The following is a 122,859-nucleotide window of genomic DNA, read 5'->3' as shown; positions in this document are numbered from 1 at the left end:
TGATTGTAGAGATACATTTATCTGGCTTGAATACTATTGTTAGCTGATTGAATGGTGACCTGAATGTGGGAAACATTAGTGCAATGTAAACTTGACTTGTGATGGCTGCAAAGATGTTCTTGTGTTTATTTAGAAAGAAGCTGCTGGAAAAATCTATGCTAATCCTAACACTAAGTAGGAATGGAGGACAGAGAGAAGCGAGGTAATATTGTTATATTTAGAGAAACCTGGCTCATAGGGATCATTACTTACCAGTTCCAGTTAGTTTGTAAGTGGTTTTACAGAACTTGTCACCGAACCCACAGACTGTTATATCTTTACACTTAGTTTCGTCTGTCAAGTCAGTGCAGGTGTAGCATTTCAAGAGGTCCACTGCAAAACAAGCCAGGGAGAGCCAATGAATAAGGAAGGAGAGGCTGGGCTACGGCTGGCTCAAATAGACACATACCTGATAGTGTTTCAACACGTTAATCAATCTCTTCAAAATGAAACATTGATAAAAATCTATTGATAAAACATTACTGTCTTCTTGACATTTGTAAATTTGAACATTTCAGTGCTCCCCTTATCATTGACTGTTACCCAGCCCATCTCATCTCAGTATCTCTGCTAAAAGTCTAACCTGGATGAAGCTGAGTTATAACTGTTAACATGAACGATAACTACTTTTTTAGCAATCTCTTTATGCAATGAGATACCATTTACCAGGGTGAAGTTGTGTGACTACACAAAGAGACAGTCTCGCTTCAAATATTTAATAAAAATATAATTAATAAAACATCCCATGGTGTTTTTAAACTATAACATATCCAAGATTAAAGTGAAAATGGGATTGAACCATTTTAACATTTAATAGCAGTCTTACCATTGCAAAATCCCGTTTTGCAGCAAGTTGTCCTCACGTTTTTGTCTGCTGTATTGTCAACAGCTTTGCAATCAGCTGCACAGGACTTAGTGACAACAGGCACTCCTGTAAGGCGGAGAAAAGCAAGGTTAGTGGTGACAGAACCAGCTAGTGCCAAATCAGTGATTCTGACAAATCAATAAGCAGTGCATTTATACAGAATTAAATCGTCTGTGACTCTACAGTAACATCTACATATAATAGTACCAGTATACTGCTTTTATTTTTCCATGTGGGACAATATTGCATGTTCTTGAAAAAAAGACAGAGTTCACTTGAAGTTACAAGAGAGAAAGCAATGAAGCAATGAATGGAGAGAAACAGGCAGAGGGACAGAGAGAGTCTCGAGACAGACAGGGCACCCCGCTGTCACCACTTACCTGTTCCAGATGTCTAGTAGGTGTTAATACAAAACACATCTGTGAGGGCGCAGACGGATAGAGTACATGTTGATTCATCACTCGTTTCAGGGCAGGTGTAGCATGGCACCTGTTCCTCTAAAAAACAAGAATGTGGGACCTGGTGAATATTGCAGTAGGGACTGGCAAATAGATTGCTTCACTAGGGCTGAAAGGATGCCCTCAACTGCAGAGCTGGGAAGTACTGGGGATGATAAGCAACTGTTATATTATATTATATTATATTATATTATATTATAAAACATGTTTTAGTAGTGTTGAAATGTAGCAAGTTAATCACAAATGAAATTGCAGGAAAATAAAAACTGCCATAAAACCCAGTTTAAAGAGTCTATTATTTATCAATGGTTATTATGGTTTCAACTTGTTCTATGAATTCAGTACAATAATATCTCTGCAATGTTAGGTGGTTGAGTAATGTCTTTCAGAACATAAATAATTTCTGACATTGTCGCCTTAAATCTTCAAAAGGTCTTTCAATAGGCTTCGTAAATGATAAAAGGAGGATCACAATGTTAAAATGTCCCTGTGTACAATGCGATTTGTAACGTAATTTTCAGCAGATTTATTAAAAATACACATTAAATTACATTAAGGAAAATGTAGAACTCTATTTGGTATAACATTATGGACTTTGAGGTCTTTTAACATTTGAGTGTGAGTGTGCATGTGCATGTGTGCGTGTGCGTACAGTGCACATGCAAATCAGATTAGCCATTTGTCAACAGATCCCAAGCTAATAGTACATAGTACAATAGTACATAGGAGGATGTGTGGTCCAGTGGTTAAAGAAAAGAGCTTGTAACCAGGAGGTCCCCGGTTCAAATCCCACCTCAACCACTGACTCATTGTGTGATCCTGAGCAAGTCACTTAACCTCCTTGTGCTCCGTCTTTCGGGTGAGACGTAGTTGTAAGTGACTCTGCAGCTGATGCATAGTTCACACACCCTTGTCTCTGTAAGTCGCCTTGGATAAAGGCGTCTGCTAAATAAACAAATAACATATTGTGGCTGCATCCAGATGCAGAGCCCCTAGGATATGACCCATGGTAGCTGGTGTGCAGCGTGCTGGCTGATTATCTGGAAAGAACTTTGTGACACAGCTCCCTGCTCCGTCACTGATAGGTCTTTGTTCAGATGTTAATGCAGAGTTCACCCCCTAGTCTTTGTAAATTGCTTTGGATAAAAATGTCTGCTAAATGACTAATAATAATCAAAAGCACTTTATAATAAGGTCTGCTAATAAACACTTTATTATCCATTTATTAATGATTAATAGATACTACATAAATATGAAAGCTCAAGCAAGAAATAGCTGTAGAACCATTTATAAATGAGATTATAAAGGACAAATCGGTGGATGGAGCTGAGATTATTGAAGCACATTATAAAAGTAGTTATTAATGATTTATAATGTCTGTTTTTGGTCCGGGGTACCCATGGGTGACTTAGAGGGGTCCCTCTCTGTGAGAACCAACATTAAAATAAGTGGCCCAGAGCGATTTAACCCCTGAAATACCCCAGTTACTTATTCAATTTGTGTTACATTTGCAGGATGCAAATGAGAAGCTGGAATGCGAATTAGAAGCTGGCGAATAAGAAGCCAACTTCAGCATCGTCTTTTCATTTCAAACCAGAAGTGCCTCATGTAAATACAGTAATGCAGAATGATTGGAATAAAGTGTGTCTGGCATCAAACAGGTTATTTTTCATTATAAAGTGGGTTGGGAGATATCTGCGTCCTGATTGGCTGGTAGGCATTCCAAGCCATTTCATTATTACAGTACAATCAACAGGCAAAAACAAGTCCCAGCAACTACAGCCTCCTGCCTTACTATGCCCCTGGGCGTGCGGTTATTCTAGCACAACCAACACCCTGTCGTGTCTTATTGCTTACTCATATATATAGCTTTAATTAAATTTAATCGCTTATTAACTTTGTTGCAATCTCGTTTGTATGTTCTGCTCGTAAATCAAAAATGAAGGCTGATGGCCAATTTAAAAGCCAATCTAGTGGTTTCAAAAAAAAAAAAATTAAAATCACCAACCCTGCTGTCCTGTCACTTTCTGAGATAAAAATCAAGGCTGGTGTTAGCCCTGTCCACTTCCGAGGATACATATATTTCAATTTGTTATCCTAGTCTCTGTCTAAAATGATTTATTGAAGAAACAAACAATTTACCAGACAGGGTGTGTAACACAGTCATGGTAAGATTTTCTACCATCACCAGTATCCTTATAAACGTTGACTACGGTCAGTTTCTACAGTAATTTAGCAGTTTTCCCATAGTTATACAATACATTTACCATGCCTTTTTAATATGCTTTACCATACTTCGCTTGGTTTTGCAATGCATACCTGTGCTTTACCATTCTTTCACTACGCTTTGCTGTGCTTCTACTATGGGAAACTTTAATAAGAGTCGGAATACTTGATCTTGCTCAATATGTTCATCAGAGTCTTAATTTAGTCGCCAATAACTGGGTTTGACCAAAGAACTGCTTGAGGGTCAGGCAATAGTGTATCAGGAATGTCAAAACACCTTTAAGACACTCACAGATTCCAATGCTAAATGCACAGGAAACTGGAAGGCTAGTAATAGTACTGTAACCTTCCAAACACACCAGAAGGGTTAAGCGTTTTACTCCACTCTAAATGTCATGTTCCTGAGGAAATTGTGCCAACAAATGGCGTTTGTACATTAACAGTACATCTAAAAAAACTTTCATTTTATTTTTGCTTGTTATAATAAACTACATATAGCAATATTATTGACTGATTCGTTTTTATTTTCTAAACTGGATCATAGCACCACAATCTCAACTTCAACTTGTCACTTTATAATATAAAGACATCAATTAGGGGAGACCGGGGCTGGTTGTCACACTTTTTACTCTTTATTATTTTCCTCGATCTGGTGACATTCTGTTAGCTTCCTCGTATATGATATTTAGACAGTTGAAAATGCGCTGGTCACCTGTGACAACCTGCCCCATACTGGGGTTGGTTTTCACACGATAGGGGGCTGGTTGGCACAAGTATTTCCTTGGTTTTACAGTAGACAATAATGCAACATTTTTGTTTGTTTAAATAACATACAGTTTCTACTGTGTACAATGACAGAAAAAGTTGTATTTTTACTTTTTATGTGAACATAAAAAATATAGACCTATATATATTTGAAATGTTGCCCCATGCTACAAAATAATACCACAGCTTCCACAGAACCGGAGGACAAACAGTAAATAACTTAAATAAGCATTATATGGTGACATATCCCACATGCTGGTGTAAAAAAAGTAGAAAGAAAAAGACTTCTTCCTATAGGATTTACAACCAAACCCCAAAACTATGTGACCACCTACCCCAACCCGACTGCACATGACAATTGAATTCTCTCAGTACTACTGGGAGAACCTACTGGTTTTGTTTTTACACAAAAAGGTAGCCAGTATCTGGTTCTATGAACGTGGCCATCAGTTCAAACAAACTCCAATACTACTAAGAGTTATAACATAAATAACAAGATATACATGTTTTACTTTGGGTATGAAAAAAATGAAATGTGTGCTAACCTTTATGCTGGATGGAATTGACCTCAAATTACAAGATGGTTGAGTTCCAGACAATATAACACACATTTCAGTGTTAGTATCACCTGCCTGCACCATCTAGTGAGCACTGTGATAACCAGCCCCGGTCTCCCCTACTATACTGCATCAAAGCTGTGAATCTAAAATAGATTTAATGTATCAAAACAAATATGCAGTACACTATGCATTTAAACACATTCCAAACCTATTGGGGTCAAAAGAGAGGTGGATCTTAATCCCGCCTTCCTAAAACAAAACACGTCTCAATCATAGACCTCTACCTTTAGTAGGTTGTCAAGAATTAAACAAGGCTAGCAAAAAATAAACCAGCAGGTTACATGTAAGGTTGGCAGTGTTAAGATTGGATGCTGTTTAGACAATTTGACCATTATCTGGATAGGTTAAGGAAGATCAATTAAAAGAAGAAGCAGAATATAACAATGTAACGCCACCAGTGTTTACTTACAGTATTTGCCAGCAGACCCAGCGCATATTAGAGACAGTTGATTATTTGAGACCCGGCAGTTATTTCAAGTTTTACAGTATGCTAGTTTTTAGTTATGAAAATATAATAAATACATTTCCCAGTGCTGCTAGGCGCAATGTCCCGCCTTCCTGACTTGCATCCATCACTGATTTGTTCTGAATACTTTAAATCCACCCCAGCTACTGAGTGACAGCACATTCCTACATTTCTATTTAACTCCACTTGCAAGATTTAAAACGAGGATACAATCAGGATATTGTTAGCGAGATTTCAAGCTGTGTTACAAGTTAAGATACGGAGGATTTAAAACAGAATTGTGGCGAAATGTACAAAAATACCTACGCACAAAAACCCCAGAAGAATGTGCCTCTGACCAGAGGGATTTCGCTGTGGAAGACAGCAAAGGAAAGAGGGTACAACTTAAGTGTGCAAGTACTGTCCAGTTACTATACATATTTTGACACACAAAAAAGAAAAACGCTCAAGCATTTTGGAAAGTAACCGAAAACACTAATTGCTTACACTATATCAAAAACGAAAGCCCCCCAAAAAAAGATATACATAAAACTCGAAAATAGCTAAAAATAAACACCGAAAAATACAATTAATAAAACCCGAAAAACAGAAGCTCTAATTATAAATAACGTATGGGAGATACTAAAATTGAAGAAGGAATCTATGATAAGTGTTTATGTTGACTCAGAAATGTCTTCATCTAGACAATGTTGTGAAGTTATAAAAAAGGCCAACAAAATGCTCAGATATATTGTGAAAAGTGTTGAATTTAAATCAAGGGAAGTAATGTTAAAACTTTACAATGCATTAGTAAGACCTAATCTAGAGTATTGTGTTTAGTTTTGGTCACCTCGCTACAAAAAGGATATACTGTATACCGGGTTTAAAAGGCATGTCGTATGCAGACAAGCTAAAAGAATTGAGTCTATTCAGTTTTGAACAAAGAAGACTACGCGGTGATCTGATTCAAGCATTCAGAATTCTAAAAGGTATTGACAATGTCGACCCAGGGGACCTGAAAAAAGAAACAAGGACCAGGGGTTACAAGTGGAGATTAGATAAAGGGGCATTCAGAACAGAAAATAAGAGGCACTTTTTTACACAGAGAATTGTGAGGGTCTGGAACCAACTCCCCAGTAATGTTGTTGAAGCTGACACCCTGGGATCCTTCAAGAAGCTGCTTGATAAGATTCTGGGATCAATAAGCTACTAACAACCAAACAAGCAAGATGGGCTGAATGGGGCCTCCTCTCGTTTGTAAACTTTCTTATGTTCTTCTTTACATGTTTCTGACAATTCCCAAGCAAGCTACAGGTTGTCCCATTACACTACTACCTTCAGGAGGTGGTGTGGTCCAGTGGTTAAAAAAAGGGCTTATAATCAGGAGGTCCCCTGTTCAAATCCCAGCTCACTTGCTTACTCACTGTGTGACCCTGAGCAAGTCACTTAACATCCTTGTGCTCTGTCTTTCGGGCGAGACGTTGTTGTGAGTGACTCTGCAGCTGATGCAACAGTCTCTGTAAGTCACCTTGGATAAAGGCATCTGCTATATAATAATAATAATAATACCTTATGTGGAATGCTTTTAATGTCTGCACCTAGGAGTGGCACCAGGTTAAAGATATCTGTTTGCAGCCCTTGCTTCTGATGATCTGTAACAATGGGAAGTATGTTGTTAGCTACAGACATGTGATGTACAGACTTCAGTATGTATGCTGTTACTATGTATGTGTTTGTGGGTTGCTGTTGCTCTTACTATTATTAAGTGCCTATTTTCCTGTCATCAGAGGCAATCAAAAACATATATAATTGCATTCCGTAACTGCTTATCACACAAGAATAATTTAATGTGGATGGGTCTGAGTAGCGTGACTTGGAACTGAGCCAGGAAACTTGGCTTTGCAAAGCCGGTAGACCTGTTTTCCCACCCAGTGTGCTGTTTAAATACATAACGTGTTGATGTGGTCTAATTCAAGCACAACGCCTATTCAAGGCAATGTCAAGTCAGAAGCTTCCTAGACATGAAGTTTGAACCATAGCAGTTATTGTTTTGTTGCTCCTATTCTTTGAGTGACACACATTTGTTTTCTTCACATTTTGAATATGTGTCTGGCAATGAAGTTGTTCTCTGTGGTGAGTGGTGATGTTTATTTAAAGCTCACCTATCCTGCAATTCTATCACATTTTACATTGTAACTTGAATAGACCCTGATCTTGGACACCCTGTTGTCATAGATAAGAATTGGATTGCCGCGATTTTCACAAAATGTACCCACTGCCGTGTAATATGCAGTTCCCTGTGGAAATTCAATTTTCTGAAAGAATAGTGTGTATATATATATAGAGTGGTTTGCAGAAGTATTCACCCCCCTGCAAAGTTTTCACATTTTGTTGAATTACAAATAATGTATGCACATTTTTTCAAACAAACTTTTTTTTTTTTATTCAAAGCTGTAGTGGTTAAACTGAACACTGTTATATGAGGAGAAGGTTAAATGTCAGCAAAACTTGAAAAGAAAATGTACAAAATGAAATTTACTGGTTGCATAAGTATTCAGTCCCTTAAGTCAGGACTTGGTAGAAGCACCTTTTGTAGCAATTTCTGGTATGAGTCTGTTTGGACCGGTCAACCTGGATGTGTTTGGTGGGAGCGATTTTTTCGGAAAGTGTGATACTCTGAAAACTGCTTTTCAGTGAGTTGAAAAAAAACTGCTGCTAAAAACGAAAGCAGCATGCTGTGCTGTATCCAACACATATGTATTGCGAGGATGAGTGGCACAAATACTTTACTGTGCATCTAATATTGAAGTGAGCCAAATGTGTCACATTGAAATATTGCACAGGGCTCTTAACTGCCAAGCCTGGATATGTGTTTTATAGGTGGACAAATAAAACACAAACAAAAGAAAACAAAGGAGGTTTTTTTTATTTGTTTTGCTTCTAGATATAAAAAAAAAATACCAAAGGCAATCATACCTCCCTCGTGTTGGCAATCCAGTAAGATGGGTGAATGTTGCCAGAAACCTTCAAAGAGAGAGGAAGAGCTGTGTGTGCAGCTAAAACCATCTGGTAGGTAATTTCAATAAAATACCAAGCCAAGTTTCTGAGAAGCAAAGTAAATGTATGTCAACTCTCACCCAGGAACCAAGTTTTAGTGTATAATAAATTAAATAAGTTTCTTTATTTTATTTTGTATAATACATTGCAGTTGTCAACTTGCTCTGAGCTCACTGTTACAGTTTTGAACTTATAAAAAATGTGAATACAAAATATCAAAACCGGGACAATTTAACAATGTTAAGTGGGACGACAAATTAAGGTTGAAAACAGGGACAACCCCATTTTTCCCGGGACGTCTGGTAACTCTAATTGTTTAACAAATATTAATGTCTTCTGGTTTCCTCTTTGCAGGTATGATCCCAGTCAGGATAGCTGGAAACAGCTTCCAGACATGAAGGAACCTCGCAATTACTGCTCTACGGTGATTCCTAACCAGCACATCTACATACTGGGAGGACTCAGAACACAACCTGGGCAGTGTGGAGTGTTACAACCCCCCCACAAACTCCTGGGGGTAAGAGGGGGTGATAGCTAAGATTTTCTAAGAACCCATCAATGAATGGAGTGTACATATAATCAGATGTTGATAATGACAAACTATTTTACATCTCACACACAGTCATGTTCATTTCTGGTCACCTCGTTACAAAAAGGGTATTGCTGCTCTAGAAAGAGTGCAGAGAAGAGCAACCAGTATTATCCCGGGTTTAAAAGTCATGTAGTATGCAGACAGGCTCAAAGTATTGAATCTATTCAGTCTTGAACAAAGTCTTGATCTGATTCAAGCATTCAAAATCCTAAAAGGTATAGACAATGTCGACCCGGGGGACTTTTTTGACCTGAGAAAAGAAACAAGGACCAGGGGTCACAAATAGATATTAGATAAAGGGGCATTCAGAACAGAAAATAGGAGGCACTTTTTTCCACAGAGAATTGTGAGGGTCTGGAACCAACTCCCCAGTAATGTTGTTGAAGCTGACACCCTGGGATCCTTCAAGACGCTGCTTGATGAGATTCTGGGATCAATAAGCTACTAACAACCAAACGAGCAAGATGGGCTGAATGGCCTCCTCTCGTTTGTAACCTTTCTCATGTTCTTCTTGTTATGTACATGTTTCTGACAATTCCCAAGCAAGCTACAGGTTGTCCCATTACACTACTACCTTCAGGAGGTGGTGTGGTCCAGTGGTTAAAAAAAGGGCTTATAATCAGGAGGTCCCCGGTTCAAATCCCAGCTCACTTGCTTACTCACTGTGTGACCCTGAGCAAGTCACTTAACATCCTTGTGCTCTGTCTTTCGGGCAAGACGTTGTTGTAAGTGACTCTGCAGCTGATGCAACAGCCTCTGTAAGTCACCTTGGATAAAGGCATCTGCTATATAATAATAATAATACCTTATGTGGAATGCTTTTAATGTCTGCACCTAGGAGTGGCTTGAAATTCCAATGTCTTTAATTAATAGGAGGCACACTGTTTGCATTGCAATCGTTTGTTTTTTTGAATGCATCAAGGTGGCAAAGTAGCTGCTGATTGGAAACAGGTGCAGAGGTGATGCTGTGCAGAAATAATCACACAGCAGGAAACTATAATCCGTTTTGGAAAAGGGGGTCTTATGTTTTTAACTCCTGGTCTGGCGACCAAACAATAAACCTCCGGCAATACACACCAATGTGTAAAGCACGAAAGAAACAATAATACATGGATTGCAGTCCAAATAATAAACACACGTTATCCGCCCCACAATAATACAATACACGGTCACCAGTCTGGGTGCGTGCAGTAGTGCTCGTGGTGGGTGATAACAATTATACAGTGACTGTGGTGGAGTGTTGTTCCGGGTACTGCTGACCCAAGGTGATAGCTCCGGAGACGTGTTAGCCATCTAGTGATTTACAAAAACAAAAGACAATTACTAAACAAACAAAACACTCACAAATCCTTTTTCTGATTTTTAGGCTGCTCCCGGTCCTTCCAGTATCTTGTTTCTAAAAAATCAAGTGAAGGAGTAGATTGTGATTCTCTGTCCCCTTTATGCTGTCATGCATGACCCCTTGGTAAACGAGTGCAGCTGTCTCTACTGTCTGAAGCTGCTACGTCGTTTCCCTTCTGGGTCAATACGTTCCTGCAACGGAGTCTCGCCTTCTTCCAGACTGACCGACTTCCCAGCCAGGGGAAAGAACTGTCAGGCCAATCCGTCCAAATAACTCTACTTTCGCTGCTTAGTGCCCTCACAGGTCGGGAAGGAGATTTACAATCAAAACTCATTTCTATTTCTCTCACGCTCCCCTTAGTAAATGAGACCTTTAATGTAAAGTGCATCTGTATTTTCATTTTTAAAAATGATCTCTGGTACTGCACCAGGTTAAAGATATCTGTTTGCAGCCCTTGCTTCTGATGATCTGTAACAATGGGAAGTATGTTGTTAGCTACAAGGTGATGTACAGACTTCAGTATGTATGCTGTTACTATGTATGTGTTTGTGGGTTGCTGTTGCTCTTACTATTATTAAGTGCCTATTTTCCTGTCATCAGAGGCAATCAAAAACATATATAATTGCATTCTGTAACTGCTTATTACACAAGAATAATTTAATGTGGATGGGTCTGAGTAGCGTGACTTGGAACTGAGCCAGGAAACTTGGCTTTGCAAAGCCGGTAGACCTGTTTTCCCACCCAGTGTGCTGTTTAAATACATAACGTGTTGATGTGGTCTAATTCAAGCACAACGCCTATTCAAGGCAATGTCAAGTCAGAAGCTTCCTAGACATGAAGTTTGAACCATAGCCGTTATTGTTTTGTTGCTCCTATTCTTTGAGTGACACACATTTGTTTTCTTCACATTTTGAATATGTGTCTGGCAATTAAGTTGTTCTCTTTGTTGATGTTATTTAAAGCTCACCTATCCTGCAATTCTATCACATTTTACATTGTAATTTGAATAGACCCTGATCTTGGACACCTTGTTGTTACCATAGATAAGAATTGGATTGCCGCAATTTTCACAAAATCTACCCACTGCCGTGTAATATGTAGTTCCTTGTGGAAATTCAATTTTCTGAAAGAATAGTGTGTATATATATATATATATATATATATATATATATATATATATATATATATATATATATATATATATATATATATATATATATACAGTAGTTTGCAGAAGCATTCACCCCCCTGCAAAGTTTTCACATTTTGTTGAATTACAAATAATGTATGCACATTTTTTCAAACAAACTTTTTTTTTTATTCAAAGCTGTAGTGGTTAAACTGAACACTGTTATATGAGGAGGAGGTTAAATGTCAGCAAAACTTGCAAAGAAAATGTACAAAATGAAATTTTCTGGTTGCATAAGTATTCAGCCCCTTAAGTCAGTACTTGGTAGAAGCACCTTTTGCAGCAATTTCTGGTATGAGTCTTTTTGGATCGGTCAACCTGGATGTGTTTGGTGGGAGCGACTTTTTTGGAAAGTGTGATACTCTGAAAACTGCTTTTCGGTGAGTTGAAAAAAAACTGCTGCTAAAAACGAAAGCAGCATGCTGTGCTGTATCCAACACATATATATTGCGAGGACAAGTGGCAGAAATACTTTACTGTGCATCCAATATTGAAGTGAGCCAAATGTGTCACATTCAAATATTGCACAGGGCTCTTAACTGCCAAGCCTGGATATGTGTTTTATAGGTGTACAAATAAAACACAAACAAAAGAAAACAAAGGAGGTTTTTTATTTGTTTTGCTTCTAGATATAAAAAAAAATACCAAAGGCAATCATACCTCCCTCGTGTTGGCAATCCAGTAAGATGGGTGAATGTTGCCAGAAACCTTCAAAGAGAGAGGAAGAGCTGTGTGTGCAGCTAAAACCATCTGGTAGGTAATTTCAATAAAATACCAAGCCAAGTTTCTGAGAAGCAAAGTAAGTGTATGTCAACTCTCACCCAGGAACCAAGTTTTAGTGTATAATAAATTAAATAAGTTTCTTTATTTTATTTTGTATAATACATTGCTGTTGTCAACTTGCTCTGAGCTCACTGTTACAGTTTTGAACTTATAAAAAATGTGAATACAAAATATCAAAACCGGGACAATATAACAATGTTAAGTGGGACGACAAATTAAGGTTGAAACAGGGACAACCCCAGTTTTCCCGGGACGTCTGGTAACTCTAATTGTTTAACAAATATTAATGTCTTCTGGTTTCCTCTTTGCAGGTACGATCCCAGTCAGGATAGCTGGAAACAAGCTTCCAGACATGAAGGAACCTCGCAATTACTGCTCTACGGTGATTCAAAACCAGCACATCTACATACTGGGAGGAGATATCGACACAGAACACAACCTGGGCAGTGTGGAGTGTTACAAACCCCCCCCCCCCCCCACAAACTCCTGGGGGTAAGAGGGGGTGATAGCTAAGATTTTCTAAGAACCCATCAATGAATGGAGTGTACATACAATCATATGTTGATAATGACAAACTATTTTACATCCCCCACACAGTCATGTTCAGTTGTGGTCACCTCGTTACAAAAAGGATATTGCTGCTCTAGAAAGAGTGCAAAGAAGAGCAACCAGAATTATCCCGGGTTAAAAGGCATGTTGTATGCAGACAGGCTCAAAGAATTGAATCTATTCAGTCTTGAACAAAGTCTTGATCTGATTCAAGCATTCAAAATCCTAAAAGGTATAGACAATGTCGACCCGGGGGACTTTTTTGACCTGAAAAAAGAAACAAGGACCAGGGGTCACAAATGGATATTAGATAAAGGGGCATTCAGAACAGAAAATAGGAGGCACTTTTTTCCACAGAGAATTGTGAGGGTCTGGAACCAACTCCCCAGTAATGTTGTTGAAGCTGACACCCTGGGATCCTTCAAGACGCTGCTTGATGAGATTCTGGGATCAATAAGCTACTAACAACCAAACAAGCAAGATGGGCTGAATGGCCTCCTCTCGTTTGTAAACTTTCTTATGTTGTTATGATTGGGACTCAATAATTAAGCAGACAAGGTCAAACGAGGGGATGCCTTGTTCTGCTGGGTGCAGGGTTAGGGTCAAATCCAATTCCATTTCCAAATCCATTTTAAATTCGACACCCAATTCCTTCGAAGTAATTCGAAGTGACATTTTAAAAGAAATACCAATTGTTGTGATTGTGAAACTGCTTTCACTGGAAGACAATTTAAATGACTAACAAGCAGTGAATTAAATTAAACTAACTGATTGCCACCTTGAGAAGCTAATTTGATCTGCTACTTGCAATTTTGATCAATTGTGGCATATTTATTATGATTTGTTTATTACGGCGAAAGCCGATTTTGTTATTTGTTATTTATAATTTAAAAACCTTGTGAGGATGCGTGGCTGATCAGCTACTGATTATTTAACTAGCTGACAGTCACGTATCCTTACCAAACGAGTGCAGACTGTGGCCGAGGGGTAACAAAATAATTAACAGCTAGTTAACCCCTCGGCCAGAGTATAAGAACCTGCAGCTGTCCGTGCTGCGGGAAGAGTGTACAGAGGAGAGTACGGGGAGCGGAGAGAGCATGGAGAATAAGAAAAACAACTGCTAAGCATTGTGCTGGTGCTAAAACTAGCACGCTTATTTGTTTGGCCAACGTGGCCTTTTGTTTTGTGTTGTTTGTTTAAATCTTTTGTTTTGTTTATTTATTTAATAAAATCAGCTGAAGGCCGTAGCGTTCAGCTTCACCCACCCATCCACTGTTTTGGTTCTGTTACTTCCTGGTCCGTGACGTCACCACACCTCACCACTGCAAGCCATCCTGCCACACAATGCTATGTTAGAATTGATTAAAAGGGACTAGGAATTGCAATTGGGAATTGAGAGGAATTAGAAATGGCTTAACAGGAATTGACCAACCACCCTGTGCAATAACCAAGGGATGCAATTGTAAAGAATAGCTAATACACAACCAGTAAGGTTTATGAAATGATTTATCAGCTACAAGCACTTTAAATATGTTGGGGTTTTTATTGACAGTGTGACTGATGGACACATAACCTGTTTCTTTGTCACTCAATCCCACAGCTTCACACTGCAATTACACAAGCCTCATCTGTCACTGTCAACCTGGAGTATCTTAGTCATTTTTAAATATACAGTATATACAGATATGTAAGGAGATAACCCAAACTACCCTCCCTCCTCGTTGTCTTTCTGAATAGAAAGATCTACCCATTAATCAACAATTGAATCATTTTTCAGCCCTTGCTTAAGGGGAAGGCTGGCCTGAGTTAATTATTCATTAGTTTCGTTGTTTTTATGTATCACATATTCTGCCAACACAGAGGCTGCTAATGAGCTCTTACCGACAAAGCTATGGGCCAACATTTTTCATATCTGTATGGACATGTTTTATTAAAACAAGAGCTTCACAAAATGACTGTTCTATAATTCAGACTGAGGTCTCCATGCTCAGGTGAGTCTCAATGGTACTGGAATGTTAGGCTATTTTGCAAAAGGCGGGGAATACAAGTGTAGAGAGGTTATACTAAGATTATACAATGCCCTAGTTAGAACCTGTGATAGAGAGAGATGCTGTAAATCTCCCTCCCGATTAGAAAGGGCGCTGTGTAAGGGGGAAGGTAAGCTGCCTCCTAGATCTGCCACCTCGGTGGTAGGTGGAAACCGGAAGGTGACCATATTAGGAGGGGCGCGTAGCTGCAAGTACTCAGGACGATTCCATTGCAGTCAGCTGCGGGGCAGCCCTCTATTGGAGAAATCATGGCGACGCGTTGGCTGCAGGGAGGAGTTTGCTGGGTACAAAGGGGAAGCAGCTATGTCAAAACCTCCCCTTGCGCCGAGAATGAAATGCAAACGGCCGGAGCCTGTATTGTTTTTATGATTTTGGATTACGTGTGTTTTGTGTTGCAGAGGAGGAGTGAGCCGCGGACCGGCGATTTATAAAGAGCACGTCCTTGCACTGCACAGCACGGCACCACGCTTCTCTGGATGTGGTGTACACTCTGAAGCGCCAGGGTCGCACTCTGTACGGATTCGGAGGTTAAGGATTTTCATCGGCTACATTTGAACACAAAGGCTCTTCAGAGCCGCCCACAATTTCCTTTAAAGAGATAAAATGTCTACATATTCCATGTTGCGCTGGAATAGCAAGATTTATTAAAAACTTACACAGTAGATGCGTGTTATTTAATTATCTCCATTTCTTTAATTATGAATGAAAACATGTTTCAGTAACCGGAAGATGTCCCCGATTTCATACAGTTACTATTTTAATACAAAAATATACGCACTGAAAACTGATTTAAAAATAAACAGATCAAACTATACAAGTGAGCCATTAGTTTTATAAATTCAGTTTAATTGAAGGAGTCTTTTATAGATGTTAGTTATTTAGTGTTTTGTAGTAGAATTTATATAGCTTCATAATTTTAAATTAAAATACATGGTTCTTTTCTACTTTTTCTTTATGAAATTGCGCCAAGATTAAACCAAATACTTATGTGGAAAAAAAAGCCAGTTCAAAAAATATCATCCGCCCCTCAAGCTCCAGAGAAAGGAAAACAAAATGCCGGGGCACCAGAGCTTCCCTATCCGCTCCAAGAAAGCCGTTGTTAAGAAGCCGTGGAGGAAGAAAGCGCAGGAAGGAGAGCAACGCCATCTACGTGTACAAAGTGCTGAAGCAGGTCCACCCGACACCGGCTTCTCTTCCAATCCGATGCGCATCCTGAACTGCGCATGTAGGAGCGCATAGTCTCGCTTGGAGGTAAAGAGGTAAATTATTCAACTAGGGTGATGTATTACAGATGGCAGTGAATGTTTTGCGCTCTGCAGTTGTTAGTAGAGGAATGTATTGCTCAGAAGCGGGAGGTTTTGCAGCTGGTTGTCGTGGCCGAGTGGTTAAGGCGATGGACTAGAAATCCATTGGGGTCTCCCCGCGCAGGTTCGAATCCTGCCGACAACGTGAATTATTTTGATTTACCTTTTTATTCCTTGCTATTGTATAATCTCACTTAAACCATGGATATTCTCTACGAGTATTATTTTTTTAAATGTGGACACAATTCATGTTACTGAACCGACTCGAGTTAAAACACACAGTAAAAGTCCAAACCACTATTTTGATTATTTGTTTGTCTTTCATGCTTCACTTTGAAAACCCGTTTAAATCAAAACGTGATTAAAATGTAAACAACATACATTCCTCGAATATATCATTTATTCATAAATTAATACGTCGTTTTTTAGGGGGTCCCTGTCCAGCATTTTGGGCGATAGGTTCTGTCCGACAAAACTGTGCGAAATGTTCATATTTATTAAATTATTATTATTATTATTATTATTATTATTATTATTATTATTATTATTATTATTATGGTACAAAATATCCTCTGTAGTTTGTGATATAGCTGAGTACATGTTTTTCGTTTATGATTTCCATGCATTGAATCAGTCAAGCTGCGCCCCCGTGTGTCTCTAATGAGTATAACACGCTCTGCTGAGGGCTCCACTGATTCAGACAGTCTGCCCGCGCTGTGAGACAGACCTGCCTTCGATAGCTCAGTTGGTAGAGCGGAGGACTGTAGTGGTGAAGCATGGGCATCCTTAGGTCGCTGGTTCAAATCCGGCTCGAAGGACAGAAGTTTTTTTTTTTTTTTTTTATCAGCTTGTTGTTTTAACACAGTATCTTTTCTGGAAATACGTGATGCCCTTTTCCGAGACAATATTAGCATCGGGTTTCACAGAACACGATGATCGCTGATCTACAGCGTATCTAAAGAAGGCAGGCGGGCCACCATTAGTACAAATCAGGGTTTGTGAAACGGGAGTGGGATAAGACGGAACACAACTAAACTGACCGGACTGGGCATCAAAAACAACGCGAAACGCCTTAAAAAAAACTACACCACATGATTCCTTCGTTTCTGTTATTAAACTGATTATCATTATATGTATTTTCATATTTTTTTTGTATACATTTAATGCTTCTTGAGTCCCGGACCAACATTCAGAACCGTGAGAGAAACGGGTGTCATTACTTACTACGTTTCTTGTATTGTTTTTAGAATGAACACCACTGAGTGTATAATAGTTATGGAAGAAAAAAAGTAAAATAAACATTTCATATTGACTTTAAAATCCATTTCACTAAAATGAAAAACAGAAACAAACACACGCCATTGTGGCTCAAGGGAGAGTGAAATTGATCTAAATTGTCCAGCAATTTGAGCCAAGATGGCTGACACAGGGAGACAGTTTCTTATCTTTCTCGGGGTTCGTTTGGCTGTCAAGGCAACAGTCCCTCCAGTGAACTGCCTTCTCTTGTGCTGAAAAGGGCTCGTTCTCTTATACTATGTTTAGATCAGGGTATTTTTTTAATACTGATACAATTTTCCAAGATATTTTTAAAAAGGTCGTATGTTATAAACAACAATAAACTACTATGTATAACAATGATAGTTATTGATAAAAACAATACAATATTTCGTTAAAATTTAGTTCCAATACGCAATAATATAATGTGTGCTATCCAATTATGGTGTGTAAATTAGAAAGTCCTAATTTCATAATTAAAATGCCGGTACAGAAAGATGAGTTTTCAATTGATACCTCTAAAGGTGTTGGGAGGGAAGGCGCATGCGCGTAACACACACAGGCGGATACAATCCTACATGATCTAGAGGAAGAAGGAAGTAGACTGTGTGTGTGTTTGAGAAGAGAAGAAACATTGTAACGATAAAACGGTGGAAATTGTCCGCGTACCGTGTTTACTGCTGAAACACATAAGTACAGTACAGCTAAAAACGGTGTGTTTAAAACAAAACTGCTGATATTTCTGTAAAGATTACTGTGTGAGAGTTTTCCTGTTAACACAGTCTGCACCAGAGCAGAGGAGAAGCCGCTGTGTTTGTATTAATAGAAGAGAATGAAATCCATCTGTGAAATGAGAGAGATGGATCTCTGTGCATCCTCCGCGTCTCTCCTGGAAGAAGAACTCGCCTCTGCTATCGAGCCTGCAGTGAAAGCGGCTGTGCTGAGCGTCATGTCTGCGTTAGCAAAGTTCGTGGACAGTAAATGTGCAGTTTTCCACCTGAGACTGGACGAAAGAGACAAAGATTTCGAAAGCGTGAGATTGCGATTGGAAATCGCGGAGAGCGAGTTGAAAACAGTAAGAGAACGAGAATGCACGAACACTGCCGATAACAACTTCACACACTCTCTCACAAACACCGATGAACAATACTGCGGGATTGACGTTGATTTCCTTCATCTACCCGAGTTGGAGCAGCAAGTGCACCGTTTGGACCACTCGAGGACAGCGGAATGGAGACGCGCAGTGGAGGGTAAGCATATTTAATATAGTTGGTTGCTGTAATATGGCCGCGTTGCTTATTTGGTGGTAAACTACTGGCATCAGTCTTTAGGGGTTTCTTACAGCAGGGGGTAAGCTCCAGGGACCCCGACACCAGAGCCCCCCCTTTTCGGTTTCTTCTTTTTATAGTCCCTCGTTTAAGTTGTAATTGATAGATATTACTCCGACTCGGATTCTTAATTTAACCGTTTATAAACCTGCCAATTGTGAGATCAATCTAGCTACTGTAGTAAAAGCATTTTTGCTACAGAGCTAAATTTGCTCCTCATTTTCTGAAACTAGTTGTAAAAGTGTAAAGGTGCAAATCTAGTGAGGTATAGGCAAGAGAAATGAAATAACTATTATTTTCATTGAAATAGACACATTTTCAGGGTTGGATCGAGTCTTGTAGCTTGACTGGTTCACGAAATTCTTCAAGATACACACAATGTTTTCAACACATTTCAAGTACATTTATGTTACACTAAGTGTGAAACCGGTGCTTTAGTTTGTTGCATCACAGATATGAAATCATTGCCACATGTTGCTGCAGCTTTGTGGTCTTCTGGTTGTTCTTGATGATCTTTCAGTTCTCCAGATTTTTAAAGGACTTTTGTAAACCTGTCAGGTTTCTTGGCAGTTTTTCTACCACAACGCATGCAGTATTTACACTCGGCTCCGTCATCAACTGCTGAATAAAGAAACCAAGAAAACCGTGTAAGCCATTCCCTCCTAAATAACCCATCTTTGTTGCCTGAGGTCTTCTGCTTTGGGAATTGCTGTTTCTCAAGAGGCTGACATGGCTGCATGAAAAGCTGACAGCGCTTTGCATCTGATAAAGAGTGTGTGTGCTTACAATATAGTGACTGTCATTTAGGTGGCTATTCTGCATCAAATTCTGCACAGACAAAATCCTTTTTTTGATTTGATTTTATTGTACAACATTTTCCAGCTGTTTTTCCTCTGCTAATCTGAACGTGTGCTCTTGTCCCATGTTGGCCAGTTGGAAGACTGTTTGTTTAGTTACTGGGTGATATCAGCAAAAGACATCTCAGGATCCACCACACACTGAGGGTAGCACTGCTCACATATAATGACAAGTTACTGAATGTGCAGTCTAGAACGAACGCAGTTTATGATGCAGACTTTACAGTCTTTCACTCTTCTCTTTGACACAGGTCCTGCAGAGAGAAATGCTCTCCCTCATGCTGAGGAAGGGTCGAAGGCAGAATCAGTTCCCATTCAGGAGGAGCTCTTTGACCAGGAATGGTGCAGGAGTCCAGAGCAGGCTCCAGAGCTGACATCTATTGAAGGGGAGGAGGAGAAACCTGGACTGGATCCTGTTCACGTTAATGAAGAGATCCCTGGAATTGAACCGGTCATCATTAAAGAGGAGGTTCTTGAACTTGAGTCTGACCCCATTGAAGAGGGGGGTTCTGACCACTTTGAAAGACGGCAGCAGATTCATGCTGGACAGAAACCGCATCACTGCTCTGAATGTGGAAGGAGTTTCAGTACGTTTGGAGAGCTGACAAGCCACCAGTGCATTCACACAGGAAAAAATCTGTACTTTTGTTCAGAATGTGGGAAGAGTTACACTATGTTAAGTAACCTGTCATTACACCTGCGTACTCACACAGGAGAGAAGCCGTTTCTGTGCACGGAATGTGGAGTGACTTTTTCTAAGTTAAGTAACCTGACGAAACACTTGCGAATTCATACCGGAGACAAACTGTATCAATGCAGTGACTGTGTCAAGAGTTTCATTACAAAAGAGGAGCTGAAAAGACACCAGCGCATCCACACAGGAGAAAGACCGTACCGCTGCACTGAATGTGAGAAGAGCTTCAAACATATACACCACCTCACAACACACCAGCGCATTCACACAGGAGAGAAGCCCTATTCCTGTACTCAGTGTGGCAAGAGCTTCACGCAGCTACAGCACCTTAAAACACACCTGCGAATTCATACTGGAGAGAACCCGTACCACTGTGGTCAATGCGGCAAGAGTTTCAAACAGTTTCAGCACCTTAAATTACACCAGCGCACTCACTCAGGAAAGAAATAGGATTGCAAAAATAAACCCCTCTGAGCTCGGTTTAAAAACTCACAAGGCTGTTTTAAGTGACAGCTTCATATCGGATGGTGCATTAAGTACAGTAAGTGAGTCACACATGACATAGCCCACACTCAGTCCCGCTGCCCCTGAGCAGCAGAGTCCACCAGCGATGCGAGTGAGCAGAACCATTGTCACTCTGAGCTGCTCAGTGGCAGCTGTGTGGTCCAGTGGTTAAAGAAAAGGGCTTGTAACCAGGAGGTCCCCGGTTCAAATCCCACCTCAGCCACTGACTCATTGTGTGACCCTGAGCAAGTCACTTAACCTCCTTGTGCTCCGTCTTTCGGGTGAGACGTAGTTGTAAGTGACTCTGCAGCTGATGCATAGTTCACACACCCTAGTCTCTGTGAGTCACCTTGGATAAAGGCGTCTGCTAAATAAACAAATAATAATAATAAGTGACGGACCACACCCGCTGTGTACAGGCCATAAGGGAAATGGGCTGCTAGAGCGAGTGTTTCTTTGTTCATCTTTTATTTATTAATGGCGAGTAATCGCTGGAATATACAGATATGGCCAAATATATATATGTATATATTCTTTTAAATGATGTCTCAACCCTGACATTCTATGGGATGTAAAACCTCTGGCCAGTGATGTACTGTGTAAGGATTCACTGTTTATGACAGGATGTGTTGGTCTGTTTCGCTTTTTAAAATATGATGTGCAGCAGTTAACTTTGTTTAGCATTTTGGTTTGAGAGTTACCTGTGCTTTTGCTACAAGTCTGTCAGATCTCATGGGGTCAATTGCAACAAACCTGTAGATTCAGTATGGAGCTGTCTATTAAGTTGTGTTCTAGCTAATGTGGTACTATCTCAGCATCGTCCCCAGCTGTGTACTAACTTAGTACCAAGTGCAGTGAAAAAAGATAGGGAACAAAGCTGGGGACTAGCTGATCTGCAGCTTTAGTACAGAGCTCAGGGTTCAGCAAAAAAAAACTTAATTATGTATGGAAATGTATTTAAGCTTGAAAGTAAATACTGAGGCTGAATTGCATTAGAATATTTTCCTAAACCAAATTCACATAGTCTAATTTTCTTAAAACGCTTCCAAAATGGATGAGGCTGTGGCAGAGGCTCAACACAGCTTTTATTATTACTCATTATTTAATTCATGCACAACACAGATGCATGTGTTTATAGGACCAAAAGTGTATTGCAGACTCTAAAAGGTGCAAATTGAATCAGAAATGCTAATGACATGTTTCAGGTTCAGCCTATAAAAGCTTCATCCATACAAAGACAATCATGGCCAGTAGTCATGTGCAAAATCCGTACAATGGAGCAGAAACTACATTTCATAGAGTGTATAAAAGACTTTATTGAAACTGTGGAGGATGCATGAGAGGATTCCACAGCAATTCACAACTGCATGGAACACACTGCAAGCAGATTTAATGCTGCCTCCTCTAAGAGGCAGCCAGGTACAGCAGCAAATTGAAAGAATCTGTGGAAGAGGCTGAAAGACACTGGAAAGTCGTACTGGAATTATTTCTTCTAATTATTTTTTTATATATAAAATAGGCCTACGTAGATTAAGTTCAGTAAGTTGAATAAGGATGAAACTGGTTTTGTTGGCAATACATTTTGGGTTTTTTCATATTTATTCCAGTTAGGACGATCCCACAAGTCTTCAGTCTACAGAAATTGCTGGACTAACTTAGTAATGTCTTTTAGTATCCTCTAGAGCAGTGGTTCTCAGCCCTGGTGCTGGGGACCCACGCTGTCTGCTGCTTTTCATGCCAGCTGAGCTCTCAGTTACTGAACTAAACCCTTCATTGAACAAAGTAGTTGAGAGGTCAGCTGGAATGAAACCCAGCAGACACCAGGGGTCCCCAACACCAGGGTTGAGAACCACTGCTCCTTCGTTGCAATTGGTATTAACTTGTGTTCTAATTTAGCACCGCCCTTCGTACTAACCATGGGATCATCCCGTTACTACGTTCCTGTTAGCTCATTGATACTGGACCCGAGGAGTCAGACATGGCTATTATACTGCACTTAATTGTGAAAGAATGGAATAGTATTTAATTCAAATAAACACAAGTGATTAATTAGTTAAAAGTGTCTCAGTTTATTGTTTTTGCTCAGGGAAACAACATGCAGTCTACATGTGCTAAAGGAAAAGGAGTCTGACACAAACACTGAGACAACAGACAAGAGCAAGGAGAGGAGCATGCAAGTCCACATCATGTCAGTGATATACAGCACAATCATGTGTATTACAAATAACACAATATAAAGCTCTTTACTTGTCTTTGAGGAGTGGGACAGGAACAGGGGCCTGAAACCTAGCCTCCTGAAACCAAGTTCCAAGCCACAAAGTGATTTTGTGGATCTAATGGAGGGTAAATACACTCATCCGAATCTGCAAAGGGAGTTCATTCTTGAATGGGTATTGGGCATATTAAAAATGGCGATCTGCCACTTGCATGGCCAGGGAGCTGCAGAAATGCATTTCAATCATTTCATTTGAATTATGAATTACTTTTGTATTGTGTGCTGTTCATCAAGTAAGTGACCATTGAGTCATTTTCCCCTGACATCCACCATTTAGTAACCAGCCTCAAAACAATTTTGTACCGTTTACTTGTATATCAAAAATACATTTTTAAATAGCTGCATCTAGAAGAAACTTCATAAAAATGATTACCACAGATTTTTTTTTTCTTACCCTGTGCACTAGTGCTCAATACTAATAGACTATGCAGTCAGTTCTCTGAAAGTGTTGCATTTGTTTTTTCAGACATCAGATATTATTATTATTATTATTATACAATATACAGTTAGCAATTAAACTCTGTGGCCCAAAACTACCCAAAAATAAATAAACACGAGCACAGCTTTCACATTGCTGGCTTAATAAAACCTCCCCACAATTTATTTAATTACAAACCACACTCCCGCTGTCCTTATTGTAATACAGACTACTCAAAACATCGGTGAAATTCCTAACGATCTCCATCGCAGACTGAAGCCATGTATATCTCTCTCTATTCCTGGTATGTGTCCCCTTATGACATCACGCTAACTTCGTCCATCATCAGTGAGTTGTCGGTATTTTCTGGAATTATTGATAGTTTTCCGTCTCTCAGTGCCATAAAATTGATCATGGAGATTTAATTTCTTCCTTATTGTGAAAGTAAACTAAATATAACTCCAAAGCCAAAAAATGATTTTCTATGTGAGATATGGACCTTAAACCTCCTTCCAGGAATTCAGGCAATAAATAGAAATCTGTTTCATCTGGGTTACTCGTGTTTCCTTATAGAAGCAGTCCAGCACCAACGTGAAGTAACTTCGCAATCTGTAACAAAGGGAACAGCTGGATGGGCGGAAATCTACAAAGAAAGGGGAGCTGGGGGCTGCTGAAAAAGAGAAACTCAAAGGCCTTGTGATTTAATCAAATCTTTCACACGTTTGTCAAAGTTTTTCTAGCTAACAGAAGTGATTTTTTTTACATGTATTAAAGTCTCTCATGCAATGGTTCAGTCCGGTTCTCTACGCAGTGTGAATCCATTTGAGTTTCCTGTGTCGCTGATAATCATTCCCCTCTGAGCAGCAGGGTTTGATTTCCCCACAGCACTGCTGTGTACAAGGACTCTGCTGGAGCTCAGTACATTAAACACAGCCTTGACTTCCAGTTCCAGTTCCACTGTTTCTCCTTAGACACCTTGAGTGTTATTTTCCAGTTGTAGTGTCTGTTGCAATGCTGAATTCTCATCTCACTTTGTCAGGTCTCTGCATCTTTTCGTTGTTGTTTTAATTAAGAATAAGAAATACATAAACTATTCTATATCTTAAAGGACTTCTTTTATAACAGTTTTATACAGATCAATCTTAAAATAGCCTTTGAGCATTTTAAAACAAGCTGTTTTTTAAAAAGATCCTATTTCTCGCCTGTGTGAGTTCGCCGGTGTGTTTTAAGGTGGTGTAACTGTGTGAAACTCTTGCCGCATTGACCACAACAGTAAGGTTTCTCTCCTGTGTGGATTCGCTGGTGTGTTTTAAGGGAATGCTGTTGTATGAAACACTTCCCACATTGAGGACAGGAAAAGGGTTTCTCTCCTGTGTGGATTCGGAGGTGTGTTTTAAGGGTTTTTCGCTGTGTGAATCTCTTGCCACATTGAGTACAGGAATAGGGTTTCTCTCCTGTGTGCACCCGCAAGTGTGTTTTAAGATGCTGTAATTGAGTGAAACTCTTCCCACATTCAGTGCAGCGATACGGTTTCTCTCCTGTGTGAATGCGCTGGTGTGTTTTAAGATGGTGTAACTGTGTGAAACTCCTCCCACATTCTGTGCAGCAATGCAGTTTCTGTCCAGCGTAAATTTGCTGCTGTCTTTCAAAGTGGTCAGAACCCCCCTCTTCAATGGGGTCAGATTCAAGTTCAAGAACCTCCTCTTTAATGATGACCGACTCAATTCCAGGGATCTCTTCATTAACGTGGACAGGATCCAGTTCAGGTGACTCCTCTTTAATGTGGACAGGGTCTAGTCCAGGTTTCTCCTCCTCCCCTTCAATAGATGTCAGCTCTGTAGCCTGCTTTGGACTCCTGCACCATTCCTGGTCAAAGAGCTCCTCTTGAATGGGAACTGATTCTGCCTTCGACCCTTCCTCAGCATGAGGGAGAGCATTTCTCTCTGCAGGACCTGTGTCAAAGAGAAGAGTGAAAGACTGTAAAGTCTGCATCATAAACTGCATTTGTTCTAGACTGCACATTCAGTAGCTTGTCATTACATGTAAGGAGTGGTACCTTCAATGTGTTCTGGTGGATCGTGAACTGTATGTTACTCATAAAACAATAATACACATTATAAATCTACTTAGAAAAATCCTGTCCTCTGATTGGTTAACTGCATTCTATCAGCCAACATTAATCCCACACAGCCTGCAACAGACCTTTAGAACATAAGAACGTTTACAAATCGAGAGGAGACCATTCGGCCCATCTTGCTCGTTTGGTTCTTAGTAGCTTATTGATCCCAGAATCTCATCAAGCAGCTTCTTGAAGGATCCCAGGGTGTCAGCTTCAACAACATTACTGGGGAGTTGGTTCCAGACCCTCACAATTCTTTGTGTAAAAAAGTGCCTCCTATTTTCTGTTCTGAATGGCCCTTTTTCTAGTCTCCATTTGTAACCCCTGGTCCTTGTTTCTTTTTTCAGGTCAAAGAAGTCCCCTGGGTCGACATTGTCTATACCTTTTAGGATTCTGAATGCTTGAATCAGATTGTCACATAGTCTTCTTTGTTCAAGACTGAATAGATTCAATTATTTTAGCCTGTCTGCATACGACGTGCCTTTTAAACCCAGAATAATTCTGGTTGCTCTTCTTTGCAGTCTTTCTAGAGCAGCAATATCCTTTTTCTAGTGAGGTGACCACAACTGAACACAATATTCTAGGTGAGGTCTTACTAATGCATTGTAAAGTTTTAACATTACTTCCCTTGATTTAAATTCAACACTTAACTATACTTTGGTCCTAATTCTATAACATGTTGTAACGGCGTCAAGCTCTGGGGTGCCAGATAGTAATAAATGTCCTATCAAATTATTTAACTTAACCACATTACCAGGACCAGAAGACCAGAAAACCCATTATCCTATTCAAGTCCTATATCAACCAGAGAAAAAGGGGACTAGTAATTAATTGAATGATCAAACAAGTTGCTTATGAGGTAATATATATATATATATATATATATATATATATATATATATTTAGATGGCTCCAGCTTTAAGTCCATTTACCCCAAAATAATGAAACCAAATTATAAACCAAATAAAAAAACAAGTTTTACAGAACAAAGAAACAAAACATGTACGGAACAAAATATTAATTAACCAAACATAAAAATAACAGTTAATTGCTATGGTAGTAACAAACAGTACACAACAATGAAAAGCTTTTCATCCCTATTGGAAACCTGCTTTAAATACGGTCCTTCCAAGAGACAAACTAACTTTACCATCGTGTTACCAAAGACACCTCTTTAGTAATCAACGCCAGTGGTTGCGGGAATATACCCTCACGAGCCAATTTACACTATTAAACTGCAAGCCGGGTTTCAATAGTCTCAGCAAACACACACACAACGCAATATACATACCCAACAATTAATCAACAAAGCAAAAGTTAATTAACAATTTACTAAAATAAAATACAGAAACAAAAAAAAACAGTATACTATAAAGCAATATTTATAATTATTTTCTGGTCAAAACAAAATAAATAAATAGAAGAAAAATAATAAAGTACGGAAAATAACACACGAGTCTGTAATAACACACAAGGATTGGCGGTAATTCTATAGCAGTTCTGATAGACAGAGTAATGTTCATTTAATATGCTGCAAGTCAGTTATATTCGAATTATTTTCTCTTCCTTACAGCGACTGAATTGGATATTGAACCAGTCACAAAAATGTCAATTCCCCTTTAGCAATCGAAACAACGATGCGGGAATCCTTTCAATGACCTAAAACCAAACTCCCCAATTTCAAAACTGTACGACCTGTTCCGCTGGAACAAACAGGTTAGTTAACCTTGTTTGTTCATCTGGCCTCCGGCACGTAGTTTGTTCCAAATACTTGGCAAGTAGTTTAGTCAACGTTTTCCTCATGCAGCCGCTGATAATATAGAAAACTTTTTCCTTTTCAAAATTGTTTCGTTCGAACACGCCATCAGTCACAGCCCTCAGCTCCAAACTTCCTGATGACATCACACAATGCCTTCCATCCAGGACTGCATAGCAAACAGGAACCGCCAACCTCCATACAGCACCCGTAGTGACCTCCAGCAAGCCTCCTCAACGAGCTAATTGTTCAGCTTTTATACGCAAGTGGCTCTCTGTTAAACGTACAGTACCGATATGTCATGTTTGCCACAATGTAATATCTGTAAGTAAGAACTAAGTTCAACAAAATATCAGTCTTCTAACAACATATTTGAAGCAGTAATTACAAAACTAAAACTTCGTGGAAAAGACAAAGCAACACGCTATCCCCCAATAGCACCAGTAGAGCTGGAGAAGTAAATTATATATATATATATATATAAAGGCACAAAGCAAGCCTCCTCACACTGACGCCGCTGCGTCAGCGTGTAGCAGCGCCCCTTCTGGCTTACAGTCGTCAATACATTTAATTAGGATCATGAATTTTCAGAATGGACAATATCTGGCAGTTTATTCCAATGATCACTGATCTATAATGTATTTATGTAAATTAATAAGTAACTATGTATTTAATGAAACAGCCAACTAGGTTAATATAATTGATATACAGAAATGATTCACCAAATACACATTTGAATCTATGTTTATGTTAAACACTTTTAAACAAATGTGGTTTACTTTTCACTAGAACCATTTTATTGTGTGTAGTGATATTTATATATAATATCCAGACATATATATATATATATATATATATATATATATATATATATACACACACACACACACACATACACACATACATTTAAAAAGTAAATCCTTCAAGAAGCTGCTTGATGAGATTCTGGGATCAATAAGCTACTAACAATTATTTTTACATAAGAGTCCAGAGCCCTAACCACTACTCCACACTGCTTTAATATAGCAACGCGGCTATAATAAATATGCTTACCTTCCACTGCGCGTCTCCATTCCGATGTCCTCGAGTGGTCCAAACGGTGCACTTGCTGCTCCAACTCGGGTAGATGAAGGAAATCAACGTCAATCCCGCAGTATTGTTCATCGGTGTTTGTGAGAGAGTGTGTGAAGTTCTTATCGGCAGTGTTCGTGCATTCTCGTTCTCTTACGGCTTTCAACTCGCTCTCCGCGATTTCCAATCGCAATCTCACGCTTTCGAAATCTTTGTCTCTTTCGTCCAGTCTCAGGTGGAAAACTGCACATTTACTGTCCACGAACCTTGTGATCGCAGACATGACGCTCAGCACAGCCGCTTTCACTGCAGGCTCGATAGCAGAGGCGAGTTCTTCTTCCAGGAGAGACGCGGAGGATGCGCAGAGATCCATCTCTCTCATTTCACAGACGGGTCTCATTCTCGTTTTTCTTCTTGAAGCTCGTTGTCTTGTCTAACTGGAAAACGTGGCCCTGTGTCTTACTCTTTTCAGTACTGTCTATAATGTTCACTTTTTTTAAAATCAGGTCAGTGGAGATGCTGAAAGCAGACACCGGGGTCACAGAACGAACGTTTTAAAAAATAATCATACAAACGAGCTGTTCAGTAACCACAAAATGTGGGTAAAAAAAATCCGCTTCTCTTTCGCTCCTGGTGTGTTGTTTATTCCCGCAGACACGGACTTCCGCGTTGTTGCCCTCAGATTGCCACACATGTGTCTGTTTCCGAGCTAGCGCCACCTACCGATATCCGCCATGAGTCTAATATAGAGGCAAATATACCAAGATACACAACCAAATATATTCTGTTTACTTGCGTCCCTTTGCGTGCACAGTGTGCCAAATCTGCGCCTTTGTGAATGCCAAGTTTAAGTACATTTATATTTAAAAATAATAATAATAATAATAATAATAATAATAATAATAATAATAATAATAATAATAATAATAATAATAATAAACGTCAATTATGCACCCCTGAGGCAGGTGTTTAAGTTAAGATAAAACTGGCTATTTTTTTTTTAAATGCTGTAGGCTTTAGCCAATGAAATCAAAGTAGTAATTGTGATGCAATATTTGGGTGGGATTTTCCTCTCACACAACCAATCATGTGCAAGCCACGTTTGATTGACAGCTTGCGAGGCAGTTGGCGCGGGTCAAAACAAATCTGCACACACTTTTAAGAGTTTAGTTTAGTAGAAGGGCTCGAGTGAACAGGATTAAGACAGCTGGCTGAATGCTGACAAATAACTTGAAATTGCTGTTGTTTGAAGAGATACGTGCGATTTGCTGGAGTGTCATGACTATCATATGGGAGATACTGAAACTGAAGAAGGGGTCTATTAAAAAGATCTAGGAGTTTATGTTGATTCAGAAATGTCTTCATCTAGACAATGTGGAGAAGCTATAAAAAAGGCCAACAAGATGCTCGGATATATTGTGAGAAGTGTTGAATTTAAATCAAGGGAAGTAATGTTAAAACTTTACAATGCATTAGTAAGACCTCGCCTAGAATATTGTGTTCAATTCTGGTCACCTCATTACAAAAAGGATATTGCTGCTCTAGAAAGAGTGCAAAGAAGAGCAACCAGAATTATCCCGGGTTTCAAAGGCATGTCGTATGCAGACAGGCTAAAATAATTGAATCTATTCAGTCTTGAACAAAGAAGACTAAGCGGTGATCTGATTCAAGCATTTAAAATCCTAAAAGGTATAGACAATGTCGACCCAGGGGACTTTTTTGACCTGAAAAAAAAAAAGGACCAGGGGTCACAAATTGAGATTAGATAAAGGGGCATTAAGAGGCACTTTTTTCCACAGATAATTGTGATGGTCTGGAACCAACTCCCCAGTAATATTGTTGAAGCAGTCACCCTGGGATCCTTCAAGAATCTGCTTGATGAGATTCTGGGATCAATAAGCTACTAACAACCAAATGAGCAAGATGGGTTGAATGGCCTCTCGTTTGTAAACTTTCGTATGTTCTTAAGAGCAACCTACCTTTCCAAAAGGTGATCAAGGTGCTTTTTCATGTTTTTCACTTTATAATACATATAACTGCAAGCCCTGGCACTTTATCCTGTGTAAGGTGGAGCGGAGACAAGAGGATACTAACTAGTCAATGGTAAGTAACTGACTGACTTTCATTGTATTTAGTAATTGCTTAAAATGTGATACTGTGTTCTCGCTGGTTTGGTGAGGCTGCCTGTTTGATTTTTTAAAGTGTATTCACTGTGAATATATGCAAGTACCTTTATGTTTTTGTCAGCTTTCAAACATTTTAAATGGTTTGCATGGGAAAACATAAAATAATAATAATAATAATAATAATAATAATAATAATAATAATAATAATAATAATAATAATAATAATAATAAGTTATTACAATACAGCGAAGGAAAAAAAGCAATACAGCTTTTTTGTTTGGGGATTATTTTTGGTTTCTGTGTGCACTTTTTTGTTTTTTTGCAGTTATTGTGCACAGTGTGTTTGTTTCTGTAGGTTGTATGCATATGATCTTTGTATTTGTAATGTATACGTACAACCTCTGTTATAAACTGCAAAAAAATGTTCACCTGGTTTCACTCGGCAGATATAAGATCTGCGCTTCCATAGCTCCGCTGTGATGGCGCTGCAGGAGGCTAGCGAGGCTTACCTGGTCGGGCTGTTTGAGGACACCAACCTGTGTGCCATTCACGCCAAGAGAGTCACCATCATGCCCAAAGACATCCAGCTGGCCCGCCGCATCCGAGGGGAACGCGCTTAAACTGCAAAACCTTTGAAGAAAATACCGTGAAACACAAAGGCTCTTTTAAGAGCCACTCCCTTCTCTCAAAGTGCTTATTATCCAGTAATTAAGGAACTTGAATACTTTACGCGTGAGCTGTACTATAATTATATTCTTAATGTACATTTAGCAATTTGAACATAATTAAAATGTTTCTAGCATGTAACAGCTAGTTTATGGCTTTTTAAAAGGGCATCAATCTCTAGGTTAGAAATCTTGAGGGCAGTGAAATAAACATTTAGCTTCAGCGTAACTCATTAACAGGGCTTGTATCACTGTTCGGCTCTTTCTCGTTAGTGTAGTCGTCAGTACCCCCCCTTGTCACCCGGGTTTTTTTTTTAAACATCAGTTTGTAAATGATAGCTTAAAATAGTTTCATTATTTAAAAAACACAGAACAAAATGAGCCCTTTCAGCACTGTCGCAAAGACATTTCACTAGAGGCACTGTTGCCTTGACAGCCAAACGTTCCTTTCGGCCTGTGTCAGCTACATCTTTACAATGACTACAATGGGACCCTAGTCTCTGTAAGTCGCCTTGGATAAAGGCGTCTGCTAAATAAACCAATTATAATAATAATAGTTTCACTCGGCACCATACATTTTCAGTCTTGGCTACTTTGCTCTACTCAAACCCCGGGGATATATTTGTATTAAGAGTTTTAATTGATTTAAATCATGTTTGTAATGTAAACTATTTCCTGTGACTGACCTTAAACCTTTTGTACTTGCACGTTCACCCGAAGTTGGGGACCGCCAATGGACCCGTGTCAAATTTTTTGCTATGTCAAAAAATGCATCACACTTCTACAGTAAATTTCACTTTTGCCCAATGTCTCTCAAAGAAAACGACAACATTGGCAAATTATGGCGCATGCGCAGAAATACGCTGACACACACAGCCAGCACAGATATATTGGCACAGCATTCGGAAGTGCAGAGCTGAGGAGACGTTTGAAGCTATATGTTCTTTATTCATTTATAAAATAAACAACGTTTTTAACAGGTTTTCAAGAAGAAAATAACCGCACAACATGCGGGTGGGAATGCCTATTCCAATGACTATTTGTCCCAGTAACTATTATTGATGTGTATTGTTAATATGTTTAATGTTATGTATTCTCAAAGTTGTCATTGTTAACCACATTTTACAAAATGAAATGTCTATTTTTTGCAAATAGGGCAGCAGTGTGGAGTAGTGGTTAGGGCTCTGGACTCTTGACCGTAGGGTCGTGGGTTCAATCCCAGATGGGGGGACACTGCTGCTGTACCCTTGAGCAAGGTACTTTACCTAGATTGCTCCAGTAAAAACCCAACTGTATAAATGGGGAATTGTACGTAAAAATAATGTGATATCGTGTAACAATTGTAAGTCGCCCTGGATAAGGGCGTCTGCTAAGAAATAAATAATAATAATAATAATATCTGCAATAAAAAAATCACGTTGGTAATTGTTATTGCTGTTACAGCTCTCTTAGGTTGTGTAAACAGTCCTGTTTGTTTTCAGACAGTCGAATGCACAGGCGTGTAACTATAGAAGACTGTAAAGCAAAGACAATGAATTCTGAGAAAAATCCAACACGACTTTCTATCTATTCTGGATTTAAAAGTAAGAAAATAAGCGACAAGAAGAACAAAGAGCTGAAACAGCTGCTTGGGGAGGGATATAGAAGAATGGCGAGCAGGAGTGATATGTTTCAGCCAATCAGAGACGGATGCAAACCATGACGTTTATAATATGCTAATGCCCATTGTTCTGTTTTGTCCAATCGAAATTAAGCGAACGTGTATAAAAAATGGAAGCACGCAAAGACTTATTTACATTTTGAATTTTTGAATTACAGTGAGGATGTCTGGACGAGGAAAGACCGGCGGTAAGACCCGAGCTAAGGCAAAGACTCGCTCCTCCAGGGCAGGACTGCAGTTCCCAGTCGGGCGCGTTCATAGGCTGCTGCGGAAGGGAAACTATGCCCAGCGTGTCGGCGCTGGAGCCCCGGTCTATCTGGCTGCTGTGCTCGAGTACCTGACTGCTGAAATCCTGGAACTGGCCGGGAACGCCGCCCGGGACAACAAGAAAACCAGAATCATCCCGCGTCACCTGCAGCTCGCTGTCCGCAACGACGAGGAGCTCAACAAGCTGATGGGAGGCGTCACCATCGCTCAGGGCGGAGTGCTGCCCAACATCCAGGCCGTGCTGCTGCCCAAGAAAACCGAGAAGCCAGCCAAGAAGTAAATCACTCGGAAGTCGCTTTTAACACGTAAAACTCCAAAGGCTCTTTTAAGAGCCACCCACTTTTTCAGTAAGAGTATCGAATCTGTTCATATCTAATACTAAACTGTTTCATTGTGTCTGAAATACCCTATTGGTTCAAATTGAAACACTGAATGCTTCCTGTGAATATATTTCGCAATATCACAAACCCAAAGCACCCATAACCGCAGCCGATAGACAACTCGACTGAGACAACTGCTCGAGCTCATAATGCTGTCCACAGTCCCTCTTTTAAAAGTACTGCTGTTTTTTATGTTTTAATTATTTACTGATTTCAATGTAATCTTCATTGTTTTTTTCTCTTTCCCATGAAAAGGAATATTTTGTTTTCTGACGCTTTTTCTGTAAACACAATGTTTCTCGTTTCATTGCAAATATACAAAGTATTTTTAAAAATTGTAAGACCTTATTAGGTTATATGATACTGGATTGTTAAACACAAGATGAGAAGCGAGTTACGGGTTCTTTATAAATATGAATCAATATGCTATTTTCTTAGACAGCTTTCTTTCAATAGAAGAGATTATTGTGAGTGAATGACAAAGCACAAAATCAGAACCTATGAGAAGGAGCGCAAACCGGGCGGGCAGAGTGACCGTTTCAATAGAATGCGCGCCAAATTCAAATGATCCAATCAGTCATTGAGAATCTGGGATATAACCAATGAGGAACATAAACCCGCCCTAAGGTCTCATATCCTATCAGAGCAGCTCAGTACCTCTATATATTCTCCAGGATACGGGTTCTTGTCATTGTACATCATTTTACGTACTGTGTTGAAGATGGCAAGAACCAAGCAGACCGCTCGAAAGTCCACCGGTGGAAAGGCGCCCAGGAAGCAGCTCGCTACCAAGGCTGCCCGAAAGAGCGCTCCCGCTACCGGCGGCGTGAAGAAACCTCATCGTTACAGACCCGGGACTGTGGCTCTGAGGGAGATCCGCCGCTATCAGAAATCCACCGAGCTGCTGATCCGCAAGCTGCCCTTCCAGCGACTCGTCAGAGAAATCGCTCAGGATTTCAAGACTGATCTGCGCTTCCAGAGCTCTGCTGTGATGGCGCTGCAGGAGGCTAGCGAGGCTTACCTGGTCGGGCTGTTTGAGGACACCAACCTGTGTGCCATTCACGCCAAGAGAGTCACCATCATGCCCAAAGACATCCAGCTGGCCCGCCGCATCCGAGGGGAACGCGCTTAAACTGCAAAACCTTTGAAGAAAATACCGTGAAACACAAAGGCTCTTTTAAGAGCCACTCCCTTCTCTCAAAGTGCTTATCCAGTAACATGAAACCAACTACTTTACACGTGATGTGTTTTTTTATATATATATATATATATATATATATATATATATATATATATATATATATATTGTAGCGTGCACGGGGGAAGGCAGCAGTAGGGCTGTTAGGTGACGTAATCACACACAGAGACATAAGCCCGATATACGCTCCTTGCAAAGGAGCCGGCTCTTTTGTACAGCGGTATCGGTGCTATGCCACGTAGTCTTCTTTTTTCAAGACTGAATAGATCCAATTTTTTAGCCTGTCTGCATACGACATGCCTTTTAAACCCGGGATAATTCTGGTCACTCTTCTTTGCACTCTTTCCAGAGCAGCAATATCCTTTTTGTAACGAGGTGACCAGAAATGAACACAATATTCTAGATAATGCCTTGTAAAGTTTTAACATTAATTCCCTTGATTTAAATTCAACACCTTTCACAATATATCCGAGCATCTTGTTGGCCTTTTTTATAGCTTCCCCACATTGTCTAGATGAAGACTTTTCTGAGTCAACATAAACTCCTAGGTTTTTCATAGATTCCTTCTTCAATTTCAATATCTCCCATATGATATTTATAATGCACATTTTTATTGCCTGCGTGCAGTACCTTACACTTTTCTCTATTAAATGTCATTTGCCATGTGTCTGCCCAGTTCTGAATGCTGTCTAGATCATTTTGAATGACCTTTGCTGCTGCAACAGTGTTTGCCACTCCTCCTATTTTTGTGTTGTCTGCAAATTTAACAAGTTTGCTTACTATACCAGAATCTAAATCATTAATGTAGATTAGGAAGAACAGAGGACCTAATACTGATCCCTGTGGTTCACCACTGGTTACCTCGCCCCATTCTGAGGTTTCTCCTCTAATCAGTACTTTCTGTTTTCTACATGTTAACCACTCCCTAATCCATGTGCATGCATTTCCTTGAATCCCTACTGTATTAAGTATGAGAATGAATCTTTTAGGTGGGACTTTGGCAAAAGCTTACTGGAAATCTAAATAAACCATGTCGTATGCTTTGCAATTATCTATTGTCGATGTTGCATCCTCAAAAAAAATCAAGCAGGTTAGTTAGACACAATGTCATTTTTCTAAAACCATGCTGACTGTCTCCCAGGATACTGTTACCATACAGATCATTTTCCATTTTGGATCTTATTATAGTTTCGGTAAGTTTACATATAATAGAAGTCAGGCTTATTGGTCTGCAGAGACAGGGCTGGTTTATCTCATCTTGTAGATGTGGTCAGGATTAAAATTCTACATAGAAATCAGTTTCCGGTTCCTTCAGCCCTGTCATGTGCCACACAACAGTTTTCTAGTTTCTTCTTTCTCTCCCCAAAATGAAGTCGCTCTGGATTCGTCTCGTCCTGCTAGTGTGTGAGTATCCCACTTATCTGTACTGCATAGAGTGCATTTGATATACTATAGTTAAAACTGAGGGGTTACTTTGGGGAATCAACCTATTCTACTATATTACAGAGTGACGTTTAGTTTAGTTATATTTTTTTATTTATTTAATGAGTATTTTAATACCTAATAGAGGTTATTCAAGTACTGTATATCTCTGTTGGTGTCCATTGTAGTAAGAAGCAAATCAATCGTCACTGGCATGTAGGGCAGCAGTGTGGAGTAGTGGTTAGGGCTCTGGACTCTTGACCGGAGGGGCGTGGGTTCAATCCCCAGTGGGGGACACTGCTGCTGTACCCTCGAGCAAGGTACTTTACCTAGATTGCTCCAGTAAAAACCCAACAGTATAAATGGGTAATTGTATGTAAAAATAATGTGATATCTTGTAACAATTGTAAGTCGCCCTGGATAAGGGCGTCAGCAAAGAAATTAATAATAATAATGTAGAGAATTTAATTTGTTTTTCTTCATTGCTGTACCTGGTTGCTTCATAAAGATTAATTAATCTGTTACAGTACACTCTGGGTCACTACTTCTCTCTCTCTCTCTCTCTCTCTCTCTCTCTCGAAATACTAAAGCAATAAGATTTGAGAAAGGACTGGTTCATTGTGTTAACTGTGCTTTACTGTACTGTGCTGTACCTATTGACAGTGCTAAGGCAGGTTAATCAGTCCCTATTGACAGTGCTAAGGCAGGTGAATCAGTCCCAATTGACATTGCTAAGGCAGGTGTTTATGTTTATGAGAAAATTGAGGTTGGTTGTGTAATAGGCAGGCCTAGTGTATTTTTATTTATTTATTTACCATTACCTACTATTTCACAATAAAAACATATTTGCTATATATATATATATATATATATATATATATATATATATATATATATATATATATATATATATATATATATATGTTAACATGTTAGTAATCTAAACTAAAGCATTAAGACTATATCAAATAATGACTGATAAGAAGAAATAATTACATTAGACTGGCTTTGCCATTTGTAGAATTTATACTTTAGCTTAAAACTTCTCGCTTTATAATTAGACTTGCTTGTATACGCATACACACACACTCAGCATCAGTGGTATAACTCAGGCAGTGTGTTCTCATTCTCAGACACTGTGAAAGGGTGGCGATTTTCTGTCTGCAGTTTCTGTTTTTCAGCTGCAATCCCCTTGCACAAAATGCCAGTCCTCATTCTTTCTCACTGTGGTCTCCCAGGTTAAAATGTCACTTCAGTTATACTGTAGCAAGTATACTTATTGTGTTTACAGTGTTCACAGTAGAAGCGCAGTAACAGTAGTTACTTCAGTGCTTCTGTAGTGCAAGTTTTGGCTGCGCTGTTAATAAACACAATTTTAATAGAAGCCTGAGTGTCATCTCCTTCATCTCTAATATTGTGCATGTTGCATTTTGTTTTCCTGTCAGTAAAAGTTCATGATGGAAACAGTTTGATTGAGATCTTGAGCAGCAGGTATCAGATCAGTGAAGACACTGAGTCAGCCAATAAGAGCTGAGCGCTGAGATCACATGATGGACAGAAAAGATAAGAGAGGAAACTCAACGTTTGAGAACTGAACGGGAGATTTTAACACTTTGAGGGAGAGTCAAACCTGCTAATAAATACTGGCTATGTGAAAGAGGTCTTGAATGAGGGCAATATACACACAGTCAGAGGGCAGGGCAGAGCTGACATGCTCAGAAAGGGTCCAGGGAGCAGAGCACACCTGAACAATGTGGGAATTCACTTTGAGGAAGGGGTGCGATCGCCCCTGAGTGTGTGTCTGTGTCCATGGTAACAGTGTCCTTTTCATCTGTGTTGACAGATCCCATCGGGAATGCTGAATCTCAACTGGATGGTGAGTACATCAGTGTTTATTAACGCGATGGAGAGAGGGTGATCTGTAAAGAGCTGTGCAACTATCTGTTTTCACACTGTCACATGTTTAGTATTTCACAGTCACTCGTTTGACCAACCATGTATAGACTATTACTAAAAAAACACTGTGGACAACGGTAACAGGGTAGATCTGTGCTGACTCTCTGGTGCATGCGTGGTACTGCAGGAAGAGGGCAGAAGCCTCGTAGATCCGCCTGTCAATCATGGCAGTGACATGGAGAGGTGGGAAGAGGGTGTGTTGGCTTTCCCTCTCTCTGAGTGGCTGAGAGGCGGGCCTTGGGGAATTGTACTGTGCTTGGTTGTGCATTTGGGTGGCCGTGATTGGGAATACACAGAGACGCTGACTGAGAAGGCCAGTGTAAACGTAGACCAGGCAAAAATGCCAGGACCTCCTGAAACTGACTAAGAGCTATCTTTGTATTCCTGCTAACTCAGTGCCAAGTGAGAGGGCTTTCGCTAAATCTGGAGCACTTCTCTCCAAAAGGCACTCCAGACTGAAGGAAAAACAAGTGAACATGTCCCTCTTCTTGTATTTCAACATGTAATTACGGTTGAAAAAATACTAACGATAACATGAAAATTGTTAACCTTGATAAACATGTAGCTTTTGTATAATTATATTATAGTTATTTCGTAAATGAGATATTTTTGTAAAGCAGTGCAGGGACAGTGTGAGAGTGGAGGTGTGGGGAGAGTACTGATAAGCGAACAGAACAGGAGCAGCACTTTGGAAATCCATGTCAGATTAGCCCAGTAATTAACAAATCACAAACTAAAAACCTGCAATTTTAAATAATAAAATAACTTTTAAAATATAACCTCAATCTCCCAAAATATGTGCTGGACTGGGGTCTCAACTGTAAGATTCAGATTTGACTCACTTTCATGGCAAGCTGTGAATTGCCTTGTTTTAGTTTAACGCCACAGCTGATATAGAAGTGTGAACCCTGCCAGCCCCGTGACATTCTCAGCTGCTCCTGGAGATGTTTTGGTAACTGAGTGAGTCAAAGAGAGATAAAGAGCCAGAGAGAGAGCTGATGAGTGTCCATATAATAATCATCACTGTGACACCCAGTGAATACTGCAATCACTTCAGAAAGAGAGTCAGAAAGTTTCTGTCAAATGTTATAATAAAACATGCTGGTGTTGATCTGCTAGCTGCTTTACACTTGATTTATGGAGCCATGGCAAGTGTTCCTACTGCTGCTCTGAAAGAGAAAGATTGCACAGTTATTATATAATCTTTCTATTTCTGCAGAGCTGCCAAAGCCCAGACTCACCCTGGAGCCTCCATTTCTGGAGAGATTCACTGGAGAGTCAGTCACTCTGAACTGTGAGTGGCGTCTTCCTGCTCCCCCTGGTCCTCCTGCTCCCCCTGGTCCTCCTGGTGTACCTGGTGCTTGTGGTCCAGTTGGTCCTCGTGGTCATCCTGGTCCTGCTGGTCCTGCTGGTCCCCCTGGTCCTCCTGGTCCCCCTGGTCCCCCCGGTCCTCCTGGTCCTCCTGGTCCCCCTGGTCCCCCTGGTTCTCCTGGTGCTCGTGGTTATTTTGGACATCATGGTCTTCCTGGTCGTCCTGGTCTCCCTGGTCCTATTGGTCCTCCTGGGCCTCCTGGTCCTCCTGGTCTTGCTGGGCCTCCTGGGCCTCCTGGTCGTCCTGGTCCTCCTGGTCCTCCTGGTCGTCCTGGTCCTTCTAGTCATCCCAATACTATTGGACATACTCGTGGTTCCCCTGGTCCTCCTGGTTTCCCTGGTCCTCGTGGTTCCCCTGGTTGTGCTGGTCCTCCTGGTCCTCCTGGTCCTCCTGGTCCCCCTGGTCCCCCTGGTCCCCCTGGTCCCCCTGGGCCTCCTGGTCCTCCTGACATGAATTTTCTCTGGTACAAAGGCAGCGAGGACTCTCCAGTGCTGCAGACTGCTGGCCGCAATGTAACTGGTGACAGATACACAATCCCTGCAGCAGCTGTGTCTGACCAGGGCCAGTACTGGTGTCAGGTACAAAAAGGAGATCCAGCACTCTACTCACAGCTCAGCGATCCTGTGAGATTTAACATTACTGGTGAGTTTACTGAGAGTACATAGTGCCGTGGACTGGTGTGAGTCTGCATCAGTGATCCTGTCTGTGTCTCTGTCTCTGTGTCTATCTTTGTGTGTCTACGGCACACCCTGATAGACAGATAGACAGATAGACAGAGACACAACAATACCAATAAAACTAGTCTTACAGCCTCAAGTAAATTGGAGTCGTTGCTGCTTTCAGTCTTTCCCTTCTCTATGACAAGGTAAAGTACCCCTAATCCTGTCCTCTCTCTGTTTCAGAGGCTTGTCCCAAGGCTGTCCTGACCCAGCAGCCTGCCTGGGCACAGATATTCACAGGAGAGACAGTCACCCTGAGCTGTGAGGTGGAGGGGGGCTCTGCTGGGTGGAGTTTTAAACGATACAGAAATGGACGTGTAGAGGCAATATGCAGTGATGAGAACAGCAAGAGGAATGGGGATCCCTGCACTATCAGAGACACTCAGTATTACCACAGTGGAGAGTACTGGTGTGAGTCTGCATCGGGACAGGAACGCAGCAATGCTGTTGCCTTAACAGTGTCCAGTAAGTAATTTCCATTCCAGAAAACCTGTAAACAGCGAGAGAGTATTGTAAACTAATGATCAGCTTGTTGATTGCAGTGAAGCTGTCTCTGGATCTCCAGTCAATATGGATTGCTGCTGCTCACATTGCTGTTTTCAATAGCACCTGAGGAGACCGGCTTGGCTTTAGATAGTGACACAAACGCAGCTTCTACTAACATATGCTTGTACCGTTTATTTTGCTGCTTTCTCCACCAGTCGTGGTTCTGTTTATTTTTCTTTTTTCTTTTCTGATGCTTTGTATTCTTCATTATGATTGTTTGAATTTTTTTCTTCAATGGTGGTTTTGCATCAGTTTCTCCACCAAAAGGATCATCCACACAGCCGCCCGCCTTCCTTCAGCAAGCGGGGTGAGATCTATCCAATTTTTTTTCCCCAATCTGCTGCTGGATTATAAGTATTTTTTTGTGTGAATGGCCATTCCGTTTCGTTTCTTTTTAGTAAGTATATATTTTTTTCTGACGAAGCTCGGGACTTGGACATTTATTTTTGAACTTGTTCCTTTTTCGCATTATTTTTCAGCGTGCTTTACAGAACTGCATTGTTTATTTTTGTGTTTTGTTTATTTCACCGCTGTGTGATGCTGTACGTTCAGTGTATTAATTCTGCTGCTAGCTTTAATAATACAATTTAAAGATATACCTATTTGTTTCATTTGGGTCTATGAAATATTATCTGAGTAGCTTAAGATTGTTTCTAACCACTGGCTTCCTTCTCTGTACTGCATAGAGTGCATTTTATATACTATAGTTAAAACTGAGGGGTTACTTTGGGGAATCAGCCTATTCTACTATATTACAGAGCGACGTTTAGTTATATTTTTTTTATTTATTTAATGAGTATTTTAATACCTAATAGAGGGTATTCAAATACTGTATATCTCTGTTGGTGTCCATTGTAGTAAGAAGCAAATCAATCGTCACTGGCATGTAGAGAATTTAATTTGTTAGTTAGACACAATCTAATTTTTCTAAAACCATGCTGACTGTCTCCCAGGATAATGTTACAATATAGATCATTTTCCACTTTGGATCTTATTATAGTTTCGGTAAGTTTACATAGAAGTCAGGCTTATTGGTCTGCAGAGACAGGGCTGGTTTATCTCATCTTGTAGATGTGGTCAGGATTAAAATTCTACATAGAAATCAGTTTCCGTTTCCTTCAGCCCTGTCATGTGCCACACAACAGTTTTCTAGTTTCTTCTTTCTCTCCCCAAAATGAAGTCGCTCTGGATTCGTCTCGTCTTGCTAGTGTATGAGTATCCCTCTCTCTCTCTCTCTCTCTCTCTCTCTCTCTCTCTCTCTCTCTCTCTCTCTCTTTCTCTTTCTCTCTCTCTCTCTCTCTCCCTCTCTCTCTCTCTCTCTCTCTCTCTCTCTCTCTCTCTCTCTCTCTCTCTCTCTCTGTTTATCCGTGAGGCAGGCAGACTCGCTTTCGATATTTAAAAGTCGATTAAAAACATTCCTTTTCGACCTGGAGGCCTATTTGTAATTATTCAGTGCTTTGCTACAACTTGTTGAGAAAGGGACTATAGAAAACCAAACCGTTTGCAATCAGCATACCTAGCAATCCTATTTTTTACTGTCAAACTGCTTTTCTGCCTTCTACTCGTTACAATATTATTTAAAGGGTCTTTGGTAGTAACCCATTCTGAAACTGGTAATGTCGGGTTGGCCTTTTGTTCAAAGGTGGTTTCTTATGTCGGATGTTCCTGTAATAGAGGATCATAAATTTATAACATGATGAGATTTCAAAAGATAAAAAATGTGTAACACTGCACTCAGCCCTGCTCAACTCTTTCTGTCTTTATCGATCGAGGATCCTGAACTCTAAATGCTTAACACCCCTACTCTCAGCCCTGCTCAACTCTTTCTGTCTTTATAGATGACTGGGTGGTCCTGCAGACTCCCCCCCTGCCTTTGTTTGAGGGAGACCCTCTGAGGTGTTGGGTCCGTGAGAATCGTAAAGCTTACTGGCTCGTGCTTTACAAGAACAATGAAGAGTTACTATCCAAGACTGACACAGAGTTGATTGAGTATCGAGTCTCAAAGAGTGATGAGGAGACCTACAGGTGCAGAGTGCTGGGGCTCTCTGATTCCTTAGCAATGCTGTCAGTGAGAGGTGGGTTCATTCTAACAGCTCAGTTTTATAAACAGAGAACTTCCCTGTAAATACTGGAGTCCAGTCCAGCTGTATTAATGAATGTCTTCAACATTTAAAATGCCCAGTCCTTCCGGGCAGCACTGTCTCTAGCTGGAAGAGGTTTCCCCTGGTTTGACTCGCCACAGACCCTCCCTGACTGTGTCCTTGTTGTCTTCTTTCAGAGCTGTTCTCCAGGGTGACTCTGACAGCCTCTCCAGGAGCCACAGTGGAGGAGGGAGAGGCTCTTAACCTGACCTGTGAGGCAGCAGTGAACAAAACCCCCCGTCCTCAACTCCACTACACCATTCTGAGAGATGGGGAGCCTGTGACAAACAGCACTGACTCTGCACTGTACAGCATAGCCAGCGCTGAGAAGAGCCACACTGGGAACTATAGCTGTGCTGTGCAAGCACAGGGAGTGTGGAGGAACAGCACAGAGATACTAATCACAGTGGAACGTAAGATGTAAAGTCTTTTTCTAAATGACTGTCCTGGCTCTCTGAAGGGCTCTGTAACACACGGATCACGCAGTTATCATTTGAGAAGTGATGAACACTGATTTATTATCTCTACCAAAATGTAGGAGGCCCTTCTGCTTTGTTTGTTTTTAAATCCCCGAATTTGTGCCTTTGTAAACGTGAACCAATTCTCTCCCCATTTTGAAGAGATTCTGCCTAAACAGAGCACAGAATCACCACCCTTTGCCACACAATGGATCGGTAACAAACACTGCACAGCACAGACGCTGTGTTTTTATACTTTGCAAATTCAGTGCTGTGTATTTGCCATTAATTAATTTATTAATTATTTCTTAGCAGACGCCCTTATCCAGGGTGACTTACAATTACACTTACACTTACAAGATATAATTTATTTTTACTTACAATTACCCATTTACACAGTTGGGTTTTTACTGGAGCAAAATAGGTAAAGTACCTTGCTCAAGGGTACAGTAGCAGTGTCCCCACCTGGGATTGAACCCACGACCCTCCGATCAGGGCTCTAACCACTACTCCACACTGCTGCCCATGTGTTTTAGCTTTACATGCGGCTTTGATTCCATTTCAAATAAATAATTATTTTCAACTTCTTAACAGCTCAAATGAAAAGCTGCTGAGTATCTTCTAAAATGTTGCTTCAGAACCCATTGGAGTTTCTACAGCAGAACAGCCATTCCAGTGATAGAGTGGCAAGCTGAAGGCTACTGTTATTGATTGAGTGTGAACAGGCCAGTGTTCTTGAGTCCCTATCAGGCCAATCAAGCTGTATAAAACTCATCAGCACATACTCACACTGTACCTTCCTTCTTTGCTTCCTTCCCCCAGTGTCCTGGCAGAGAGCTCTTTCTGCTGCTTACAGAGTCAGCTTCACTCTGATTATGTTCATTTGGCTCACTCTGCTGCTCCTCCAATACTTCAGGATCCAAGGTGAGACTCCCAGACGGCTTCTGCCTGTGCTTTCTGCAGAGTGAGCAGCACAGCCCAGTCTTTGGGGCAGATCATTCCATTAAATCATATCATATGCACATGTCACATGGCTGACATATTCAATTGCTGTATTGTAGTCAGGGCTACGTCATTTTAAGTTAATCAGACATAAGGACAAATGATTCAGGATCGAGATCTCTTTACTGGGGAGCAGAGCAGATACCACCAGTAATGGGGTAGGAAAGACAGACAATAAAATCAAGTTTTATTACAGGTATGGTTAGGATATTTCAGACAGTAAAACAATAACATAAAAAGAGAGGAGAGGTGGGTTCTCTTTATGAAAATAAAATAAAATCGGCTAGAATTAAAGTGCTATTAAACAAGCTTGCACTAGTAGCACTGTCTAAAATAACGGTTTTAAAATACAATGAAAGTCCCAGACAATGCTTCCTTTGTCCAAGTATACCAGTTTCCTTTCTCCTTTTAAAATGTACTTTTCGGTGCAAAGATTAAAAAACAGCATCAGGACAAATTTAAAATCAAACCAAAGACACATGGCCAGTGGACTGCTGAGACAGCAGGCAGTACACATCTAATAATAAATCCAATAATAAAAATAATAAAACCCAGTAAAACACAGTTGCAGTTTAAAATAGCTACAGTAAAATATTTTTTTACAGAGTAGTACTCGTAACAGACTTCTTTCTGTCGCCGATTTGTATGTTACGTGGGGTAGAACTTCAGAACTACATTTCCCATCATCCGCCTGCTCACGTATGTATGATGGGGGTGATGGGAAATGTAGTTCTGAAGTTCTTCAGAAGGGTACATGTGAAGCCATCTTGGAAACAGAGCACTGTAGACTGCAATTTAATCGTGTTAAAAAAGTGGTCAGGATGTCAAAGCAAATTTAAAAAATACACACCATAAACAGTTGTAGCAACATATAGGAACATGTAACACAAACACACACACACACCCACACAAAACAACTTCAGTTGCCATTAACCCTGTGTGTAACTGTTTCTGAGAGAGTGGTAAAAATAGGTCGGGAGAGCATTTTGTAAGCTTTTTGTTGAATGATTTGACTGTGCCTATGGTACATATTAAATAAAACACTGGTTATATGCAGCTTCCTAAGAATCCGTGTGGATTTCTTAATCAAACCATTACATTGGTGTCAGAAGCACATTGGTGTAGTAATACAAAGAATGGACAGAACTTTTATTTATGGGATAAATGGGATCTTAATGAATAAAACACTTTTTACAAAGTATTGTAAATAAAAAAAATTATTCCAGTAAAATACTGTAAATTAACATAATGTTCCTTTAAAAAAAATAGGATTTTTATCCTCCGTGAAATTACGGAAAAGTTGCTGTCAAATTTATGCCAGAAAAGTAACTAAGTTTGTGGAATTTTGTTACAGTGTGTAACTGGCTGTGCTTGACCGATCTGTGGCTCCCACTGCCAGGTTCTGTCCTTGTTCCTTTATTTGGTCTTCTTCCTCTTCCTGTTTCCTTTCTCTCTCTACTATCAAGCCTTTTTAAAGCAATGCGCCGGTCGGCAAACATCAAGTTCAGTGCTGGACACTAGAGGGCAGTGCAGAGTCATAGCTTTCCCCGTAATTTAATGAATGCCCTGAGGAAATTGGTGAATAAATCAAAACTCAAAGTGCATGCAATATATAAATAATAAAACAACGTGCATATCGCAATCAAAATAATAATAATAATAATAATAATAATAATAATAATAATAATAATAATAATAATAATATCTCAGCCTTGCAACACACATCATTTACAATACACAACCAGGCCCAGCGAGAGCCGTCATGGGCCTCGGGGAAGGATTGGTATGTCCAGCTGCACCCCTGCACCCCTGCACCCCATGGTACTACATCCGACTTTGTAGTATACTATAGTCTAAACCAAGCAATGATACTTGCAATCTTAGCAGTGTCTGAGGAAGATCATTTCAACCGATACAGTTTTTTTGATAATGTTTTTGAAGGAAACTTTCAACGGCGCGTAGAAGTTTCAATATCTAAATTAAAATCTGCTGCAGGATAGTTTACTCTTTCTCAAAGTAGTTATGTTTAAGATATTTACAGTATTCAATTTTTTTTTTAGGTAAGTGAATAAATATATTTTTTGTACAAACTCCACGTGTAATAGTAAGCTTACTTAACATCAAATAAACTACATTTTAATAGTGCTGCTATACACTATTTTATTTATCCCGTGCCAAAAATAAACCACTCATCTCTGCTCTTAACTAATAGCCAGTATTGATAATATATATTTGTATTTTAAGCAATCTAACTGATCATTCTCCAATTGTGTTTACCACCAGCTGAAGAAAGTACTTTATTTATTTTACACTATACAATTTTTCTAACAAACTGCTGCACTACGTTGTTTTTTGCAAATTATAGATCTTAATAATAGAAAAATTCATACTGTGGTATATATTGTGCAACTTTAGGGTTCTTTTAAAGTTTTTAAAAGTCTTCAAAAAAAATACATCAAATTGCTATGCCTTTTTTCAGCTTTTTGGTGTAGTAAAATATGAAATGCGAAAGTTCAAATCATTGTGTGAAATGAAGTGTTTGGCAGCGCCTGGATACACAATCATTACACAACAGAAGCTGTGTACAACATTAATAAACATCTTGTTCTTTATACAAGTTTGTATGGATTTGTGTTAATTGAAGGATCTGAATGTATATATTGTTCTTTTCTAGGTTCCCTGTGTTTTGCTGTTGCTGAGGCAAGGTAAGTCAGTTTTAGCCAGTAAGTGTACAGACAGGGGTCAGCCCTCCTTGTCTGCCTCTCATCATCCCTTCCAAATGTGGTACTTTCTCAATGCAATATGAGGGCATATACAGAGCTGTATAAAATTACATATACTGTATAATAATATTTCCACAATGCTGTACTGCCAAAACGGCCAAGAGACAGTTGTGCTTTCTTTAACACATAGTAAAGTATTTCAACTCTGAAAACTTTGTCATAGAAAAGACAACAGAGTGCTGTATTGAGAGACGGGATCGGTCAATTGTGACCAACCTGTGCGACCACGTTGAAATTGTAGGAGTATCTGTAGGAGAGTTAAAGCTGTTTTTGTTATTGCTGAAGTTAAACTCTGAACTCTGAACTTGTGTGTCTCTGACATCCGTCTCAGGAAAACCCCGGATCAGGATCAGGAGCAGGATCAGGAGTCATCAGAGGGAATTGAACTCAACAGCCGTGTGCCTTAGCCTGGATTCAACCGGATTAGTGTTGCACTGTCCTGATGAAGACTGGTCTGACCGGTACTATACCAGTCAGACCGGTGTCCCGACATTGAGCTGTCTCGATAAAAACTGGTCTGATTTGAATAACGTTGCACTGTCCTGATGAAGACCAGTCTGATTTGAGCAGCTTTATTCTTGAGTGTTTCCTGTTAAAAATATTCCATAGTAAATAAGCTTGCTGAGGTTGCCTGCTTTATAACAATGGCCTCTATTCATCAATATGTTGCTCCCTAAAAAACTCCCTCTTCTGAATGGATTTAGAATGATTTGAGCACAGTTTCTGAATCATCAAAGGAGTGTTTCAGTTTCCTGATAACTGTGTGATGTCATTTCACATTGTGTGATGTCATTTCATACCAGAATGTGACTGTTTTTGACATTCAGTGAATTGATCTCTTCTACCACACGTTTACCTCGTCTGAAACAGTCCCTCAGCTCAAATTCAGGGGTTTTCTAAACAGCAGCATTGTGATGAATAGGAGCCGATAGACGTTTTGAAGGGGCTGCAGTTCTGCAAAATGAAACTATTTTTTTCAGCGTAATGATTGTTATTGAGGTTTTGGTCAGGCTGGTGAAGATTGTTTTGTTTTTGAGATTTTGAGATTTTCGTGTGTGACAATATTTTCTATTAAGCATATAGTGATAAGATTTGCTTCATATTAACGCAGGATAAAAATGTTCTAGAGACCTATTGATCTACTTCACTGATGTCTTAATGGGGGTGTCTGTGCTGGACACTAGAGGGCAGTGTAGAGTCATACCCTTCCCAGTAATTAATGAATGCCCTGAGGATATATCCGTGATCCTCTTAGAATCCCCCCCTCCCCACCTTCCTACAACTCAGTCAGATGAGAATGCGGATGCAAATTTGTTTTAATTGCCACAAATACCATTTTAAATGCTTTTTATATTTTTAGAACTTTTTTTATTTTTTGCAATCATTTAATAGAAAAATAAAATGTGTGGTGTGTGAAAATAAAACCCATTTCATTTATGAATGAGTCATCAGTGTGTTCTATTCAAATGCACACACTCACATATATCTATACTATATACAACAAGCAAATTACTCAGAAGCCAATTTTAATATCTTCTAAAACTACAAAGGTTATTTTAAGAGACACACACTTTTTCAGTAAGAGAGCATGTTATCTGTTTAATGCTAAACCGCTTCACTGTCTGATATCCCCAATTGGTTCAAATTGAAACACGAAATACTTTCTGTGAATATATTTGGTAATATTGTTTGTATTTACTGATTTCAATTGAATCTTTTTTTTTGTCTTTCTAATGATGAGGAATATTTTGTTTTCTGACGCTTTTGCTGTTAAACACAATGTTTCTCATTTGATTGTAACATAAAAAGTATTTTTACATGACCTTATTACATGATACTGGATTGTTAAACACAAGGTGAGAAGCGAGCTACGGGTTCTTTATAAATATGAATTAATATGGTATTTTTTTAGATTGGTTTCTTTAAAAAAACAATGAAATGTGTCTTTCAATAGAAGAGATTATTGTGAGTGAATGACAAAGCACAAAATCAGAACCTATGAGAAGGAGCGCAAACCGGGCGGGCAGAGTGACCGTTTCATAGAATGCGCGCCAAATTCAAATGATCCAATCAGTCATTAAGAATCTGGGATATAACCAATGAGGAACATAAACCCGCCCTGAGGTCTCATATCCTATCAGAGCAGCTCAGTTCCTCTATATATTCTCCGGTATCGCCTGATTGTCATTGTACAGCGTCTTACATACTGCGTTGAAGATGGCAAGAACCAAGCAGACCGCTCGTAAGTCCACCGGTGGAAAGGCGCCCAGGAAGCAGCTCGCTACCAAGGCTGCCCGAAAGAGCGCTCCCGCTACCGGCGGCGTGAAGAAACCTCATCGCTACAGACCCGGGACTGTGGCTCTGAGGGAGATCCGCCGCTATCAGAAATCCACCGAGCTGCTGATCCGCAAGCTGCCCTTCCAGCGGCTCGTCCGAGAAATCGCTCAGGATTTCAAGACTGATCTGCGCTTCCAGAGCTCCGCTGTGATGGCGCTGCAGGAGGCTAGCGAGGCTTACCTGGTCGGGCTGTTTGAGGACACCAACCTGTGTGCCATTCACGCCAAGAGAGTCACCATCATGCCCAAAGACATCCAGCTGGCCCGCCGCATCCGAGGGGAACGCGCTTAAACTGCAAAACCTTTGAAGAAAATACCGTGAAACACAAAGGCTCTTTTAAGAGCCACTCCCTTCTCTCAAAGTGCTTATCCAGTAACATGAAACCAACTACTTTACACGTGATGTGTTATATATATATATATTTATATATATATTTAAGTTGGCGAGTAATACATTTTTGCAATTGTTATCTTACTATATTGAATTGATCCTACCAAACATGCTTTTGTTGGTTATTTACATGAATGGATAATAAAACATCACATAGAAAGCAAACCGCGTTAATTGTCACTACCTGTTTAAACACGTTGATTTTAAACCGTCTTTAAAGTGTTTAATACGGATTGCGTCCACACTACGCAGCGTTTAATACCGTGCTCGGGACCACCTCGGTGTACTCTCGAGTCCGGTTCTAATTAGATAGTGCGGTTTATCAGAACTTGTTTTTGTGTATCCTCCAATATCCCAAAATGGTTTATGGTATGTTAGGACTTGCTATCAATGTGCGTTCCGCAATGGGTATTCATAAAAAAAAACTGTCAGGATATCTCTGTTAAACTAATACGTAAAAAAAAATAACAAGCACAACGTTAAATTAGGCGACTGTAGAAATGAAATGCGAGATAAAAGTAGGATCGGGGATGAACAATTAAGGGGACCAGACTTTGACTCAAGAAAATAAAAGCAGTTTGGTTTGTAATTAACAGCTTTTTTTATGTCTTTAATGATCTAAATATGAAGCGATACTTGAGTTTGGACACTGAGCTGGATTAATTGGAACGTTTTAGAGTAGTGTGGACAGAGCCTAATTTTAAATTAAAATTGGTTATAATTCTTAAATAGAATTGAATAAATCTGCGCGCATTACTTTCGTAATGTTTAGAAACGTTAAAACACCACAGGAGTGGCAGGTTTGTATATAAACACATAGACTTTATACACATAAATATAAAGAAAATCTGCTCTTTAGAAAGGTGTGTTGGCTCTGAAAAGAGCCTTTGGGTTCATTATTTCATCGTCGCTTTGTCTGATCACTTCTTTTTCGGAGCCGCCTTCTTCGCTGCGGGTTTAGCTGCCTTGGTTACCCGTTTAGGTTTAGGCGCTGCCTTCGCTTTCTTCGGGCTCTTCTTTACGACCTTTTTAGGCTTGGCAGCCGCTTTCTTCGGGCTCTTGGGCGCCTTCTTTACAGCTTTTGGTTTCGTCGCTTTCTTAGGAGACTTCTTGGGAGTCGCTGCTTTCTTTGCCGAAGCCTTTTTCGTTGGTTTCTTGACAACCGCTTTCTTTGCCGCTGGTTTCTTGGGAGCTGCCTTCTTCTTGGCCGCCTTCTCCTTGGCTTCAGCCGCCTTTTTGTTGATCTTGAAGGAGCCCGAGGCGCCGGTGCCCTTGGTCTGTAGCAGGGTCTCCTTGGTCACCAGGCTCTTGAGGGCTCTATTGACGAGGGAGTTGTTCTTCTCCACATCGTAGCCGCCGGCCTGCAGGATCTTCTTGAGCGCCGCCACGGACAGCCCGCTGCGCTCCTTGGAGGCAGACACAGCCTTGACGATGAGCTCCGACACGCTGGGACCCGATTTCTTGGGCTTTGCTGCGGTCTTCTTCTTGGGCGCTTTCGCCGGAACAGGAGCGACTGGTGCGGGAGCAGTTTCTGCCATTTCTAGGATTTTCAACAAAGACAAAACTATCTAATATACAAGCGAAATGCGAGACTCTTGTGTCTGTCAGAGAATGTGAGCGGAAAGGCGGAGAGCGGAACTTATCCACACGATGAGAACCGTGTAGACTCCACGTATCCCAGGCAACACACTCATTCTGAAACGTTCTGTCTTGTGTTTTCTACCCGCACAAAAGATACAATTTAATAGTGAAATGCGAACTAATATACAGAAACAACTGATGGTATTAAAATGGAAGGGTTTTGTTTACAATATAGCTCATTCCTTAACCAGGAGTTTTATTTCATTTTTAACTGAGATGACGAAATCCTCACTGCGCTTCAGCGAAACACATCAGTTCGCTCAGTACCTCGCTATATGTTTTTGAAATTAAATGGTGAAATCACGGTTTATAGTAACTGTGTACTTTGTTTCAAATCCCGGAAGGCTAGTCAAAGTCAAATGAATAAGTTTGAAGCGTGAGGTTTGTAAAACTGGACATTTAATCGCCTTTATGTCGGGTGCGGGTAACACACTTCAGCACACACCGCCAGCACGTCCCATTCTAATCGACTCGGAGAATTTCTTTGCTGTTTTATCACTTCTCTTTATCCATGACCCGCTCTGGTTACAGCAATTGAATTACCCTGGCGTCACCGCAGCATTGTCTTAGTAGTTTAATATTTTACAGGTGGTGTATTTCATAAGTCACGCCACTTCTATCTTCAGTTTAAGAGCAAGTGACGTCATACCATTCGTAATATTAAATGTAATTGCAATAAATAATAATGCTTTCGCCTATGTATAAATACAGGTAAAAAAAACATGCGGTAAATAGAACCCTCCATGTAGAAATATAATAAACAACTCCCAGTTGGATCTTAACATGTTTTCTCTTTATCAAACACATCGAGTCAATCGCAGTGAATTTGGGAATTCAGTACCGAGCTGCGTACTAATCTGCGGACTAGCTAGTACAGTACTATCTCGGGATCGTCATCAGCTCCGTACTAATTTAGTACCAATTGCATCGAAAAAAAAGATGCGGAACCAAGTTAATGATCAGATGATCCACAAGCTTCATATGGAGCTACGGATTCAGCTCTTTATTGAAGCGTTTTACCAAACAGGAACTGAAGGGGGCGCTCAAATATTGGTTTCAGTTTATTATATAATTCAAACTATATATATATATATATATATATATATATATATATATATATATATATATATATATATATATATATATATATTCAGTTTTGTTACATATGCAAATTACGTACTGAAATGAACTGAGCCACAAAAGTAAACAGGCTGAATTGCATACACACATACTGCATTATTCTTAAATCAAAGCGTACAATCTCATTTTCATAGAGGCACTACAATTAATGGTATGTAATTAATGAATGACTGACGTTGCTCTGTGAAAATGTATCTATATGAAGAAACATTTCTTTCAGATTCCAAAGAATTGTTAGCAGCTAACAAATATATTTGAGCCTTTCTTGCTAAATTGGGAAATAGTTCTAGATTTCTCCAAAATTCGGTCAAAGAAATTGCACTTCCGTTTATTTTGCATATAGCTGCTACCCTCCATTTCTGATTTACAGTAAACATCAAAATGTAACTTAACTGGGATATACTGACAGAACGATTAGGCTAGCGTGAAAGCATCTGCCCAGTTTTAGGTTAGAGTGAAAACGACTACCGTAATTTTACACACTGTATTGCCATAAAATGAGCCTTCGTGAAATGATTGAAAAAATACTGAAATTGCACAATTTATACTATTTATTTTAAGAATTAGAACGATGTTGACAAAGCGCAGCCCAATTACTGCCAGATTTTTTTCGATTTAGGATATGATGTTTTGCACGATGTCATTGTAAAGATGTGGCTGACACAGGCAGACAGGTACGTTTGGCTGTCAAGGCAACAGTGCCTCTAGTGAAATGTCTTTGCGACAGTGCTGAAAAGGGCTCGTTTTGTTCTGTATTTTTTAAACAATGAAACTATTTTAAGCTATCGTTTACAAACTGATATTAAAAAAAAAAAAAAAAAAAAAAAAACAAAAACGGGTGACAAGCGGGGGTACTGACGACTACACTAACGAGAAAGAGCCGAACAGTGATACAAGCCCTGTTAATGATTCCTAACCTAGAGATTGATGGCCTTTTAAAAATCCATAAACTAGCTGTTATATGCTAGAAACATTTTAATTATGCTCAAATTGCTAAATGTATATTAAGAATATAATTATAGTACAGCTCACGCGTAAAGTATTCAAGTTCCTTAATTACTGAATAATAAGCACTTTGAGAGAAGGGAGTGGCTCTTAAAAGAGCCTTTGTGTTTCACGGTATTTTCTTCAAAGGTTTTGCAGTTTAAGCGCGTTCCCCTCGGATGCGGCGAGCCAGCTGGATGTCTTTGGGCATGATGGTGACTCTCTTGGCGTGAATGGCACACAGGTTGGTGTCCTCAAACAGCCCGACCAGGTAAGCCTCGCTCGCCTCCTGCAGCGCCATCACAGCGGAGCTCTGGAAGCGCAGGTCAGTCTTGAAATCCTGAGCGATTTCTCTGACGAGCCGCTGGAAGGGCAGCTTGCGGATCAGCAGCTCGGTGGATTTCTGATAGCGGCGGATCTCCCTCAGAGCCACAGTCCCGGGTCTGTAGCGATGAGGTTTCTTCACGCCGCCGGTAGCGGGAGCGCTCTTTCGGGCAGCCTTGGTAGCGAGCTGCTTCCTGGGCGCCTTTCCACCGGTGGACTTACGAGCGGTCTGCTTGGTTCTTGCCATCTTCAACGCAGTATGTAAAACGCTGTACAATGACAAGAACCCGTATCCTGGAGAATATATAGAGGAACTGAGCTGCTCTGATAGGATACGAGTCTCTTAGGGCGGGATTATATTCCTCATTGGTTATATCCCAGATTCTCAATGACTGATTGGATCATTTGAATTTGGCGCGCATTCTATGAAACGGTCACTCTGCCCGCCCGGTTTGCGCTCCTTCTCATAGGTTCTGATTTTGTGCTTTGTCATTCACTCACAATAATCTCTTCTATTGAAAGACACATTTCATTGTTTTTTTTTAAAGAAACCAATCTAAGAAAATACCATATTAATTCATATTTATAAAGAACCCGTAGCTCACTTCTCACCTTGTGTTTAACAATCCAGTATCATGTAATAAGGTCATGTAAAAATACTTTTTATGTTAACAATCATGTGTTTAACAGCAAAAGCGTCAGACAACAAAATATTCCTCATCATTAGAAAGACAAAAAAATAACAAAGATTCAATTGAAATCAGTAAATACAAACAATATTACCAAATATATTCACAGAAAGTATTTCGTTTTTCAATTCGAACCAATTGGGGATATCAGACAGTGAAACGGTTTAGCATTAAACAGATAACATGCTCTCTTACTGAAAAAGTGTGTGTCTCTTAAAATAACCTTTGTAGTTTTAGAAGATATTAAAATTGGCTTCTGAGTAATTTGCTTGTTGTATATAGTATAGATATATGTGAGTGTGTGCATTTGAATAGAACACACTGATGACTCATTCATAAATGAAATGGGTTTTATTTTCACACACCACACATTTTATTTTTCCATTAAATGATTGCAAAAAATAAAAAAAAAGTTTGCTAAAAAAATATAAAAAGCATTTAAAATGGTATTTGTGGCAATTAAAACAAATTTGCACCCGCATTCTCATCTGACTGAGTTGTAGGAAGGTGGGGAGGGGGGGATTCTAAGAGGATCACGGATATATCCTCAGGGCATTCATTAATTACTGGGAAGGGTATGACTCTACACTGCCCTCTAGTGTCCAGCACAGACACCCCCATTAAGACATCAGTGAAGTAGATCAATAGGTCTCTAGAACATTTTTATCCTGCATTAATATGAAGCAAATCTTATCACTATATGCTTAATAGAAAATATTGTCACACACGAAAATCTCAAAATCTCAAAAACAAAACAATCTTCACCAGCCTGACCAAAACCTCAATAACAATCATTACGCTGAAAAAAATAGTTTCATTTTGCAGAACTGCAGCCCCTTCAAAACGTCTATCGGCTCCTATTCATCACAATGCTGCTGTTTAGAAAACCCCTGAATTTGAGCTGAGGGACTGTTTCAGACGAGGTAAACGTGTGGTAGAAGAGATCAATTCATTGAATGTCAAAAACAGTCACATTCTGGTATGAAATGACATCACACAATGTGAAATGACATCACACAGTTATCAGGAAACTGAAACACTCCTTTGATGATTCAGAAACCGTGCTCAAATCATTCTAAATCCATTCACAAGAGGGAGTTTTTTAGGGAGCAACATATTGATGAATAGAGGCCATTGTTATAAAGCAGGCAACCTCAGCAAGCTTATTTACTATGGAATATTTTTAACAGGAAACACTCAAGAATAAAGCTGCTCAAATCAGACTGGTCTTCATCAGGACAGTGCAACGTTATTCAAATCAGACCAGTTTTTATCGAGACAGCTCAATGTCGGGACACCGGTCTGACTGGTATAGTACCGGTCAGACCAGTCTTCATCAGGACAGTGCAACACTAATCCGGTTGAATCCAGGCTAAGGCACACGGCTGGTGAGTTCAATTCCCTCTGATGACTCCTGATCCTGCTCCTGATCCTGATCCGGGGTTTTCCTGAGACGGATGTCAGAGACACACAAGTTCAGAGTTCAGAGTTTAACTTCAGCAATAACAAAAACAGCTATAACTCTCCTGCAGATACTCCTACAATTTCAACGTGGTCGCACAGGTTGGTCACAATTGACCGATCCCGTCTCTCAATACAGCACTCTGTTGTCTTTTCTATGGCAAAGTTTTCAGAGTCCAAATACTTTACTATGTGTTAAAGAAAGCACAACTGTCTCTTGGCCGTTTTGGCAGTACAGCATTGTGGAAATATTATTATACAGTATATGTAATTTTATACAGCTCTGTATATGCCCTCATATTGCATTGAGAAAGTACCACGTTTGGAAGGGATGATGAGAGGCAGACAAGGAGGGCTGACCCCGTCTGTACACTTACTGGCTAAAACTGACTTACCTTGCCTCAGCAACAGCGAAACACAGGGAACCTAGAAAAGAACAATATATACATTCAGATCCTTCAATTAACACAAATCCATACAAACTTGTATAAAGAACAAGACGTTTATTAGTGTTGTACACAGCTTCTGTTGTGTAATGATTGTGTATCCAGGCGCTGTCAAACACTTCATTTCACACAATGATTTGAACTTTCGCATTTCATATTTTACTACACCAAAAAGCTGAAAAAAGGCATAGCAATTTGATGTATTTTTTTTGAAGACTTTTAAAAACTTTAAAAGAACCCTAAAGTTGCACAATATATACCACAGTATGATTTATTCTATTACTAAGATCTATAATTTGCTAAAAACAACGTAGTGCAGCAGTTTGTTAGAAAAATTGTATAGTGTAAAATAAATAAAGTACTTTCTTCAGCTGGTGGTAAACACAATTGGAGAATGATCAGTTAGATTGCTTAAAATACAAATATATATTATCAATACTGGCTATTAGTTAAGAGCAGAGATGAGTGGTTTATTTTTGGCACGGGATAAATAAAATAGTGTATAGCAGCACTATTAAAATGTAGTTTATTTGATGTTAAGTAAGCTTACTATTACACGTGGATTTTGTACAAAAAATATATTTATTCACTTACCTAAAAAAAATTGGAATACTGTAAATAACTTAAACATAACTACTTTGAGAAAGAGTAAACTATCCTGCTGCAGATTTTAATTTAGATATTGAAACTTCTACGCGCCGTTGAAAGTTTCCTTCAAAAAATATTATTAAAAAAACTGTATTGTTTGAAATGATCTTCCTCAGACACTGCTAAGATTGCAAGTATCATTGCTTGGTTTAGACTATAGTATACTACAAAGTCGGATGTAGTACCATGGGGTGCAGGGGTGCAGGGGTGCAGCGGGACATACCAATCCTTCCCCGAGGCCCATGACGGCTCTCGTTGGCCCTGGTTGTGTATTGTAAATGATGTGTGTTGCAAGGCTGAGATATTATTATTATTATTATTATTATTATTATTATTATTATTATTATTATTATTATTATTATTTTGATTGCGATATGCACGTTGTTTTATTATTTATATATTGCATGCACTTTGAGTTTTGATTTATTCACCAATTTCCTCAGGGCATTCATTAAATTACGGGGAAAGCTATGACTCTGCACTGCCCTCTAGTGTCCAGCACTGAACTTGATGTTTGCCGACCGGCGCATTGCTTTAAAAAGGCTTGATAGTAGAGAGAGAAAGGAAACAGGAAGAGGAAGAAGACCAAATAAAGGAACAAGGACAGAACCTGACCGCGGGAGCCACAGACCGGTCAAGCACAGCCAGTTACACACTGTAACAAAATTCCACAAACTTAGTTACTTTTCTGGCATAAATTTGACAGCAACTTTTCCGTAATTTCACGGAGGATAAAAATCCTATTTTTTTTACAGAAACATTATGTTAATTTACAGTATTTTACTGGAATCTATTTACAATACTTTGTAAAAAGTGTTTTATTCATTAAGATCCCATTTATCCCATAAATAAAAGTTCTGTCCATTCTTTGTATTACTACACCAATGTGCTGCTGACACCAATGTAATGGTTTGATTAAGAAATCCACACAGATTCTTAGGAAGCTGCATATAACCAGTGTTTTATTTATTATGTACCATAGGCACAGTCAAATCATTCAACAAAAAGCTTACAAAATGCTCTCCCGACCTATTCTTACCACTCTCTCAGAAACAGTTACACACAGGGTTAATGGCAACTCAAGTTGTTTTGTGTGGGTGTGTGTGTGTGTGTTTGTGTTACATGTTCCTATATGTTGCTACAACTGTTTAAGGTGTGTATTTTTTAAATTTACTTTGACATCCTGACCACTTTTTTTAACACGATTAAATTGCAGTCTACAGTGCTCTGTTTCCAAGATGGCTTCACATGTACCCTTCTGAAGAACTTCAGAACTACATTTCCCATCACCCCCATCATACATACGTGAGCAGGCGGATGATGGGAAATGTAGTTCTGAAGTTCTACCCCACGTAACATACAAATCGGCGACAGAAAGAAGTCTGTTACAAGTACTACTCTGTAAAAAAATATTTTACTGTAGCTATTTTAAACGGCAACTGTGTTTTACTGGGTTTTATTATTTTTATTATTGGATTTATTATTAGATGTGTACTGCCTGCTGTCTCAGCAGTCCACCTGCCATGTGTCTTTGGTTTGATTTTAAATTTGCCTGATGCTGTTTTTTAATCTTTGCACCGAAAAGTACATTTTAAAAGGAGAAAGGAAACTGGTATACTTGGACAAAGGAAGCATTGTCTGGGACTTTCATTGTATTTTAAAACCATTGTTTTAGACAGTGCTACTAGTGCAAGCTTGTTTAATAGCACTTTAATTCTAGACAATTTTATTTTATTTTCATAAAGAGAACCCACCTCTCCTCTCTTTTTATGTTATTGTTTTACTGTATGAAATATCCTAACCATACCTGTAATAAAACTTGATTTTATTGTCTGTCTTTCCTACCCCATTACTGGTGGTATCTGCTCTGCTCCCCAGTAAAGAGATCTCGATCCTGAATCATTTGTCCTTATGTCTGATTAACTTAAAGTGACGTAGCCCTGACTACAATACAGCAATTGAATATGTCAGCCATGTGACATGTGCATATGATATGATTTAATTGAATGATCTGCCCCAAAGACTGGGCTGTGCTGCTCACTCTGCAGAAAGCACAGGCAGAAGCCGTCTGGGAGTCTCACCTTGGATCCTGAAGTATTGGAGGAGCAGCAGAGTGAGCCAAATGAACATGATCAGAGTGAAGCTGACTCTGTAAGCAGCAGAAAGAGCTCTCTGCCAGGACACTGAGGGAAGGAAGCAAAGAAGGAAGGTACAGTGTGAGTATGTGCTGATGAGTTTTATACAGCTTGATTGGCCTGATAGGGACTCAAGAACACTGGCCTGTTCACACTCAATCAATAACAGTAGCCTTCAGCTTGCCACTCTATCACTGGAATGGCTGTTCTGCTGTAGAAACTCCAATGGGTTCTGAAGCAACATTTTAGAAGATACTCAGCAGCTTTTCATTTGAGCTGTTAAGAAGTTGAAAATAATTATTTATTTGAAATGGAATCAAAGCCGCATGTAAAGCTAAAACACATGGGCAGCAGTGTGGAGTAGTGGTTAGAGCCCTGATCGGAGGGTCGTGGGTTCAATCCCAGGTGGGGACACTGCTACTGTACCCTTGAGCAAGGTACTTTACCTATTTTGCTCCAGTAAAAACCCAACTGTGTAAATGGGTAATTGTAAGTAAAAATAAATTTTATCTTGTAAGTGTAAGTGTAATTGTAAGTCACCCTGGATAAGGGCGTCTGCTAAGAAATAATTAATAAATAAATTAATGTCAAATACACAGCACTGAATTTGCAAAGTATAAAAACACAGCGTCTGTGCTGTGCAGTGTTTGTTACCGATCCATTGTGTGGCAAAGGGTGGTGATTCTTTGCTCTGTTTAGGAAGAATCTCTTCAAAATGGGGAGAGAATTGGTTCACGTTTACAAAGGCACAAATTCGGGGATTTAAAAACAAACAAAGCAGAAGGGCCTCCTACATTTTGGTAGAGATAATAAATCAGTGTTCATCACTTCTCAAATGATAACTGCGTGATCCGTGTGTTACAGAGCCCTTCAGAGAGCCAGGACAGTCATTTAGAAAAAGACTTTACATCTTACGTTCCACTGTGATTAGCATCTCTGTGCTGTTCCTCCACACTCCCTGTGCTTGCACAGCACAGCTATAGTTCCCAGTGTGGCTCTTCTCAGCGCTGGCTATGCTGTACAGTGCAGAGTCAGTGCTGTTTGTCACAGGCTCCCCATCTCTCAGAATGGTGTAGTGGAGTTGAGGACGGGGGGTTTTGTTCACTGCTGCCTCACAGGTCAGGTTAAGAGCCTCTCCCTCCTCCACTGTGGCTCCTGGAGAGGCTGTCAGAGTCACCCTGGAGAACAGCTCTGAAACAAGACAACAAGGACACAGTCAGAGAGGGTCTGTGGCGAGTCAAACCAGGGGAAACCTCTTCCAGCTAGAGACAGTGCTGCCCGGAAGGACTGGGCATTTTAAATGATGAAGACATTCATTAATACAGCTGGACTGGACAGGTCTCTGTTTATAAAACTGAGCTGTTAGAATGAACCCACCTCTCACTGACAGCATTGCTAAGGAATCAGAGAGCCCCAGCACTCTGCACCTGTAGGTCTCCTCATCACTCTTTGAGACTCGATACTCAATCAACTCTGTGTCAGTCTTGGATAGTAACTCTTCATTGTTCTTGTAAAGCACGAGCCAGTGAGCTTTACGATTCTCACGGACCCAACACCTCAGAGGGTCTCCCTCAAACAAAGGCAGGGGGGGAGTCTGCAGGACCACCCAGTCATCTATAAAGACAGAAAGAGTTGAGCAGGGCTGAGAGCAGTGTTACACATTTTTTATCTTTTGAAATCTCATCATGTTATAAATTTATGATCCTCTATTACAGGAACATCCGATATAAGAAACCACCTTTGAACAAAAGGCCAACCTGACATTACCAGATTCAGAATGGGTTACTACCAAAGACCCTTTAAATAATATTGTAATGAGTAGAAGGCAGAAAAGCAGTTTGACAGTAAAAAATAGGATTGCTAGGTATGCTGATTGCAAACGGTTTGGTTTTCTATAGTCCCTTTCTCAACAAGTTGTAGCAAAGCACTGAATAATTACAAATAGGCCTCCAGGTCGAAAAGGAATGTTTTTAATCGACTTTTAAATATCGAAAGCGAGTCTGCCTGCCTCACGGATAAACAGAGAGAGAGAGAGAGAGAGAGAGAGAGAGAGAGAGAGAGAGAGAGAGAGAGAGAGAGAGAGAGAGAGAGACTCACACACTAGCAAGAAGAGACGAATACAGAGCGACTTCATTTTGGGGAGAGAAAGAAGAAACTAGAAAACTGTTGTGTGGCACATGACAGGGCTGAAGGAAACGGAAACTGATTTCTATGTAGAATTTTAATCCTGACCACATCTACAAGATGAGATAAACCAGCCCTGTCTCGGCAGACCAATAAGCCTGACTTCTATGTAAACTTACCGAAACTATAATAAGATCCAAAGTGGAAAATGATCTATATTGTAACATTATCCTGGGAGACAGTCAGCATGGTTTTAGAAAAATTAGATTGTGTCTAACTAACAAATTAAATTCTCTACATGCCAGTGACGATTGATTTGCTTCTTACTACAATGGACACCAACAGAGATATACAGTATTTGAATACCCTCTATTAGGTATTAAAATACTCATTAAATAAATAAAAAAAATCTAACTAAACTAAACGTCGCTCTGTAATATAGTAGAATAGGCTGATTCCCCAAAGTAACCCCTCAGTTTTAACTATAGTATATAAAATGCACTCTATGCAGTACAGAGAAGGAAGCCAGTGGTTAGAAACAATCTTAAGCTACTCAGATAATATTTCATAGACCCAAATGAAACAAATAGGTATATCTTTAAATTGTACTATTAAAGCTAGCAGCAGAATTAATAAACTGAACGTACAGCATCACACAGCGGTGAAATAAACAAAACACTAAAATAAACAATGCAGTTCTGTAAAGCACGCTGAAAAATAATGCGAAAAAGGAACAAGTTCAAAAATAAATGTCCAAGTCCCGAGCTTCGTCAGAAAAAAAATATATACTTACTAAAAAGAAACGAAACGGAATGGCCATTCACACAAAAAAAATACTTATAATCCAGCAGCAGATTGGGGAAAAAAAATTGGATAGATCTCACCCCGCTTGCTAAAGGAAGGCGGGCGGCTGTGTGGATGATCCTTTTGGTGGAGAAACTGATGCAAAACCACCATTGAAGAAAAAAAAATCAAACAATCATAATGAAGAATACAAAGCATCAGAAAAGAAAAAAGAAAAATAAACAGAACCACGACTGGTGGAGAAAGCAGCAAAATAAACGGTACACTTATTAACAAAAAAACAAGCATATGTTAGTAGAAGCTGCGTTTGTGTCACTATCTAAAGCCAAGCCGGTCTCCTCAGCTGCTATTGAAAACAGCAATGTGAGCAGCAGCAATTCATTTTGACTGGAGATCCAGAGACAGCTTCACTGCAATCAACAAGCTGATCATTAGTTTACAATACTCTCTCGCTGTTTACAGGTTTTCTGGAATGGAAATGACTTACTGGACACTGTTAAGGCGACAGCATTGCTGCGTTCCTGTCCCGATGCAGACTCACACCAGTACTCTCCACTGTGGTAATACCGAGTGTCTCTGATAGTGCAGGGATCCCCATTCCTCTTGCTGTTCTCATCACTGCATATTGCCTTTACATGTCCATATCTGTATCGTTTAAAACTCCACCCAGCAGAGCCCCCCTCCACCTCACAGCTCAGAGTGACTGTCTCTCCTGTGAATATCTGTGCCCAGGCAGGCTGCAGGGTCAGGACAGCCTTGGGACGAGCCTCTGAAACAGAGAGAGGACATGATTAGGGGCACTTTACCTTGTCATAGAGAAGGGAAAGACTGAAAGCAGCAATGACTCCAATTTACTTGAAGCTGTAAGACTAGTTTTATTGGTATTGTTGTGTCTCTGTGTGTCTCTGTCTATCTGTCTATGAGGGTGTGCCGTAGACACACAAAGATAGACACAGAGACAGAGACACAGACAGGATCACTGATGCAGACTCACACCAGTCCACGGCACTATGTACTCTCAGTAAACTCACCAGTAATGTTTAATCTCACAGGATCGCTGAACTGTGAGTAGAGTGCTGGATCTCCTCTTTGTACCTGACACCAGTACTGGCCCTGGTCAGACGCAGCTGCTGCAGGGATTGTGTATCTGTCACCAGTTACATTGCGGCCAGCAGTCTGCAGCACTGGAGAGTCCTCGCTGTCTTTGTACCAGAGAAAATTCATGTCAGGAGGACCAGGAGGCCCAGGGGGACCAGGAGGACCAGTGGGACCAGGGGGACCAGGGGGACCAGGGGGACCAGGAGGACCAGGGGGACCAGGAGGACCAGGAGGACCAGGAGGACCAGGAGGACCAGCACGACCAGGGGAACCACGAGGACCAGGGAAACCAGGAAAACCAGGGAAACGTCTATTTCCAATATTATTGGGATGACCAGGACGACCAGGACGACCAGGACGACCAGGAAGACCAGGAGGACCAGGAGGACCAGGAGGCCCAGCAGGACCAGGAGGACCAGGAGGACCAGGAGGACCAGTAGGACCAGGGAAACCAGGACGACCAGGAAGACCACGATGTCCAAAATAAGCACGAGCACCAGGAGAACCAGGGGGACCAGGGGGACCAGGAGGACCAGGGGGACCAGGGGGACCAGCAGGACCAGCAGGACCAGGATGACCACGAGGACCAACTAGACCAGAAGCACCAGGTACACCAGGAGGACCAGGCGGAGCAGCAGGACGCCACCCACAGTTCAAAGTGACTGACTCTCCAGTGAATCTCTCCAGGAATGGAGGCTCCAGGGTGAGTCTGGGCTTTGGCAGCTCTGTAGAAATAGAAAGATTATATAATGACTGCAATCTTTCTCTTTCAGAGCAGCAGTAGGAACACTTGCCATGGCTCCATAAATGAAGTGTAAAGCAGCTAGCAGATCAACACCAGCATGTTTTATTATAACATTTGACAGAAACTTTCTGACTCTCTTTCTGAAGTGATTGCAGTATTCACTGGGTGTCACAGTGATGATTATTATATGGACACTCATCAGCTCTCTCTCTGGCTCTTTATCTCTCTTTTACCAAAACATCTCCAGGAGCAGCTGAGAATGTCACGGGGCTGGCAGGGTTCACACTTCTATATCAGCTATGGCGTTAAACTAAAACAAGGCAATTCACAGCTTGCCATGAAAGTGAGTCAAATCTGAATCTTACAGTTGAGACCCCAGTCCAGCACATATTTTGGGAGATTGAGGTTATATTTTAAAAGTTATTTTATTATTTAAAATTGCAGGTTTTTAGTTTGTGATTTGTTAATTACTGGGCTAATCTGACATGGATTTCCAAAGTGCTGCTCCTGTTCTGTTCACCCGCTTATCAGTACTCTCCCCACACCTCCACTCTCACACTGTCCCTGCACTGCTTTACAAAAATATCTCATTAACGAAATAACTATAATAGAATTATACAAAAGCTACATGTTTATCAAGGTTAACAATTTTCATGTTATCTTTAGTATTTTTGTAATTACATGTTGAAATACAAGAAGAGGGACATGTTCACTTGTTTTTCCTTCAGTCTGGAGTGCCTTTTGGAGAGAGGTGCTCCAGATTTAGAGAAAGCCCTCTCACTTGGCACTGAGTTAGCAGGAATACAAAGATACCTCTTAGTCAGTTTCAGGAGGTCCTGGCATTTTTGCCTGGTCTACGTTTACACTGGCCTTCTCAGTCAGCGTCTCTGTGTATTCCCAATCACGGCAACCCGAATGCATAACCAAGTGCAGTACAATTCCCCAAGGCCCGCCTCTCAGCCACTCAGAGAGAGGGAAAGCCAACACACCCTCTTCCCACCTCTCCTTGTCACTGCCATGATTGACAGGCGGATCTACGAGGCTTCTGCCCTCTTCCTGCAGTACCACGCATGCGCCAGAGAGTCAGCACAGATCTACCCTGTTACCGTTGTCCACAGTGTTTTTTTTAGTAATAGTCTATACATGGTTGGTCAAACGAGTGACTGTGAAATACTAAACATGTGACAGTGTGAAAACAGATAGTTGCACAGCTCTTTACAGATCACCCTCTCTCCATCGCGTTAATAAACACTGATGTACTCACCATCCAGTTGAGATTCAGCATTCCCGATGGGATCTGTCAACACGATGAAAAGGACACTGTTACCATGGACACAGACACACACTCAGGGGCGATCGCACCCCTTCCTCAAAGTGAATTCCCACATTGTTCAGGTGTGCTCTGCTCCCTGGACCCTTTCTGAGCGTGTCAGCTCTGCCCTGCCCTCTGACTGTGTGTATATTGCACTCGTTCAAGACCTCTTTCACATAGCCACTATTTATTAGCAGGTTTGACTGTCCCTCAAAGTGTTAAAATCTCCCGTTCAGTTCTCAAACGTTGAGTTTCCTCTCTTATCTTTTCTGTCCATCATGTAATCTCAGCGCTCAGCTCTTATTGGCTGACTCAGTGTCTTCACTGATCTGATACCTGCTGCTCAAGATCTCAATCAAACTGTTTCCATCATGAACTTTTACTGACAGGAAAACAAAATGCAACATGCACAATCTTAGAGATGAAGGAGATGACACTCAGGCTGCTATTAAAATTGTGTTTATTAACAGCGCAGCCAAAACTTGCACTACAGAAGCACTGGAGTAACTACTGTTACTGCGCTTCTACTGTGAACACTGTAAACACAATAAGTATACTTGCTACAGTATAACTGAAGTGACATTTTAACCTGGGAGACCACAGTGAGAAAGAATGAGGACTGGCATTTTGTGCAAGGGGATTGCAGCTGAAAAACAGAAACTGCAGACAGAAAATCGCCACCCTTTCACAGTGTCTGAGAATGAGAACACACTGCCTGAGTTATACCACTGATGCTGAGTGTGTGTGTATGCGTATACATGCAAGTCTAATTATAAAGTGAGAAGTTTTAAGCTAAAGTATAAATTCTACAAATGGCAAAGCCAGTCTAATGTAATTATTTCTTCTTATCAGTCATTATTTGATATAGTCTTAATGCTTTAGTTTAGATTACTAACATGTTAACATATATATATATATATAGCAAATATGTTTTTATTGTGAAATAGTAGGTAATGGTAAATAAATAAATAAAAATACACTAAGCCTGCCTATTACACAACCAACCTCAATTTTCTCATAAACATAAACACCTGCCTTAGCAATGTCAATTGGGACTGATTCACCTGCCTTAGCACTGTCAATAGGGACTGATTAACCTGCCTTAGCACTGTCAATAGGTACAGCACAGTACAGTAAAGCACAGTTAACACAATGAACCAGTCCTTTCTCAAATCTTATTGCTTTAGTATTTCGAGAGAGAGAGAGAGAGAGAGAGAGAGAGAGAGAGAGAAGTAGTGACCCAGAGTGTACTGTAACAGATTAATTAATCTTTTTGAAGCAACCAGGTACAGCAATGAAGAAAAACAAATTAAATTATCTACATTATTATTATTAATTTCTTTGCTGACGCCCTTATCCAGGGCGACTTACAATTGTTACAAGATATCACATTATTTTTACATACAATTACCCATTTATACAGTTGGGTTTTTACTGGAGCAATCTAGGTAAAGTACCTTGCTCGAGGGTACAGCAGCAGTGTCCCCCACTGGGGATTGAACCCACGGCCCTCCGGTCAAGAGTCCAGAGCCCCTAACCACTACTCCACACTGCTGCCCTACATGCCAGTGACGATTGATTTGCTTCTTACTACAATGGACACCAACAGAGATATACAGTACTTGAATAACCTCTATTAGGTATTAAAATACTCATTAAATAAATAAAAAAATATAACTAAACTAAACGTCACTCTGTAATATAGTAGAATAGGCTGATTCCCCAAAGTAACCCCTCAGTTTTAACTATAGTATATAAAATGCACTCTATGCAGTACAGATAAGTGGGATACTCACACACTAGCAGGACGAGACGAATCCAGAGCGACTTCATTTTGGGGAGAGAAAGAAGAAACTAGAAAACTGTTGTGTGGCACTTGACAGGGCTGAAGGAAACGGAAACTGATTTCTAAGTAGAATTTTAATCCTGACCACATCTACAAGATGAGATAAACCAGCCCTTTCTCTGCAGACCAATAAGCCTGACTTCTATTATATGTAAACTTACCGAAACTATAATAAGATCCAAAATGGAAAATGATCTGTATGGTAACAGTATCCTGGGAGACAGTCAGCATGGTTTTAGAAAAATGACATTGTGTCTAACTAACCTGCTTGATTTTTTTTGAGGATGCAACATCGACAATGGATAATTACAAAGCATACGACATGGTTTATTTAGATTTCCAGAAAGCTTTTGACAAAGTCCCACCTAAAAGATTCATTCTCATACTTAATACAGTAGGGATTCAAGGAAATGCATGCACATGGATTAGGGAGTGGTTAAAATGTAAAAAACAGAAAGTGCTGATTAGAGGAGAAACCTCAAAATGGAGCGAGGTAACTAGTGGTGTACCACAGGGATCAGTATTAGGTCCTCTGCTATTCCTAATCTACATTAATGATTTAGATTCTGGTATAGTAAGCAAACTTGTTAAATTTGCAGACGACACAAAAATAGCAGGAGTGGCAAACACTGTTGCAGCAGCAAAGGTCATTCAAAATGATCTAGACAGCATTCAGAACTGGGCAGACACATGGCAAATGACATTTAATGGAGAAAAGTGTAAGGTACTGCCTGCAGGCAATAAAAATGTGCATTATAAATATCATATGGGAGATATTGAAATTGAAGAAGGAATCTATGAAAAACCTAGGAGTTTATGTTGACTCAGAAAAGTCTTCATCTAGACAATGTGGGGAAGCTATAAAAAAGGCCAACAAGATGCTCGGATATATTGTGAAAAGTGTTGAATTTAAATCAAGGGAAATAATGTTAAAACTTTACAATGCATTATCTAGAATATTGTGTTCATTTCTGGTCACCTCGTTACAAAAAGGATATTGCTGCTCTGGAAAGAGTGCAAAGAAGAGTGACCAGAATTATCCCGGGTTTAAAAGGCATGTCGTATGCAGACAGGATAAAAAATTGAATCTATTCAGTCTTGAAAAAAGAAGACTACGTGGTGATCTGATTCAAGCATTCAAAATTGTAAAAGGTATTGACAATGTCGACCCAGAGGACTTTTTCGACCTGAAAAAAGGAACAAGGACCAGGGGTCACAAATGGAGATTAGAAAAAGGGCCATTCTGAACAGAAAATAGGAGGCATGTTTTTACACAGAGAATTGTGAGTGTCTGGAACCAACTCCCCGGTAATGTTGTTGAAGCTGACACCCTGGGATCCTTCAAGAAGCTGCTTGATGAGATTCTGGGATCAATAAGCTACTAACAAACAAACGAGCAAGATGGGCCGAATGGCCTCCTCTTGTTTGTAAACGTTCTTATGTTCTTATGTTCTTAAGTGTACTGCACAGTATCGTATAACTTTCTCAGGACCCCAAGCCTAAGTTCTCCATTTATCTGTCTGGTATGCATTTCCTTGTTGTCCAGAGTTTCACAGGGAGCATTTGTACAGTAAACAGAAAAAGGACCTGACCTCCAGACCTCTATTGCTAGTATGCATTCTATCCCTAATATTAAACACGGTTACAACTTTAAGTATAATAAAATTATAATAAAAAGCCACATTAGTAGCTCACATTCGGATGCAGTCTCGCATTTATACTTTGTATCATCGAGTCGAGTAATTGTGGCAGAATCTCAACTACATCCATTTTCCTATTCAACTTCTTGTTGAGACTCTGCCACCATGATGATTTCCATTACATGAGAGTAGATTTGAACTCGGCACTCGCCAAGATAAGCACCAACTAAGACATAGCTTTACAGTAAACTAATGTGATCCATCTGCATCTCCATCCATTTGCGTTTCCTTCCATATGATGATGTAGATACCCTTCTGCCTGGTGCTGATGACTGAAGTGTAATGCTGGCTCCAGGGACCAGTTTATTTTGACTCCCAAGAGCATCAGCACACACAACGGCTGCGGTGCTGGCTCCAGGGATCAACCACAGTGCGGTCTCCCCAGCGCATCAGCATGACAACCGTCTGGATTGAGCTAAGTAGGGTACATCTCTGGGGTCTTCAAGTGGGCACCTTCCATCCTCTGTGTTTAGTCGGCTAGCCCACGACACTTCAAGAGGGCTTGACGGTGATTCTGGTGCCCCAGCATCACCTCCCTCCGTCCCCCTCTCAACTCAACCCAGCTTACTTACCTGTACATCAGCGTTTCTTTCTTTCTATTGTGCTTGAGATCCCCAACCGGAATCTTTCCGTCTCAACCACAGCCAGTTGCTGCTCTTCTCTGCTGCTTCAGATAAGTTCTTCACTATGTGATGCAACTCTTGGCCACTGAATCCGATGTTTCTGAGAAACCGGGTTGTAGAGTGTGCCACAAATCCTTGACAACCCACCTCCACTTGGTAAACCCAGACTCTCCATCCTCGCTGTTCCGCTTCAGAGGCTAATTGAGCATACCTCAGTTTCTTCCTCTCATACGCCTCATCTACAGCATCCTCCCACGGCACTGTTAACTCTACCAGGTGAACAAGGCATGCTGATCCAGACCACAAGACAATATCTGGTCGAAGGTTAGTGGTGCCAATCTCAGGTGGAAAAACATCTGCCAGCATTTCCCAGTCTCTAGCAGCTTCCAGTTGTCCTGGGCGAGGCTTGGTTTTAACACCGTTTCTTGGCGGGTTGCTCTACTGGGCAGAGGAATGTTGTCTTTTGTGTGTAATATTTTGATGTTACTGAACTGTGTCCTTTAGATCCCCGTCGTACCATCTTCCAATAGTGTCATTCCACCATGAGGTACGTTGGAAAAGTAAACTGATGGGTACAGAGATGTATAAGTTAGGTCACGGGCAAATCATTTACAACCAACTGTTTTGCTCAGATTGTAGTGCCCCTGTGAATAACGCACCTATTGAGCTGTAAAAGATCGATATTCCTGGATTGTTTCTGCTATTCTCTCTTCTAGGAGAGGTTTTACAATGCTCCTTGAACACTGTTGTGATGCTTGTAAAATTACATTGGATGTGTGTTAATGCTAAGTTAAAAGGAAGTTGAGGGGTGGATCAAATAATTGTAAATATTAATACCTACCACTTCGTTTCTTTATTAGGATTAAGATCATGTACTGTTTGTTTGTTTGTTTTCTCGCACTGGGAGCTTAAAATGGAACATTTAAAAATGTAAACATGTCCGACGACTGGAGACTGCTGGTGTTGTATACAATAGTTGTCACCATAAAAATTTACACCCCAACTTCCGTTTCCGTCACAGGAGTTTTTTGCTGGAAAGGAAAGTTAATCAATCACCAAAACGGTGTTGAGCAATGTATTCATTCTACATTTATTAGCTGGAGTGGCTGGTTTTATTCTGTGTAGAAGAAGCAACGCTATCGGAAACAATGTCTTAACAAAATTGTATGTATAACACTGTCGTGGCAAAATAAATAATTAACTGCACAGGCAATGTTTTCATGTTGAAAAATTACGTTTTATTCAAAAATTATAAAATAATGTAATAAAAAGCTTAACATTGTCTAAACAGCAAAGAAGTAATACTGATCGGCTGCTCACTACACTACCTGTGAATAGAACTCACTGAACAGCGGTGCAACGTGACGGATTTGATTGCGAGAGTGCGATTTAATATTAACATAATATAAATAGCGACATTAACTTATTAGTGGCTCCAAGTAAGCAATAATAAATAATAATGAAAAGCACAAACATATTCATTATCATTATACAAGTATTAAGCAGATATTCATTTTAGCAAAGGTGCAAGTTACACATTTCGCATTTTTCTTTTTTCAATTTAAGGATAATTTAAAAATCCTATACTGTCTCAAGGCGCAGTTCTCTTTGGTCGGATTTCTTTTGATATTATACATTTTGAAATGTATTTATAAAACAAAAGGATCAGTAGTAGTTTGATCTATTTTAAACTCGGTCTTTAGTGCGTGTATTTTTGTATTACAACAGAAGCTGTATGAAATGGGAGGACATTTGCCCGGTGGGTATTGAAAACATGTTTTGAAACGTAATTATAGAAGTTAAAATGCCTAAATAACACGTACCAACTGTGTAATAAAATGTTTAACAAGGCAAAATAAGGTTTAACTCTTTAAAAAAAATTGTGGGCGGCTCTGAAAAGAGCCTTTGTGTTCAAATGTAGCCGATGAAAATCCTTAACCTCCGAATCCGTACAGAATGCGAGCCCGGAAATTCGCTTCACTCCTCCGCGGCGAGCCAGACGGCGGATAGCGGGCTTAGTGATGCCCTGGATATTATCACGGAGCTGAAGTGTGTTAACCGCACCCGACATAAAGGCGATTAAATGTCCAGTTTTACAAACCTCACGTTTCAAACTTATTCATTTGACTTTGACTAGCCTTCCGGGATTTGAAACAAAGTACGCAGTTACTATAAACAGTGATTTCACCATTTAATTTGAAAAACATATAGCGAGGTACTGAGCGAACTGATGTGTTTCGCTGAAGCGCAGTGAGGTTTTCGTCATCTCAGTTAAAAATGAAATAAAACTCCTGGTTAAGGAATGAGCTATATTGTAAACAAAACCCTTCCCTTTTGATACCATCGGGTGTTTGTGTATATTAGTTCGCATTTCACTATTAAATTGTATCTTTTGTGCGGGTAGAAAACACAAGACAGAACGTTTCAGAATGAGTGTGTTGCCTGGGATACGTGGAGTCTACACGGTTCTCATCGTGTGGATAAGTTCCGCTCTCCGCCTTTCCGCTCACATTCTCTGACAGACACAAGAGTTTCGCGTTTCGCTTGTATATTAGATAGTTTTGTCTTTGTTCAAAATCCTAGAAATGGCAGAAACTGCTCCCGCACCAGTCGCGCCTGTTCCGGCGAAAGCTCCCAAGAAGAAGACCGCAGCAAAGCCCAAGAAATCGTGTCCCAGCGTGTCGGAGCTCATCGTCAAGGCTGTGTCTGCCTCCAAGGAGCGCAGCGGGCTGTCCGTGGCGGCGCTCAAGAAGATCCTGCAGGCCGGCGGCTACGATGTGGAGAAGAACAACTCCCTCGTCAATAGAGCCCTCAAGAGCCTGGTGACCAAGGAGACCCTGCTACAGACCAAGGGCACCGGCGCCTCGGGCTCCTTCAAGCTCAACAAAAAGGCGACTGAAGCCAAGGAGAAGGCGGCCAAGAAGAAGGCAGCAGGTCCCAAGAAACCAGCGGCAAAGAAAGCGGTTGTCAAGAAAACAACGAAAAAGGTTTCGGCAAAGAAAGCAGCGACTCCCAAGAAGTCTCCTAAGAAAGCGACGAAACCAAAAGCTGTAAAGAAGGCGCCCAAGAGCCCGAAGAAAGCGGCTGCCAAGCCTAAAAAGGTCGTAAAGAAGAGCCCGAAGAAAGCGAAGGCAGCGCCTAAACCTAAACGGGTAACCAAGGCAGCTAAACCCGCAGCGAAGAAGGCGGCTCCGAAAAAGAAGTGATCTGACAAAGCGACGATGAAATAATGAACCCAAAGGCTCTTTTCAGAGCCAACACACGTTTATGAGAAGAGCAGATTTTCTTTATATTTATGTTTATAAAGTCTATGTGTTTATATGCAAACTTCCCACTCCTGTGATGTTTTAACGTTTCTAAACATTACGAAAGTAAAGCGCGCAGATTTATTCAATTCTATTTAAGAATTATAACCAATTTTAATTTAAAATTAGGCTCTGTCCACACTACTCTAAAACGTTCAAATTAATCCAGCTCACTGTCCAAACTCAAGTATCGCTTCATGTTTAGATCATTAAAGACATAAAAAAAGCTGTTAATTACAAACCAAACTGCTTTTATTTTCTTGAGTCAAAGTCTGGTCCCCTTAATTGTTCATCTCCGATCCTACTTTTATCTCGCATTTCATTTCTACAGTCGCCTAATTTAACGTTGTGCTTGTTATTTTTTTTACGTATTAGTTTAACAGAGATGTCCTGACAGGTTTTTTTTATGAATACCCATTGTGGAACGCACATTGATAGCAAGTCCTAACATACCATAAACCATTTTGGGATATTGGAGGATACACTAAAACAGTTCTGATAAACCGCACTATCTAATTAGAACCGGACTCGAGAGTACACCGAGGTGGTCCCGAGCACGGTATTAAACGCTGCGTAGTGTGGACGCAATCCGTATTAAACACTTTCAAGACGGTTTAAAATCAACGTGTTTAGACAGGTAGTGACAATTAACGCGGTTTGCTTTCTATGTGATGTTTTATTATCCATTCATGTAAATAACCAACAAAAGCATGTTTGGTAGGATCAATTCAATATAGTAAGATAACAATTGCAAAAATGTATTACTCGCCAACAAATATACATACATATATATAACACATCACGTGTAAAGTAGTTGGTTTCATGTTCCTGGATAATAAGCACTTTGAGAGAAGGGAGTGGCTCTTAAAAGAGCCTTTGTGTTTCACAGTATTTTCTTCAAAGGTTTTGCAGTTTAAGCGCGTTCCCCTCGGATGCGGCGGGCCAGCTGGATGTCTTTGGGCATGATGGTGACTCTCTTGGCGTGAATGGCACACAGGTTGGTGTCCTCAAACAGCCCGACCAGGTAAGCCTCGCTAGCCTCCTGCAGCGCCATCACAGCGGAGCTCTGGAAGCGCAGGTCAGTCTTGAAATCCTGAGCGATTTCTCTGACGAGCCGCTGGAAGGGCAGCTTGCGGATCAGCAGCTCGGTGGATTTCTGATAGCGGCGGATCTCCCTCAGAGCCACAGTCCCGGGTCTGTAGCGATGAGGTTTCTTCACGCCGCCGGTAGCAGGAGCGCTCTTTCGGGCAGCCTTGGTAGCGAGCTGCTTCCTGGGCGCCTTTCCACCGGTGGACTTACGAGCGGTCTGCTTGGTTCTTGCCATCTTCAACGCAATATGTAAAACGCTGTACAATGACAATCAGCCGATACCGGAGAATATATAGAGGAACTGAGCTGCTCTGATAGGATATGAGACCTTAGGGCGGGTTTATGTTCCTCATTGGTTATATCCCAGATTCTCAATGACTGATTGGATCATTTGAATTTGGCGCGCATTCTATGAAACGGTCACTCTGCCCGCCCGGTTTGCGCTCCTTCTCATAGGTTCTGATTTTGTGCTTTGTCATTCACTCACAATAATCTCTTCTATTGAAAGACACATTTCATTGTTTTTTTAAAGAAACCAATCTAAAAAAATACCATATTAATTCATATTTATAAAGAACCCGTAGCTCGCTTCTCACCTTGTGTTTAACAATCCAGTATCATGTAATAAGGTCATGTAAAAATACTTTTTATGTTACAATCAAACGAGAAACACTGTGTTTAACAGCAAAAGCGTCAGAAAACAAAATATTCCTCGTCATTAGAAAGACAAAAAAAAAGATTCAATTGAAATCAGTAAATACAAACAATATTACCAAATATATTCACAGAAAGTATTTCGTGTTTCAATTTGAACCAATTGGGGATATCAGACAGTGAAACGGTTTAGCATTAAACAGATAACATGCTCTCTTACTGAAAAAGTGTGTGTCTCTTAAAATAACCTTTGTAGTTTTAGAAGATATTAAAATCGTCTTCTGAGTAATTTGCTTGTTGTATATAGTATAGATATATGTGAGTGTGTGCATTTGAATAGAACACACTGATGACTCATTCATAAATGAAATGGATTTTATTTTCACACACCACACATTTTATTTTTCCATTAAATGATTGCAAAAAATAAAAAAGCTTGCTAAAAATATAAAAAGCATTTAAAATGGTATTTGTGGCAATTAAAACAAATTTGCACCCGCATTCTCATCTGACTGAGTTGTAGGAAGGTGGGAAGGGGGGGATTCTAAGAGGATCACGGATATATCCTCAGGGCATTCATTAATTACTGGGAAGGGTATGACTCTACACTGCCCTCTAGTGTCCAGCACAGACACCCCCATTAAGACATCAGTGAAGTAGATCAATAGGTCTCTAGAACATTTTTATCCTGCATTAATATGAAGCAAATCTTATCACTATATGCTTAATAGAAAATATTGTCACACACGAAAATCTCAAAATCTCAAAAACAAAACAATCTTCACCAGCCTGACCAAAACCTCAATAACAATCATTACGCTGAAAAAAATAGTTTCATTTTGCAGAACTGCAGCCCCTTCAAAACGTCTATCGGCTCCTATTCATCACAATGCTGCTGTTTAGAAAACCCCTGAATTTGAGCTGAGGGACTGTTTCAGACGAGGTAAACGTGTGGTAGAAGAGATCAATTCATTGAATGTCAAAAACAGTCACATTCTGGTATGAAATGACATCACACAATGTGAAATGACATCACACAGTTATCAGGAAACTGAAACACTCCTTTGATGATTCAGAAACCGTGCTCAAATCATTCTAAATCCATTCACAAGAGGGAGTTTTTTAGGGAGCAACATATTGATGAATAGAGGCCATTGTTATAAAGCAGGCAACCTCAGCAAGCTTATTTACTATGGAATATTTTTAACAGGAAACACTCAAGAATAAAGCTGCTCAAATCAGACTGGTCTTCATCAGGACAGTGCAACGTTATTCAAATCAGACCAGTTTTTATCGGGACAGCTCAATGTCGGGACACCGGTCTGACTGGTATAGTACCGGTCAGACCAGTCTTCATCAGGACAGTGCAGCACTAATCCGGTTGAATCCAGGCTAAGGCACACGGCTGTTGAGTTCAATTCCCTCTGATGACTCCTGATCCTGCTCCTGATCCTGATCCAGGGTTTTCCTGAGACGGATGTCAGAGACACACAAGTTCAGAGTTCAGAGTTTAACTTCAGCAATAACAAAAACAGCTTTAACTCTCCTGCAGATACTCTTACAATTTCAACGTGGTCGCACAGGTTGGTCACAATTGACTGATCCCGTCTCTCAATACAGCACTCTGTTGTCTTTTCTATGACAAAGTTTTCAGAGTCGAAATACTTTACTATGTGTTAAAGAAAGCACAACTGTCTCTTGGCCGTTTTGGCAGTACAGCATTGTGGAAATATTATTATACAGTATATGTAATTTTATACAGCTCTGTATATGCCCTCATATTGCATTGAGAAAGTACCACGTTTGGAAGGGATGATGAGAGGCAGACAAGGAGGGCTGACCCCTGTCTGTACACTTACTGGCTAAAACTGACTTACCTTGCCTCAGCAACAGCGAAACACAGGGAACCTAGAAAAGAACAATATATACATTCAGATCCTTCAATTAACACAAATCCATACAAACTTGTATAAAGAACAAGACGTTTATTAGTGTTGTACACAGCTTCTGTTGTGTAATGATTGTGTATCCAGGCGCTGTCAAACACTTCATTTCACACAATGATTTGAACTTTCGCATTTCATATTTTACTACACCAAAAAGCTGAAAAAAGGCATAGCAATTTGATGTATTTTTTTTGAAGACTTTTAAAAACTTTAAAAGAACCCTAAAGTTGCACAATATATACCACAGTATGATTTATTCTATTACTAAGATCTATAATTTGCTAAAAACAACGTAGTGCAGCAGTTTGTTAGAAAAATTGTATAGTGTAAAATAAATAAAGTACTTTCTTCAGCTGGTGGTAAACACAATTGGAGAATGATCAGTTAGATTGCTTAAAATACAAATATATATTATCAATACTGGCTATTAGTTAAGAGCAGAGATGAGTGGTTTATTTTTGGCACGGGATAAATAAAATAGTGTATAGCAGCACTATTAAAATGTAGTTTATTTGATGTTAAGTAAGCTTACTATTACACGTGGATTTTGTACAAAAAATATATTTATTCACTTACCTAAAAAAAATTGGAATACTGTAAATAACTTAAACATAACTACTTTGAGAAAGAGTAAACTATCCTGCTGCAGATTTTAATTTAGATATTGAAACTTCTACGCGCCGTTGAAAGTTTCCTTCAAAAAATATTATTAAAAAAACTGTATTGTTTGAAATGATCTTCCTCAGACACTGCTAAGATTGCAAGTATCATTGCTTGGTTTAGACTATAGTATACTACAAAGTCGGATGTAGTACCATGGGGTGCAGGGGTGCAGGGGTGCAGCGGGACATACCAATCCTTCCCCGAGGCCCATGACGGCTCTCGTTGGCCCTGGTTGTGTATTGTAAATGATGTGTGTTGCAAGGCTGAGATATTATTATTATTATTATTATTATTATTATTATTATTATTATTATTATTATTATTATTTTGATTGCGATATGCACGTTGTTTTATTATTTATATATTGCATGCACTTTGAGTTTTGATTTATTCACCAATTTCCTCAGGGCATTCATTAAATTACGGGGAAAGCTATGACTCTGCACTGCCCTCTAGTGTCCAGCACTGAACTTGATGTTTGCCGACCGGCGCATTGCTTTAAAAAGGCTTGATAGTAGAGAGAGAAAGGAAACAGGAAGAGGAAGAAGACCAAATAAAGGAACAAGGACAGAACCTGACCGCGGGAGCCACAGACCGGTCAAGCACAGCCAGTTACACACTGTAACAAAATTCCACAAACTTAGTTACTTTTCTGGCATAAATTTGACAGCAACTTTTCCGTAATTTCACGGAGGATAAAAATCCTATTTTTTTTACAGAAACATTATGTTAATTTACAGTATTTTACTGGAATCTATTTACAATACTTTGTAAAAAGTGTTTTATTCATTAAGATCCCATTTATCCCATAAATAAAAGTTCTGTCCATTCTTTGTATTACTACACCAATGTGCTGCTGACACCAATGTAATGGTTTGATTAAGAAATCCACACAGATTCTTAGGAAGCTGCATATAACCAGTGTTTTATTTATTATGTACCATAGGCACAGTCAAATCATTCAACAAAAAGCTTACAAAATGCTCTCCCGACCTATTCTTACCACTCTCTCAGAAACAGTTACACACAGGGTTAATGGCAACTCAAGTTGTTTTGTGTGGGTGTGTGTGTGTGTGTTTGTGTTACATGTTCCTATATGTTGCTACAACTGTTTATGGTGTGTATTTTTTAAATTTGCTTTGACATCCTGACCACTTTTTTAACACGATTAAATTGCAGTCTACAGTGCTCTGTTTCCAAGATGGCTTCACATGTACCCTTCTGAAGAACTTCAGAACTACATTTCCCATCACCCCCATCATACATACGTGAGCAGGCGGATGATGGGAAATGTAGTTCTGAAGTTCTACCCCACGTAACATACAAATCGGCGACAGAAAGAAGTCTGTTACAAGTACTACTCTGTAAAAAAATATTTTACTGTAGCTATTTTAAACGGCATCTGTGTTTTTCTGGGTTTTATTATTTTTATTATTGGATTTATTATTAGATGTGCACTGCCTGCTGTCTCAGCAGTCCATCTGCCATGTGTCTTTGGTTTGATTTTAAATTTGCCTGATGCTGTTTTTTAATCTTTGCACCGAAAAGTACATTTTAAAAGGAGAAAGGAAACTGGTATACTTGGACAAAGGAAGCATTGTCTGGGACTTTCATTGTATTTTAAAACCATTGTTTTAGACAGTGCTACTAGTGCAAGCTTGTTTAATAGCACTTTAATTCTAGACAATTTTATTTTATTTTCATAAAGAGAACCCACCTCTCCTCTCTTTTTATGTTATTGTTTTACTGTATGAAATATCCTAACCATACCTTTAATAAAACTTGATTTTATTGTCTGTCTTTCCTACCCCATTACTGGTGGTATCTGCTCTGCTCCCCAGTAAAGAGATCTCGATCCTGAATCATTTGTCCTTATGTCTGATTAACTTAAAGTGACGTAGCCCTGACTACAATACAGCAATTGAATATGTCAGCCATGTGACATGTGCATATGATATGATTTAATTGAATGATCTGCCCCAAAGACTGGGCTGTGCTGCTCACTCTGCAGAAAGCACAGGCAGAAGCCGTCTGGGAGTCTCACCTTGGATCCTGAAGTATTGGAGGAGCAGCAGAGTGAGCCAAATGAACATGATCAGAGTGAAGCTGACTCTGTAAGCAGCAGAAAGAGCTCTCTGCCAGGACACTGAGGGAAGGAAGCAAAGAAGGAAGGTACAGTGTGAGTATGTGCTGATGAGTTTTATACAGCTTGATTGGCCTGATAGGGACTCAAGAACACTGGCCTGTTCACACTCAATCAATAACAGTAGCCTTCAGCTTGCCACTCTATCACTGGAATGGCTGTTCTGCTGTAGAAACTCCAATGGGTTCTGAAGCAACATTTTAGAAGATACTCAGCAGCTTTTCATTTGAGCTGTTAAGAAGTTGAAAATAATTATTTATTTGAAATGGAATCAAAGCCGCATGTAAAGCTAAAACACATGGGCAGCAGTGTGGAGTAGTGGTTAGAGCCCTGATCGGAGGGTCGTGGGTTCAATCCCAGGTGGGGACACTGCTACTGTACCCTTGAGCAAGGTACTTTACCTATTTTGCTCCAGTAAAAACCCAACTGTGTAAATGGGTAATTGTAAGTAAAAATAAATTTTATCTTGTAAGTGTAAGTGTAATTGTAAGTCACCCTGGATAAGGGCGTCTGCTAAGAAATAATTAATAAATAAATTAATGTCAAATACACAGCACTGAATTTGCAAAGTATAAAAACACAGCGTCTGTGCTGTGCAGTGTTTGTTACCGATCCATTGTGTGGCAAAGGGTGGTGATTCTGTGCTCTGTTTAGGAAGAATCTCTTCAAAATGGGGAGAGAATTGGTTCACGTTTACAAAGGCACAAATTCGGGGATTTAAAAACAAACAAAGCAGAAGGGCCTCCTACATTTTGGTAGAGATAATAAATCAGTGTTCATCACTTCTCAAATGATAACTGCGTGATCCGTGTGTTACAGAGCCCTTCAGAGAGCCAGGACAGTCATTTAGAAAAAGACTTTACATCTTACGTTCCACTGTGATTAGTATCTCTGTGCTGTTCCTCCACACTCCCTGTGCTTGCACAGCACAGCTATAGTTCCCAGTGTGGCTCTTCTCAGCGCTGGCTATGCTGTACAGTGCAGAGTCAGTGCTGTTTGTCACAGGCTCCCCATCTCTCAGAATGGTGTAGTGGAGTTGAGGACGGGGGGTTTTGTTCACTGCTGCCTCACAGGTCAGGTTAAGAGCCTCTCCCTCCTCCACTGTGGCTCCTGGAGAGGCTGTCAGAGTCACCCTGGAGAACAGCTCTGAAACAAGACAACAAGGACACAGTCAGAGAGGGTCTGTGGCGAGTCAAACCAGGGGAAACCTCTTCCAGCTAGAGACAGTGCTGCCCGGAAGGACTGGGCATTTTAAATGATGAAGACATTCATTAATACAGCTGGACTGGACAGGTCTCTGTTTATAAAACTGAGCTGTTAGAATGAACCCACCTCTCACTGACAGCATTGCTAAGGAATCAGAGAGCCCCAGCACTCTGCACCTGTAGGTCTCCTCATCACTCTTTGAGACTCGATACTCAATCAACTCTGTGTCAGTCTTGGATAGTAACTCTTCATTGTTCTTGTAAAGCACGAGCCAGTGAGCTTTACGATTCTCACGGACCCAACACCTCAGAGGGTCTCCCTCAAACAAAGGCAGGGGGGGAGTCTGCAGGACCACCCAGTCATCTATAAAGACAGAAAGAGTTGAGCAGGGCTGAGAGCAGTGTTACACATTTTTTATCTTTTGAAATCTCATCATGTTATAAATTTATGATCCTCTATTACAGGAACATCCGATATAAGAAACCACCTTTGAACAAAAGGCCAACCTGACATTACCAGATTCAGAATGGGTTACTACCAAAGACCCTTTAAATAATATTGTAATGAGTAGAAGGCAGAAAAGCAGTTTGACAGTAAAAAATAGGATTGCTAGGTATGCTGATTGCAAACGGTTTGGTTTTCTATAGTCCCTTTCTCAACAAGTTGTAGCAAAGCACTGAATAATTACAAATAGGCCTCCAGGTCGAAAAGGAATGTTTTTAATCGACTTTTAAATATCGAAAGCGAGTCTGCCTGCCTCACGGATAAACAGAGAGAGAGAGAGAGAGAGAGAGAGAGAGAGAGAGAGAGAGAGAGAGAGAGAGAGAGAGAGAGAGAGACTCACACACTAGCAAGAAGAGACGAATACAGAGCGACTTCATTTTGGGGAGAGAAAGAAGAAACTAGAAAACTGTTGTGTGGCACATGACAGGGCTGAAGGAAACAGAAACTGATTTCTATGTAGAATTTTAATCCTGACCACATCTACAAGATGAGATAAACCAGCCCTGTCTCTGCAGACCAATAAGCCTGACTTCTATGTAAACTTACCGAAACTATAAGATCCAAAGTGGAAAATGATCTATATTGTAAAATTATCCTGGGAGACAGTCAGCATGGTTTTAGAAAAATTAGATTGTGTCTAACTAACAAATTAAATTCTCTACATGCCAGTGACGATTGATTTGCTTCTTACTACAATGGACACCAACAGAGATATACAGTATTTGAATACCCTCTATTAGGTATTAAAATACTCATTAAATAAATAAAAAATATAACTAAACTAAACGTCACTCTGTAATATAGTAGAATAGGCTGATTCCCCAAAGTAACCCCTCAGTTTTAACTATAGTATATAAAATGCACTCTATGCAGTACAGAGAAGGAAGCCAGTGGTTAGAAACAATCTTAAGCTACTCAGATAATATTTCATAGACCCAAATGAAACAAATAGGTATATCTTTAAATTGTACTATTAAAGCTAGCAGCAGAATTAATAAACTGAACGTACAGCATCACACAGCGGTGAAATAAACAAAACACTAAAATAAACAATGCAGTTCTGTAAAGCACGCTGAAAAATAATGCGAAAAAGGAACACGTTCAAAAATAAATGTCCAAGTCCCGAGCTTCGTCAGAAAAAAAATATATACTTACTAAAAAGAAACGAAACGGAATGGCCATTCACACAAAAAAAATACTTATAATCCAGCAGCAGATTGGGGAAAAAAAATTGGATAGATCTCACCCCGCTTGCTAAAGGAAGGCGGGCGGCTGTGTGGATGATCCTTTTGGTGGAGAAACTGATGCAAAACCACCATTGAAGAAAAAAAAATCAAACAATCATAATGAAGAATACAAAGCATCAGAAAAGAAAAAAGAAAAATAAACAGAACCACGACTGGTGGAGAAAGCAGCAAAATAAACGGTACACTTATTAACAAAAAAACAAGCATATGTTAGTAGAAGCTGCGTTTGTGTCACTATCTAAAGCCAAGCCGGTCTCCTCAGCTGCTATTGAAAACAGCAATGTGAGCAGCAGCAATTCATTTTGACTGGAGATCCAGAGACAGCTTCACTGCAATCAACAAGCTGATCATTAGTTTACAATACTCTCTCGCTGTTTACAGGTTTTCTGGAATGGAAATGACTTACTGGACACTGTTAAGGCGACAGCATTGCTGCGTTCCTGTCCCGATGCAGACTCACACCAGTACTCTCCACTGTGGTAATACCGAGTGTCTCTGATAGTGCAGGGATCCCCATTCCTCTTGCTGTTCTCATCACTGCATATTGCCTTTACATGTCCATATCTGTATCGTTTAAAACTCCACCCAGCAGAGCCCCCCTCCACCTCACAGCTCAGAGTGACTGTCTCTCCTGTGAATATCTGTGCCCAGGCAGGCTGCAGGGTCAGGACAGCCTTGGGACGAGCCTCTGAAACAGAGAGAGGACATGATTAGGGGCACTTTACCTTGTCATAGAGAAGGGAAAGACTGAAAGCAGCAATGACTCCAATTTACTTGAAGCTGTAAGACTAGTTTTATTGGTATTGTTGTGTCTCTGTGTGTCTCTGTCTATCTGTCTATGAGGGTGTGCCGTAGACACACAAAGATAGACACAGAGACAGAGACACAGACAGGATCACTGATGCAGACTCACACCAGTCCACGGCACTATGTACTCTCAGTAAACTCACCAGTAATGTTTAATCTCACAGGATCGCTGAACTGTGAGTAGAGTGCTGGATCTCCTCTTTGTACCTGACACCAGTACTGGCCCTGGTCAGACGCAGCTGCTGCAGGGATTGTGTATCTGTCACCAGTTACATTGCGGCCAGCAGTCTGCAGCACTGGAGAGTCCTCGCTGTCTTTGTACCAGAGAAAATTCATGTCAGGAGGACCAGGAGGCCCAGGGGGACCAGGAGGACCAGTGGGACCAGGGGGACCAGGGGGACCAGGGGGACCAGGAGGACCAGGGGGACCAGGAGGACCAGGAGGACCAGGAGAACCAGGAGGACCAGCACGACCAGGGGAACCACGAGGACCAGGGAAACCAGGAAAACCAGGGAAACGTCTATTTCCAATATTATTGGGATGACCAGGACGACCAGGACGACCAGGACGACCAGGAAGACCAGGAGGACCAGGAGGACCAGGAGGCCCAGCAGGACCAGGAGGACCAGGAGGACCAGGAGGACCAGTAGGACCAGGGAAACCAGGACGACCAGGAAGACCACGATGTCCAAAATAAGCACGAGCACCAGGAGAACCAGGGGGACCAGGGGGACCAGGAGGACCAGGGGGACCAGGGGGACCAGCAGGACCAGCAGGACCAGGATGACCACGAGGACCAACTAGACCAGAAGCACCAGGTACACCAGGAGGACCAGGCGGAGCAGCAGGACGCCACCCACAGTTCAAAGTGACTGACTCTCCAGTGAATCTCTCCAGGAATGGAGGCTCCAGGGTGAGTCTGGGCTTTGGCAGCTCTGTAGAAATAGAAAGATTATATAATGACTGCAATCTTTCTCTTTCAGAGCAGCAGTAGGAACACTTGCCATGGCTCCATAAATGAAGTGTAAAGCAGCTAGCAGATCAACACCAGCATGTTTTATTATAACATTTGACAGAAACTTTCTGACTCTCTTTCTGAAGTGATTGCAGTATTCACTGGGTGTCACAGTGATGATTATTATATGGACACTCATCAGCTCTCTCTCTGGCTCTTTATCTCTCTTTTACCAAAACATCTCCAGGAGCAGCTGAGAATGTCACGGGGCTGGCAGGGTTCACACTTCTATATCAGCTATGGCGTTAAACTAAAACAAGGCAATTCACAGCTTGCCATGAAAGTGAGTCAAATCTGAATCTTACAGTTGAGACCCCAGTCCAGCACATATTTTGGGAGATTGAGGTTATATTTTAAAAGTTATTTTATTATTTAAAATTGCAGGTTTTTAGTTTGTGATTTGTTAATTACTGGGCTAATCTGACATGGATTTCCAAAGTGCTGCTCCTGTTCTGTTCACCCGCTTATCAGTACTCTCCCCACACCTCCACTCTCACACTGTCCCTGCACTGCTTTACAAAAATATCTCATTAACGAAATAACTATAATAGAATTATACAAAAGCTACATGTTTATCAAGGTTAACAATTTTCATGTTATCTTTAGTATTTTTGTAATTACATGTTGAAATACAAGAAGAGGGACATGTTCACTTGTTTTTCCTTCAGTCTGGAGTGCCTTTTGGAGAGAGGTGCTCCAGATTTAGAGAAAGCCCTCTCACTTGGCACTGAGTTAGCAGGAATACAAAGATACCTCTTAGTCAGTTTCAGGAGGTCCTGGCATTTTTGCCTGGTCTACGTTTACACTGGCCTTCTCAGTCAGCGTCTCTGTGTATTCCCAATCACGGCAACCCGAATGCATAACCAAGTGCAGTACAATTCCCCAAGGCCCGCCTCTCAGCCACTCAGAGAGAGGGAAAGCCAACACACCCTCTTCCCACCTCTCCTTGTCACTGCCATGATTGACAGGCGGATCTACGAGGCTTCTGCCCTCTTCCTGCAGTACCACGCATGCGCCAGAGAGTCAGCACAGATCTACCCTGTTACCGTTGTCCACAGTGTTTTTTTTAGTAATAGTCTATACATGGTTGGTCAAACGAGTGACTGTGAAATACTAAACATGTGACAGTGTGAAAACAGATAGTTGCACAGCTCTTTACAGATCACCCTCTCTCCATCGCGTTAATAAACACTGATGTACTCACCATCCAGTTGAGATTCAGCATTCCCGATGGGATCTGTCAACACGATGAAAAGGACACTGTTACCATGGACACAGACACACACTCAGGGGCGATCGCACCCCTTCCTCAAAGTGAATTCCCACATTGTTCAGGTGTGCTCTGCTCCCTGGACCCTTTCTGAGCGTGTCAGCTCTGCCCTGCCCTCTGACTGTGTGTATATTGCACTCGTTCAAGACCTCTTTCACATAGCCACTATTTATTAGCAGGTTTGACTGTCCCTCAAAGTGTTAAAATCTCCCGTTCAGTTCTCAAACGTTGAGTTTCCTCTCTTATCTTTTCTGTCCATCATGTAATCTCAGCGCTCAGCTCTTATTGGCTGACTCAGTGTCTTCACTGATCTGATACCTGCTGCTCAAGATCTCAATCAAACTGTTTCCATCATGAACTTTTACTGACAGGAAAACAAAATGCAACATGCACAATATTAGAGATGAAGGAGATGACACTCAGGCTGCTATTAAAATTGTGTTTATTAACAGCGCAGCCAAAACTTGCACTACAGAAGCACTGGAGTAACTACTGTTACTGCGCTTCTACTGTGAACACTGTAAACACAATAAGTATACTTGCTACAGTATAACTGAAGTGACATTTTAACCTGGGAGACCACAGTGAGAAAGAATGAGGACTGGCATTTTGTGCAAGGGGATTGCAGCTGAAAAACAGAAACTGCAGACAGAAAATCGCCACCCTTTCACAGTGTCTGAGAATGAGAACACACTGCCTGAGTTATACCACTGATGCTGAGTGTGTGTGTATGCGTATACATGCAAGTCTAATTATAAAGTGAGAAGTTTTAAGCTAAAGTATAAATTCTACAAATGGCAAAGCCAGTCTAATGTAATTATTTCTTCTTATCAGTCATTATTTGATATAGTCTTAATGCTTTAGTTTAGATTACTAACATGTTAACATATATATATATATATATATATATATATATATATATATATATATATATATATATAGCAAATATGTTTTTATTGTGAAATAGTAGGTAATGGTAAATAAATAAATAAAAATACACTAAGCCTGCCTATTACACAACCAACCTCAATTTTCTGATAAACATAAACACCTGCCTTAGCAATGTCAATAGGGACTGATTCACCTGCCTTAGCACTGTCAATAGGGACTGATTAACCTGCCTTAGCACTGTCAATAGGTACAGCACAGTACAGTAAAGCACAGTTAACACAATGAACCAGTCCTTTCTCAAATCTTATTGCTTTAGTATTTCGAGAGAGAGAGAGAGAGAGAGAGAGAGAGAAGTAGTGACCCAGAGTGTACTGTAACAGATTAATTAATCTTTTTGAAGCAACCAGGTACAGCAATGAAGAAAAACAAATTAAATTATCTACATTATTATTATTAATTTCTTTGCTGACGCCCTTATCCAGGGCGACTTACAATTGTTACAAGATATCACATTATTTTTACATACAATTACCCATTTATACAGTTGGGTTTTTACTGGAGCAATCTAGGTAAAGTACCTTGCTCGAGGGTACAGCAGCAGTGTCCCCCACTGGGGATTGAACCCACGGCCCTCCGGTCAAGAGTCCAGAGCCCCTAACCACTACTCCACACTGCTGCCCTACATGCCAGTGACGATTGATTTGCTTCTTACTACAATGGACACCAACAGAGATATACAGTACTTGAATAACCTCTATTAGGTATTAAAATACTCATTAAATAAATAAAAAAATATAACTAAACTAAACGTCACTCTGTAATATAGTAGAATAGGCTGATTCCCCAAAGTAACCCCTCAGTTTTAACTATAGTATATAAAATGCACTCTATGCAGTACAGATAAGTGGGATACTCACACACTAGCAGGACGAGACGAATCCAGAGCGACTTCATTTTGGGGAGAGAAAGAAGAAACTAGAAAACTGTTGTGTGGCACTTGACAGGGCTGAAGGAAACGGAAACTGATTTCTAAGTAGAATTTTAATCCTGACCACATCTACAAGATGAGATAAACCAGCCCTTTCTCTGCAGACCAATAAGCCTGACTTCTATTATATGTAAACTTACCGAAACTATAATAAGATCCAAAATGGAAAATGATCTGTATGGTAACAGTATCCTGGGAGACAGTCAGCATGGTTTTAGAAAAATGACATTGTGTCTAACTAACCTGCTTGATTTTTTTTGAGGATGCAACATCGACAATGGATAATTACAAAGCATACGACATGGTTTATTTAGATTTCCAGAAAGCTTTTGACAAAGTCCCACCTAAAAGATTCATTCTCATACTTAATACAGTAGGGATTCAAGGAAATGCATGCACATGGATTAGGGAGTGGTTAAAATGTAAAAAACAGAAAGTGCTGATTAGAGGAGAAACCTCAAAATGGAGCGAGGTAACTAGTGGTGTACCACAGGGATCAGTATTAGGTCCTCTGCTATTCCTAATCTACATTAATGATTTAGATTCTGGTATAGTAAGCAAACTTGTTAAATTTGCAGACGACACAAAAATAGGAGGAGTGGCAAACACTGTTGCAGCAGCAAAGGTCATTCAAAATGATCTAGACAGCATTCAGAACTGGGCAGACACATGGCAAATGACATTTAATGGAGAAAAGTGTAAGGTACTGCCTGCAGGCAATAAAAATGTGCATTATAAATATCATATGGGAGATATTGAAATTGAAGAAGGAATCTATGAAAAACCTAGGAGTTTATGTTGACTCAGAAAAGTCTTCATCTAGACAATGTGGGGAAGCTATAAAAAAGGCCAACAAGATGCTCGGATATATTGTGAAAAGTGTTGAATTTAAATCAAGGGAAATAATGTTAAAACTTTACAATGCATTATCTAGAATATTGTGTTCATTTCTGGTCACCTCGTTACAAAAAGGATATTGCTGCTCTGGAAAGAGTGCAAAGAAGAGTGACCAGAATTATCCCGGGTTTAAAAGGCATGTCGTATGCAGACAGGATAAAAAATTGAATCTATTCAGTCTTGAAAAAAGAAGACTACGTGGTGATCTGATTCAAGCATTCAAAATTGTAAAAGGTATTGACAATGTCGACCCAGAGGACTTTTTCGACCTGAAAAAAGGAACAAGGACCAGGGGTCACAAATGGAGATTAGAAAAAGGGCCATTCTGAACAGAAAATAGGAGGCATGTTTTTACACAGAGAATTGTGAGTGTCTGGAACCAACTCCCCGGTAATGTTGTTGAAGCTGACACCCTGGGATCCTTCAAGAAGCTGCTTGATGAGATTCTGGGATCAATAAGCTACTAACAAACAAACGAGCAAGATGGGCCGAATGGCCTCCTCTTGTTTGTAAACGTTCTTATGTTCTTATGTTCTTAAGTGTACTGCACAGTATCGTATAACTTTCTCAGGACCCAAAGCCTAAGTTCTCCATTTATCTGTCTGGTATGCATTTCCTTGTTGTCCAGAGTTTCACAGGGAGCATTTGTACAGTAAACAGAAAAAGGACCTGACCTCCAGACCTCTATTGCTAGTATGCATTCTATCCCTAATATTAAACACGGTTACAACTTTAAGTATAATAAAATTATAATAAAAAGCCACATTAGTAGCTCACATTCGGATGCAGTCTCGCATTTATACTTTGTATCATCGAGTCGAGTAATTGTGGCAGAATCTCAACTACATCCATTTTCCTATTCAACTTCTTGTTGAGACTCTGCCACCATGATGATTTCTATTACATGAGAGTAGATTTGAACTCGGCACTCGCCAAGATAAGCACCAACTAAGACATAGCTTTACAGTAAACTAATGTGATCCATCTGCATCTCCATCCATTTGCGTTTCCTTCCATATGATGATGTAGATACCCTTCTGCCTGGTGCTGATGACTGAAGTGTAATGCTGGCTCCAGGGACCAGTTTATTTTGACTCCCAAGAGCATCAGCACACACAACGGCTGCGGTGCTGGCTCCAGGGATCAACCACAGTGCGGTCTCCCCAGCGCATCAGCATGACAACCGTCTGGATTGAGCTAAGTAGGGTACATCTCTGGGGTCTTCAAGTGGGCACCTTCCATCCTCTGTGTTTAGTCGGCTAGCCCACGACACTTCAAGAGGGCTTGACGGTGATTCTGGCGCCCCAGCATCACCTCCCTCCGTCCCCCTCTCAACTCAACCCAGCTTACTTACCTGTACATCAGCGTTTCTTTCTTTCTATTGTGCTTGAGATCCCCAACCGGAATCTTTCCGTCTCAACCACAGCCAGTTGCTGCTCTTCTCTGCTGCTTCAGATAAGTTCTTCACTATGTGATGCAACTCTTGGCCACTGAATCCGATGTTTCTGAGAAACCGGGTTGTAGAGTGTGCCACAAATCCTTGACAACCCACCTCCACTTGGTAAACCCAGACTCTCCATCCTCGCTGTTCCGCTTCAGAGGCTAATTGAGCATACCTCAGTTTCTTCCTCTCATACGCCTCATCTACAGCATCCTCCCACGGCACTGTTAACTCTACCAGGTGAACAAGGCATGCTGATCCAGACCACAAGACAATATCTGGTCGAAGGTTAGTGGTGCCAATCTCAGGTGGAAAAACATCTGCCAGCATTTCCCAGTCTCTAGCAGCTTCCAGTTGTCCTGGGCGAGGCTTGGTTTTAACACCGTTTCTTGGCGGGTTGCTCTACTGGGCAGAGGAATGTTGTCTTTTGTGTGTAATATTTTGATGTTACTGAACTGTGTCCTTTAGATCCCCGTCGTACCATCTTCCAATAGTGTCATTCCACCATGAGGTACGTTGGAAAAGTAAACTGATGGGTACAGAGATGTATAAGTTAGGTCACGGGCAAATCATTTACAACCAACTGTTTTGCTCAGATTGTAGTGCCCCTGTGAATAACGCACCTATTGAGCTGTAAAAGATCGATATTCCTGGATTGTTTCTGCTATTCTCTCTTCTAGGAGAGGTTTTACAATGCTCCTTGAACACTGTTGTGATGCTTGTAAAATTACATTGGATGTGTGTTAATGCTAAGTTAAAAGGAAGTTGAGGGGTGGATCAAATAATTGTAAATATTAATACCTACCACTTCGTTTCTTTATTAGGATTAAGATCATGTACTGTTTGTTTGTTTGTTTTCTCGCACTGGGAGCTTAAAATGGAACATTTAAAAATGTAAACATGTCCGACGACTGGAGACTGCTGGTGTTGTATACAATAGTTCTCACCATAAAAATGTACACCCCAACTTCCGTTTCCGTCACAGGAGTTTTTTGCTGGAAAGGAAAGTTAATCAATCACCAAAACGGTGTTGAGCAATGTATTCATTCTACATTTATTAGCTGGAGTGGCTGGTTTTATTCTGTGTAGAAGAAGCAACGCTATCGGAAACAATGTCTTAACAAAATTGTATGTATAACACTGTCGTGGCAAAATAAATAATTAACTGCACAGGCAATGTTTTCATGTTGAAAAATTACGTTTTATTCAAAAATTATAAAATAATGTAATAAAAAGCTTAACATTGTCTAAACAGCAAAGAAGTAATACTGATCGGCTGCTCACTACACTACCTGTGAATAGAACTCACTGAACAGCGGTGCAACGTGACGGATTTGATTGCGAGAGTGCGATTTAATATTAACAGAATATAAATAGCGACATTAACTTATTAGTGGCTCCAAGTAAGCAATAATAAATAATAATGAAAAGCACAAACATATTCATTATCATTATACAAGTATTAAGCAGATATTCATTTTAGCAAAGGTGCAAGTTACACATTTCGCATTTTTCTTTTTTCAATTTAAGGATAATTTAAAAATCCTATACTGTCTCAAGGCGCAGTTCTCTTTGGTCGGATTTCTTTTGATATTATACATTTTGAAATGTATTTATAAAACAAAAGGATCAGTAGTAGTTTGATCTATTTTAAACTCGGTCTTTAGTGCGTGTATTTTTGTATTACAACAGAAGCTGTATGAAATGGGAGGACATTTGCCCGGTGGGTATTGAAAACATGTTTTGAAACGTAATTATAGAAGTTAAAATGCCTAAATAACACGTACCAACTGTGTAATAAAATGTTTAACAAGGCAAAATAAGGTTTAACTCTTTAAAAAAAATTGTGGGCGGCTCTGAAAAGAGCCTTTGTGTTCAAATGTAGCCGATGAAAATCCTTAACCTCCGAATCCGTACAGAATGCGAGCCCGGAAATTCGCTTCACTCCTCCGCGGCGAGCCAGACGGCGGATAGCGGGCTTAGTGATGCCCTGGATATTATCACGGAGCTGAAGTGTGTTACCCGCACCCGACATAAAGGCGATTAAATGTCCAGTTTTACAAACCTCACGCTTCAAACTTATTCATTTGACTTTGACTAGCCTTCCGGGATTTGAAACAAAGTACGCAGTTACTATAAACCGTGATTTCACCATTTAATTTGAAAAACATATAGCGAGGTACTGAGCGAACTGATGTGTTTCGCTGAAGCGCAGTGAGGATTTCGTCATCTCAGTTAAAAATTAAATAAAACTCCTGGTTAAGGAATGAGCTATACTGTAAACACAATCCTTCCCTTTTAATACCATCGGGTGTTTGTGTATATTAGTTAGCATTTCACTATTAAATTGTATCTTTTGTGCGGGTAGAAAACACAAGACAGAACGTTTCAGAATGAGTGTGTTGCCTGGGATACGTGGAGTCTACACGGTTCTCATCGTGTGGATAAGTTCCGCTCTCCGCCTTTCCGCTCACATTCTCTGACAGACACAAGAGTCTCGCATTTCGCTTGTATATTAGATAGTTTTGTCTTTGTTGAAAATCCTAGAAATGGCAGAAACTGCTCCCGCACCAGTCGCGCCTGTTCCGGCGAAAGCTCCCAAGAAGAAGACCGCAGCAAAGCCCAAGAAATCGTGTCCCAGCGTGTCGGAGCTCATCGTCAAGGCTGTGTCTGCCTCCAAGGAGCGCAGCGGGCTGTCCGTGGCGGCGCTCAAGAAGATCCTGCAGGCCGGCGGCTACGATGTGGAGAAGAACAACTCCCTCGTCAATAGAGCCCTCAAGAGCCTGGTGACCAAGGAGACCCTGCTACAGACCAAGGGCACCGGCGCCTCGGGCTCCTTCAAGCTCAACAAAAAGGCGGCTGAAGCCAAGGAGAAGGCGGCCAAGAAGAAGGCAGCAGCTCCCAAGAAACCAGCGGCAAAGAAAGCGGTTGTCAAGAAAACAACGAAAAAGGTTTCAGCAAAGAAAGCAGCGACTCCCAAGAAGTCTCCTAAGAAAGCGACGAAACCAAAAGCTGTAAAGAAGGCGCCCAAGAGCCCGAAGAAAGCGGCTGCCAAGCCTAAAAAGGTCGTAAAGAAGAGCCCGAAGAAAGCGAAGGCAGCGCCTAAACCTAAACGGGTAACCAAGGCAGCTAAACCCGCAGCGAAGAAGGCGGCTCCGAAAAAGAAGTGATCAGACAAAGCGACGATGAAATAATGAACCCAAAGGCTCTTTTCAGAGCCAACACACGTTTATGAAAAGAGCAGATTTCTTTATATTTATAAAGTCTATATGTTTATATACAAACCTGCCACTCCTGTGATGTTTTAACGTTTATACAAACTACGAAAGTAACGCGCGCAGACATGCAACAATTATAACCAATTATAATTCAAAATTAGGCTCTGTACACACTACTCTAAACAGTTTTAATTAATCCAGCTCAAAGCGTCCACTCTCGTACCGTTTCATGTTCAGTCGGCCTTAATGCGTCCACACTTGGAATAGTTCGGTTACAGGTCCTAGCAACGCAATGAACAGTGGAGATTAATATGATAGTATCCACCATGCACTGGATTTTATTTTAAACTAGTGTTATGCCCCATATTAATAGAGGTCCATATTGCTAAAAACTAATTATTTATAATTAAACTCCTAAAAAACCGTTAATTAAAAATAATCTTTGTTTTTACCTTCATATCTTGCCTGAGCAGAAGTCTGGTCCCCTTAATGTTATTTCAAACAGCTGACAAATGACGTAAATTGATCATCCCCGTTCCTAATTTCAGTCGCTTAATTTAACGTTTTGCTTTTGTTATTTTTTTACGCAATCCCGGTTTAGCATTTTAAAGCCGGTTTAAAGGCATAGTATAGGCAGGGCCTTAGTGACAATTAACGTTATATGGTCTTTTCCCGTAAAAAACGATGTTATTTGGCAAGATCAATTCAATATAGCAAGTTCTCCATTGCAAACATGTATTAACTTAAACATATAGGACATCTAACGTGTAAAGTAGTTACAATTGTTCCATGATCCTGGATAAGCACTTTGAGAGAAGGGAGTGGCTCTTAAAAGAGCCTTTGTGTTTCACGGTATTTTCTTCAAAGGTTTTGCAGTTTAAGCGCGTTCCCCTCGGATGCGGCGGGCCAGCTGGATGTCTTTGGGCATGATGGTGACTCTCTTGGCGTGAATGGCACACAGGTTGGTGTCCTCAAACAGCCCGACCAGGTAAGCCTCGCTCGCCTCCTGCAGCGCCATCACAGCGGAGCTCTGGAAGCGCAGATCAGTCTTGAAATCCTGAGCGATTTCTCTGACGAGCCGCTGGAAGGGCAGTTTGCGGATCAGTAGTTCGGTGGATTTCTGATAGCGGCGGATCTCCCTCAGAGCCACAGTCCCGGGTCTGTAGCGATGAGGTTTCTTCACTCCGCCGGTAGCGGGAGCGCTCTTTCGAGCAGCCTTGGTAGCGAGCTGCTTCCTGGGCGCCTTTCCACCGGTGGACTTACGAGCGGTCTGCTTGGTTCTTGCCATCTTCAACACAGTATGTAAAACACTATACAATGACAATCTGCCGATACCGGAGAATATATAGAGGAACTGAGCTGCTCTGATAGGATATGAGACCTCAGGGCGGGTTTATGTTCCTCATTGGTTATATCCCAGATTCTCAATGACTGATTGGATCATTTGAATTTGGCGCGCATTCTATGAAACGGTCACTCTGCCCGCCCGGTTTGCGCTCCTTCTCATAGGTTCTGATTTTGTTGCTTTGTCATTCATTCACAAAACACTTTTGTATTAAAAGATACCAAGAAAATAGCATATTGATTCATATTTATAAGGAACCCGTAGCTCGCTTCTCATCTTGTGTTTAACAATCCAATATCATATTATAAGGTCTTACAGTATTTAAAAAAATAATAATTTATATATAGATATATATTTGCAATGAAATGAGAAACATTGTGTTTAACAGCAAAAGTGTCAGAAAACAAAATATTCTTCACTGGAAAAAGACAAAAAAAAACATTATAGATTAAATTGAAATCAGTAAATAAAAACAATAAAAATCGAAGTGTACAGGACAGCATTATGAGGCCGAGCGGTTCTCAGTCGAGTTGCGTCTCTCGGCTGCGGTGACTCTTCAGCGGTGATCAGAGACGCTGCCGTCCGGCCGGAGAGAGATGCTTCCGCGCATTGGCAAAGAGCGAGGCTCAGACTCCACGGGGCAGGGGGGATGTATAATCAAACAGCGCCTTTGTCAGGATGGAGCGAACATTTATTTCAACCCGAAAATGTTGAACTCTATAATAACGAAACAGATGTAAGTTTAAGTGGCCAGAGCAGAATTGGTATAAAACTTTCCTCTCATTTAAAGAACACCCGAGCTTGTATTTTAGCAGTTTATTTATGTGTGTGTATGAGGGGTGAGAGGGGGTGTAATCACCCGCTTTAGCGTGGCACCTACTTTAGGTTTGATATTATCAAATATATTCAGAAAGTATTCAGCGTTTCATTTTGAACTAATTGGGCAGACAGTGAAGCAGTTTATCATTAGATATGAACAGATTCAATACTTTTACTGAAAAAGTGGGTGGCTCTTAAAAGAGCCTTTGGAGTTTTACGTGTTAAAAGCGACTTCCGAGTGATTTATTTCTTGGCTGGCTTCTCGGTTTTCTTGGGCAGCAGCACGGCCTGGATGTTGGGCAGCACTCCGCCCTGAGCGATGGTGACGCCTCCCATCAGCTTGTTGAGCTCCTCGTCGTTGCGGACAGCGAGCTGCAGGTGACGCGGGATGATTCTGGTTTTCTTGTTGTCCCGGGCGGCGTTCCCGGCCAGCTCCAGGATTTCAGCAGTCAGGTACTCGAGCACAGCGGCCAGATAGACCGGGGCTCCAGCGCCGACACGCTGGGCATAGTTTCCCTTCCGTAGCAGCCGGTGAACGCGGCCGACTGGGAACTGTAGCCCCGCCCTGGAGGAGCGAGTCTTCGCCTTAGCTCGGGTCTTCCCGCCGGTCTTTCCTCGTCCAGACATGTTTACTCTTGTTTGGAATATTACAAGAATAACTCTGCGTTTGCGCTTCTGCTCTTTTATACACACCGGCTCATTCTTGATTGGACAAAACGGTTCGATTCTTATTAGAATGTTAAGACGTCATAGTGGATTAGGGCAGGCAGTGTTTCATTTGCATGCCTGTGATTGGTTGTATCATTCCCTGCCCGCTGTGTGTAGCTTGGCGCTGTTTTGCTGCTGTTTTTCCTTTGGTTCCTGTTGCCGCTCATTTTTAAATTGAAACACAGTTGGAACAAAATGTAACAGTTTAGAACTTTTTAAAACCACACTACTTCACAGTTTTGTTCTGGTTTTTCTGTTATAATTTATTGGTTTCAGTTTACAGTTCTGTGCAAGTCAATTAACCAGAAAGCCGATATTGTTGACGGTCCCGTTTGTTTACATGGTGTAAAGGTGGTTGTATCTGCTATACCAGCTTGCCCTTAGCTACCTATCTACTTGATATAACGTCACGCTGTCAGCCACTGCCATACTAATATTTGTTGCAAACAAACTTAAATACTTACGTTTATTTAAAACAAAAAAACAAAACAATTTGAAATGTACATGTAACTTAATACATCGCCTATTATAAGATATGCCATCTCCAGCAGTTTGGGCCGGCGGTTCTGTCTGCTCTGTGACGGCTCAAACTGTGTGAAATATTCTTATTTATTATTTTATTAATAACTTTGGCACAACTTATCCTCGTAATTTGTGACGGCAGAGTACATTGAATATATTACACTCTCTCTGCATTGAAACAGTCAAGTGCGCCCCCATGTGTCTCTAATGAGAAGTACATCACGCTCTGCTGAAAAAACTGGAGAGCAACATGATGACGTCAGAATGTCGGGGGGGGGGGGTCACGTGTTTCTCTTTCATCCGCTCATCTTCCTTCATAAATATATATTTCTTTATTATGTACAAAATATGGAGTTGGAACACGTTTTAGGGAAACGTATAGTAGAGTATACAATTAATAGCTTTTGCAAAAATGAGCATATGTTAAAAAGTGAAATATGTTAATTTGTGATCTATATTTACAATATAATTTTTAACAAAAGTTCCTTATGCAAAAATGGCTGTGTGACGTTTTAAGGCGTTTCACACCCCAAAAACATACAAAATATGAGACCCCAAAATATTGAACGTTCAGCATACTGAACATTCATAACAAACCCATAAATGTTCCAATCAACCCTGAAGTTCACGTTGGGATCAATTATGCCAATAAAGAACTCATTTTGCTCATCATTCCTTTCATTCACACACTGGGAGAGGGTTGAACCTCCATTTAGTTTCTGACACCTAGCCTGGCTTGGGTGTGGAATTCAAGACTGGGGTCCACAGTCAGGACCAAACAGAGACCAAACAGAAAGTAAGTTTAAAAACAGAAAAATAAAGTCCTTTATTAACAAGATGTTCCAGGGTTCTTTTTCAACATCAAAATTCCATACTTTTTCCAGACTTGTTTTTCCTAGACTTGTGTTTTAGTTAGTTTCTACTAGTTTTTCGTTAGTTATTCACATAGGCAGGCAGACACAGAGATTTCTAGCTTTTTAATCCACAGCAGAAGTTGCTCCTGGTTTTCTAAAAGTATTTGCCAGAATCTGGAGGTGCATATCTAGCAAGACACAATGCAGGAATGCAAAAGAGAAGTAAGATACAATCTAAGAAATGTCCAATATTTGAGAACTACGTTGTATTATTTACAAAGAGAATATAAAAAAGTTGTATACTTGTGCCAAAATAGGTTACTATAATGGTACCAATAGTACACTAAAACCAGAATATTTTGGCACAAGTATACTTGCAGTATATTATTTTTTTGTAAGGGATGATATTGGCATCTGTTAAATGTTGAACACTATGGGAGGTGAAAAATAACAAAAATGAAATTATTATTATTATTATTATTATTATTATTTATTTCTTAGCAGACGCCCTTATCCAGGGCGACTTACAATCGTAAGCAAATACATTTCCAGTGTTACAGTACAAGTAATACAATAAGAGCAAGAAATACAATAACTTTTGTTCAAGCAGAGTACAAGTGTGACAAACCACAATTCAATAATACAGCAGATAATAGTGATAGTGACATCAGGATATGATTAAATAGTGATAGTTACATCAGGATATGATTAAATACAAAGTACTACAGGTTAAACACTTGGCAGATTACAGTATTCTGAAGTACAGGATTAAATGCAGTAAAATAGGGGGCAGATAAGAGCAAAATAAAGCACATTTACATGAAGGGTGATAGTGTCCCAGGATACAAACAGAGGAGTTCTACAGGTGTGTACGCATTATATATTAAAATGTGCTAGTGTGGTATATTAAACATACAAGTCAAATACTAAATACAGAACACCCTCGCTATAACAACCCTGTTTGGGTCCAGAGCCTTTTGTTCGCTATAGTGAAAGGACAATCCAAAACAAACAATGCAAGCTGCTGGAGTAAGTTAAGGAAGTCACCTTTGATAAAGGCATTAGCTAGATTATTAATAATATTAGTACTGTTTTTATTCTTTATTATTACAGTATTTGTCACTACTACCACTAATAATAATAATAATAATAATAATAATAATAATAATAATAATAATAATAATAATAATAATTGTATATCTACACTCGGCTGACGGTTTGGACCCGGGACTGTTGCTGTAAGTTACAAGCAAGCCCCGTACATTCAAATAAAATGGTAAGAAATGAAAAAAGCGATGTCAACATGCTGTTTATACACACCACAGGGGCTACAGAAAGCGCTTTTTTCAGTGTTAAGAACTATCGCATTCGATTTTTTTTTTTTTTTTTTACAAATAACGCTAACTATTTAATAAAGGTAACAACAAGATAACAAAATGTGAATCTGGGTGAGCAGAGTACAGTAGCTTGTAATTCCAGTCTGTAACTTTGTTTAAAAAAATCATAGCCTTCAACATAAATGTATATATTTTGTCTGTCGCTGTGTCCATTTATTTGCCCTTCGTTTCACTGGAGCAGACAGTCATGTGACATAGGATTGCTTGAGTTGTCATGACGTTGCTTGCGACCAAATCCTCGCGGTTTGCACAGCGGTAAAAACATACATATATATATATAAAAACGCTGTAGTGTGATTAGCCCTTAATATTTTAGCCTTATATAGATCAAATCCACAAGCAAAATACACGGCGTTTTACTTTTGACTACTGTCGAAGTCTATGTGAATAGATAGATAAATACAAAGTCAGGATGGCCGAGCGGTCTAAGGCGCTGCGTTCAGGTCGCAGTCTCCTCTGGAGGCGTGGGTTCGAATCCCACTTCTGACAAAATGTTTTTTTATTTTTCCTGTAAACATGAATTTAGAAACAATGTACCGTTGTCTAGTTTTACACCAATTTGTGTAAATATGTTTCAGTTTTAAAATGATAAACAAAGTAATACATGCAAATCAAGCGTAAAGCAGACCAACACACAAAACAACCAATTGCAACTAATTACACAATGGGCATCGCCACGGCGATACAATGTATTAGATTTCATGGCTGTTCCGATGTGTCTTCGTCGGACAACGGGACGTGTGGGCTCTGCTACATATTTTGTCTAAGTTTGCACCTTTCTAAAGCTGCATGTTTGATTCATACATTACGAGTTGATATCCTCGTTGCTTTTTACATTTCCTCTTCGATCTCTTTACATTGCCACACTGACGTTGGGAAAACACATCGCTTATAAATTCAATTTTAATGAATGAATGGATGCATTTCTAATTATGTTTATTTGATCCAAATTGAAGTTTTGCAGGCTTCTAAACATAATCGATTCATAACTTACAAAGAAAAAAACACCTGGAGAATGCGGGCATCGATCCCGCTACCTCTCGCATGCTAAGCGAGCGCTCTACCATTTGAGCTAATTCCCCTCCGGTGAGAGTCTCGCGCTCGTTTAGAATCTGGAATACTAGAATTTGACTGACAGCGTGGCGTAAAAGCACGAAGTATACCGAACGGTAAGCTGGTATAGTTCCAGCCAGCTACGACTACCTTCACATCATACGAACAAACAGGACCATCAGCAATACCTGCTTTCTTACTAATTCCCTTGTAAACCGACATTAATCCTTGCGCTACAGTAATATTTCACTTTATTTCTCATGGCGTCACATATACTTCCACTTGACAATAACCAGAATTGTTTTACCCTGTGTTTCATTGCAGGTATTATTATTATTTATTTTTTAGCAGACGCCCTTATCCAGGGCGACTTGCAATCGTAAGCAAATTTCAAGTGTTACAATTGTTGCAAGATGTCACATTATACAGATATTGCATTATTTTTACATACAATTACCCATTTATACAGTTGGGTTTTTACTGGAGCAATCTAGGTAAAGCACCTAAATAAAGCACCTTGGTACAACTGCAGTCTCCCCCACTGGGGACTGAACCCACAACCCTCCGGTCAAGAGTCCAGAGACCTAACCACTACTCCACACTGCTGCCTGAGTAGCACTACTGACACTCACCTGAGCATGGAGACCTCAGTCTGAATTATGGAACATTTGTCATTTTGTGAAGCTCTTGTTTTAATAAAACATGCCCATACAGATATGAAAAATGTTGGCCCATAGCTTTGTCCTTAAGAGCTCATTAGCTGCCTCGGTGTTGGCAGAATATGTGATACATAAAAACAACGAAACAAATGAATAATTAACTCGGGCCCGCCTTCCCCTTAAGCAAGGGCTGAAAAATGATTCAATTGTTGATTAATGGGTAGATTTTTCTATTCAGAAAGACAACGAGGTGGGAGGGTAGTTTGGGTTATCTCCTTACATATCTGTATATACTGTATATTTAAAAATGACTAAGATACTCTGTTCCAGGTTGACAGTGACAGATGAGACTTGTGTAATTGCAGTGTGAAGCTGTGGGATTGAGTGACAAAGAAACAGGTTATGTGAAGGAGTCCATCAGTCACTCTGCCAAAAAAACCCAACATATTTAAAGTGCTTGTAGCTGATAAATAATTTAATAAACCTTACTGGTTGTGTATTAGCTATTCTTTACAATTGCATCCCTTGGTTATTGCACACAGGGTGGTTGGTCAATTCCTGTTAAGCCATTTCTAATTCCTTTTTCAAATCAATTCCCAATTGCAATTCCAAGTCCCTTTTAATCAATTCTAACATAGCATTGTGTGGCAGGATGGCTTGCAGTGGTGAGGTGTGGTGACGTCACGGACCAGGAAGTAAAAGAACCTAAATAGTGGAGGGGCAGGTGAAGCTGAATGCAACAGCGTTCAGCTGATTTTATTAAATAAATAAACATAACAAAAGATTTAAACAAACAACACAAAACAAAAGGGCACGTTGGCCAAACAAATAAGCGTGCTAGTTTTAGCACCCGCACAATGCTTAGCAGTTGTTTCTCTTATTCACCTCGCTCTCTCCGCTCCCCGTACTCTCCTCTGTACACTCTTCCCGCAGCACGGACAGCTGCAGGTTCTTATACTCTGGCTGAGGGGTTAACTAGCTGTTAATTATTTTGTTACCCCTTGGCCACAGTCTGCACGCGTTTGGTAAGGATGCATGACTGTCAGCTAGTTAAATAATCAGTAGCTGATCAGCCACGCATCCTCACGAGGTTTTTAAATTATAAATAACAAATAACAAAATCGGCTTTCGCCGTAATAAACAAATCATAATAAATATGCCACAATTAATCAAAATTGCAAGTAGCAGATCAAATTAGCTTCTCAAGGTGGCAATCAGTTAGTTTAATTTAATTCACTGCTTGTTAGTCATTTAAATTGTCTTCCAATGAAAGCAGTTTCACAATCACAACAACTGGTATTTCTTTTAAAATGTCACTTCGAATTGCTTCGAAGGAATAGGGTATCGAATTTAAAATGGATTTGGAAATGGAATTGGATTTGACCCTAACCCTGCACCCAGCAGAACAAGGCATCCCCTCGTTTGACCTTGTCTGCTTAATTATTGAGTCCCAATCATAAGAACATAGGAAAGTTTACAAACGAGAGGAGGCCATTCAGCCCATCTTGCTCGTTTGGTTGTTAGTAGCTTATTGATCCCAGAATCTCATCAAGCAGCTTCTTGAAGGATCCCAGGGTGTCAGCTTCAACAACATTACTGGGGAGTTGGTTCCAAACCCTCACAATTCTCTGTGGAAAAAAGTGCCTCCTATTTTCTGTCTGAATGCCCCTTTATCTAATCTCCATTTGTGACCCCCTGGTCCTTGTTTCTTTTTTCATGTCAAAAAAGTCCACTGGGTCAACATTGTCAATACATTTTAGAATTCTGAATGCTTGAATCAGATCGCCACATAGTCTTCTTTGTTCAAGACTGAATAGATTCAATTATTTTAGTCTAGTCTGCATACCTTTTAAACCTGGGATAATTCTGGTTGTGATTCTTTGCACTCTTTCTAGAGCAGCAATATCCTTTTTGTAACGAGGTGACCAGAACTGAACATGACTGTGTGGGGGATTGCTTCTCAGAAACTTGGCTTGGTATTTTGTTGAAATTACCTACCAGATGGTTTTAGCTGCACACACAGCTCTTCCTCCATCCTTGAAGGTTTCTGGCAACATTCACCCATCTTAGTGGATTGCCAACACGAGGGAGGTATGATTGCCTTTGGTATTTTTTTTATATATCTAGAAGCAAAACCAATAAAAAAAACTCCTTTGTTTTCTTTTGTTTGTGTTTTATTTGTACACCTATAAAACACATATCCAGGCTTGGCAGTTAAGAGCCCTGTGCAATATTTCAATGTGACACATTTGGCACACTTCAATATTGGATGCACAGTAAAGTATTTGTGCCACTTGTCCTCGCAATACATATGTGTTGGATACAGCACAACATGCTGCTTTCGTTTTTAGCAGCAGTTTTTTTTCAACTCACTGAAAAGCAGTTTTCAGAGTATCACACTTTCCGGAAAAGTCGCTCCCACCAAACACATCCAGGTTGACCGATCCAAAAAGACTCATACCAGAAATTGCTGCAAAAGGTGCTTCTACCAAGTACTGACTTAAGGGGCTGAATACTTATGCAACCAGTAAATTTCATTTTGTACATTTTCTTTGCAAGTTTTGCTGACATTTAACCTCCTCCTCATATAACAGTGTTCAGTTTAACCACTGCAGCTTTGAATAAAAAAAAAGTTTGTTTGAAAAAATGTGCATACATTATTTGTAATTCAACAAAATGTGAAAACTGCAGGGGGGTGAATACTTCTGCAAACCAATGTGTATATATATATATATATATATATATATATATATATATATATATATATATATATATATATATAGACACACATACACACTATTCTTTCAGAAAATTGAATTTCCACAGGGAACTGCATATTACACAGCAGTGGGTACATTTTGTGGAAATCGCGGCAATCCAATTCTTATCTATGGTAATAACAGGGTGTCCAAGATCAGGGTCTATTCAAGTTACAGTGTAAAATGTGATAGAATTGCAGGATAGGTGAGCTTTAAATAAACATCAACACAGAGAACAACTTCATTGCCAGACACATATTCAAAATGTGAAGAAAACAAATGTGTGTCACTCAAAGAATAGGAGCAACAAAACAATAACTGCTATGGTTCAAACTTCATGTCTAGGAAGCTTCTGACTTGACATTGCCTTGAATAGGCGTTGTGCTTGAATTAGACCACATCAACACGTTATGTATTTAAACAGCACACTGGGTGGGAAAACAGGTCTACCGGCTTTGCAAAGCCAAGTTTCCTGGCTCAGTTCCAAGTCACGCTAGTCATACACATTCACATTAAATGATTCATGTGTAATAAGCAGTTACGGAATGAGTTTTATATGTTTTTAATTGCCTCAGATGACAGGAATATTTGCATTTAATAACAGTTAAACAGCAACAGCAACCCACAAACACATAGTGTACATACCGAAGTCAAAACAACACCTGTCTGTAGCTAACAACATACATCCTATTGTTATAATACAAGTGCAAGATCATCAGAAGCAAGGGCTGCAAACAGATATCTTTAACCTGGTGCAGTACCAGAGATCATTTTTAAAAATGCAGATCAAATTAGCTTCTCAAGGTGGCAATCAGTTATTTAATTTAATTCACTGTTTGTTACACAATTAAATGGTCTTCCAATGAAAGCAGTTTCACAATCACAACACTTGGTATTCTTTTAAAATGTCACTTCCAATTGCTTCGAAGGAATTGGGTGTCGAATTTAAAATGGATTTGGAAATGGAATTGGATTTGACCCTAACCCTGCACCCAGCAGAACAAGGCGTCCCCTCGTTTGACCTTGTCTGCTTAATTATTGAGTCAATGGCAACCTGACAGTGTGAATTGAATATAGAGACTGTCATCATCAAAAAACACGTTTTATCCGAGATTATTTCTCTTACATTTCTTTTATCCGTTTGATATAAAAAAATCATTTTAATTTCACTGCCTCATTTTCGCTTTGCTGAGACGGCGCGTTTCTATGGAAACAAGCAGTGAATTGTGGGATTGCTATCCTGGGCAGGAGATGAACCGATTGGCTCTTCAATCATTTAACTGTCAACCCTTAACCCTTTCAAGCATGCAATATTGAAAATAGATGGAAAGAAAGTTTTGGTCACTTAATAAATATATTTTTCAATGACATTTTTTTCAACTGTTTTCCATTGCTTATATGGGGGGGTGAAAATCTCATTATTATTATTATTATTATTATTATTATTATTATTATTATTATTATTTATTTCTTAGCAGATTTGCAGTTGTAAACAAAAATACATTTTTAGTAGCAGTTTTTTTTCAACTCACTGAAAAGCAGTTTTCAGAGTATCACACTTTCCGAAAAAGTCGCTTCCACCAAACACATCCAGGTTGGCCGATCCAAAAAGACTCATAGCAGAAATTGCTGCAAAAGGTGCTTCTACCAAGTACTGACTTAAGGGGCTGAATACTTATGCAACCAGTAAATTTCATTTTGTTTGAAAAAATGTGCATACATTATTTGTAATTCAACAAAATGTGAAAACTTTGCAGGAGGGTGAATTCTTCTGCAAACCACTGTATACAGTGCCTTGCGAAAGTATTCGGCCCCCTTGAACTTTGCGACCTTTTGCCACATTTCAGGCTTCAAACATAAAGATATGAAACTGTAATTTTTTGTGAAGAATCAACAACAAGTGGGACACAATCATGAAGTGGAACGAAATTTATTGGATATTTCAAACTTTTTTAACAAATAAAAAACTGAAAAATTGGGCGTGCAAAATTATTCAGCCCCCTTAAGTTAATACTTTGTAGCGCCACCTTTTGCTGCGATTACAGCTGTAAGTCGCTTGGGGTATGTCTCTATCAGTTTTGCACATCGAGAGACTGAAATTTTTGCCCATTCCTCCTTGCAAAACAGCTCGAGCTCAGTGAGGTTGGATGGAGAGCATTTGTGAACAGCAGTTTTCAGTTCTTTCCACAGATTCTCGATTGGATTCAGGTCTGGACTTTGACTTGGCCATTCTAAAACCTGGATATGTTTATTTGTGAACCATTCCATTGTAGATTTTGCTTTATGTTTTGGATCATTGTCTTGTTGGAAGACAAATCTCCGTCCCAGTCTCAGGTCTTTTGCAGACTCCATCAGGTTTTCTTCCAGAATGGTCCTGTATTGGGCTCCATCCATCTTCCCATCAATTTTAACCATCTTCCCTGTCCCTGCTGAAGAAAAGCAGGCCCAAACCATGATGCTGCCACCACCATGTTTGACAGTGGGGATGGTGTGTTCAGGGTGATGAGCTGTGTTGCTTTTACGCCAAACATAACGTTTTGCATTGTTGCCAAAAAGTTCGATTTTGGTTTCATCTGACCAGAGCACCTTCTTCCACATGTTTGGTGTGTCTCCCAGGTGGCTTGTGGCAAACTGTAAACGACACTTTTTATGGATATCTTTAAGAAATGGCTTTCTTCTTGCCACTCTTCCATAAAGGCCAGATTTGTGCAGTATATATGTGATTGTTGTCCTATGGACAGAGTCTCCCACCTCAGCTGTAGATCTCTGCAGTTCATCCAGAGTGATCATGGGCCTCTTGGCTGCATCTCTGATCAGTCTTCTCCTTGTATGAGCTGAAAGTTTAGAGGGACGGCCAGGTCTTGGTAGATTTGCAGTGGTCTGATACTCCTTCCATTTCAATATTATCGCTTGCACAGTGCTCCTTGGGATGTTTAAAGCTTGGGAAATCTTTTTGTATCCAAATCCGGCTTTAAACTTCTCCACAACAGTATCTCGGACCTGCCTGGTGTGTTCCTTGTTCTTCATGATGCTCTCTGCGCTTTAAACGGACCTCTGAGACTATCACAGTGCAGGTGCATTTATACGGAGACTTGATTACACACAGGTGGATTCTATTTATCATCATTAGTCATTTAGGTCAACATTGGATCATTCAGAGATCCTCACTGAACTTCTGGAGAGAGTTTGCTGCACTGAAAGTAAAGGGGCTGAATAATTTTGCACGCCCAATTTTTCAGTTTTTTATCTGTTAAAAAAGTTTGAAATATCCAATAAATTTCGTTCCACTTCATGATTGTGTCCCACTTGTTGTTGATTCTTCACAAAAAATTACAGTTTCATATCTTTATGTTTGAAGCCTGAAATGTGGCAAAAGGTCGCAAAGTTCAAGGGGGCCGAATACTTTCGCAAGGCACTGTATATATATATATATTGAATTTCCACAGGGAACTGCATATTACACGACAGTGGGTACATTTTGTGAAAATTGCGGCAATCCAATTCTTATCTATGGTAACAACAGGGTGTCCAAGATCAGGGTCTATTCAAGTTACAATGTAAAATGTGATAGAATTGCAGGATAGGTGAGCTTTAAATAAACATCACCACTCACCACAGCGAACAACTTCATTGCCAGACACATATTCAAAATGTGAAGAAAACAAATGTGTGTCACTCAAAGAATAGGAGCAACAAAACAATAACTGCTATGGTTCAAACTTCATGTCTAGGAAGCTTCTGACTTGACATTGCCTTGAATAGGCGTTGTGCTTGAATTAGACCACATCAACACGTTATGTATTTAAACAGCACACTGGGTGGGAAAACAGGTCTACCGGCTTTGCAAAGCCAAGTTTCCTGGCTCAGTTCCAAGTCACGCTACTCAGACCCATCCATATTAAATTATTCTTGTGTAATAGGCAGTTACAGAATGCAGTTAGATATGTTTTTGATTGCCTCTGATGACAGGAAAATAGGCACTTAATAATAGTAAGAGCAACAGCAACCCACAAACACATAGTGTACATACCGAAGTCAAAACATCACCTGTCTGTAGCTAACAACATACTTCCTATTGTTATAATACAAGTGCAAGATCATCAGAAGCAAGGGCTGCAAACAGATCTTTAACCTGGTGCAGTACCAGAGATCATTTTTAAAAATGAAAATACAGAAGCACTTCACATTAAAGGCCTCATTAATGAAGTGGTGTGTGACAGAAATAGAAATGAGTTTTGGTTGTAAATCTCCTTCCAGGGGGCTCCCGAGTGGCGCATCCAGTAAAAGCACTCGCTAGAGTGCAGGATTCGCTCTATAGCCTGGACGTCGCGAGTTCGAGTCCAGGCTATACCACAGCCGACCGTGGACGGGACCTTCCAGGGGGCGGCGCTCAATTGGCCGAGCATCGCCCGGGGAGGGAGGGTTAGGTCGGCCAGAGTGCCCTCGGCTCACCGCGCACCAGCGACCCCTGTAGTCTGGCCGGGCGCCTGCGGGATTGCCTGTAAGCCCCCCGAGAGATGCGTTGTCCTCCGACGCTGTAGCTCTGAGGCGGCTTCACGGTGAGTTTGCAGTGTGTAAAGAAGCGGGTGGCTGACGGCACACGCTTCGGAGGACAGCGTGTGTTCATCTTCGCCCCTCCCGAGTCAGCGCAGGGGTGGTAGCGGTGAGCTGAGCCTAAAAAATAATTGGGCATTTCAAATTGGGGAGAAAATAATAAATACTAATTGTCAACGACTAAATAAAAAAAAAAAATCTCCTTCCCGACCTGTGAGGGCACTGCAGCGAAAGTAGAGTTATTTGGATGGGCTGGCCTGACAGTTCTTTCCCCGGGCTGGGAAGTCGGTCAGTCTGGAAGAAGGCAAGACTCCGTTGCAGGAACGTATTGACCCAGAAGGGACACGACGTAGCAGCTGCAGACAGTAGAGACAGCTGCAGTCGTTTACCAAGCGGTCATGCGTGACAGCATAAAGGGGACTGAGAATCACAATCTACTCCTTCGCTTGGTTTTTTAGAAACAAGAAACTGGAAAGACCGGGAGAAGCCTAAAAATCAGAAAAAGGATTTGTGAGTATTTTGTTTGTTTAGTTGCTGTTAGTAATTGTCTTTTGTTTTTGTTAATCACTAGATGGCTAACACGTCTCCGGAGCTATCACCTTGGGTCAGCAGTACCCGGAACAACACTCCACCACAGTCACTGTATAATTGTTATCACCCACCACGAGCACTACTGCACGCACCCAGACTGGTGACCGTGTATTGTATTATTGTGTGGCGGATAACGTGTGTTTATTATTTGGACTGCAATCCATGTATTATTGTTTCTTTCGTGCTTTACACATTGGTGTGTATTGACGGAGGTTTATTGTTTGGTCGCCAGACCAGGAGTTATAAACAAAAGACCCCCTTTTCCAAAACGGATTATAGTTTCCTGCTGTGTGATTATTTCTGCACAGCATCACCTCTGCACCTGTTTCCAATCAGCAGCTACTTTGTCACCTTGATGCATTAAAAAAAACAAACGATTGCAATGCAAACAGTGTGCCTCCTATTAATTAAAGACATTGGAATTTCAAGCCACTCCTAGGTGCAGACATTAAAAGCATTTTACATAAGGGATTATTATTATTTGGCAGACACCTTTATCCATGGAAATTTACAGAGACTATGCATCAGCTGCAGACGAAGCATAAGCAGGTTAAGTGACTTGCTCAGGTTCACACAGTGAGTAAACGAGTGAGCTAGGATTTGAACCAGTGACCTTCTGATTATAAGCCCTTTTTTCAACCACTGGACCACACCGCCTCCTGAAGGTAGTGTTGTAATGGAACAACTTGTAGCTTGCTTGGGAATTGTCAGAAACATGTACATAGGAACATAAGAAGAACATAAGAAAGGTTACAAACGAGAGGAGGCCACTTGGCCCATCTTGCTCGTTTGGTCGTTAGTAGCTTATTGATCCCAGAATCTCATCAAGCAGCTTCTAGAAGGATCCCAGGGTGTCAGCTTCAACAACATTACTGGGGAGTTGATTCCACACTCCCATGGTTCTCTGTGTAAAAAAGTGCATCTTGTTTTCTTTTCTGAATGCCCCTTTATCTAATCTCCACTTGTGAGCCCTGGTCCTTGTTTCTTTTTTCAGGTCAAAAAAGAACATAAGAACATAAGAAAGTTTACAAACGAGAGGAGGCCATTCAGCCCCTCTTGCTCATTTGGTTGTTAGTAGCTTATTGATCCCAGAATCTCATCAAGCAGCTTCCTGAAGGATTCCAGGATGCCAGCTTCAACAACATTACTGGGGAGTTGGTTCCAGACCCTCACAATTCTCTGTGTAAAAACATTTTCTGTCTGAATGCCCCTTTATCTAATCTCCATTTGTGACCCCTGGTCCTTGTTTCTTTTTTCAGGTCAAAAAAGTCCCCCGGGTCGACATTGTCAATACCTTTTTAGGATTTTGAATGTTTGAATCAGATCGCCACGTAGTCTTCTTTGTTCAAGACTGAATAGATTCAATTCTTTTAGCTTGTAGCATATGACATGCCTTTTAAAATCGGTATACAGTATATCATTTTTGTAACGAGGTGACCAGAACAGAACACAGTATTCTAGATGAGGTCTTACTAATGCATTGTAAAGTTTTAACATTACTCCCTTGATTTAAATTCAACACTTTCCACAATATATCCGAGCATCTTGTTGGCCTTTTTTATAACTTCCCAACATTGTCTAGATGAAGACATTTCTAAGTCAACATAAACACCTATCATAGATTCCTTCTTCAATTTTAGTATCTCAAATATGTTATTTGTAATTAGGGCTTCTGTTTTTCGGGTTTTATTGATTGTATTTTTCAGTGCTTATTTTGAGCTATTTTTGAGTTTATGTAAATCTTTTTTTCAGGGCTTTCGTTTTTGATATACTGTATGAAATTTGTGTTTTCAGTCACTTTCCAAAATACTTGAGCTTTTTTTTGTTTGTTTGTCAAAATATGTATAGTAACTGGACAGTACTTGCACACTTAAGTTGTACCTTCTTTCCTTTGCTGTCTTCCACAATGAAATTCCTATGATCACAGGCACATTCTTCTGGGGTTTTTGTGTGTAGGCATTTCTGTACATTTCGCCACAATTCTATTTTAAATCCTCTGTATTTTAACTGTAATACAGCTTGAAATCCCGCTAACAAGCCTCCATCCTGATTGTAATCTCGTTTTAAATCTCGCAACCGGAGTCTCCAATAGAAATGTAGGAATGTGCTGTCACTCAGTAGCTGGGGTATTCAGAACGAATCAGTGATGGATGCAAGTCAGGAAGGCGGGACATTGCCCAGCAGCACTGGGAAATGTATTTATTATTACTTTTGTAGTAGGTTTTATTTTTAATGGGAAAAGGGTAAAGTAAGTGTGAATAGATGAACCATTTCCACAGTTTTTTTGGTGTTTTCTGGTGTTTATTGACTATCCACCGATTTCATTTTTGTTTGTATCGGGGGTGTTTTATCAGGTTTTATCAGTTAAAACCGAAAATCAGAAGCCCTATTTATAATGCACATTTTTATTGCCTGCTTGCAGTACCTTACACTTTTCTCTATTTGACGTGTGTCTGCCCAGTTCTGAATGCTGTCTATATCATTTTGAATGACCTTTGCTGCTGCATCAGTGTTTGCCACTCCTCCTATTTTTGTGTCATCTGCAAAATTAACAAGTTTGCTTGCTATACTAGAATCTAGGACCTAATACTGATCCCTGTGGTGCTCCACGGGTTACCACGCTCCATTTTGTGGTTTCTCCTCTGATCAGTACTTTCTGTTTTCTACATGTTAACCATTCCCTAATCCATGTGCATGCATTTCCTTGAATCCCTACTGCGTTCAGTTTGAGAATTAAGCTTGTATGCAGGACTTTGTCAAAAGATTTCTGGAAATATAAATACAACGTCATATGCCAACGTCAACAGTCCAGTACTAGTGGGAGGAGAGTCAGTGAACACTGTAGCAAACAACATCGAGAGTAGCAACTTCCCAGACTGTAATATTATTAAGATTATTAAGACAGGACTAAATGTCTTATGAAAAAGACATTGCTGGATTTTGTCAGGTGGAAAATAAGGAAAGTCATACGTACAGTATTTCCTGAAAGTACTCATGACTTCAAGGCAATGTTGCATTTTACTCACCCAAAATACTACTAGTGTCAAAATTGGAGAGTACATTAATCAATGACCCCAAACCTTATCTGGAGCACAGCTTGTAGCTAACAAAATCCCCTCCTCAAAAAACCTACCCTCGACCCCACCTGCCTCCAGAGCTACCGTCCTGTCTCCCTCCTACCCTTCCTCTCCAAAACCCTCGAGCGGACTGTACACCGCCAGCTCTCTGCTTTCCTGTCCAACCACTCTCTGCTTGACCCTCTCCAATCTGGCTTCCGCTCTGCTCACTCCACTGAAACTGCCCTCCTGTCTGTCACCAACTCACTTAAGTGTGCCCGAGCTGCCTCTCTCTCCTCTGTCCTAATTCTCCTCGACCTCTCTGCTGCCTTTGACACTGTTGATCACTCTATTCTACTATCATCTCTCGCTGACCTGGGGATCTCTGGCACTGCTCTGGCCTGGTTCTCCTCCTACCTCTCCAACCGCACTTACCAGGTAACCTGGCGTGGAGCAACCTCCACACCTCACCCTCTCTTAACTGGAGTCCCCCAAGGGTCAGTCTTGGGTCCTCTCCTGTTCTCTCTCTACACCCGCTCCCTGGGCCCCCTCATCGCATCCTATGGTTTCTCATACCATTTCTATGCTGATGATGCTCAGATTTTCCTCTCCTTCCCCACCTCTGACTCCACCATCTCCTCCCGTATCTCTACCTGTCTGTCTGCTATTTCCTCCTGGATGCACTCGCATCACCTCAAACTCAACCTCTCTAAATCTGACCTCCTTTTCTTTCCCTCCTCCTCCCCCTCCTCTGATCTCTCTATCTCTGTTCCTCTGGAATCTACCACACTCTCTCCCTCTTCCTCAGCTGAGAACCTTGGAGTCACCCTGGACCCCTGCCTCTCTTATTCCCAGCACATCTCCACTCTGGCACGCACTTGCAGATTCTTCCTGAGCAACATCCGAAGAATCCGACCCTTCCTCACCAACTATGCTACCCAGCTCCTGGTCCAGGCCCTGGTACTCTCCCGCCTAGACTACTGCAACTCCCTCCTGGCTGGCCTCCCTGCGTCCGCCACCCGTCCGCTCCAGCTCATCCAGAACTCTGCTGCTCGCCTGGTGTTCTCTCTACCTCGCTTCGCCCACACTACTCCACTACTCCGCTCGCTCCACTGGCTCCCGATCACCGCTCGCATCCAGTTCAAGACTCTTGTACTAGCCTACAGATGCCTTGATCAGACTGCACCCAGCTACCTCCAGACCCTCATCTCTCCCTACACCCCCACTCGACCTCTCCGCTCCGCCTGCACTAGAAGACTGGCTCTACCTCCGCTACGCTCCCCTGCCTCCCGAGCCCGCTCCTTCTCCACCCTTGCTCCGCAGTGATGGAACGACCTTCCTACAGATGTCAGGACTGCCCAGTCCCTGACCACATTCCAGCGCCTCCTTAAGACTCACCTCTTCAAACAGCACCTGTAGAACTCCTCTGTTGTATCCTGGGACACTATCTCCCTTCATTTAAATATGCTTTATTTTGCTCTTATCTGCCCCCTATTTTACTGCATTTAATCCTGTACCTCAGAATATTGTAATCTGCCAAGTGTTTAATCTGTAGTATTTTGTACTTAATCATATCCTGATGTAACTATCACTATTTAATCATATCCTGATGTAACTTTCACTATTATCTGCTGTATTATTGAATTGTGGTTTGTCACACTTGAGAATTATTGTATTTCTTGTTCTTATTGTATGACTTATATTGTAACACTTGAATGTATTTGTATTTGCTTGCGATTGTAAATCGCCCTGGATAAGGGCGTCTGCTAATAAATAAATAATAATAATAATAACAAAATGATTTCATGCAAAACCGTCAGGACTGTTTCTCCTCAGTGCGCCACAGCGGTCACTACTGGTCAGGTGCCTGGTGAGCTCAGAGCAGACACCTGCAGGGTTGGCCTTGATCCTCTAGGGGGCGGTAGCTCACTGACAGCTGGAAGCTGGCTTGGTCATGGGATTGGAGGATGCCCACTAAACCTTCTAACAAGGGACGAGTCTAGACGGGCCAAATGACCTTTTCTCTTTCTTAAACTTTTCTTATGTTCTCACAAAAATACATTATTTTTTAATCATTTAACGTTTTGTGTCCATCCCAAAATAAAACCTTTTAGTTGTGTCATGAATGACATTAGTAGAGTCACGCGATAAATGCGTAACGGAGGCAGCACCTGTGTTGAAAACTGGAAGAAAGTGGGAGGCAAAGAAAGCTGTGGAATATGCAAAGGCTGCCCTTCGAATTGGTGATATCATGGGGCAAGCTCAGCATGGAAGAGGGGGTCTTGGTTCACAGTTCAGCTCCTCCTACATGGCACAAGGCAGCCCCAGCTCAAAGGAGGAAGCTGGTAGTCAACGAGGTGCAAAAGCAGGAGGAGAGGATGAGGTGTATAAAGGCCATTTCCCAGGCCAAGCAGGGAGAATGGATGAGATGGGAGAGTGTGGAACAACGCAAGATTGGCTGGCAAGACCTATGGTCAATGGAACAGAGCAGGATCAGTTTCCTCATCAGGTCAACATATGATGTTCTCCCATCACCACAGAACCTAAACCTCTGGGTAGGAGAGGATCCCTCATGTCCTTTGTGTTCATCACCTGCAACATTAAGGCACATTTTGACAGGATGTAAGGTGGCTCTTAGCCAAGGACGGTTTACTTGGCGCCATGACCAGGTGCTGCGATGTTTGGCTTTAGCATTGGAAGACAAGCGTAACATGACCAATAAGTTGCCATCTGTTCCATCAAAACATTACACCCAAAAGACAACATTCCTCCGCCCAGGAGAGCAACCACCAAGAAAAGGTGTTAAAACCAATCCTCGCCCAGGACAACTGGAAGCTGCTAGAGACTGGAAAATGCCGGCAGATGTTGGTCAACGGCTTATTTTTCCACCTGAGATTGCCACCACTAACCTTCGACCAGATATTGTCTTTTGGTCTGGATCAGCACGCCTTGTTCACCTGGTAGAGTTAACAGTGCCATGGGAGGATGCTGTAGATGAGGCGTATGAGAGGAAGAAACTGCGGTATGCTCAACTAGCCACTGAAGCGGAACAGCGAGGATGGAGAGTTCGGGTTTACCCAGTGGAAGTGGGTTGTCGAGGATTTGTGGCACACTCTACAACCCGGTTTCTCAGAAACGTCGGATTCAGTGGCCAAGAGTTGCGTCGCACAGTGAAGAACTTATCTGAAGCAGCAGAGGAGCAGCAACTGGCTGCGGTTGAGATGGAAAGATTCTGGCTGGGGATCTCAAGCACAATAGAAAGAAAGAAACGCTGATGTACAGGTAAGTAAGCTGGGCTGAGTTGAGTGGGGGACGGAGGGGGGTGATGCTGGGACGCCAGAATCACCGCCGAGCCCTCTTGAGGTGTCGTGGACTAGTCGACGAAACACTGAGGATGGAAGGTGCCCACTTGAAAACCCCAGAGATGTACCCTACTTAGCTCAATCCAGACGGTTGTCATGCTGATGCGCTGGGGAGACCGCACTGTGGTTGATCCCCGGAGCCAGCATCGCAGCCGTTGTGTGTGCTGATGCGCCAGGGAGGCAAAATAAGCTGATCCCTGGAGCCAGCATTACACTTCAGCCATTAACACCAGACAGAAGGATATCTACATCATCATATGGAAGGAAACGTAAATGGATGGAGACACATATGGATCACATTAGTTTACTGTAAAGCTACGTCTTAGTTGGTGCTTATCTTGGCGAGAGCCGAGTTCAAATCAGCATGAAGTTTTAACATGTACTCTCGTGTAATGGAAATCATATATATATATATATATATATATATATATATATATATATATATATATATATATATATATATATATATACACGTGCCTTATTCAGACCCCTGACCAATTCTCTCATATTACATATTATTTTTTAATCATTTAACCTTTTATATATATATATATATATATATATATATATATATATATATATATATACAGTATATATATAGGCGCTGGGTTTATATATTTTTTGGTGGTGCCCAGTCAGAGTCCAGCCCCTATACTTGCAGCCCGATAAAAAAAAAAAAAATTATATGGATAGATTGGAAACAGTAAAATGTTTAACTATTTCTCTGTATTGCATAAAACCACTACCGTAAGAAAAACATATTGTGGTTGTACTCAATTATCTATTTTATTATATATTATTGCTTTCGTATACCATACACTCTCTCCCTCTTCCTCTGCTAAGTACCCCTGAGTCACCCTGGACCCCTGCCTCTCTTATTCCCAGCACATCTCCACTCTGGCACGCACTTGCCAATTCTTCCTGAGCAACATCCGAAGAATCCGACCCTTCCTCACCAACTACGTCACCCAGATCCTGGTCCAGGCCTTGGTACTCTCCCGCCTAGACTACTGCAACTCCCTCCTGGCTGGCCTCCCTGCGTCTGCCACCCGTCCGCTCTAGCTCATCCAGAACTCCGCTGCCCGCCTGGTGTTCTCTCTGTCTCGCTTCTCCCACGCAACTTCACTACTCCGCTCACTCCACTGGCTCCCGATCACCGCTCGCATCCAGTTCAAGACCCTTGTACTAGCCTACAGATGCCTTGACCAGACTGTACCCAGCTACCTCCAGACCCTCATCTCTCCCTACACCCCCACTCGACCTCTCCGCTCCGCCTGCACTAGAAGACTGGCTCTACCTCCTCTACACTCCCCTGCCTCCAGAGCCCGCTCCTTCTCCACCCTCGCTCCGCAGTGGTGGAATGACTTTGCCACAGATGTCAGGACTGCCCAGTCCCTGACCACATTCTGGCGCATCCTTAAGGCTCACCTCTTCAGACAGCACCTGTAGAACTCCTCTGTTTTACCCCTGGGACACTTATCACCCTTCATTTAAATGTGCTTTATTCTGCTCTTATCTGCCCCCTATTTTACTGCATTTAATCCTGTACTTCAGAGTACTGTAATCTGCCAAGTGTTTAATCTGTAGTATTTTGTATTTAATCATATCCTGATGTAACTATCACTAACACTGTTATCTGCTGTATTATTGAATTGTATTTTGTCACACTTGTACTTGCTTGAACCAAAGTCATTGTATTTAACTTGCTCTTAATTGTATTATTACTTGTACTGTGATACTTGAAATGTATTTGCTTACGATTGTAAGTCGCCCTGGATAAGGGTGTCTTCTAAGAAATAAATAATAATAATAATAATAATAATAATAATAATAATAATAATAATAATAATAATAATAATAATAATACTGAGTTGGAGTACGTTGTCCTATACAATGGTATAATATTAGAGGATAAACGACAAAGCTCAGCTGAATACAGTAACAACCAAGTGCTGATGGATCCATAACCCACAAAAGCAAATACTTCCTAAAATTATATTTAAAAAAGTAGCTCCTACTTTTGCGATGTTCTAATTGTTTCCAAGTAAACTGATAATGTTCTCTGTGTTGCTGCTCTGACCACACAAACACTGTGTTTAACTTGAAATAATTAAACCAACTGTGCTCTAAATTGCTTCATTAGACTAATAATTAGGAAGATAGGATGCCGAAAAAGTTCCACAACTTTTTTTGCACATCAACCTGCAAATTTACAGATTCCTTCAAACAAGAACAGGTTACCAGCCCAGAGTATGTGTATAAAAGCAGCTGCTCTCTCTCTCCACCCATTTCACCTGGATCTGTCTCTGTAGAACACCATGAAGGTCGTGTTGGGCATCCTGGTTCTTCTCCACTGCGCAGCACAGGGTATCACATACATTATATTCTTCCATTGTATTTGAATTGACCCCAATCAATGGGTTTTCTTGTTTTTTGTTATTTTTTACAGGGTGGATTTTCATAAATAAAAACTAGCATACTGTAAAACTTGAAATAACTGCCGGGTCTCAAATAATCACCTGTCTCTAATATCTGGTCTGCTGGCAAATACTGTAAGTAAACACTGGTGGTGTTTAATTGAAGTTTTATGGTACGCACTTGGAATAAAGTAAAGACAGGTGGAGACTTGTTTTATGTATTTGTTTTTCAGATATAAAGCTGTTTGAATGTATTGTTTTCGCAATTGATGTTTCTTAACACATCCAGATAATGTCTAATCAGAGTCTTAGTACTACTAACTTCAAAATCTGTTTTAAAAAAACACTTAGAAATAAAGGAAAGCTTGTCAGTTCAATGGCAAACATGTCAACTAGAAAAGTCTTTTTATCGTCTTCAAGTGAAGTCGTTGATATTTTTTACTCCAAAGTCTAAGCTACTTCATCTTTCTGAAAAGGTAAGACCAACCTTTCATATATTGTATTGTATTACATTGTTATATGCTGCTGCTTCTTGTAATTGATCTTCCTTAACCTATCCAGATAATGGTCAAATTGTCTAACAGCACCCAATCTTAACACTGCCAACTTTACATGTAACCTGCTGGTTTATTTTTTGCTAGCCTTGTTTAATTCTTGACAACCTTACTAAAGGTAGAGGTCTGTGATTGAGACATGTTTTGTTTTAGGAAGGCGCGATTAAGATCCACCTCTCTTTTGACCCCAATAGGTTTTGGAATATGCAAAGTGTACAGCATATTTGTTTTGCTACATTAAATCTATTTTAGATCACAGTTTTGATACAGTATAGTAAATGATGTCTTTATATTATAAAGTGACAAGTGGAAGATGGAATTGTGGTGCTATGCTCCAGTTTAGAAAATAAAAACGAATCAGTCACTCTAACGTCAATAATATTGGTATATGTCGATCATTATAAAAAACAAAAATAAAATGAAACTTTTTTAGATGTACTGTTAATGTACAAAAGCCATTTGTTGGCACAATTTCCTCAGGAACATGACATTTAGAGTTGAGTAAAACGCTTAACCCTGTTTGGAAGGTTACAGTACTATTACTAGCCTTCCAGTTTCCTGTGCATTTAGCGTTGGAATCTGTGAGTGTCTTAAAGGTGTTTTGACATTCCTGATACACTATTGTCTGACTCTCAAGCAGTTCTTTGGTCAAACCCAGTTTTTGGCGACTAAATTAAGACTCTGATGAACATATTGAGCAAGATCAAGTATACCGACCCTTATAAAAGTTTCCCATAGTAGAAGCACAGCAAAGCGTAGTGAAAGAATGGTAAAGCACAGGTATGCATTGCAAAGCCAAGCGAAGTATGGTAAAGCATATTAAAAAGGCATGGTAAATGTATTGTATAACTATAGGAAAACTGCTAAATTACTGTAGAAACTGAACGTAGTCAACGTTTATAAGGATAGGGGAGACCGGGGCTGGTTGTCACACTTTTTACTCTTTATTATTTTCTTCGATCTGGTGACATTCTGTGAGCTTCCTCGTTATATTGAAGAATAACTCTTCACGTACAAATTTATGTTTTTTTATTTCAGCCTAACTTTATTCCAAATATGATATTTAGATGGTTGAAAATGTGCTGGTCACCTGTGACAACCTGCCCCATACTGGGTTTGGTTGTCACACAATAGTAGACAATAATGCAACTTTTTTTTTTTTTTTTAAATAACATAAAGTTTCTACTGTGTACAATGACAGAAAAAAATTTTATTTTTACTTTTTATGTGAACATAAAAAATATAGAGCTATATATATTTGAAATGTTGACCCATGCTACAAGTCGTCATTTCTCAATCATTTTTTCTGTCATCCCTCGTGTGTTTTTTTTATGTCAGCCATTATTTGTATCAGGTATCATTTGTATATTGTGTCACTCGAATTTCGAGTCATGGCGAACCTCTGTCAATGAAATTCTCTGTCAATCATCAGACAGCATTTTTTCTGCAACTGCCAATCACGTTTCTAAGTTTTCATTGGCTACTGCGAATGTCAATCAACTGAAAAATGTAAATGAAAAATATGAAGACAAAAAAAATAAATAACTTGAAGTAAATGTTAGTATTGCTACGTGAATGAATAAAACGCAAAATAACGCACTTTAAGTGTCATTAGGAGACTCTATTATTAGAAATGTATTTACGCATGGATACACCCATAATGAAATTGCAAGACTCACTGAAGCCATTACAAAAAAAGCATACCGTAAGTATAGTGTGTTCCTGATAACTGACGCTGAGACGTGAGAAATGACCATGTCCTAATATGGACACCGTACACATGTTGGTGTAAAAAAAGTAGAAAGAAAAAAATAGAACACTTCTTCCTGTAGGATTTACACGTGACAACCAACCCCAAAAACTATGTGACAACCTGCCCCAATCCGACTTTACATGACAATTTAATTCTCTCAGTACTACTGGGAGAACCTACTGGTTTTGTTTTTACACCAAAAAATAGCCAGTATCTGGTTCTATTAACATGGCCATCAGTTCAAACAAACTCCAATACTACTAAGAGTTATAACATAAATAACAAGATATACATGTTTTACTTTGGATATGAAAAAAAATGAAATATGTGCTAACCTTTATGCTGGATGGAATTGACCTCAAATTACAAGATGGTTGAGTTCCAGACAATAGAACACACATTTCAGTGTTAGTATCACCTGCCTGCACCATCTAGTGAGCACTGAGACAACAAGCCCTGGTCTCCCCTACTGGTGAAGGTAGAAAATCTTACAATGCCTGTCTGGTAAACTGTTTGTTCCTGCACTAAATAATTTTAGACAGAGACTAGGATAAAAAATTTAAATATACGTATCCTTGGAAGTGGACAGGCTAACATCAGCCTTGATTTTATCTCAGAAAGTGACCAGACAGCAGGGTTGGCGATTTTTTTATTTATTTTTAAACCACTAGATTGGCTTTTAAATTGGCCATCAGCCTTCATTTTTGATTTACAAGCAGAACGTACAAACGGGATTGCAACAAAGTTAATAAGCGATTACATTTAACGAGCTATATAAGAAGACACTGTAAGACGCTATAAGCAATAAGACACGACAGTGTGTTGGTTGTGCTAGAATAAGGAGGCTGTGTGGTCCAGTGGTTAAAGAAAAGGGCTTGTCACCAGGAGGTCCCGGGTTCAAATCCCACCTCAGTCACTGACTCATTGTGTGACCCTGAGCAAGTCACTTAACCTCCTTGTGCTCCGTCTTTCAGGTGAGATGTAGTTGTAAGTAACTCTGCAGCTGATGCATAGTTCAAGCACCCTAGTCTCTGTAAAATCGCTTTGGATAAAGGCGTCTGCTAAATAAACAAATAATAATAACCGCACGCCCAGTTGCATAGCCAGACACACTTTATTCTAATCGTTCTGCGTTCCTGTATTTACATGAGGCACTTCTGGTTTGAAATGAAAAGACGATGCTGAAGTTGGCTTCTTATTCGCCAGCTTCTTATTCGCATTCCAGCTTCTCATTTGCATCCTGCAAATGTAACACAAATTGAATAAGTAACTGGGGTATTTCAGGGGTTAAATCGCTCTGGGCCACTTATTTTAATGTTGGTTCTCACAGAGAGGGACCCCTCTAAGTCACCCATGGGTACCCCGGCCCAAAAACAGACATTATAAATCATTAATAACTACTTTTATAATGTGCTTCAATAATCTCAGCTCCATCCACCGATTTGTCCTTAATAATCTCATTTATAAATGGTTCTAAAGCTATTTCTCGCTCGCTCTTTCATATTTATGTAGCATCTATTAATCACTAATAAAGTGTTTATTAGCAGACCTTATTATGAAGTGCTTTTGATTATTATTAGTCATTTAGCAGACACTTTTATCCAAAGCAATTTACAAAGACTAGGGGGTGAACTCTACATTAACATCTGAACAAAGACCTGTCAGTGACGGAGCAGGGAGTTGAATCAGGAACCTGCTGGTATCAAGACCCTTTCTCTAACCACTGGACCACCAAGCCTCCTTGATGGAGCCATCCTGACACACTGAAATAGACTTGCAATTTCAAACAAGAAAAGACAAAAACCTTGAAACACTCGGGTTTCTACCAATAACAGAAGAATTTAAATACACTTTTGTAAATGAGCTAGAAAATGACAATACAAGAAAAAGAGAAAACTTGCTGACCAAAAACGTACAAAGTCGTACAGTATTGTGCAAATGTATCGGAACACCTCAAGATGTGTCATTTCTATGCTTTATATTCCTACCTGTGTGATTTACATTTTGCACTCAGTAATCAGTGATATACAAACAATTGGCACTTGTGTCAAAATGTTAGACCACTTTGTGCTTTACTCTTAAACAGCCATGTGCTCCTTTTCTCTTCGTTTTTTTAATGCATTGCATTTGTGGCCTATTGAAGTCATCAGTATATTAGTCCAGTTTTACAATTTAGACTAATTTGCTTATTTTTACAATTTTCCAAGATTTTCAGATTTCTAAAAGCAACCAGCTGTCCAATGATCTCAAAGATAACACAAGTGTAAAGAATTTTAAAAAAGCTTTGCAAAGGACTTTGTAATTGATTTATTTATGTATTTCTTGCAAAGGACTACACATGTTTTTATTTATTTGTAGTAGCTTCAGTACTTTTTTACACCTTGCTTAAAACAACTATCATTTTATGAGTCAAATGGCAATCATTTTAAATGTTGATTAAATGCTGTAAAAAAAAAAACTGAATGAAGTGGTCTCTAAACCCCTCATAATTTTATTTTGTATCTATTTGGTCAAACTAGCTTGACAAGGTAACTTCCAGCAGAACCCAGCTGTTAATAAATGATCGCTTGGTACAGCCTTCAGTTATAGTAGAAAGCTCACTGTTGAAGTCTCGCGAGCACCTCACGACAGATGCAATGTGATTTTAAAATTGACAATGAGACACTTTTGAAACAACATGACCATACACCCATTGCTGGTACTGGGAATCCAATACTGGTACGTATCCTCGGAAGTGGACAGGGCTAACACCAGAAATGACCAGACTGTGCTGTACTGCTTAATTAATAAGGGTGATATGAATGTGTCATTTGAATTCTTCTTGTGCTTTACTCACAGTGCAAACCCTGTCATGCTTAACTTGTGCTGCTGGGACTGCTGATGAAGCCACTTGTACGACCCAAGTCTGCGCAGGTGGTGAAACATGGTGTTTCAGTACTTATACAGTCACAGGTAAGATCAGTGCAGACGCACTCTCTTACACCCATACTCTCTCACTCTCTCTTACAATCACAAACTCATTAAATTGTCAACATTGGACAAGTGGCAGGGGTGGGGATGTGTGTTAATGAACAAGATAATGAAGCAAACAATGACAGTGATGGATAGAAAACTAAAACCAGGGCTTTAACACTGTGTATCATTTGTTACCTTAAGAATAGTAATAAGTAGGGTTATATTTCCATTATCTTAAAAAAAAAAAATGGTCCAATGTTGAACGATGGACAAAGCATCTTGAGTTTGTGGTTATGGGATCTCTGAACAGTTTGAATTTCTTTCTGCATTGCTCTCTTAGGAAGCACCATCACTGTTGAAAAAGGCTGCAAGGCCGCTTGTGTTGAGACAGAGTTCCCAAGAACATCCTGTTGCCTTAAGGACAACTGCAATGGTAAGCCTTTTACTTGTACTATTCATGTTAACACTAGCATGCCTCCTACTGTTGTCTCACTGT

The 122,859-nt window shown here is 40.3% G+C and overlaps 12 protein-coding genes, 2 long non-coding RNA genes and 4 other non-coding genes across 18 annotated transcripts; 8 read left to right on the top strand and 10 right to left on the bottom strand.

Annotated features, from left to right (window-relative positions):
- Window positions 1–15,928: 15,928 nt before the first annotated feature.
- On the top strand, window positions 15,929–24,092 carry LOC117398194 (zinc finger protein 79-like). Its single transcript, XM_033997174.3, has 2 exons — window positions 15,929–18,807; window positions 19,994–24,092. The coding sequence occupies exons 1-2, from the start codon at window positions 18,390–18,392 to the stop codon at window positions 20,884–20,886; spliced, it is 1,311 nt and encodes a 436-aa protein (XP_033853065.3). The 5' UTR covers window positions 15,929–18,389; the 3' UTR covers window positions 20,887–24,092.
- trnas-aga (transfer RNA serine (anticodon AGA)) lies at window positions 16,346–16,427 on the top strand. The gene has a single exon. It is a non-coding gene; the product is annotated as a tRNA-Ser (tRNA).
- trnay-gua (transfer RNA tyrosine (anticodon GUA)) lies at window positions 17,013–17,100 on the top strand. The gene is given in 2 exon segments: window positions 17,013–17,049; window positions 17,065–17,100. It is a non-coding gene; the product is annotated as a tRNA-Tyr (tRNA).
- A 212-nt stretch (window positions 24,093–24,304) lies between the features above and the next one.
- On the bottom strand, window positions 24,305–29,312 carry LOC117398192 (zinc finger protein 83-like). The gene is made up of 2 exons (XM_034912919.2): window positions 28,562–29,312; window positions 24,305–25,585 (listed from the first exon to the last, which is right to left on the bottom strand). Exons 1-2 carry the CDS (start codon window positions 28,977–28,979, stop codon window positions 24,825–24,827), a joined length of 1,179 nt encoding a protein of 392 aa, XP_034768810.2. The 5' UTR covers window positions 28,980–29,312; the 3' UTR covers window positions 24,305–24,824.
- Window positions 29,313–33,169: 3,857 nt separating this feature from the next.
- Window positions 33,170–33,633, top strand: LOC117398208 (histone H2A-like). Its single transcript, XM_033997193.3, has one exon. It carries the CDS (start codon window positions 33,194–33,196, stop codon window positions 33,575–33,577), a length of 384 nt encoding a protein of 127 aa, XP_033853084.2. The 5' UTR covers window positions 33,170–33,193; the 3' UTR covers window positions 33,578–33,633.
- A 10,689-nt stretch (window positions 33,634–44,322) lies between these two features.
- On the top strand, window positions 44,323–48,595 carry LOC131723328 (uncharacterized). Its single transcript, XR_009320232.1, has 3 exons — window positions 44,323–44,413; window positions 47,166–47,196; window positions 47,606–48,595. It is a non-coding gene; the product is annotated as an uncharacterized LOC131723328 (long non-coding RNA).
- Window positions 48,596–50,869: 2,274 nt separating this feature from the next.
- Window positions 50,870–51,649, bottom strand: LOC117398205 (histone H1-like). The gene has a single exon (XM_033997190.3). It carries the CDS (start codon window positions 51,537–51,539, stop codon window positions 50,922–50,924), a length of 618 nt encoding a protein of 205 aa, XP_033853081.3. The 5' UTR covers window positions 51,540–51,649; the 3' UTR covers window positions 50,870–50,921.
- Window positions 51,650–53,871: 2,222 nt separating this feature from the next.
- Window positions 53,872–54,390, bottom strand: LOC117966581 (histone H3). The gene has a single exon (XM_034912922.2). The coding sequence runs from the start codon at window positions 54,335–54,337 to the stop codon at window positions 53,927–53,929; it is 411 nt and encodes a 136-aa protein (XP_034768813.1). The 5' UTR covers window positions 54,338–54,390; the 3' UTR covers window positions 53,872–53,926.
- A 1,761-nt stretch (window positions 54,391–56,151) lies between these two features.
- Window positions 56,152–71,792, bottom strand: LOC131723266 (immunoglobulin superfamily member 1-like). The gene is made up of 9 exons (XM_059016887.1): window positions 71,675–71,792; window positions 65,505–65,537; window positions 63,429–64,220; window positions 62,885–63,166; window positions 60,847–61,083; window positions 60,385–60,660; window positions 59,416–59,517; window positions 56,636–56,666; window positions 56,152–56,227 (listed from the first exon to the last, which is right to left on the bottom strand). The coding sequence occupies exons 1-9, from the start codon at window positions 71,790–71,792 to the stop codon at window positions 56,152–56,154; spliced, it is 1,947 nt and encodes a 648-aa protein (XP_058872870.1).
- A 448-nt stretch (window positions 71,793–72,240) lies between these two features.
- LOC117398226 (histone H1-like) lies at window positions 72,241–72,982 on the top strand. Its single transcript, XM_033997201.3, has one exon. The coding sequence runs from the start codon at window positions 72,307–72,309 to the stop codon at window positions 72,925–72,927; it is 621 nt and encodes a 206-aa protein (XP_033853092.3). The 5' UTR covers window positions 72,241–72,306; the 3' UTR covers window positions 72,928–72,982.
- Window positions 72,983–73,882: 900 nt separating this feature from the next.
- LOC117966578 (histone H3) lies at window positions 73,883–74,392 on the bottom strand. The gene has a single exon (XM_034912920.2). It carries the CDS (start codon window positions 74,348–74,350, stop codon window positions 73,940–73,942), a length of 411 nt encoding a protein of 136 aa, XP_034768811.1. The 5' UTR covers window positions 74,351–74,392; the 3' UTR covers window positions 73,883–73,939.
- An 856-nt stretch (window positions 74,393–75,248) lies between these two features.
- Window positions 75,249–79,501, bottom strand: LOC131723327 (uncharacterized). Its single transcript, XR_009320231.1, has 3 exons — window positions 79,423–79,501; window positions 76,647–76,677; window positions 75,249–76,237 (listed from the first exon to the last, which is right to left on the bottom strand). It is a non-coding gene; the product is annotated as an uncharacterized LOC131723327 (long non-coding RNA).
- An 879-nt stretch (window positions 79,502–80,380) lies between these two features.
- On the bottom strand, window positions 80,381–91,822 carry LOC117966593 (protein turtle-like). The gene is made up of 6 exons (XM_059016886.1): window positions 91,705–91,822; window positions 85,505–85,537; window positions 83,429–84,220; window positions 82,885–83,166; window positions 80,854–81,090; window positions 80,381–80,667 (listed from the first exon to the last, which is right to left on the bottom strand). The coding sequence occupies exons 1-6, from the start codon at window positions 91,820–91,822 to the stop codon at window positions 80,381–80,383; spliced, it is 1,749 nt and encodes a 582-aa protein (XP_058872869.1).
- Window positions 91,823–92,242: 420 nt separating this feature from the next.
- On the top strand, window positions 92,243–93,009 carry LOC117398225 (histone H1-like). The gene has a single exon (XM_033997200.3). The coding sequence runs from the start codon at window positions 92,337–92,339 to the stop codon at window positions 92,955–92,957; it is 621 nt and encodes a 206-aa protein (XP_033853091.3). The 5' UTR covers window positions 92,243–92,336; the 3' UTR covers window positions 92,958–93,009.
- An 816-nt stretch (window positions 93,010–93,825) lies between these two features.
- On the bottom strand, window positions 93,826–94,321 carry LOC117398233 (histone H3). The gene has a single exon (XM_033997207.3). The coding sequence runs from the start codon at window positions 94,291–94,293 to the stop codon at window positions 93,883–93,885; it is 411 nt and encodes a 136-aa protein (XP_033853098.1). The 5' UTR covers window positions 94,294–94,321; the 3' UTR covers window positions 93,826–93,882.
- A 1,035-nt stretch (window positions 94,322–95,356) lies between these two features.
- LOC117398211 (histone H2A-like) lies at window positions 95,357–95,811 on the bottom strand. Its single transcript, XM_033997195.3, has one exon. It carries the CDS (start codon window positions 95,794–95,796, stop codon window positions 95,413–95,415), a length of 384 nt encoding a protein of 127 aa, XP_033853086.1. The 5' UTR covers window positions 95,797–95,811; the 3' UTR covers window positions 95,357–95,412.
- A 3,245-nt stretch (window positions 95,812–99,056) lies between these two features.
- trnal-cag (transfer RNA leucine (anticodon CAG)) lies at window positions 99,057–99,139 on the top strand. Its single transcript has one exon. It is a non-coding gene; the product is annotated as a tRNA-Leu (tRNA).
- Window positions 99,140–99,659: 520 nt separating this feature from the next.
- trnaa-agc (transfer RNA alanine (anticodon AGC)) lies at window positions 99,660–99,732 on the bottom strand. Its single transcript has one exon. It is a non-coding gene; the product is annotated as a tRNA-Ala (tRNA).
- Window positions 99,733–122,859: the final 23,127 nt, after the last annotated feature.

The sequence above is a fragment of the Acipenser ruthenus genome, chromosome 54 (genome assembly GCF_902713425.1).
Source record: "Acipenser ruthenus chromosome 54, fAciRut3.2 maternal haplotype, whole genome shotgun sequence".
Lineage (NCBI taxonomy): Eukaryota > Metazoa > Chordata > Actinopteri > Acipenseriformes > Acipenseridae > Acipenser > Acipenser ruthenus.
This window is presented reverse-complemented; position numbering and strand designations above follow the sequence as displayed.

Bases quoted from the DNA above. Each gene is read 5' to 3' on its own strand.
- LOC117966593 (XM_059016886.1), bottom strand. From the start codon at position 91,822: ATGTCGGGTGCGGGTAACACACTTCAGCTCCGTGATAATATCCAGGGC. The intron at 81,091-82,884 runs GTAAGTCATTTC...CTGTCTTTATAG, and splicing joins TGTCGCCTTAACAGTGTCCA to ATGACTGGGTGGTCCTGCAG. The intron at 80,668-80,853 runs GTGGGTTCATTC...GTCTTGTTTCAG, and splicing joins AGCAATGCTGTCAGTGAGAG to AGCTGTTCTCCAGGGTGACT.
- LOC117398211 (XM_033997195.3), bottom strand. From the start codon at position 95,796: ATGTCTGGACGAGGAAAGACCGGCGGGAAGACCCGAGCTAAGGCGAAG.
- LOC117966578 (XM_034912920.2), bottom strand. From the start codon at position 74,350: ATGGCAAGAACCAAGCAGACCGCTCGTAAGTCCACCGGTGGAAAGGCG.
- LOC117398226 (XM_033997201.3), top strand. From the start codon at position 72,307: ATGGCAGAAACTGCTCCCGCACCAGTCGCGCCTGTTCCGGCGAAAGCT.
- LOC117398208 (XM_033997193.3), top strand. From the start codon at position 33,194: ATGTCTGGACGAGGAAAGACCGGCGGTAAGACCCGAGCTAAGGCAAAG.
- LOC131723266 (XM_059016887.1), bottom strand. From the start codon at position 71,792: ATGTCGGGTGCGGTTAACACACTTCAGCTCCGTGATAATATCCAGGGC. The intron at 64,221-65,504 runs GTGAGTACATCA...CTATTTCTACAG, and splicing joins TGCTGAATCTCAACTGGATG to AGCTGCCAAAGCCCAGACTC. The intron at 61,084-62,884 runs GTAAGTCATTTC...CTGTCTTTATAG, and splicing joins TGTCGCCTTAACAGTGTCCA to ATGACTGGGTGGTCCTGCAG.
- LOC117398225 (XM_033997200.3), top strand. From the start codon at position 92,337: ATGGCAGAAACTGCTCCCGCACCAGTCGCGCCTGTTCCGGCGAAAGCT.
- LOC117966581 (XM_034912922.2), bottom strand. From the start codon at position 54,337: ATGGCAAGAACCAAGCAGACCGCTCGTAAGTCCACCGGTGGAAAGGCG.
- LOC117398205 (XM_033997190.3), bottom strand. From the start codon at position 51,539: ATGGCAGAAACTGCTCCCGCACCAGTCGCTCCTGTTCCGGCGAAAGCG.
- LOC117398233 (XM_033997207.3), bottom strand. From the start codon at position 94,293: ATGGCAAGAACCAAGCAGACCGCTCGTAAGTCCACCGGTGGAAAGGCG.
- LOC117398192 (XM_034912919.2), bottom strand. From the start codon at position 28,979: ATGAGACCCGTCTGTGAAATGAGAGAGATGGATCTCTGCGCATCCTCC. The intron at 25,586-28,561 runs GTAAGCATATTT...TCTTTGACACAG, and splicing joins ATGGAGACGCGCAGTGGAAG to GTCCTGCAGAGAGAAATGCT.
- LOC117398194 (XM_033997174.3), top strand. From the start codon at position 18,390: ATGAAATCCATCTGTGAAATGAGAGAGATGGATCTCTGTGCATCCTCC. The intron at 18,808-19,993 runs GTAAGCATATTT...TCTTTGACACAG, and splicing joins ATGGAGACGCGCAGTGGAGG to GTCCTGCAGAGAGAAATGCT.